Source organism: Taudactylus pleione, unplaced genomic scaffold (genome assembly GCF_031769625.1).
Source record: "Taudactylus pleione unplaced genomic scaffold, aTauple2 ptg001315l, whole genome shotgun sequence".
NCBI lineage: Eukaryota > Metazoa > Chordata > Amphibia > Anura > Myobatrachidae > Taudactylus > Taudactylus pleione.
In genome coordinates, this window is record NW_028285715.1 from 6,102 (window position 1) to 150,280 (window position 144,179).

The 144,179-nt window shown below is 46.8% G+C and overlaps 1 protein-coding gene across 1 annotated transcript; it reads left to right on the forward strand.

The window, feature by feature from the left end:
- The first annotated feature begins 34,191 nt into the window (after positions 1-34,191).
- LOC148443180 (vomeronasal type-2 receptor 26-like) lies at positions 34,192-103,165 on the forward strand. Its single transcript, XM_088463120.1, has 10 exons — positions 34,192-34,258; positions 35,284-35,349; positions 35,446-35,832; positions 48,146-48,296; positions 63,290-63,581; positions 70,378-71,160; positions 82,071-82,298; positions 100,746-100,856; positions 101,289-101,412; positions 102,258-103,165. The coding sequence occupies exons 1-10, from the start codon at positions 34,192-34,194 to the stop codon at positions 103,163-103,165; spliced, it is 3,117 nt and encodes a 1,038-aa protein (XP_088319246.1).
- Positions 103,166-144,179: the final 41,014 nt, after the last annotated feature.

The following is a 144,179-nucleotide window of genomic DNA, read 5'->3' on the forward strand; positions in this document are numbered from 1 at the left end:
GTAGTGTGTGTAGCAGTGATCAGCGTGTGGTGTGTGTAGCAGTGACCAGCGTGTGGTGTGTGTAGCAGTGATCAGCGTGTGGTGTGTGTGTAGCAGTGTATCAGCGTGTGGTGTGTGTAGCAGTGATCAGCGTGGGGTGTGTGTAGCAGTGATCAGCGTGTGGTGTGTGTAGCAGTGATCGGCGTGTGGTGTGTGTAGCAGTGATCAGCGTGTGGTGTGTGTAGCAGTGATCAGCGTGCGGTGTGTGTAGCAGTGATCAGCGTGCGGTGTGTGTAGCAGTGATCAGCGTGTGGTGGGTGTAGCAGTGATCAGCGTGTGGTGTGTGTAGCAGTGATCAGCGTGTAGTGTGTGTAGCAGTGTTCAGCGTGTAGTGTGTGTAGCAGTGACCAGCGTGTGGTGTGTGTAGCAGTGTTCAGCGTGTAGTGTGTGTAGCAGTGATCAGCGTGTGGTGGTGTGTGTAGCAGTGATCAGCGTGTGGTGTGTGTAGCAGTGATCAGCGTTGTGGTGTGTGTAGCAGTGATCAGAGTGTGGTGTGTGTAGCAGTGATCAGCGTGTGGTGGGTGTGTGGCAGTGATCAGCGTGCGGTCTGTGTAGCAGTGATCAGCGTGTGGTGTGTGTAGCAGTGTTCAGTGTGTAGTGTGTGTAGCAGTGTTCAGCGTGTAGTGTGTGTAGCAGTGATCAGCATGTGGTGTGTGTAGTAGTGTGGTGTGTGTAGCAGTGATCAGCGTGTAGTGTGTGTAGCAGTGATCACGCGTGTGGTGTGTGTAGCAGTGACCAGCGTGTGGTGTGTGTAGCAGTGTTCAGCGTGTAGTGTGTGTAGCAGTGATCAGCGTGTGGTGTGTGTAGCAGTGATCAGCGTGTGGTGTGTGTAGCAGTGATCAGCGTGTGGTGTGTGTAGCAGTGATCAGAGTGTGGTGTGTGTAGCAGTGATCAGCGTGTGGTGTGTGTGTAGCAGTGATCAGCGTGTAGTGTGTGTAGCAGTGATCAGTGGTGGTGTGTGTAGCAGTGATCAGCGTGTGGTGTGTGTAGCAGTGATCAGCGTGTGGTGTGTGTAGCAGTGATCAGCGTGTGGTGTGTGTAAGCAGTGTTCAGTGTGTAGTGTGTGTAGCAGTGTTCAGCGTGTAGTGTGTGTAGCAGTGATCAGCATGTGGTGTGTGTAGTAGTGTGGTGTGTGTAGCAGTGATCAGCGTGTAGTGTGTGTAGCAGTGATCAGCGTGTGGTGTGTGTAGCAGTGATCAGCGTGTGGTGGGTGTAGCAGTGATCAGCGTGTGGTGTGTGTGGCAGTGTTCAGCGTGTAGTGTGTGTAGCAGTGACTATCAGCGTGTGGTGTGTGTAGCAGTGATCAGCGTGGGGTGTGTGTAGCAGTGATCAGCGTGTGGTGTGTGTAGCAGTGATCAGCGTGTAGTGTGTGTAGCAGTGACCAGCGTGTGGTGTGTGTAGCAGTGTTCAGCGTGTAGTGTGGTGTAGCAGTGATCAGCGTGTGGTGTGTGTAGCAGTGATCAGCGTGTGGTGTGTTGTAGCAGTGATCAGCGTGTGGTGTGTGTAGCAGTGATCAGCGTGTGGTGTGTGTAGCAGTGATCAGCGTGTGGTGTGTGTGCAGAGATCAACGTGTGGTGTGTGTGGCAGTGATCAGCGTGTGGTGTGTGTGGCAGTGATCAGCGTGTGGTGTGTGTGGCAGTGATCAGCGTGCGGTCTGTGTAGCAGAGATCAGCGTGCGGTGTGTGTAGCAGTGATCAGCGTGTGGTGTGTGTAGCAGTGATCAGCGTGTGGTGTGTGTGTAGCAGTGTATCAGCGTGTGGTCTGTGTATTAGTGTGTTCAGCGTGTAGAGTGTGTAGCAGTGTTCAGCGTGTAGTGTGTGTAGCAGTGATCAGCGTTTGGTGTGTGTAGCAGTGATCAGTGTGTGGTGTGTGTGTAGCAGTGATCAGCGTGTGGTGTGTATGTAGCAGTGTATCAGCGTGTGGTCTGTGTAGCAGTGTTCAGCGTGTAGTGCGTGTAGCAGTGTTCAGCGTGTGGTGTGTGTAGCAGTGACCAGCGTGTGGTGTGTGTGTAGCAGTGTATCAGCGTGTGGTCTGTGTAGCAGTGTTCAGCGTGTGGTGTGTGTAGCAGTGATCAGCGTGTGGTGTGTGTAGCAGTGATCAGCGTGTAGTGTGTGTAGCAGTGATCAGCGTGTGGTGTGTGTGTAGCAGTGATCAGCGTGTGGTGTGTGTAGCAGTGTTCAGCGTGTGGTGTGTGTAGCAGAGATCAGCGTGTGGTGTGTGTAGCAGTGATCAGCGTGTGGTGTGTGTAGCAGTGATCAGCGTGTGATCTGTGTAGCAGAGATCAGCGTGTAGTGTGTGTAGCAGTGCTCAGCGTGTGGTGTGTGTGTAGCAGTGATCAGCGTGTGGTGTGTGTAGCAGTGATCAGCGTGTGGTGTGTGTACCAGTGATCAGCGTGTGGTGTGTGTAGCAGTGATCAGCGTGTGGTGTGTGTAGCAGTGATCAGCGTGTAGTGTGTGTAGCAGTGATCAGCGTGTAGTGTGTGTAGCTGTGATCAGCGTGTGGTGTGTGTAGCAGTGACCAGCGTGTGGTGTGTGTGTAGCAGTGTATCAGCGTGTGGTCTGTGTAGCAGTGTATCAGCGTGTGGTGTGTGTAGCAGTGATCAGCGTGTGGTGTGTGTAGCAGTGATCAGCGTGTGGTGTGTGTAGCAGTGTTCAGCGTGTGGTGTGTGTAGCAGAGATCAGCGTGTGGTGTGTGTAGCAGTGTTCAGCGTGTGGTGTGTGTAGCAGTGATCAGCGTGTGGTGTGTGTAGCAGTGATCAGCGTGTGGTGTGTGTAGCAGTGATCAGCGTGTGGTGTGTGTAGCAGTGATCAGCGTGTGGTGTGTGTGTAGCAGTGATCAGCGTGTGGTGTGTGTAGCAGTGATCAGCGTGTGGTGTGTGTAGCAGTGATCAGCGTGTGGTGTGTGTAGCAGTGACCAGCGTGTGGTGTGTGTACCAGTGATCAGCGTGTGGTGTGTGTGTAGCAGAGATCAACGTGTGGTGTGTGTGGCAGTGATCAGCGTGTGGTGTGTGTAGCAGAGATCAGCGTGCGGTGTGTGTAGCAGTGATCAGCGTGTGGTGTGTGTAGCAGTGATCAGCGTGTGGTGTGTGTGTAGCAGTGTATCAGCGTGTGGTCTGTGTAGCAGTGTTCAGCGTGTAGAGTGTGTAGCAGTGTTCAGCGTGTAGTGTGTGTAGCAGTGATCAGCGTTTGGTGTGTGTAGCAGTGATCAGTGTGTGGTGTGTGTGTAGCAGTGATCAGCGTGTGCTGTGTGTGTAGCAGTGTATCAGCGTGTGGTCTGTGTAGCAGTGTTCAGCGTGTAGTGTGTGTAGCAGTGTTCAGCGTGTGGTGTGTGTAGCAGTGATCAGCGTGTGGTGTGTGTGTAGCAGTGTATCAGCGTGTGGTCTGTGTAGCAGTGTTCAGCGTGTAGTGTGTGTAGCAGTGTTCAGCGTGTAGTGTGTGTAGCAGTGATCAGCGTGTGGTGTGTGTGTAGCAGTGTATCAGCGTGTGGTGTGTGTAGCAGTGATCAGCGTGTGATGTGTGTAGCAGTGTTCAGCGTGTAGTGTGTGTAGCAGTGATCAGCGTGTGGTGTGTGTAGCAGTGTTCAGCGTGTGGTGTGTGTAGCAGAGATCAGCGTGTGGTGTGTGTAGCAGTGATCAGCGTGTGGTGTGTGTAGCAGTGATCAGCGTGTGGTGTGTGTACCAGTGATCAGCGTGTGGTGTGTGTGTAGCAGTGATCAGCGTGTGGTGTGTGTAGCAGTGATCAGCGTGTGGTGTGTGTAGCAGTGATCAGCGTGTGGTGTGTGTAGCAGTGATCAGAGTGTGGTGTGTGTAGCAGTGATCAGCGTGTGGTGTGTGTAGCAGTGATCAGCGTGTGGTGTGTGTGGCAGTGATCAGCGTGTGGTGTGTGTGGCAGTGATCAGCGTGTAGTGTGTGTGGCAGTGATCAGTGTGTGGTGTGTGTAGCAGTGATCAGCGTGTGGTGTGTGTAGCAGTGATCAGAGTGTGGTGTGTGTAGCAGTGATCAGCGTGTGGTGTGTGTAGCAGTGATCAGCGTGTGGTGTGTGTTGCAGTGATCAGCGTGTGGTGTGTGTAGCAGTGATCAGCGTGTGGTGTGTGTGGCAGAGATCAACGTGTGGTGTGTGTGGCAGTGATCAGCGTGCGGTGTGTGTGGCAGTGATCAGCGTGCGGTCTGTGTGGCAGAGATCAGCGTGCGGTGTGTGTAGCAGTGATCAGCGTGTGGTGTGTGTAGCAGTGATCAGCGTGTGGTGTGTGTAGCAGTGATCAGTGTGTGGTGTGTGTGTAGCAGTGATCAGCGTGTGGTGTGTGTGTAGCAGTGTATCAGCGTGTGGTCTGTGTAGCAGTGTTCAGCGTGTGGTGTGTGTAGCAGTGATCAGCGTGTGGTGTGTGTAGCAGTGACCAGCGTGTGGTGTGTGTGTAGCAGTGTATCAGCGTGTGGTCTGTGTAGCAGTGTTCAGCGTGTAGTGTGTGTAGCAGTGATCAGCGTGTGATCTGTGTAGCAGTGTATCAGCGTGTGGTGTGTGTAGCAGTGATCAGCGTGTGATGTGTGTAGCAGTGTTCAGCGTGTAGTGTGTGTAGCAGTGATCAGCGTGTGGTGTGTGTAGCAGTGATCAGCGTGTGGTGTGTGTAGCAGAGATCAGCGTGTGGTGTGTGTAGCAGTGATCAGCGTGTGGTGTGTGTAGCAGTGATCAGCGTGTGGTGTGTGTAGCAGTGACCAGCGTGTGGTGTGTGTAGCAGTGACCAGCGTGTGGTGTGTGTACCAGTGATCAGCGTGTGGTGTGTGTGTAGCAGTGATCAGCGTGTGGTGTGTGTAGCAGTGATCAGCGTGTGGTGTGTGTGGCAGTGATCAGCGTGTGGTGTGTGTAGCAGTGATCAGCGTGTAGTGTGTGTAGCAGTGATCAGCGTGTAGTGTGTGTAGCAGTGATCAGCGTGTGGTGTGTGTAGCAGTGATCAGCGTGTGGTGTGTGTAGCAGTGATCAGCGTGTGGTGTGTGTAGCAGTGACCAGCGTGTGGTGTGTGTAGCAGTGATCAGCGTGTGGTGTGTGTGTAGCAGTGATCAGCGTGTGGTGTGTGTGTAGCAGTGATCAGCGTGTGGTGTGTGTGTAGCAGTGATCAGCGTGTGGTGTGTGTAGCAGTGATCAGCGTGTGGTGTGTGTAGCAGTGATCAGCGTGTGGTGTGTGTAGCAGTGATCAGCGTGTGGTGTGTACAGCAGTGATCAGCGTGTGGTGTGTGTAGCAGTGATCAGCGTGTGGTGTGTGTAGCAGTGATCAGCGTGTGGTGTGTGTAGCAGTGATCAGAGTGTGGTGTGTGTAGCAGTGATCAGCGTGTGGTGTGTGTAGCAGTGATCAGCGTGTGGTGTGTGTAGCAGTGATCAGCGTGTAGTGTGTGTAGCAGTGATCAGCGTGTGGTGTGTGTAGCAGTGATCAGCGTGTAGTGTGTGTAGCAGTGATCAGCGTGTGGTGTGTGTAGCAGTGATCAGCGTGTGGTGTGTGTAGCAGTGATCAGCGTGTGGTGTGTGTAGCAGTGACCAGCGTGTGGTGTGTGTACCAGTGATCAGCGTGTGGTGTGTGTGTAGCAGTGATCAGCGTGTGGTGTGTGTGTAGCAGTGATCAGCGTGTGGTGTGTGTAGCAGTGATCAGCGTGCGGTGTGTGTAGCAGTGATCTGCGTGCGGTGTGTGTAGCAGTGATCAGCGTGCGGTGTGTGTAGCAGTGATCAGCGTGTGATGTGTGTAGCAGTGATCAGTGTGGTGTGTGTAGCAGTGATCAGCGTGCGGTGTGTGTAGCAGTGATCAGCGTGCGGTGTGTGTAGCAGTGATCAGCGTGCGGTGTGTGTAGCAGTGATCAGCGTGCGGTGTGTGTAGCAGTGATCAGCGTGCGGTGTGTGTAGCAGTGATCAGCGTGCGGTGTGTTTAGCAGTGATCAGCGTGCGGTGTGTGTAGCAGTGATCAGCGTGCGGTGTGTGTAGCAGTGATCAGCGTGCGGTGTGTGTAGCAGTGATCAGCTTGTGGTGTGTGTAGCAGTGATCAGCGTGTGGTGTGTGTAGCAGTGATCAGCGTGTGGTGTGTGTAGCAGTGATCATCGTGTGGTGTGTGTAATAGTGATCAGCGTGTGGTGTGTGTATCAGTGATCAGCGTGTGGTGTGTGTGTAGCAGTGATCAGCGTGTGCTGTGTGTGTAGCAGTGATCGGCGTGTGGTGTGTAGCAGTGATCGGCGTGTGGTGTGTGTAGCAGTGATCAGCGTGTGGTGTGTGTAGCAGTGATCAGCGTGTGGTGTGTGTGGCAGAGATCAGCGTGTGGTGTGTGTAGCAGTGATCAGCGTGTGGTGTGTGTAGCAGTGATCAGCGTGTGGTGTGTGTAGCAGTGATCAGCGTGTGGTCTGTGTAGCAGTGATCAGCGTGTGGTCTGTGTAGCAGAGATCAGCGTGTGGTGTGTGTAGCAGTGATAAGCGTGTGGTGTGTGTAGCAGTGATCAGAGTGTGGTCTGTGTAGCAGTGATCAGCGTGTGGTGTGTGTAGCAGTGATCAGCGTGTGGTCTGTGTAGCAGTGATCAGCGTGTGGTGTGTGTAGCAGTGATCAGCGTGTGGTGTGTGTAGCAGTGATCAGCGTGTGGTGTGTGTAGCAGTGATCAGCGTGTGGTGTGTGTAGCAGTGATCAGCGTGTGGTGTGTGTAGCAGTGATCACCGTGTGGTGTGTGTAGCAGTGATCAGCGTGTGGTGTGTGTGTAGCAGTGATCAGCGTGTGATGTGTGTAGCAGTGATCAGCGTGTGGTGTGTGTAGCAGTGTGGTGAGTGTAGCAGTGATCAGCGTGTGGTGTGTGTAGCAGTGTGGTGAGTGTAGCAGTGATCAGCGTGTGGTGTGTGTAGCAGTGTGGTGTGTGTAGCAGTGATCAGCGTGTGGCGTGTGTAGCAGTGACCAGCGTGTGGTGTGTGTAGCAGAGATCAGCGTGTGGTGTGTGTAGCAGTGATCAGCATGTGGTGTGTGTAGCAGTGATCAGCGTGTGGTGTGTGTAGCAGTGATCAGCGTGTGGTGTGTGTAGCAGTGATCAGCGTGTGGTGTGTGTGTAGCAGTGATCAGCGTGTGGTGTGTGTGTAGCAGTGATCAGCGTGTGGTGTGTGTAGCAGTGATCAGCGTGTGGTGTGTGTAGCAGTGATCAGTGTGGTGTGTGTAGCAGTGATCAGCGTGTGGTGTGTGTAGCAGTGATCAGCGTGTGGTGTGTGTGTAGCAGTGATCAGCATGTGGTGTGTGTGTAGCAGTGATCAGCGTGTGGTGTGTGTAGCAGTGATCAGCGTGTGGTGTGTGTAGCAGTGATCAGCGTGTGGTGTGTGTAGCAGTGATCAGCGTGTGGTGTGTGTAGCAGTGATCAGCGTGTGGTGTGTGTAGCAGTGATCAGCGTGTGGTGTGTGTAGCAGTGTGGTGAGTGTAGCAGTGATCAGCATGTTGTGTGTGTAGCAGTGATCAGCATGTGGTGTGTGTAGCAGTGATCAGCGTGTGGTGTGTGTGTAGCAGTGATCAGCGTGTGGTGTGTGTAGCAGTGATCAGTGTGCGGTGTGTGTAGCAGTGATCAGCGTGTGGTGAGTGTAGCAGTGATCAGCGTGTGGTGTGTATAGCAGTGATCAGTGTGTGGTGTGTGTAGCAGAGATCGGCGTGTGGTCTGTGTAGCAGTGATCAGCTTGTGGTGTGTGTAGCAGTGATCAGTGTGTGGTGTGTGTAGCAGTGATCAGCGTGTGGTGTGTGTAGCAGCGTGTGATGTGTGTAGCAGTGATCAGCGTGTGGTGTCTGTGTAGCAGTGATCAGCGTGTGGTGTGTGTAGCAGTGATCAGCGTGTGGTGTGTGTAGCAGTGATCAGCGTGTGGTGTGTGTAGCAGTGATCAGCGTGTGGTGTGTGTAGCAGTGATCAGCGTGTGGTGTGTGTAGCAGTGATCAGCGTGTGGTGTGTGTAATAGTGATCAGCGTGTGGTGTGTGTAGCAGTGATCAGCGTGTGGTGTGTGTAGCAGTGATCAGTGTGTGGTGTGTGTAGCAGTGATCAGCGTGTGGTGTGTGTAGCAGCGTGTGGTGTGTGTAGCAGTGATCAGTGTGTGGTGTGTGTAGCAGTGATCAGCGTGTGGTGTGTGTAGCAGCGTGTGGTGTGTGTAGCAGTGATCAGCGTGTGGTGTCAGCGTGTGGTGTGTGTAGCAGTGATCAGCGTGTGGTGTGTGTAATAGTGATCAGCGTGTGGTGTGTGTAGCAGTGATCAGCGTGTGGTGTGTGTAGCAGTGATCAGCGTGTGGTGTGTGTAATAGTGATAAGCGTGTGGTGTGTGTAGCAGTGATCAGTGTGTGGTCTGTGTAGCAGTGATCAGCGTGTGGTGTGTGTAGCAGTGATCAGCGTGTGGTGTGTGTAGCAGTGTGGTGTGTGTAGCAGTGATCAGCGTGTGGTGTGTGTAGCAGTGATCAGCGTGTGGTGTGTGTAGCAGTGATCAGCGTGTGGTGTGTGTAGCAGTGATCAGCGTGTGGTGTGTGTGTAGCAGTGATCAGCGTGTGATCTGTGTAGCAGTGATCAGCGTGTGGTGTGTGTAGCAGTGTGGTGAGTGTAGCAGTGATCAGCGTGTGGTGTGTGTAGCAGTGTGGTGAGTGTAGCAGTGATCAGCGTGTGGTGTGTGTAGCAGTGTGGTGTGTGTAGCAGTGATCAGCGTGTGGCGTGTGTAGCAGTGACCAGCGTGTGGTGTGTGTAGCAGAGATCAGCGTGTGGTGTGTGTAGCAGTGATCAGCGTGTGGTGTGTGTAGCAGTGATCAGCGTGTGGTGTGTGTAGCAGTGATCAGCGTGTGGTCTGTGTAGCAGTGATCAGCGTGTGGTGTGTGTAGCAGTGATCAGCGTGTGGTGTGTGTAGCAGTGATCAGTGTGGTGTGTGTAGCAGTGATCAGCGTGTGGTGTGTGTAGCAGTGATCAGCGTGTGGTGTGTGTAGCAGTGATCAGCGTGTGGTGTGTGTAGCAGTGATCAGCGTGTGGTGTGTGTAGCAGTGATCAGCGTGTGGTGTGTGTAGCAGTGATCAGCGTGTGGTGTGTGTAGCAGTGATCAGCGTGTGGTGTGTGTAGCAGTGATCAGCGTGTGGTGTGTGTAGCAGTGATCAGCGTGTGGTGTGTGTAGCAGTGTGGTGAGTGTAGCAGTGATCAGCATGTGGTGTGTGTAGCAGTGATCAGCATGTGGTGTGTGTAGCAGTGATCAGCGTGTGGTGTGTGTAGCAGTGATCAGCGTGTGGTGTGTGTAGCAGTGATCAGCGTGTGGTGTGTGTAGCAGTGATCAGCGTGTGGTGAGTGTAGCAGTGATCAGCGTGTGGTGTGTGTTGCAGTGATCAGTGTGTGGTGTGTGTAGCAGAGATCGGCGTGTGGTCTGTGTAGCAGTGATCAGCGTGTGGTGTGTGTAGCAGTGATCAGTGTGTGGTGTGTGTAGCAGTGATCAGCGTGTGGTGTGTGTAGCAGCGTGTGATGTGTGTAGCAGTGATCAGCGTGTGGTGTCTGTGTAGCAGTGATCAGCGTGTGGTGTGTGTAGCAGTGATCAGTGTGTGGTGTGTGTGTAGCAGTGATCAGCGTGTGGTGTGTGTGTAGCAGTGATCAGCGTGTGGTGTGTGTAGCAGTGATCAGCGTGTGGTGTGTGTAGCAGTGATCAGCGTGTGGTGTGTGTAGCAGTGATCAGCGTGTGGTGTGTGTGTAGCAGTGATCAGCGTGTGGTGTGTGTGTAGCAGTGATCAGCGTGTGGTGTGTGTAGCAGTGATCAGCGTGTGGTGTGTGTAGCAGTGATCAGCGTGTGGTGTGTGTAGCAGTGATCAGCGTGTGGTGTGTGTAGCAGTGATCAGCGTGTGGTGTGTGTAATAGTGATCAGCGTGTGGTGTGTGTAGCAGTGATCAGTGTGCGGTGTGTGTAACAGTGATCAGCGTGTGGTGTGTGTAGCAGTGATCAGTGTGTGGTGTGTGTAGCAGTGATCAGCGTGTGGTGTGTGTAGCAGCGTGTGGTGTGTGTAGCAGTGATCAGCGTGTGGTGTCAGCGTGTGGTGTGTGTAGCAGCGTGTGGTCTGTGTAGCAGTGATCAGCGTGTGGTGTGTGTAGCAGTGATCAGCGTGTGGTGTCTGTGTAGCAGTGATCGGCGTGCGGTGTGTGTAGCAGTGATCGGCGTGCGGTGTGTTTAGCAGTGATCAGCATGTGGTGTGTGTAGCAGTGATTAGCGTGTGGTGTGTGTAGCAGTGATCAGCGTGTGGTGTGTGTAGCAGTGATCAGCGTGTGGTGTGTGTAGCAGTGATCAGCGTGTGGTGAGTGTAGCAGTGATCAGCGTGTGGTGTGTGTAGCAGTGATCAGCGTGTGGTGTGTGTAGCAGTGATCAGCGTGTGGTGAGTGTAGCAGTGATCAGCATGTGGTGTGTGTAGCAGTGATTAGCGTGTGGTGTGTGTAGCAGTGATCAGCGTGTGGTGTGTGTAGCAGTGATCAGCGTGTGGTGTGTGTAGCAGTGTATCAGTGTGTGGTGTGTGTGTAGCAGTGATCAGTGTGTGGTGTGTGTACCAGTGATCAGCGTGTGGTGTGTGTGTAGCAGTGATCAGCGTGTGGTGTGTGTAGCAGTGATCAGTGTGCGGTGTGTGTAGCAGTGATCAGCGTGTGGTGTGTGTTGCAGTGATCAGCGTGTGGTGTGTGTAGCAGTGATCAGCGTGTGGTGTGTGTAGCAGTGATCAGCGTGTGGTGTGTGTGTAGCAGTGATCAGCGTGTGGTGTGTGTGTAGCAGTGATCAGCGTGTGGTGTGTGTAGCAGTGATCAGCGTGTGGTGTGTGTAGCAGTGATCAGCGTGTGGTGTGTGTAGCAGTGATCAGCGTGGTGTGTGTGTAGCAGTGAGCAGCGTGTGGTGTGTGTAGCAGTGATCAGCGTGTGGTGTGTGTAATAGTGATCAGCGTGTGGTGTGTGTATCAGTGATCAGCGTGTGGTGTGTGTATAGCAGTGATCAGCGTGTGGTGTGTGTGTAGCAGTGATCAGCGTGTGGTGTGTGTAGCAGTGATCAGCGTGTGGTCTGTGTAACAGTGATCAGCGTGTGATGTGTGTAGCAGTGATCAGCGTGTGGTGTGTGTAGCAGTGATCAGCGTGTGGTGTGTGTAGCAGTGATCAGCGTGTGGTGTGTGTAGCAGTGATCAGCGTGTGGTGTGTGTAGCAGTGATCACCGTGTGGTGTGTGTAGCAGAGATCAGCGTGTGGTGTGTGTAGCAGTGATCAGCGTGTGGTGTGTGTAGTAGTGATCAGCGTGTGGTGTGTGTAGCAGAGATCAGCGTGTGGTGTGTGTAGCAGTGATCAGCGTGTGGTGTGTGTAGCAGTGATCAGCGTGTGGTGTGTGTAGCAGTGATCAGTGTGGTGTGTGTAGTAGTGTGGTGTGTGTAGCAGTGATCAGCGTGTGGTGTGTGTGTAGCAGTGATTAGCGTGTGGTGTGTGTGTAGCAGTGATCAGCGTGTGGTGTGTGTAGCAGTGATCAGCGTGTGGTGTGTGTAGCAGTGATCAGCGTGTGGTGTGTGTAGCAGTGATCAGCGTGTGGTGTGAGTGTAGCAGTGATCAGCGTGTGGTGTGTGTAGCAGTGATCAGCGTGTGGTGTGTTTAGCAGTGATCAGCGTGTGGTGTGTGTAGCAGTGTGGTGAGTGTAGCAGTGATCAGCATCTGGTGTGTGTAGCAGTGATCAGTGTGTGGTGTGTGTAGCAGTGATCAGCGCGTGGTGTGTGTAGCAGTGATCAGTGTGTGGTGTGTGTAGCAGTGATCAGCGCGTGGTGTGTGTAGCAGAGATCAGCGTGTGGTGTGTGTAGCAGTGATCAGTGTGTGGTGTGTGTAGCAGTGATCAGCGTGTGGTCTGTGTAGCAGTGATCAGCGTGTGGTGTGTGTAGCAGTGATCAGCGTGTGGTCTGTGTAGCAGTGATCAGCGTGTGATGTGTGTAGCAGTGATCAGCGTGTGGTGTGTGTAGCAGTGATCAGCGTGTGGTGTGTGTAGCAGTGATCAGCGTGTGGTGTGTGTAGCAGTGATCAGAGTGTGGTTTGTGTAGCAGTGATCAGCGTGTGGTGTGTGTAGCAGTGATCAGCGTGTGGTGTGTGTAGCAGTGATCAGCGTGTGGTGTGTGTAGCAGTGATCAGCGTGTGGTGTGTGTAGCAGTGATCAGCGTGTGGTGTGTGTGTGTAGCAGTGATCAGCGTGTAGTGGGTGTGTGTAGCAGTGATCAGCGTGTGGTGTGTGTAGCAGTGATCAGCGTGTAGTGGGTGTGTGTAGCAGTGATCAGCGTGTGGTGTGTGTAGCAGTGATCAGCGTGTGGTGTGTGTAGCAGTGATCAGTTTGTGGTCTGTGTAGCAGTGATCAGCGTGTGGTGTGTGTAGCAGTGATCAGCGTGTGGTGTGTGTAGCAGTGATCAGTGTGTGGTGTGTGTAGCAGTGATCAGCGTGTGGCGTGTTTAGCAGTGATCAGCGTGTGGTGTGTGTAGCAGTGATCAGCGTGTGGTGTGTGTAGCAGTGATCAGCGTGTGGTGTGTGTAGCAGTGATCAACGTGTGGTGTGTGTAGCAGTGATCAGCGTGTGGTGTGTGTAGCAGTGATCAGCGTGTGGTGTGTGTAGCAGTGATCAACGTGTGGTGTGTGTAGCAGTGATCAGCGTGTGGTGTGTGTAGCAGTGATCAGCGTGTGGTGTGTGTAGCAGTGATCAGCGTGTGGTGTGTGTAGCAGTGATCAGGGTGTGGTGTGTGTAGCAGTGATCAGCGTGTGGTGTGTGTAGCAGTGATCAGCGTGTGGTGTGTGTGTAGCAGTGATCAGCGTGTGGTGTGTGTAGCAGTGATCAGCGTGTGATGTGTGTAGCAGTGATCAGCGTGTGGTGTGTGTAGCAGTGATCAGCGTGTGGTGTGTGTAGCAGTGATCAGCGTGTGGTGTGTGTAGCAGTGATCAGCGTGTGGTGTGTGTAGCAGTGATCAGCGTGTGGTGTGTGCAGCAGTGATCAGCGTGTGGTGTGTGTAGCAGTGATCAGTTTGTGGTCTGTGTAGCAGTGATCAGCGTGCGGTGTGTGTGTAGCAGAGATCAGCGTGCGGTGTGTGTAGCAGTGATCAGTTTGTGGTCTGTGTAGCAGTGATCAGCGTGTGGTGTGTGTAGCAGTGATCAGTGTGTGGCGTGTGTAGTAGTGATCAGTGTGTGGCGTGTTTAGCAGTGATCAGCGTGTGGTGTGTGTAGCAGTGATCAGCGTGTGGTGTGTGCAGCAGTGATCAGCGTGTGGTGTGTGTAGCAGTGATCAGCGTGTGGTGTGTGTAGCAGTGATCAGCGTGTGGTGTGTGTAGCAGTGATCAGTGTGTGGTGTGTGTGTAGCAGTGATCAGCGTGTGGTGTGTGTGTAGCAGTGATCAGCGTGTGGTGTGTGTAGCAGTGATCAGCGTGTGGTGTGTGTAGCAGTGATCAGCGTGTGGTGTGTGTAGCAGTGATCAGCGTGTGGTGTGTGTAGCAGTGATCAGCGTGTGGTGTGTGTGTAGCAGTGATCAGCGTGTGGTGTGTGTGTAGCAGTGATCAGCGTGTGGTGTGTGTAGCAGTGATCAGCGTGTGGTGTGTGTAGCAGTGATCAGCGTGTGGTGTGTGTAGCAGTGATCAGCGTGTGGTGTGTGTAGCAGTGATCAGCGTGTGGTGTGTGTGTAGCAGTGATCAGCGTGTGGTGTGTGTGTAGCAGTGATCAGCGTGTGGTGTGTGTAGCAGTGATCAGCGTGTGGTGTGTGTAGCAGTGATCAGCGTGTGGTGTGTGTAGCAGTGATCAGCGTGTGGTGTGTGTAGCAGTGATCAGCGTGTGGTGTGTGTAATAGTGATCAGCGTGTGGTGTGTGTAGCAGTGATCAGTCTGTGGTGTGTGTGTAGCAGTGATCAGCGTGTGGTGTGTGTAGCAGTGATCAGTGTGTGGTGTGTGTAGCAGTGATCAGCGTGTGGTGTGTGTAGCAGCGTGTGGTGTGTGTAGCAGTGATCAGCGTGTGGTGTCAGCGTGTGGTGTGTGTAGCAGCGTGTGGTCTGTGTAGCAGTGATCAGCGTGTGGTGTGTGTATCAGTGATCAGCGTGTGGTGTCTGTGTAGCAGTGATCGGCGTGCGGTGTGTGTAGCAGTGATCGGCGTGCGGTGTGTTTAGCAGTGATCAGCATGTGGTGTGTGTAGCAGTGATTAGCGTGTGGTGTGTGTAGCAGTGATCAGCGTGTGGTGTGTGTAGCAGTGATCAGCGTGTGGTGTGTGTAGCAGTGATCAGCGTGTGGTGAGTGTAGCAGTGATCAGCGTGTGGTGTGTGTAGCAGTGATCAGCGTGTGGTGTGTGTAGCAGTGATCAGCGTGTGGTGTGTGTAGCAGTGTATCAGTGTGTGGTGTGTGTGTAGCAGTGATCAGTGTGTGGTGTGTGTACCAGTGATCAGCGTGTGGTGTGTGTGTAGCAGTGATCAGCGTGTGGTGTGTGTAGCAGTGATCAGTGTGCGGTGTGTGTAGCAGTGATCAGCGTGTGGTGTGTGTGTAGCAGTGATCAGCTTGTGGTGTGTGTAGCAGTGATCAGTGTGCGGTGTGTGTAGCAGTGATCAGTGTGCGGTGTGTGTAGCAGTGATCAGCGTGTGGTGTGTGTAGCAGTGATCAGCGTGTGGTGAGTGTAGCAGTGATCAGCGTGTGGTGTGTGTAGCAGTGATCAGCGTGTGGTGTGTGTGTAGCAGTGATCAGCGTGTGGTGTGTGTAGCAGTGATCAGCGTGTGGTGTGTGTAGCAGTGATCAGCGTGTGGTGTGTGTAGCAGTGATCAGCGTGGTGTGTGTGTAGCAGTGAGCAGCGTGTGGTGTGTGTAGCAGTGATCAGCGTGTGGTGTGTGTAGCAGTGATCAGCGTGTGGTGTGTGTAGCAGTGATCAGCATGTGGTGTGTGTAATAGTGATCAGCGTGTGGTGTGTGTATCAGTGATCAGCGTGTGGTGTGTGTATAGCAGTGATCAGCGTGTGGAGTGTGTGTAGCAGTGATCAGCGTGTGGTGTGTGTAGCAGTGATCAGCGTGTGGTCTGTGTAACAGTGATCAGCGTGTGATGTGTGTAGCAGTGATCAGCGTGTGGTGTGTGTAGCAGTGATCAGCGTGTGGTGTGTGTAGCAGTGATCAGCGTGTGGTGTGTGTAGCAGTGATCAGCGTGTGGTGTGTGTAGCAGTGATCACCGTGTGGTGTGTGTAGCAGAGATCAGCGTGTGGTGTGTGTAGCAGTGATCAGCGTGTGGTGTGTGTAGTAGTGATCAGCGTGTGGTGTGTGTAGCAGAGATCAGCGTGTGGTGTGTGTAGCAGTGATCAGCGTGTGGTGTGTGTAGCAGTGATCAGCGTGTGGTGTGTGTAGCAGTGATCAGTGTGGTGTGTGTAGTAGTGTGGTGTGTGTAGCAGTGATCAGCGTGTGGTGTGTGTGTAGCAGTGATCAGCGTGTGGTGTGTGTGTAGCAGTGATCAGCGTGTGGTGTGTGTAGCAGTGATCAGCGTGTGGTGTGTGTAGCAGTGATCAGCGTGTGGTGTGTGTAGCAGTGATCAGCGTGTGGTGTGTGTAGCAGTGATCAGCGTGTGGTGTGTTTAGCAGTGATCAGCGTGTGGTGAGTGTAGCAGTGATCAGCATCTGGTGTGTGTAGCAGTGATCAGTGTGTGGTGTGTGTAGCAGTGATCAGTGTGTGGTGTCTGTAGCAGTGATCAGCGTGTGGTGTGTGTAGCAGTGATCAGTGTGTGGTGTGTGTAGCAGTGATCAGCGCGTGGTGTGTGTAGCAGAGATCAGCGTGTGGTGTGTGTAGCAGTGATCAGTGTGTGGTGTGTGTAGCAGTGATCAGCGTGTGGTCTGTGTAGCAGTGATCAGCGTGTGGTGTGTGTAGCAGTGATCAGCGTGTGGTCTGTGTAGCAGTGATCAGCGTGTGATGTGTGTAGCAGTGATCAGCGTGTGGTGTGTGTAGCAGTGATCAGCGTGTGGTGTGTGTAGCAGTGATCAGCGTGTGGTGTGTGTAGCAGTGATCAGAGTGTGGTTTGTGTAGCAGTGATCAGCGTGTGGTGTGTGTAGCAGTGATCAGCGTGTGGTGTGTGTAGCAGTGATCAGCGTGTGGTGTGTGTAGCAGTGATTAGCGTGTGGTGTGTTTAGCAGTGATCAGCGTGTGGTGTGTGTAGCAGTGTGGTGAGTGTAGCAGTGATCAGCGTGTGGTGTGTGTAGCAGTGATCAGCGTGTGGTGTGTGTAGCAGTGATCAGCGTGTGGTGTGTGTAGCAGTGATCAGCGTGTGGTGTGTGTGTGTAGCAGTGATCAGCGTGTGGTGGGTGTGTGTAGCAGTGATCAGCGTGTGGTGTGTGTAGCAGTGATCAGCGTGTGGTGTGTGTAGCAGTGATCAGCGTGTGGTGTGTGTAGCAGTGATCAGCGTGTGGTGTGTGTGTGCAGCAGTGATCAGCGTGTGGTGGGTGTGTGCAGCAGTGATCAGCGTGTGGTGTGTGTGTAGCAGTGATCAGCGTGTGGTGTGTGTAGCAGTGATCAGCGTGTGGTGTGTGTAGCAGTGATCAGCGTGTGGTGTGTGTAGCAGTGATCAGTGTGCGGTGTGTGTAGCAGTGATCAGCGTGCGGTGTGTGTAGCAGTGATCAGCGTGCGGTGTGTGTAGCAGTGATCAGCGTGCGGTGTGTGTAGCAGTGATCAGCGTGCGGTGTGTGTAGCAGTGATCAGCGTGTGGTGTGTGTAGCAGTGATCAGCGTGCGGTGTGTGTAGCAGTGATCAGCGTGCGGTGTGTGTAGCAGTGATCAGCGTGCGGTGTGTGTAGCAGTGATCAGCGTGTGGTGTGTGTAGCAGTGATCAGCGTGTGGCGTGTTTAGCAGTGATCAGTTTGTGGTCTGTGTAGCAGTGATCAGCGTGTGGTGTGTGTAGCAGTGATCAGCGTGTGGTGTGTGTAGCAGTGATCAGCGTGTGGTGTGTGTAGCAGTGATCAACGTGTGGTGTGTGTAGCAGTGATCAGCGTGTGGTGTGTGTAGCAGTGATCAGCGTGTGGTGTGTGTAGCAGTGATCAGCGTGTGGCGTGTGTAGCAGTGATCAACGTGTGGCGTGTTTAGCAGTGATCAGCGTGTGGTGTGTGTAGCAGTGATCAGGGTGTGGTGTGTGTAGCAGTGATCAGCGTGTGGTGTGTGTAGCAGTGATCAGCGTGTGGTGTGTGTAGCAGTGATCAGCGTGTGGTGTGTGTAGCAGTGATCAGCGTGTGGTGTGTGTAGCAGTGATCAGCGTGTGGTGTGTGCAGCAGTGATCAGCGTGTGGTGTGTGTAGCAGTGATCAGCGTGTGGTGTGTGTAGCAGTGATCAGTTTGTGGTCTGTGTAGCAGTGATCAGCGTGTGGTGTGTGTAGCAGTGATCAGCGTGTGGCGTGTGTAGCAGTGATCAGTGTGTGGCGTGTGTAGTAGTGATCAGTGTGTGGCGTGTTTAGCAGTGATCAGCGTGTGGTGTGTGTAGCAGTGATCAGCGTGTGGTGTGTGCAGCAGTGATCAGCGTGTGGTGTGTGCAGCAGTGATCAGTGTGTGGTGTGTGTAGCAGTGATCAGCGTGTGGTGTGTGTGTAGCAGTGATCAGCGTGTGGTGTGTGTAGCAGTGATCAGCGTGTGGTGTGTGTAGCAGTGATCAGCGTGTGGTGTGTGCAGCAGTGATCAGCGTGTGGTGTGTGTAGCAGTGATCAGTGTGTGGTGTGTGTAGCAGTGATCAGCGTGTGGTGTGTGTGTAGCAGTGATCAGCGTGAGGTCTGTGTAGCAGTGATCAGCGTGTGGTGTGTGTAGCAGTGATCAGCGTGTGGTGTGTGTAGCAGTGATCAGCGTGTGGTGTGTGTGTAGCAGTGATCAGCGTGTGGTGTGTTTAGCAGTGATCAGCGTGTGGTGTGTGTAGCAGTGATCAGCGTGTGGTGTGTGTAGCAGTGATCAGCGTGTGGTGTGTGTAGCAGTGATCAGCGTGTGGTGTGTGTGTAGCAGTGATCAGCGTGTGGTGTGTGTAGCAGTGATCAGCGTGTGGTGTGTGTAGCAGTGATCAGCGTGTGGTGTGTGTGTAGCAGTGATCAGCGTGTGGTGTGTGTAGCAGTGATCAGCGTGTGGTGTGTGTAGCAGTGATCAGCGTGTGGTGTGTGCAGCAGTGATCAGCGTGTGGTGTGTGCAGCAGTGATCAGCGTGTGGTGTGTGTGTAGCAGTGATCAGCGTGTGGTGTGTGTAGCAGTGATCAGCGTGTGCTGTGTGTGTAGCAGTGATCAGCGTGTGGTGTGTGTAGCAGTGATCAGCGTGTGGTGTGTGTGTAGCAGTGATCAGCGTGTGGTGTGTGTAGCAGTGATCAGCGTGTGGTGTGTGTAGCAGTGATCAGTGTGTGGTGTGTGTAGCAGTGATCAGCGTGTGGTGTGTGTGTAGCAGTGATCAGCGTGTGGTGTGTGTAGCAGTGATCAGCGTGTGGTGTGTGTAGCAGTGATCAGCGTGTGGTGTGTGTGTAGCAGTGATCAGCGTGTGGTGTGTGTAGCAGTGATCAGCGTGTGGTGTGTGTGTAGCAGTGATCAGCGTGTGGTGTGTGTAGCAGTGATCAGCGTGTGGTTTGTGTAGCAGTGATCAGCGTGTGGTGTGTGTAGCAGTGATCAGCGTGTGGTGTGTGTGTAGCAGTGATCAGCGTGTGGTGTGTGTAGCAGTGATCAGTGTGCGGTGTGTGTAGCAGTGATCAGCGTGTGGTGTGTGTGTAGCAGTGATCAGCGTGTGGTGTGTGTAGCAGTGATCAGCGTGTGGTGTGTGTAGCAGTGATCAGCGTGTGGTGTGTGTAGCAGTGATCAGTGTGTGGTGTGTGTAGCAGTGATCAGCGTGTGGTGTGTGTAGCAGTGATCAGCGTGTGGTGTGTGTAGCAGTGATCAGCGTGTGGTGTGTGTAGCAGTGATCAGCGTGTGGTGTGTGTAGCAGTGATCAGCGTGTGGTGTGTGTGTAGCAGTGATCAGCGTGTGGTGTGTGCAGCAGTGATCAGCGTGTGGTGTGTGTGTAGCAGTGATCAGCGTGTAGTGTGTGTAGCAGAGATCAGCGTGTGGTGTGTGTAGCAGAGATCAGCGTGTGGTGTGTGTAGCAGTGATCAGCGTGTGGTGTGTGTAGCAGTGTATCAGCGTGTGGTCTGTGTAGCAGAGATCAGCGTGTGGTGTGTGTAGCAGTGATCAGCGTGTGGTGTGTGTCGCAGAGATCAGCGTGTGGTGTGTGTAGCAGTGATCAGCGTGTGGTGTGTGTAGCAGTGATCAGCGTGTGGTGTGTGTAGCAGTGATCAGTGTGGTGTGTGTAGCAGTGATCAGCGTGCGGTGTGTGTAGCAGTGATCAGCGTGCGGTGTGTGTAGCAGTGATCAGCGTGTGGTGTGTGGCAGTGATCAGCGTGTGGTGTGTGTAGCAGTGATCAGCGTGCGGTGTGTGTAGCAGTGATCAGCGTGTGGAGTGTGTAGCAGAGATCAGCGTGTGGTGTGTGTAGCAGTGATCAGCGTGTGGTGTGTGTAGCAGAGATCAGCGTGTGGTGTGTGTAGCAGAGATCAGCGTGTGGTGTGTGTAGCAGAGATCAGCGTGTGGTGTGTGTAGCAGAGATCAGCGTGTGGTGTGTGTAGCAGAGATCAGCGTGTGGTGTGTGTAGCAGTGATCAGCGTGCGGTGTGTGTAGCAGTGATCAGCGTGCGGTGTGTGGCAGTGATCAGCGTGTGGTGTGTGTAGCAGTGATCAGCGTGCGGTGTGTGTAGCAGTGATCAGCGTGTGGAGTGTGTAGCAGAGATCAGCGTGTGGTGTGTGTAGCAGTGATCAGCGTGTGGTGTGTGTAGCAGAGATCAGCGTGTGGTGTGTGTAGCAGAGATCAGCGTGTGGTGTGTGTAGCAGAGATCAGCGTGTGGTGTGTGTAGCAGAGATCAGCGTGTGGTGTGTGTAGCAGTGATCAGCGTGTGGTGTGTGTAGCAGTGATCAGCGTGTGGTGTGTGTAGCAGTGATCAGCGTGTGGTGTGTCTGTGTGTGTGTAGCAGTGATCAGTGTGGTGTGTGTGTGTAGCAGTGATCAGCGTGTGGTGTGTGTAGCAGTGATCAGCGTGTGGTGTGTCTGTGTGTGTGTAGCAGTGATCAGTGTGTGGTGTGTGTGTAGCAGTGATCGGCGTGTGGTGTGTGTAGCAGTGATCAGCGTGTGGTGTGTGTAGCAGTGATCAGCGTGTGGTGTGTGTAGCAGTGATCAGCGTGTGGTGTGTCTGTGTGTGTGTAGTAGTGATCAGCGTGTGGTGTGTGTAGCAGTGATCAGCGTGTGGTGTGTGTAGCAGTGATCAGCGTGTGGTGTGTGTAGCAGTGATCAGTGTGTGGTGTGTGTAGCAGTGATCAGCGTGTGGTGTGTGTAGCAGTGATCAGCGTGTGGTGTGTGTGTAGCAGTGATCAGCGTGTGGTGTGTGTAGCAGTGATCAGCGTGTGGTGTGTGTAGCAGTGATCAGCGTGTGGTGTGTGTAGTAGAGATCAGCGTGTGGTCTGTGTAGCAGTGATCAGCGTGTGGTGTGTGTATAGCAGTGATCAGCGTGTGGTGTGTGTAGCAGTGATCAGCGTGTGGTGTGTGTAGCAGTGATCAGCGTGTGGTCTGTGTAGCAGTGATCAGCGTGTGGTGTGTGTAGCAGTGATCAGCGTGTGGTGTGTGTAGCAGTGATCAGTGTGTGGTGTGTGTAGCAGTGATCAGTGTGTGGTGTGTGTAGCAGAGATCAGCGTGTTGTGTGTGTAGCAGTGATCAGTGTGGTGTGTGTGTGTAGCAGTGATCAGCGTGTGGCGTGTGTAGCAGTGATCAGTGTGTGGTCTGTGTAGCAGTGATCAGCGTGTGGTGTGTGTAGCAGTGATCAGCGTGTGGTGTGTGTAGCAGTGATCAGTGTGGTGTGTGTGTGTGTAGCAGTGATCAGCGTGTGGTGAGTGTAACAGTGATCAGCGTGCGGTGTGTGTAGCAGTGATCAGCGTCTGGTGTGTGTAGCAGTGATCAGCGTGCGGTGTGTGTAGCAGTGATCAGCGTGCGGTGTGTGTAGCAGTGATCAGCGTCTGGTGTGTGTAGCAGTGATCAGCGTCGGGTGTGTGTAGCAGTGATCAGTGTGTGGTGTGTGTAGCAGTGATCAGTGTGTGGTGTGTGTAGCAGTGATCAGGGTGTGGTGTGTGTAGCAGTGATCAGCGTGTGGTGTGTGTGTAGCAGTGATCAGCGTGTGGTGTGTGTAGCAGTGATCAGTGTGTGGTGTGTGTAGCAGTGATCAGTGTGTGGTGTGTGTAGCAGTGATCAGCGTGTGGTGTGTGTAGCAGTGATCAGCGTGTGGTGTGTGTAGCAGTGATCAGCGTGTGGTGTGTGTAGCAGTGATCAGCGTGTGGTGTGTGTGTAGCAGTGATCAGCGTGTGGTGTGTGTAGCAGTGATCAGCGTGTGGTGTGTGTAGCAGTGATCAGCGTGGTGTGTTTGTGTAGCAGTGATCAGTGTGGTGTGTGTGTGTAGCAGTGATCAGCGTGTGGAGTGTGTAGCAGAGATCAGCGTGTGGTGTGTGTAGCAGTGATCAGCGTGTGGTGTGTGTAGCAGAGATCAGCGTGTGGTGTGTGTAGCAGAGATCAGCGTGTGGTGTGTGTAGCAGTGATCAGCGTGTGGTGTGTGTAGCAGAGATCAGCGTGGTGTGTGTGTAGCAGTGATCAGCGTGTGGTGTGTGTAGCAGTGATCAGCATGTGGTGTGTGTAGCAGAGATCAGCGTGTGGTGTGTGTAGCAGTGATCAGCGTGTGGTGTGTGTGTAGCAGTGATCAGCGTGTGGTGTGTGTAGCAGTGATCAGCGTGTGGTGTGTGTAGCAGTGATCAGCGTGGTGTGTTTGTGTAGCAGTGATCAGTGTGGTGTGTGTGTGTAGCAGTGATCAGCGTGTGGAGTGTGTAGCAGAGATCAGCGTGTGGTGTGTGTAGCAGTGATCAGCGTGTGGTGTGTGTAGCAGAGATCAGCGTGTGGTGTGTGTAGCAGAGATCAGCGTGTGGTGTGTGTAGCAGTGATCAGCGTGTGGTGTGTGTAGCAGAGATCAGCGTGGTGTGTGTGTAGCAGTGATCAGCGTGTGGTGTGTGTAGCAGTGATCAGCATGTGGTGTGTGTAGCAGAGATCAGCGTGTGGTGTGTGTAGCAGTGATCAGTGTGTGGTGTGTGTAGCAGTGATCAGCGTGTGGTGTGTGTAGCAGTGATCAGCGTGTGGTGTGTGTGTAGCAGTGATCAGCGTGTGGTGTGTGTAGCAGTGATCAGCGTGTGGTGTGTGTAGCAGTGATCAGCGTGTGGTGTGTGTAGTAGAGATCAGCGTGTGGTCTGTGTAGCAGTGATCAGCGTGTGGTGTGTGTATAGCAGTGATCAGCGTGTGGTGTGTGTAGCAGTGATCAGCGTGTGGTGTGTGTAGTAGAGATCAGCGTGTGGTCTGTGTAGCAGTGATCAGCGTGTGGTGTGTGTATAGCAGTGATCAGCGTGTGGTGTGTGTAGCAGTGATCAGCGTGTGGTGTGTGTAGCAGTGATCAGTGTGTGGTGTGTGTAGCAGTGATCAGTGTGTGGTGTGTGTAGCAGAGATCAGCGTGTGGTGTGTGTAGCAGTGATCAGTGTGGTGTGTGTGTGTAGCAGTGATCAGCGTGTGGCGTGTGTAGCAGTGATCAGTGTGTGGTCTGTGTAGCAGTGATCAGCGTGTGGTGTGTGTAGCAGTGATCAGCGTGTGGTGTGTGTAGCAGTGATCAGTGTGGTGTGTGTGTGTGTAGCAGTGATCAGCGTGTGGTGAGTGTAACAGTGATCAGCGTGCGGTGTGTGTAGCAGTGATCAGCGTCTGGTGTGTGTAGCAGTGATCAGCGTGCGGTGTGTGTAGCAGTGATCAGCGTGCGGTGTGTGTAGCAGTGATCAGCGTCTGGTGTGTGTAGCAGTGATCAGCGTCGGGTGTGTGTAGCAGTGATCAGTGTGTGGTGTGTGTAGCAGTGATCAGTGTGTGGTGTGTGTAGCAGTGATCAGGGTGTGGTGTGTGTAGCAGTGATCAGCGTGTGGTGTGTGTGTAGCAGTGATCAGCGTGTGGTGTGTGTAGCAGTGATCAGTGTGTGGTGTGTGTAGCAGTGATCAGTGTGTGGTGTGTGTAGCAGTGATCAGCGTGTGGTGTGTGTAGCAGTGATCAGCGTGTGGTGTGTGTAGCAGTGATCAGCGTGTGGTGTGTGTGTAGCAGTGATCAGCGTGTGGTGTGTGTAGCAGTGATCAGCGTGTGGTGTGTGTAGCAGTGATCAGCGTGGTGTGTTTGTGTAGCAGTGATCAGTGTGGTGTGTGTGTGTAGCAGTGATCAGCGTGTGGAGTGTGTAGCAGAGATCAGCGTGTGGTGTGTGTAGCAGTGATCAGCGTGTGGTGTGTGTAGCAGAGATCAGCGTGTGGTGTGTGTAGCAGAGATCAGCGTGTGGTGTGTGTAGCAGTGATCAGCGTGTGGTGTGTGTAGCAGAGATCAGCGTGGTGTGTGTGTAGCAGTGATCAGCGTGTGGTGTGTGTAGCAGTGATCAGCATGTGGTGTGTGTAGCAGAGATCAGTGTGTGGTGTGTGTAGCAGTGATCAGCGTGTGGTGTGTGTAGCAGAGATCAGTGTGTGGTGTGTGTAGCAGTGATCAGCGTGTGGTGTGTGTAGCAGTGATCAGCGTGTGGTGTGTCTGTGTGTGTGTAGCAGTGATCAGTGTGGGGTCTGTTTAGACCACACAGCTGATCACTGGGGCCGGCTCCGGGCTCTGCTCTCCCCATCAAAGTGGAGCAGGAGCCCGGTGACCGGGGGAGACCCTGGATAACGCCACCTCCAGGTAACGTTATTATCACAGGGTTTTCCCTGGTATTTTTTCACAATTTATTTTTAGTATCTTTGGCCCAATCACATTTCCCATTACAATTATGGGAAATGCGATCTGCTTACTAAAAATAAGTGATAATTAGGGCTGGAGTAGAATTTTATGATTGCCCTGTAATAACTATAGGTGATACTAAAGTAATGTGAAAAGGGTGTGACATCACAAAACAGCCTTTATCACTTTATTTTAGTAAAAATAATGTTAATAAATAGAGCCCTTAGAGACATTGCACTACATTGTCACTGCGAATGTGCAAATGTTTCAATGTGTGTATATTCATCATAGATAACCAGATAACTGATTCCCGCAGCATTTAAGCACAGATACAGCTGGCAGTCCTGGATCTGCTTCTCCTTAGGCTTCCTTTTGGTGGATGAGGTTTGGCTTCCTAGTGAGTCCATTGACTCCTTGGCCTGTAGACTAATACCCCTTTTCCACCTAGATTCCGGGTCTGACCCGGAGTTGGAACAAAGGCCCTCATTCAGAGCCACTCGCTAGCGGCAGTACGCTCGTTCCGAGCGATGTTCGCACATCTGCGCATGCATACGGATCGTTATACGCATGCGCGAACCAGTCAGTGCGGCCGAAATTCATGTGCTCGCAATATAGCGAATGCCTGCTATTTTGAGTGACAGAATGAGGCGTATGTGGGTGCTAACAGGGGAAGGTGCTTGAAAACGGGGAGTGGAGATCAGAACGCAGGCGTGCTTAAAGGTCAATATGGGCGTTTCATGGGTGTGCATAATTAATACAGCAGCGTCATTGACCACGTCACTGGGTTATTTTATAGCCAGAACTGCTCGCAAGATTGTGGTAGCAAAAACCAACCACAAGAATAGCGAGCAGTTCATACGCTGTTCGATGTACTCGATTAATCTAATAAATAGCGGACATGATGTATGGTGCGAGCGGCCAGGGGGCATTTTTAACAAATAAACGAGCGTATGTTTTGCTCGCTCGTTCAGACTTAGAGGTGTGAACAGACTGCAATTTGCGAACGGATCATTTGAATAGCCACCCCTTGTTTTTGAACGAACGACCGCAAATAGCGAACGGCTCTGAATCAGGCCCAAAGTTCCTATCATCTGGATCAGACCCGGAATTTTGCCGGCGCTGACTCGGGATATTCCCGAGTCAGCGCCGCTCATACCGCAGTCGGGTCTGCATAGACCCGGCTTTTGAGGAGTGAAAGTGGACGCTTGGAGATGACGTCATCTCCAAGCGCCACTGAAGCCGGACCAATCGGCCGGCTAGCAGCGCACTCCAGGTCATCGTGACCTGGAGTGCGCTGTTCCCATAGCAGGGTTTCACAGGCTACGCCCGTGTTAAACCCTGCTAGTTACCTGGGTTGGATTGCCGGGTCACTCGACCTGGCAATCCAACCCTCTGCCCTTTTACACCAGGGAGCTGCCCGGGTTAACCCTTCAAAAACCCGGGTTTTAGCTCCGGTATAAGAGGGGTATTCAATATGAAACGTAAACTTTGCTGTCAAAGTTTACGCTGCATATCGGAGATTTTCTTGGGATAAAGTATCGGGCGCGCGGACACTTTATCCCCGTATTCAATATGAAAACTACGAAAACGGGACCCGGCGAAGTAGGATCGGTGAAAAAAAAACTCTGTAAAATCATGGAGGATCACTATGGGTACCCCCATTTTAGCCTGCGCATGAAAGTCGGGTATTTAAATAGCTGCGGCAGGTGTTTTTTTTTCCCGACATTGAAGAAGTGATGCAGAAGAGCACTTAGGTTTTTTTTTCCGTTTTTTTTAAGTGGTCCCATCAAAGTTGGGGTACATGAAAATGGGTACTAGGATATTTTTATGTCCCTAAAGTAATTTTTTAAAAATTCTGCAACGATGCACCTGCCGCTAATAATCTATTCGAGAATACACCTGCCGCTAATAATCTATTCGAGAATACACCTGCCGCTAATAATCTATTCGAGAATACACCTGCCGCTAATAATCTATTCGAGAATACACCTGCCGCTAATAGTCTATTCGAGAATACACCTGCCGCTAATAATCTATTCTAGAATACACCTGCTGCTAATAATCTATTCTAGAATACACCTGCTGCTAATAATCTATTCTAGAATACACCTGCTGCTAATAATCTATTCTAGAATACACCTGCTGCTAATAATCTATTCTAGAATACACCTGCCGCATACTTGCAGAATAGCCCTGAACCTATTTCCCTAGTTAAACAATATTTTCCTTTTTTTTTTTTTTTTTACCCCAATTTTTTAAAAACTTTTTGAAAGTTATTTTTAAAATGTCATTCACAGGGGTGCAGGCTATTTTTTTTTTTTTTTTTAAGCCTGCATCCCTAAACCCCAATTCTGCACTTTTTTTCGCCACCTAATCAGTGGTGAAAAGTTATCCCCATTTTTTTTCAAAGACTTTTCAAACCTGCGAAAAGTCTTTGAAATTGAATATGGTGTAAAACTAAAACCTGCGATAATGACGTCATCGGTGCGAAAACATCGCAAAATAGGAGTTTTCGCTCTTAATATTGAATAGCAGCAGGTTGGTGACATGAGGCGGCACCTTCACCGTCCTATGGTTTTTTTTTTTCTTCAGTTCAGTATTGTTGCCATTGTTTGCATCCCATTACAAGGTGTTGGCTTCTCCATGTTCTTTCATTATTTATTGTGGTTGTTGTCTTTCTATGAGATGGTGGTTTTCAGATTTTCTCTCAAGATTTTTCTATCTTCTTTTCTTGCTATCCCCCCCCCATGTCCGCTGAGTTGATGTGCTCTGACAATAAATTTTGTAAAAAAAAAAAATGATTGGCACCTTGTGTGTGGGCTGCTGGTTGGATGGTTATTGAGTCTGCCTGGTGCTGAGGGGGTGCTGGTTTGGCTCTGATGCGGCTATTGGTTTATGCCTCAATCAGATGTGTGTGTGGTTTTGTGCCTTGAGGACTAATGTGGAGTCCACATGGTCTTGAGCATCGCGACCATCTTTTTTGCCTCTCGCATAAGCTGTGGGTGGTCACCCACAGCAATGCGAGTGGCCAGGAGGCCGCTCCAATTTTAGGTAGGACGGCCCTGATTCAGAGCGAGTGCTCTGTTGGAACATCTGGCTCTTAATCAGGCCCTCTGTCTGCAGTGAGTGTGGTGCTCCCCTCTCGGTGCAGCTGGCGGATGACACTTTTGTTACCACCTTTCACTCTTCAGCCCTTTTCCAATTTATTATTTAGCAGTGATGTCAGTGGGGAGCTTCCTTCTCGATCAGAGCGGGAAGCTCCCTGGGGCTTGCGGTTGCCGAGACCCAATCTTTGGATCTCGTCGCAATCCCCAATGGTCACGATGGTCTTGACCATCGCGACCATCAACCTGGTCAGTTGCTAAAGCTGTGGGTGGTAACCAACAGCTTAGCTAGCGACCAGAAGGCCGCACTTCAAAAGCCAAGTGGCCGCCCTCATTCAGAGCGAGTGCTCACATTTTGCGAGTGCCTCTGAATAACGGCCAGTATCCTCATATATAAGTGGCTGCATTGTATGTACTGTACACATAATATCATCATATATGTGGCTGCATCGTATGTACTGTACACATAATATCATCATATATAAGTGGCTGCCTCGTATGTACTGTACACATATCATCATATATACTGTAATTGGCTGGCATGCATGCGCAATGGTAAAAATTTACGGAATCTGTGTAAAAAATGGCATTGTGTCCATCTGTGAATCAGGCCCTATGTGCATAATCTGCACTGTTGCAGAGTGTAGCAGGAGTAGTAATTTTTTATTATATACTACAATGCTCTGCTACACAGTGACCTGACCTCTTCCACATAATCACTCTCATTACTATACATAGCTCCACCAGACTTCTCTATAGGCATCGGGAAATACTACACAGTGACGTGACCTGACCTGACCTCTTCCACATAATCACTCTCATTACTATACATAGCTCCACCAGTCTTCTCTATAGGCATCGGGAAATGCTACACAGTGACCTGACCTCTTCCATTTAATCACTCTCATTACTATACATAGCTCCACCTGTCTTCTCTATAGGCATCGGGAAATGCTACACAGTGACCTGACCTGACCTCTTCCACGTAATCACTCTCATTACTATACATAGCTCCACCAGACTTCTCTATAGGCATCGGGAAATACTACACAGTGACCTGACCTCTTCCACATAATCACTCTCATTACTATACATAGCTCCACCAGTCTTCTCTATAGGCACGGGAAATACTACTCAGTGACCTGACCTCTTCCATGTAATCACTCTCATTACTATACATACAAAGCTCCACCAGACTTCTCTATAGGCATCGGGAAATGCTACACAGTGACCTGACCTCTTCCATGTAATCACTCTCATTACTATACATAGCTCCGCCAGTCTTCTCTATAGGCATCGGGAAATACTACAGTGACCTGACCTCTTCCATGTAATCACTCTCATTACTATACATAGCTCCACCAGTCTTCTCTATAGGCATCGGGAAATGCTACAGTCACCTGACCTCTTCCATGTAATCACTCTCATTACTATACATAGCTCCACCAGTCTTCTCTATAGGCATCGGGAAATACTACACAGTGACCTGACCTCTTCCATGTTATCACTCTCATTACTATACATAGCTCCACCAGTCTTCTCTATAGGCATCGGGAAATGCTACACAGTGACCTGACCTGACCTCTTCCACATAATCACACTCATTACTATACATAGCTCCACCAGTCTTCTCTATAGTCATCGGGAAATGCTACACAGTGACCTGACCTCTTCCATGTAATCACTCTCAATACTATGCATAGCTCCACCTGAACTCTCTATAGGCATCGGGAAATACTACACAGTGACCTGACCTGTCCTCTTCCATGTAATCACTCTCATTACAATACATAGCTCCAACAGACTTCTCTATAGGCATCGGGAAATACTACACAGTGACCTGACCTGACCTATTCCATGTAATAACTCTCATTACTATACATACATAGCTCCACCAGTCTTCTCTATAGGCATCAGGAAATACTACACAGTGACCTGACCTCTTCCTTGTAATCACTCTCATTACTATACATACATAGCTCCACCAGTCTTCTCTATAGGCATCGGGAAATACTACACAGTTACCTGACCTGACCTCTTCCATGTAATCACTCTCATTACTATACATAGCTCCGCCAGTCTTCTCTGTAGGCATCAAGAAATGCAACACAGTGACCTGACCTCTTCCACATAATCACTCTCATTACTATACATAGCTCCGCCAGTCTTCTCTGTAGGCATCGGGAAATACTACACAGTGACCTGACCTCTTCCATGTAATCACTCTTATTACTATACATAGCTCCACCAGTCTTCTCTATAGGCATCGGGAAATGCTACACAGTGACCTGACCTCTTCCACATAATCACTCTCATTACTATACATAGCTCCGCCAGTCTTTTCTATAGGCATCGGGAAATACTACACAGTGACCTGACCTCTTCCACATAATCACTCTCATTACTATACATAGCTCCGCCTGTCTTCTCTATAGGCATCGGGAAATGCTACACAGTCACCTGACCTGACCTCTTCCACGGAATCACTCTCATTACTATACATGGCTCCACCAGACGTCTCTATAGGCATCAGGAAATGCTACACAGTGACCTGACCTCTTCCATGTAATCACTCTCATTACTATACATAGCTCCACCAGACTTCTCTATAGGCATCGGGAAATGCTACACAGTGACCTGACCTGACCTCTTCCGTGTAATCACTCTCATTACTATACATAGCTCCACCTGACCTCTCTATAGGCATCAGGAAATACTACACAGTGACCTGACCTCTTCCATGTAATCACTCTCATTACTATACATAGCTCCACCTGACCTCTCTATAGGCATCGGGAAATACTACACAGTGACCTGACCTCTTCCACATAATCACTCTCATTACTATACATAGCTCCACCAGTCTTCTCTATAGGCATCGGGAAATGCTACACAGTGACCTGACCTCTTCCACATAATCACTCTCATTACTATACATACATAGCTCCAACAGTCTTCTCTATAGGCATCGGCAAATGCTGCACAGTGACCTGACCTGACCTCTTCCACGTAATCACTCTCATTACTATACATACATAGCTCCACCAGACTTCTCTATAGGCATCGGGAAATGCTACACAGTGACCTGACCTCTTCCATGTAATCACTCTCATTACTATACATACATAGCTCCACCTGTCTTCTCTATAGGCATCGGGAAATGCTACACAGTGACCTGACCTGACCTCTTCCACGTAATCTTTCTCATTACTATACATAGCTCCGCCAGACTTCTCTATAGGCATCGGGAAATACTACATAGTGACCTGACCTCTTCCATGTAATCACTCTCATTACTATACATAGCTCCACCAGACTTCTCTATAGGCATCGGGAAATACTACACAGTGACCTGACCTCTTCCATGTAATCACTCTCATTACTATACATAGCTCCGCCAGTCTTCTCTATAGGCATCGGGAAATACTACACAGTGACCTGACCTCTTCCATTTAATCACTCTCATTACTATACATAGCTCCACCTGTCTTCTCTATAGGCATCGGGAAATGCTACACAGTGACCTGACCTGACCTCTTCCACGTAATCACTCTCATTACTATACATAGCTCCACCAGACTTCTCTATAGGCATCGGGAAATACTACACAGTGACCTGACCTCTTCCACATAATCACTCTCATTACTATACATAGCTCCACCAGTCTTCTCTATAGGCATCGGGAAATGCTACACAGTGACCTGACCTCTTCCATGTAATCACTCTCATTACTATACATAGCTCCACCAGTCTTCTCTATAGGCATCGGGAAATGCTGCACAGTGACCTGACCTCTTCCACGTAATCTTTCTCATTACTATACATAGCTCCGCCAGTCTTCTCTATAGGCATCGGGAAATACTACACAGTGACCTGACCTCTTCCATTTAATCACTCTCATTACTATACATAGCTCCACCTGTCTTCTCTATAGGCATCGGGAAATGCTACACAGTGACCTGACCTGACCTCTTCCACGTAATCACTCTCATTACTATACATAGCTCCACCAGACTTCTCTATAGGCATCGGGAAATACTACACAGTGACCTGACCTCTTCCACATAATCACTCTCATTACTATACATAGCTCCACCAGTCTTCTCTATAGGCATCGGGAAATGCTACACAGTGACCTGACCTCTTCCATGTAATCACTCTCATTACTATACATAGCTCCACCAGTCTTCTCTATAGGCATCGGGAAATGCTGCACAGTGACCTGACCTCTTCCACGTAATCTTTCTCATTACTATACATAGCTCCGCCAGACTTCTCTATAGGCATCGGGAAATACTACACAGTGACCTGACCTCTTCCATGTAATCACTCTCATTACTATACATAGCTCCACCAGTCTTCTCTATAGGCATCGGGAAATACTACACAGTGACCTGACCTCTTCCAGGTAATCGATCTCATTACTATACATTGCTCTGCCTGACCTCTATTTGGCATCGGGAAACAGGAAAAGCTATTAATCCAGATAAAATGTATTAACAGTAATTAAATTAATAATGGATTATGCACCTAATACCGTTTTACATTAATCACAAAAATCTGAAAATTGTTGTGAATGCAATAAATGATCTCAATCATAGCAGAAGGATGTGATATACAGTAAATATGCATTAGATATATATCAGTTGCAATGCTATTTCTATCGCAGCTGCTACCATGATGGCACTATTCTGCTAATGCTGCAGATGTCACGTCCATGGACGCAGCAACGGTTCATCTGTGGGATCCTCGGCCGGCTGAGTGACCATGGGGTCACTCAAGTCAGTGAACGCAGTTGCTCAACAGAGGTCAGAAAATTTCAATCAGCCAATGGAGATCCTGGCCTCTTCCCTCCCTGGACAAGCCTTGGTGAAATGGCATCACCGGCAAAACTTTTCCGCAGAAAATGGCTTTTCGCACCTAATTGAATATGGCCCTAATTAATAATGAACTTAACCATCTTTAGAGGGGGTTCAATTTTGTCCCAGCATCAAAACCCAATTTATTTAATCAGTTCATAGATCTGAACATATTTGTGAGAACATTAGTAGGAAAATTTTATGCTATGAAATCCTTCAACTAAAACAGTGTTACTGGCATGCCCATTATTTTAGATAAAGATGATGACATGACGATTAATATTTTAGAATCCTTAAGGTGCGTATCCACTAGCAGATAGTGGAACAACAGTAAAATTACAACATCGTAATCATACAGTCATTCCTCTTCCCATGCAGTGCCTACACTGAACGATATATTGTTCAGTGCAGGCTCCCTCCCTCATCCCTGAACATGGTCAATCTGTCGTTATCGGCAGATTGACCAGCATGTTCAAGCGATCATTGATGTCGAAAACGACCAGCGGGAGCACACATCGCTGGTTGTTTTTGAAATTTTCATGCCCGATTAATGAGTGATTGAATGATAATGATATCGTTATTGTTCAATTGCTCATTTTAATCGGCAAGTGGATACGCGGCATTAAAGTTTTACATTTCTTGAAGTCCAAAACTAGAATATGTCTTAAATATAACAGAGTCAAAATTAGGGATGAACAGGTTCGGATTTCTGAAATCCGAGCCCCCCCGATCCGAGTCGGGAACCAAGTCCGACTCGAATTTTCCCGCGAGACTCTGTTACCAAAACGAGGCAAAACGTCATCATCCCGCTTTCAGATTCTCGCGGGTTCTGGATTCTATAAAGGTCCCATGATCACAGCCATTTTTAATTCTGGCTGTGGAGTGTGCAGAGTTAGGGAGCTGGGAGATGTTGGCTAGTGTTGTCACTCAGTGTTGTGTGTTACTTATTGTTGTTATTAATAATAAAGTACTGCTGGCTACGTTTTAAAAGCTGCCCTCATCAAACTAATGTTTACAGGGGCTGTCCTATGGGTTGTACGCTGCCCTTCATCAATATAACGTTTACAGGTGCTGTCCTGTGTGGTGTACGCTGCCCTTCATAATCAAACTAATTTTTACCGGGGTGATACATTCCATAAAAATAATGGATGACAAAAATTTGGAGGATAAAATAGGGAAAGATCAAGACCCACTTCCTCCTAATGCTGAAGCTGCTGCCACTAGTCATGACACAGATATGATAAAATGCCATCAACATCGTCTGCCAAGGCCAATGCCCAATGTCATAGTAGAGGGCATGTAGAATCCAAAAAGCCAAAGTTCAGTAAAATTACCCCAAAAAATAAATTTAAATCGTCTGGGGAGAAACGTAAACTTGCCATTATGCCACTTATGACATGGAGTGGCAAGGCACAGCTAAAGTCCTGGTCTATGTCCATGACTTGTGGTTCAGCTTCACATGACAATGGAAGCCCTCCTCCCGCTACAAAAATGAAAAGATTTAGGCTGTCAAAAGCACAGCAAAAAACTGTGCATTCTAAGACAGGCTGAGAAGAACAAAACAGACCACTTCAGGTTTCGGCGTACTCCACCACCTCCTCTTGCTGCTTCCCTGGAGACTGTTATGGATGAACCTATGCAGATTAATAGGGCCCAACTCTCCACAGAAGAATGACAAATATGTTGCTGTGAGAATCTCTGCATGTATTGTGGAGAGGCCAGTCACCTTGTTGCCTCATGTACCCATCATCCGGGAAACTACCGTTCCTAACCAGCAGTGGAGACACTAGGTTGGGAGTAATGTCACTATCTCCAGCTAAAACTGAATCTACTATCCCTTTTGTCCTAGAGTTGACTCAAGGATCTAAAATATCCTATCTCTTCTAGAATCTGGAGCTGCTGGGAATTTTATTTTGGCTGAATTAGTCCAGAAGTATCAAATTCCAGTACAGTCGTTAAATCATGCTATTTCTCTTTCTGCAGTGGATGGTAGTCGTATCATCAACAGAACTGTCCCTCACCAGAGTCAGCTGCTACAAATTTGTATTGGTGCTCTGTGTTGAACTATTACAACTTTTTGTTATTCCAAAAGCTTCCCATGGAATCATTTTGGGTTACCTTTGGCTAAGCAAACATAGTCCACAAATAAATTGGTTGTCTATGCAAATTTTGTCTTGGGGAAATTTTTGTCATTCTTTCTGTCTTCCACGTGTGAAACCTGTAAATAGAGTTCAAGTATCAGATACTTCACGAATTCCCTCTCAATATGCCTCATTTAAATATTATTTTTTTGCAAATTAGGAGTTGATATCTTACCTCCGCATTGGAATTGGGACTGTCCTATAGAGTTGTAGCCTGGGAAGATTCCTCTATGTGGATGTACCGGAAACAAAGGCCATGTCGGAGTATATCCAGGAAAATTTGGCCAAGAGGTTCATCCGACCTTCAATCTCTCCAGCAGGTGGTGGGTTCTCCTTCATTACAAAGAAGGATGGAGGACTTTGGCCCTGCATAGACTATCGAGGCTTAAATTACATTAAGATCAAAAATTGCTACCCTTATCATGGAGTTATTTGAGTAAAGGGAGCCACAGTGTTTACTAAATTGGAAATAAGAGGGGCCAATAATCTCTTCAGAATACACCTGGGCAATTAGTGGAAGACCTCCTTTATTACTCGAGATGGGCATTTTGAGTATTTAGTTATGGATTTCGGTCTCAGGGCCTGATTCAGAGCCACTCGCAAAAAGCAAACACTCGCTCTGAATCAGGGCGGCCACCATTTTTTTTTTTTTAAACCTGCCTCCTGGCCATTCACATAGCTGTGGGTGACCACCCACAGCTTTTGTGAGCGGCCAGGTGATGGTCACAATTCTCATGACCATCGCAACCCTCGGGCTTGCGACGAGACCCTTGTGGTAGGGTTTCGTTCCCGCAAGCCCCAGTGAGCTTCCTGCTCACTAGTGATCAGTAGGGCCGCCCTCAAATGGCAGGTGTCAAATAGGGCCTCCGTTTGGCCAGTCACCCCCCCTCCCCGCCTACAAAACTGGGCGAGCTGTCAATTAACATCGACAGCCGCCCCGTTTGTAGCAAGCCCCGGAGCAAGTGAATTTCTCACTCACTCCGGGGCTTGTGCACAGTGCCCCACCATCGTCCCCGCTTGCGAGCCGGTCTGAATCAGGCCCTCAGTAATGCTCTTGCGGTTTTCCAGAATTTTGTTAATGAAATCTTTCAGGACTTACTCTACATCTCTGTAGTTGTCTACCTCGATGATATCTTAATTTTCTCTTCCAACCTAGAGAACCACCGGCAACATGTGAGTGAAGTTTTGAGCTGGTGGCGGAAAAACAGTTTATATTGTAAACTGTAAAAATGTGTTTGAAGTTCCATCTATACCCTTCTTAGGATATATTGTCTCAGGCCCGGGGTTAGAAATGGATTCGGAGAAGGTAAAAGTAATCTTAAATTTGTATCCGCCTATGTCTTTGAAGGTGGTACAAAGATTTTCAGGTTTAGCAAACTACTGCTGCAAGTTCATTCAAAGAATTTTATCTCTGGTAGCACCCATTCCATCCTTGACCCGAAAAGGAGCCAACACCAGGCAGTAGTCCCCTGAACCTGAAACTGCCTTCAAGCCTTTATCACTGTTCCAGTATTACGCCAGCCTGATGTTAGTAGACCCTTCTTCTTAGAAGTCGATGCTTCCTCTGAAGCAGTAGGAGCAATTCCATCCATGTGGATCTTTCTCAAAAAGTTTTTGCCTGCAGAGAAGAATTACGCTATTGAGTTGCTCACAGTCAAACTTGCTTTGGAGGAGTGGCATTATCTCCTTGAAGGAGCAAATTTTCCAGTCACTATCTACACAGACAATTGGAATTTATTGTTTCTAAAGAATATCCAATGCCTAAATGCCCAGTTGGCTCGCTGGGCCATGTTCTTCACACAGTTTAATTTTACTCTGTTTCGTCCTGGATCCCAAAATCAGAAGGCTGATGTCTTATCTCGTTCAATTATTCTGAAAGTTCTACAAAAACCAAGAGGTAACTTCCTGTTCTTGAATCCAGAGTCTTTGACGCCACTAAAATTATGCCGCCTCTTGGCAAGATGATCATGGCCCCAGTACTACATAAACAATTGCTTGTATGGGCACATGCTTCCATTTTTGCCAGACATACTGGTATTCATAAGACCATAGAACTTCTACATCATTCTTACTGGTGGCCTGCTATGAAGTCTGATGTTGCGGAATTCATATTATCATGCACTAAATGCACACAACATAAAACCTCCAGACAAATTCCAGCAGGGAACCTTATGCCTTTGTCTATTTCAACCCATCCATGGCCCCATATAGCGATGGACTTTGTAACAGACCTTCCAGCTTCCAAAGGATATACCATGATTTGGGTGGTCATAGACTGATTTTCTAAAATGGTTCATTTCATTCCACTCAAGAAATTGCCCTCCCCTTCTGAATTGGCTCAACACTTTATTTCTGAAGTCTTTCGTCTACACGGGCTTCCCACTGAAATCATTTCAGATCAAGGAGTTCAATTTGTGTCAAAATTATGGAGAGCTCTATGCTCATCATTACAAGTTAAATTAAATTTTTGATTATCATGCTCAGATTGACGGAGCTACTGAATAGACCTTGAAACATACCTATGAATTCATCTATATTTCTAGCAAGATAACTGGTTAGCTTCGTTGCTTTGGGCAGAATTTGCACACTATAGTTCTTATCACTCCTCCACCGATCTAACTCAATTCTTTACTGTTTATGATAAGCATCCATGGGTACCAGAGTTTCAAAGTCTACCGGCCTTCAACTTGCCAGGAGTAACATCCTCCTTACAGTATTTCTCCAGGGTTTGGAAAAAAGTTCAATCCACTCTTCAGAAAACTTCCCATTGCTGCAAACGTTGGGCGGATAAAAAAAGAAGAGCAGTTCCAAGTTTGAAAATCAAAGATCATGTAAGGCCAAGTTTGAAAATCGGAGATCATGTATTGCTTTCTACTCGAAACATACGACTATGAGTACCATCAACGGAATTTGCTCCTTATTTCATTGGTCCATTTTCTGTGGAGGAGGTAATCAACCCAGTGGCTTATAAGCTTTTAAACTGCCTTCTTACCTCAAGATTCCCAATTCATTTCACATTTTGTTATTAAAGCCCCTTATTCTAAATTGTTTTTTCAAGACTCTGCCTCATTCTCCCAAAGGACTCACTGAAAGAGGAGTTGAATTTGAAATTAAGAAAATCCTGGACTCTCATTTTCGTTATGGTCACCTCCAGCATTTGAAGGATTGGAAGGGTTACAGTCCAGAAGAGCATTGCTGGGTAAATTCTGCCAATGTCCATGCACCTTTATTGATCCACAAATTTCACTCTGAAAACCCAAGGAATCCTAAAGTGTTTCCATATACCCCTCCAAGAGGAGGGGTTACTGTCAACGGCTGCTCTGGTGCTCTGTGGGGGGGTCCAAGACTTACCTTTCAGGGTGCTATGGTGGGGTCCACCGAGCAGAGGTTCAGGCTGCTGGAGTCTGGCGCGATGTGTGGGCAGGTCCCTGGGAAGTAGTGCTGGTCTGCTGGCATCTTGGAGCAGCTGGGGCTTGGAATCTGCATTAGCCCTGCTGGGTGCCACCAAATTGGGTCTGGTTACATGACATGGTAAGGACCAATCCAGACTGCAAGATCCACAGAGGGTTCTGTCAACCAATACTTCACAACCTTCAAGTACTCAATGGCTTCCTGGGAATCCTTAGGTTACCAGTGCAATGTCTTACAAAGCTTGGTGTGTGTGCTAGTTCTCTGTGCTCCCTAGTTCCATTTATTTCTAGCATTCCAGTGTGCAGTAGCCTGTTGGAGAAATCCTTGTGACCTGCTCCATTCTAGTGCCTCTGCCATTTGGTTGTCCATCCCAGTTCGGTAACTAACCATTACCTGCGCTACATTTCAGAGCATCCTCCGCCAGTGTTCCCTGCTAGCATCGGTACTGGTTCCTGTACCTCGGTGTCTCCAGCAGTTGTGCTTCGGGCACTTGCAGAAACCCAGGAAAGTGAACATGGCCCAGCATCACTCTGCAGTCAGACATTCATTAACAGATATTCCCTTCGACCAGCCTCATTCCAGTTTCAAGAAACTGCTCACAAGGACTCCCCTGCCCCCAGTTCGGGTCTACTTCCTACTCCAGTCATGACAATAGCTTTCTAAATATGTGTGATGCCCGGCAATGGGATTTCAGAACTAAAGGACATTACTCTCAGACTCCTGTTATTAGACCCCGCTGTGTATTGAAAGGGACAGTTTTCAGGAGCTTAGATTACATGCATAGGGACTCCCTTCAGAGCGCTCACGCTGGCCGGTTGGACTTGAGCCCAGCAGCTGAGGTGTTATAACTGTCAGGGATTGCCAGTTGGGGGTTGTCAGTGGCAGGGAGAAAAAGTGAGGGTTGAGCTGCGCTTAGACATGTGATTGAACGTGTAATAGTTCTGTATTCTGCGCTGATTTTATATAAAATCTTAGCAGCTCGGTAAACATAAGAATAGATAAATAGATTGATAACGAGCACTAATTATATAAGAGAAAGTATACACCCAGGTACATACAAATGTCAAATAATTTTTATAGCCCTTTTAGGTAAACGTGATGGGAGCAGGTTGAAAGGAGCGGTACTTCCCATTTGCATATGTTCACACTATTGTCCTGAAAGTGTGGGCTGGTATTCTCAGTACTACTATCCCTATCTTTCCCTACCTCTGAGTCTGCAGTCCTCTGCAGACCAGAGAGCACTGCAGTCATGTGACATGTTGCGGTGGCGCTGGATTATGATGTCAGGCGCTGTACCGCATGTAGCAAGCATGGCTTACTCCTTCCCGATCTCTTTCTTCTGTTCACTCCACACTGTTTCGACGTGTTTTGCACCACTGTCTGCGCTTTGTCAAGGATAAACAGTATCAATACCAGCCCGCACTTTCAGGACAATATTGTGAATATATGCAAATGGAAAGCACCACTCCTTTCAACCTGCTCCAATCACGTTTTCCTTTAAAGGTTTATAAACATTATTTTACATTTGTATGTACCCGTATGTATACTTTCTCTTATCTCATAAGCGCTCGTTATCTATTTATTTATGTGATTGAACATGCTTAAAAAGACAGTGAACCCTGATTCACCAGTCCCCCTCCTGTTAAATTGGCACGGAAAGTGTTAACATAGACCCCAATTGCCTGACAGTTTTTCCTGTAGGAGAAGAAATGTAGTGAGACTCACCTGTTCCCGTTGATCAGTTGTCCTCTGCCAAAGTTCTGCCCACCTCTTCAAAATCCAGGAAAGCCCCAAATACGTTGTCCGGAGAGTGGCCCCTCTGTGAAGAACAGTACCGGAAGCCTATTAAAGAGACACAGGGTTTCACCCCATCTCCCCTCCTTCAAGTGCTGTCATCTCTTGTGTCTGTTAGTGGCTCACCAGCATCACTGTAGCAGAGGCCAAAAAAGTGGAACTGCAACCTAAAGACTGCAAGTGTATGTATCCCCAAAATTTCAGGCTCCTTTTCCAATGTGCTCCTATAGACTCTAAATTAATAGAAAGACATAGAGAGGAACAGTTTAGTTAAATTTGCTCTTCAATCTGACTCCTAATATAAACTATTTCGTAGACCCTTGAATTTTCAAACTAGTAAAACAAGTGAAATGTAATTTGAGAACAAAGTTTAAAAAAAGTTAATAAAAATTTTTAAAAATATATATATTTGTTGTTGTGTTGTCCATCCAGTGTCTGTCTCCAACCATTCCCTGTCCTGTCACAGACTGGTTCTGCAGTGACTCCACAAGCCATAGCCTACTGCATAAGCACTGCTACTCCTAGTGGTGTCAGTTGTCAGGAACTCCACCCTTTATATGCTTCAGTGTATGGAGGAACAGCAAAAGGCCATTCAAATCTTCACAATGACCTTTGACATAGGAAGAGGAGGGGGAATGTACCTTACTCAAGCTCAGTGAATAATACTTTCCATGTTGTGCAAGGTGCTGAAACCTTTCAAAGTAGTCACCTATGAAGTGAGTTCAGACACTGTCAGCATGAGTCAGGCAATTCCTTAATTAGACTATTGGAAAAGCATTTGAGAAACTGAAGGAGGAGCTGAAATGAAGCAATTCCGCTAAGCATGTTGGACTTGTAAATCAAGTACTTTATTCACTTCACAAGGATCCAAGGGTTGTCAAGATCTTCCAATCAGATCATTACACTTTGGCGACCAAACAAGAACCTAGGTTTAAGAAATATATGTTGTGTCTTTCTTCCCAATAGACACAGATCTGAAGAGATGCTGGTAAGCAAATTGTCAGCTAAAGCGGCATGTGATGCATCATTGGCTCCTCCTTCAGTTTCTCCAGGAAGCGCGGCTGGAAGAAACAAATCTTTCCCAAAAGACCCACTGGTGATGCAAATGAGTCAACACAACCAAGTTTTGACATCTGTTGGGTTTAACAGAATTGCCTACAATTAATGAGACCTCTACTGTGACTCCATCTGATACAGTCAGCATTTAAAGAATGGTTGAGGACTATTTTAATGATCGCATCCAAATAGGCATATCAGACAGGCCATTTCATTACTGGCAGGAAAAAAAGGCAATTTGCAGGCCCTTGCACAAACTGGATTTGGTTTACTTGAGCTGCCTACCCTCCAGTGTGTACTTAGAAAGAGTTTATAGCACAGCCAGGAATCTTTTAACGATTGGCATATGAGGCTACTTCCTCAAAATGTGGAAAAGATGATGTTCATCAAAATGAACTAGAAAATTCCATGAAGAAGACCTTTACCGCTAATTACATCCGAAAATTACAGAGGCACCTAAGGCTGTAATGGTGGATTCCAGCTGGGATGAATTAATATTGTGTGAAGATGATGTACACACTGATGAGGGTGAGGAATCGGATGATGATGGCAACAACATCTTACCTCTGTAAAGCCAGTTTGTGCATGGAGAGATCATTGCCAGCAATGTCAGCTGCCCATTGGTAGCTTGTTTTGTGGGGGCCCAAACAAACCAACCCCTTCAGCCATAATTGGCAGCCCCTGTCGCTGAAGTGATTGGTTTGTTAAACTGTGCATGTCCTGTTTACTATATACAACATAAAGCTGAGTGGAAGGACCCAAGGACAATTCCATCTTGCACCTCTTTTCTTTGCAATATGCAATGTTTGAGGCATTACCGTCTTTTTGTGTAAACAACAAACATTTTTTAAAGTATATTAAACTGCCATCCTGTCTGCCACTGCACTGCCACTCTTGTTTCCTAGATGTGACATGATGGATGTCACACTGCCACAGTCGTTGAAATCTTCTACATGCGGTTGATGAATCCCAAAAATGTACAGAAATTGTTATGGCCATAGAGAGTAGCCCCTGGATGCCCCTTTCATTTTTTTTTTTACATTTCTGGTCTACCAACTTGATTGGGTGGGCAAAACATGGTAGATTTTCAAATTTACAGTTTTTTTCATTGCTCCCCGCCAACCCCAACCGTTTGCCCCAGGACCCTGGTGAATTGATAGGATATAACAATTCAGATCAATAAATACCTGTATGTAGGTGACTCTAAGTGGAATAACTGGATAATGTAGATGGTGGGTGTCATGAGAGAGACCAGAAATATGAGCAGCAGCGCAGAGCATCTTCCTGCCAGGATGTGTGCATTAACGTACAAATATGTTTAATACAAAAATTAGATGTGTATATTGGTCACATACATACATATATACTGTACATGGTACATACCATGAGTAAAGAAGCTGAGGTAAACTGAGGCACGCCACCCAGTAGGCCCAGCAAAAATCACAGATGCTGGAAGTTGTAGTTCAGCTGGAGAGCTACAGGCTGCTTTCTTCTGATGTAAACAGCAAGTCTTGGTCCCATTATACCCAACAACCATGCTAAGCACAAAGTAAAATTATTTTTCCAGTGTGTACTATTTATCATCACCGCCACCACATTTCGATTAGATGTAAAAAGGCTGAATCAATATTCAATGAGTATGTGGCACAAAATGGCTGCCTTCACAGTGTGTAGGTGACAGGTGCTCTGCAGATGTCACTCAGGTGATCAGGTTTTAGATGGTTAGTTCACATAGGTTTGGACACAAGTGGGCTTCAGTAAGCCTGCTCCCATATACGCCCCAAGAATCTCTGTATGATAGTGCAGACACTGCATAATATCTTCTGACAAACTATCCACCAACGAATACTGAACCTCCTCCAGATCAAAGATGTCTTTCAGGAATTTAAGAACTTTATCCTACAGTATATTGATCCTCCCTCATAAAGTTTCTTCAGAATCAAAACATTTTAATAAATAAATATACAAACTAATCAATCCTTCCACCCTTTCCCTGTCTTCAACTACTCCATAAATATATTCCAACTCCCTCGGGCCTCTGACCTAGTTTTTGTTTATTGAACACATTTTTTATTTTAACTTGCTATGGGGTCATATAATTTATTAAACTGATATCCTGTCTGCCACTGCAGTGCCACTCTGTTTCCTAGATGTGCTACGTTAAAAGCTGAATGGCCACATGTTTGTGATGCTCACTGCTGTCGCTTAGCTTAGTCAGCCAGCTTGCTCGATGCAACTTTTTGGCCTAGACTAGATTAAATCAATATTGTGAGCTGTGAGCTGTTCAAAAATACCTTGAAGTTACTGGAAATAAATGTTATTGAGGTTAATAATACTGTAGGAACAAAACAGGACCAAATTATGTGATTTCAGCTGTTTTTATGATTTTTTAGAAAAATACAGATCCAAAACCAAAAGATGCAAGGGCAGTATTGGCAAAACCAAATCCAGATACAAAATACAAAGGAGATACAGATCCAAAACCAAAATACGGGGGTTGGTGCACATCTCTAGGCAGAATCAGGAGATGTAGTGAAAAAGGGGATTTCACAGACCGGTGAAGTTGTGAGAGGATGGAGATGTAGTGAGAGGATGGAAGGCAAGGTAGGAGATGTAGTGAGAGGATGGAAGGCACAGGTAGGAGATGTAGTGAGTGGAGGGAAGGCACAGGTAGGAGATGTAGTGAGAGGATGGAAGGCACAGGTAGGAGATGTAGTGAGAGGATGGAAGGCACAGGTAGGAGATGTAGTGAGAGGATGGAAGGCACAGGTAGGAGATGTAGTGAGTGGGGGGAAGGCACAGGTAGGAGATGTAGTGAGTGGAGGGAAGGCACAGGCAGAAAATGTAATGGGGGAGGGGCAGGAGATGTAGTGAGAGTGGGGTGAGGAAGGAGATGTAGTGAGAGGGGGACAGGAGAAAATAGCTGTAGAGGTGGGATTAGAGCAGGCAGAAAATGTAGTGAGAGCCAGGGGGAGACACAGATAGGAGATGTAGTGATAGTGGGGAAGGAACAGACAGGAGAAGTAGTAAAGGGAGGGAAAGGATATGTAGTTAGTGAGGGTCCTAGGCAGAAGGTGTAGTGATAGAGGGGACAAGAGTAAAGAGCCAGATACAGTATATGGGGATAGAGCAGGGAGACAGGAGACTTACCAACAGGGGGCATGCTGAGAGATTATAATCATTATCACAGTTTTAGGGGTTAGAGAGTAGCATGTGCTAGGCTTATCCAATCAGGGGCTCCTATAGTTAGCATGTGCTGAGCCTCTCCAATCAGAGCTCAGCATATGTATAATTGAGCCCTGTCCAGCATTTCTTTGGATAGACTCCTCACCATGGACCTCCCCTGCCACTGTCTCTCCGGATAGCCCCTAGCCTCTTACTTATAATTGGGCCCATACATCATGCATCTATTGGGGGTATTCCTTGTTCTGCTGATGCCTGAGTTGAGGGATCTGCAAAATCTCACATATTGGATAATCTCCTTCATTCTAGAAATTCAAAAAACTTTTTTTTTTCGGAGTTTTACTGAGATAAACTAGTCTATCTTCAGATGCCCTATGTCCTTGGTATGGGTCCGGAACTAGATCCAGGTTGTGAAGAGGGCTCCAACTGTATCCTTCCACTCATGCTGGCCCTCTCCGTGCACATGTGTGAACTTAGATCATGCAAGTGTACTAACATTGCTGGGTCAGACCCCACTACTTATTGTATGGCATACATACTGTACCTGTCAGTGTTATAGCTGGTTTTTGGAGCATCTGTGCACACACTGGAACAATTTTGAATTGATCTGGTAATATGGTATACAATGATGCATGTCTGATACCAGGGGCTGGCTGGCAAGATTTAGCCTGGGGGGCAGGCAGAAAGAATTGGCCCATATGCAGCAAACAATAATTACCAGGTAGTTTTAGGTATAGTACTGTACACCAGCTGCAGTTGCAACAAAGTTCCTATAGAATAGATAAAAGATAACCGGGTGCTGTGGTCTCAAAGATGAAATCTTATAAGCAGCTCACCTAAGGGGTGGCTAGCCCCTAATAGGAAAGAAGATAAAGAAAGAAAAAGGGAGCGCAAATAGAAATCATGTACATTTAATAAAATAGGTGAGGGTTAAAATTGTCAAAAATCACATAAAGAAAGACATAAATCTCACAAATAAAATACACATTAATACGGAATTCCAGCTGTGCCCCAGACAGTTATGTCAATGAAGACAAATCGGCATTCCGGACACTGCCTGCTACACACGAGAGGACAGGACCAGGAGGGACACAGACAGATTTTACACAGACCGGTCCGGTCACCGCCATTACCAGCTAAGTACTGGTTCAAGCATTTATTCATTATTTCAAGTCAATATGCCTAAATTAGGATAACCCTTGGTAATGACTGTATCATTTAAGACACAAGTAACATCACAGTGCAAGGACATTAGTCAGGATAGCACTGGTTCATGGAACTTCCCACTATCAATCTCTTTTTTTTTTCTGCAAATTGAACTACTCCCCCCTTTTTTCATGTGACTGGATACTACAGGTTCTCTTACAGGTCACTTGCTACAACGTTTGATACTTCTGAATTACTGATACTTATCACATGGTAAATTAATGCTGTTGTCTTCATTCAAATAACTGTCTGGGGCACAGCTGGAATTCCGTATTAATGTGTATTTTATTTGTGAGATTTATGTCTTTCTTTATGTGATTTTTGACAATTTTAACCCTCACCTATTTTATTAAATGTACATGATTTCTATTTGCGCTCCCTTTTTTTTTCTTTATCTCCTATAGAATAGGACAAGGACACAAATACACAAATATGGACAGTCTAGCAATGTGGTAACCCTCTAGGCCTCCTTTCCTTCAGCCAGTCCTAAAGTCAGGGGCAGAACTACGGGAGACAATGGAGGTGCCTGCCGCCGTGCGCTAGCACTATAGGGGCACCTCCTCCATTGCTCACAATATATTCACCCCACTTATAAACTTATTCTATATTAGTGTTTTTATGCATATGTGATACATAGACAGATAGATATGCACCATATTTACTTTCCCTTTTTTAGGGGGAGGGCAAGAAATTATAACTTGCCTCCGGGGATCTGGGATGAACTTACGACACTGCCTAAAGTTAAATCTATAATGCCCCATGTAATAATTAGGAATCCCTACCTGAAACCAGCCCCAACATCAAATGGATAGCATTCACATGTAATAGAACTATTACCCCCAGCAAGCCTGCCAGATGAAAATGTGGCAACTGTGGGGTCCCGTGCAGGGGTGCTGCTTGTAAGGACAGGGGTTGTTCCATATAAAAAAAGAACAGAGTACAAAGTTTGGCTCTGTGTGTTTTACAGAATACATGGAGACTGTTGATCCTAGTTCCCCTGCAGCTAAAAGACTCGAATGCGCCGTGGAGCGAGGGCGGAAGTGCGGTTCCGTGCCCTGGCAGAGCTGTTATTTTATCTCAACTGTAGTATCTGGCCACCAATAGAAGAAATTTGTACCCTCACCACGCTTCGCTCTACATGCTTCCGGCATGGGGGCTTGCTTCACCTGCCACAGGTTACTATTCCGGAAGAGTATAAATCCCCTTCAGTAGCTGTACCTGGAAGTGACGCGAGTGAGTGACACCCGGCTGCAGCTATCAGCGGCGTGAAGAGCAGCGATGGTCATGTTTGCTGAATGAGAGTTCCGGCTGCGCTGGAGGTTGAGCGCGCCGGGCCTGTACCTGGGAGGGGTGGGCTGCAGAAGCTCCAGGGTTGAGCTGCTCCAGCAGGTGGGTCTGGGGGCCTCCAGAGTGACAGTCTCACTCCCGGCAGGAGGGCTGGTCTGGCGGCACCTCAGGCTCTGGGTTGCCGGCTCCGAAGTGAGGGAGAACCAGTTTAAACCTTTTCTTTAATGTGTTAATAAAACTACTTCCTGCAGGTAGCTGTACTGTATCTTCTTGGCTCATGCCTTTCAGAAATATACTAACGGCCGGCCCAAAGCACTGAAAATGCTTCCAGCCCGGGGGGCATCTCTCACCCTGCCCCTGGGCCCAGCCCGCCTCTGTCTGATACCCATGTAACAGAGGGAGCGGGGGCGTAGTGATGAATATGCCCCTCAGTGCCTTGTTATTTATTTCTCCTAATGCTCCATCCATACATTGAATTATTGTTTTAAGGAACCAGGGTTTCTGGATAATTTACATTTCACCTGTACTGTAGTGTTAAAACTTGTTTGTGTCCAAAATCCAGCACAAAACACAGAACTTTAACATGAATAAATCTGGCTGATTGTTTAAATGCCACAATCAAACAAATATAGATATTATTTTAGAAGTTGATGATGCAATTATTACAGTTATTTATGACCCTGCAGCTGTAGCTCTGAGTCTATATCAGTCCCAGATAATGTATATAAACTGCTGGTGACTGTATAATCCCCTGTACTGAGGACCTGCAGAGCTGTCAGTGATTATACAGAATGAGAAGATTTGGTTTATATAATGGATTTGTCTGTCATCTTCTCTGCCTATTATATGTGGCTGATCATACTACATGTTACATGTTATAGACGTGTAATACAGGACTCAGCCATTCAGTGTAACCTGGCTGCACAGAAATCTATGTTTGAGTATAAATATTACCAAGATGGAGACATCATTATCGGAGGATTAATATCTGCTCATTCCAGGACTATAGAGTACACTTCTTTCGGTGGCATTTCTATATCATATACTCTTTGTGCACTGTAAGTTCTTTGAAATTTTGCTTTGGTTTGTGAAGTTTAATCATATACAATTGATTATATATATTATTTCTATTTTCAGGGCACACACGGTATCAGGGGCGTAATTAGGAATTTGCAGGCCCCATAACATAAGTTTGGAAGGGCCTCTATGTACCACCCAATGGTGTATATACAGTACTGTAACTCATATAACTTTGACAATGAAGATGGAGCCCCTACAGCTCTGGGCCCCAGAGGAGCTGCCCCCTTACACCTATGGTAGTTACTCCCATGCACTGTATGTTCTGTTACCTAGGGATCTATTTATTAACATTATTATTACTAAAATAAAGTGATAAATGCTGTTTTGTGTTGTCACATCCTTTTCACATTATTTTAGTTTCTCCTAAATTTACTAAGGGGCAATTGGAGTATAAATCATAAAATACTACTCCAAGCCCTAATTATCACATATATTTTTAGTAAACAGATCACATTTCCCATAATTGTAATGGGAAATGTGATCTGTATGGTAGTTACTAAAAATACATTGTGAAAATATCCCGGTGGGGGGAGCGGGGTTAAGCTGCGGCCGGACAGCACATGTGCGGCACCTCGTCACTGTATGTGATGCGTGTGCGGAGGGGATTCTCAGGGACAGAGCTTTATCGTAATTGTATAATCAGTGCTGGGGCACATTACCTGTGGTAAACCCCTGTCGTGGCCTGAAGACAAGAGATCTATGAGGAGATAGTATTATAGCACATACTTGCCTACTTTTCAAAATGCATTTCAGGGAGATTGTGTAAGCACCACCTATGAGCGCGGCGGTAAAGTGGGCGTGTACTGCTACATCTGAGAGGCGTGTCCTAATACTGACTTACATCCAAATGTAAATGAGCCCCAAAGCAGTTAGTAAGATCTATTTGTTGATGAAAACACACAGATACTCCTCAGAAAATGTATGTAGCCATAGGGATCATTGTGCCCTACAACTAATGCAGGGAAATTATACTAATCATCCCATATGAACGTATATATCTCTGTTATTTTTTAAATATAACGGCTACGTAATGGGGGTAAGGTGCAATCAGGGAGATTGCGGGACTCTTCAGGGAGACAGGGAGATTGCTACTATTTCAGGGAGTCTCCCTGACAATGAGGGAGAGTTGGCAAGTATGTTATAGCATTGAGACATTTTATGTTTCTTACCAAAAGTTATTTTCTGTCTTTTAGAGGATTCCTCCATGGAACATATTTCCTGCAAATATTCTACTCCCAGCTTTTCATGTACAGACAGCCACAAATCCATAAGCAGGATAGGGACTATGCCAGTACAACAGAGCAGTAAGCGGGAGGATAGGGACTATGCCAGTACAACAGAGCCGTAAGCGGGAGGATAGGGGGACTATGCCAGTACAGCAGAGCCGTAAGCGGGTGGATAGGGGGACTATGCCAGTACAGCAGAGCCGTAAGCGGGTGGATAGGGGGACTATGCCAGTACAGCAGAGCCGTAAGCGGGTGGATAGGGGCTCTGCCAGTACAGCAGAGCCGTAAGCGGGAGGCTAGGGGCTCTGCCAGTACAGCAGAGCCGTAAGCGGGAGGATAGGGGCTCTGCCAGTACAGCAGAGCTGTACTTCATGGTGCAACGTTGACTGTTAAACCATAATTTTAGAGAGTTTAGAGATTTACACTAATGTATTTGCAACTGCGATCGCTTAAGGACTGTATTTGCTAATATATGCTAATGCCTTCCAAACCTCACCCGAGCACAGGGACGCCCACTGCTGCCTTCTCATATCCGTCCGACAACGTGCAACAGCGCAAACATCAGCGCACATTGGGCAGTCACGCTGCATGTAAGTCACTCCTGAGCAGACACACAGAGCGCTCTCATACTCTGAAGGTGATCACAATGGTAAATGTATGCATATCCATGAAACTGTCAGACATTCCTGCATTTTTCTAACCCCCCCTCCTGTTACCATCCCTAAATGCTGCCTACCTATAACTCACTATGCAAGTGATTCCTATGTACGAGAGTAATTGCAATGCAAAAGTCCATGAAAGATGACATTTTGCCTTTCTGAGACCTGAGATTTGGTGGGAAAAAGCCGAACTTGATCCAAGTCTGCACATTTCTAATATAAATCATCATACCTTGGACATACTATATTGCACAGTTTCTCAAACTCTGTCCTCAGGACCCCAAACAGTCCATGTTTTCCAGGTCTCCTCACAGAATCACAGGTGACATATTTAGCTCCACCTGTGGATCTTTTAAAATGTGTCAGTAAGTAATGACTACACCTGTGCACCTGCTGGGTGACTGGATGACCTGGAAAACGTGACCAGTGTGGGGTCCTGAGGACTGAGTGCCTGATTTATCCTGTCGCAAGCTCTGTGCGATCGCAACCAGGTCGATGGTGGGCCAGTGCGCATGCGCACGACGGAGCCGGCTCCGTCGTGTGCATGCGCGAGACCCGGATAGCGACGGGCACTCCATCGCTCCGGGTCTCATACCAAAGGGGGCATGCTGTCGATGTTGAGTGACAGCACGCCCCTTTGGTGGGCGGGCTGGGGGAGTGGCTGCCCAAACGGAGGCGTTCCCATGTGAACGCCTCCATTTAGGGGCGGCCCCACTTACATCACGAGTGATGTCATTGGGAGAGATTTCGGCTCTGTTAGAGCCGAAATCTCTCTGGGGCTTGTGGCATCGCGACCATCTTCCTGGCCACTTGCTATAGCGAGCAGCCAGGAAGGCTGTTCTAAGGAAGGCTATATGCGAGCAGCCAGGAGGCCGTTCTAAAAAAAAAAAAAAGACCGGCCCTGATTCAGAGCGAGCGCTCTGTCAGAGCGTCCGGCTCTGAATCAGGGCCTGAGTTTGAGAACCACTGCTATATTGCAATGAAATTGGTGCAAATGCAATCATTTTAAAACAATCATCAGATCTGCCTTGGTGCAGAGGCACATGTGATTTTGAATGACATTGATTTCTGTTTGTACAATGAGAGGTATTTTTGGCTGACCGGGTGGGGAGGGTTCTGGGACCTGGAAAACCCCCCTAAGAGCACCACTGAAGTTGTAGAAAAATTATCTAGTTCAGAGATTTTTAACCCTGTCCTAATGTTTCCCCTGCAGAATGTGTTTGATAATTTTATTCAAATTTTATTTTATTATTAGAGATGAGCGGGTGTGGTTTTCCGAGAACCGAACCCACCCGTACATAGGGGATCCGAGTTGGATCCAAGGCCGGCTCGGGTTTTCCCACCTAACTCGGAATCCAAAACGCGGCAAAACATCATCATCAAGATTCTTGGGGGTTTTGGATCTGAAAAGTCCCGGTGATCAGTGCCATTTTCACTCCGGCTGTGGATAGTGTACAGAGAACAGACGTGCTCTGTGCTGATCTGTCTGTTCAAGGGTGCAGTGTTGTAGGACTGGGGTTGCACTACATAAAGGGTGGGGTGCTGCTGTGTCACTGTTGTCCTGTCAATCAAGGGGCTGCATTACATAAAGGGCTGCTGCTGTGTTGTCCTTTGCTGCTGTGTTGGCCATAAAGGGGCTGGGGCTGCATTACATAAAGGGCTGCTGCTGTGTTGGCCATAAAGGGGCTGGGGCTGCATTACATAAAGGGCTGCTGCTGTGTTGGCCATAAAGGGGCTGGGGCTGCATTACATAAAGGGCTGCTGCTGTGTTGGCCATAAAGGGGCTGCATTACATAAAGGGATGCTACTGTGTTGTCCATTGCTGCTGTGTTGTCCATAAAGGGGCTGGGGCTGCATTACATAAAGGGCTGCTGCTGTGTTGTCCATTGCTGCTGTGTTGTCCATAAAGGGGCTGGGGCTGCATTACATAAAGGGCTGCTGCTGTGTTGTCCATTGTTGCTGTGTTGTACATAAAGGGGCAGGGGTTGCAGTAGATAAAGGGCTACTGCTGTTTTGTCCTGTCCATCAAGGGGCTAGGGCTGCTGTACATAAAGGGGTGCTGTGTCACCAGGGGTGCTCTTTCAATCCAGAGGTGCCCTTCCCCAGTTAAAAAGAAAAAAAAAAATTTAAATTATAATTCCACAAAAAATAATAAATAAAAGATCTGTTGTTCGGTGACACTGCTGGTCAGACTTCAGTTTATCATCCACGTATTTGTGACTCTGCAGGTGGTCCATCTGCACTCTGCAGGGGTGCTTTGTTGTCCATGAAGGGGTGCTATATTGTTCATCAAGGGCCTGCTGCCTTGTCCAAGGGTGCTCTTCCCCAGTGTAAAAAAAAATAAAAGTGAAATAAAATTTGCATTCCATAAAAAATAAATATTTTTTTCAGTTTTATTTTGTGCGTGCTAGCTACGCTATTATTGTTCAGTGACACTGCTGGTCAAACCGCAGTTTATCATCCTCATATTATGACACTATAAGTCAAAACACTGTGTGTTATTCTTATTCATATAAAATCTTGTGACTCTGTAAGTGGTAGCGCAGTGTTTTAATCAAAATAAAACTTGTGATACTGTAAGTGGTTGCACAGTGTGTTATTGTTTTCTTATTCATAAAAAATATTGTGACACTGTAGGTCATTGATACTGCAGTGTTATATTTAAAATTGGTACAAATTGACTTGTGTGCTGTACCCCACTTCATTCATGTTTGTTGATATGGAGAACGATCAGTTGAGAGGAGAGCAGGAACCACATTCTAGTGCTGGAGCTGCTGCCAGTGCCACCAGTCATGATGATACTAGTCTGGCTATGTCTTATACTAAATCTGATGCCCAAGAGAATACAGGGCTTAAGTCAGGGCATCTAAAATCAAAGAATCAATCTTTCACATTGGTAAAGAAAAAAACATCAAAGGGAAGGTCAGCTGCACAAAGACATAAAATTGGCAATATGCCTTTCATCACATGAAGTGGTGAGGAAAGGCTAAGGCCTAGACCATTTTTTATGACTGGTGGTTCTGCCCCTTTTCCCTGTTGACCTTTCATAAAAAAATAACATTGTTAAGGCACAGGAACCAACTCTGCACTCATAAATGCTGCAAATCTCTGAGGAGAGTCTAAGTGTGTCGGCGGGTGCCATGTGTGAGCCTGACCTTTCCAAAACTGGACTCGAAGAGGAGCCTAATTCTAAAACTTGTGCATCCTCTGCAAATGTGGGGATGAGCAGCACAAGTCAACATGCTGACATAGAAATTGAGGATGCTTCTGTGAAAATGCAACAGGATGAGGAGGATATTTGTGTAGCTGATGCTAATATAGATGTTGATGATGAGGATGTTTGTGTAAATCAGGCTCCAGTGGAAACAGTTGTTGCCCATGATAAGGAAAAGCCCACTGTCATGCCTGGGCATAAAACAAAAATATCCACTTCTTACAGTCAGGTGCATAAATATTGGGACATTGACAGAATTTTCATATTTTGGCCTCTATTCACCACCACAATGGCTTTGAAATGAAACAAACAAGATGTGCTTTAACTGCAGACTTTCAGATTTAATTTGAGGGTAATTACATCCTCCCACTTTTTAAGGGGCCAAAAGTAATGGGACTTTCAACTCAAAAGCTATTTCATGGACAGGTGTGGGCTATTCCCTCGGTATTTCATTACCAATTAAGCAGGTAAAAGGTCGAGTTGATTCTAGGTGACATTTATATTTGGAATCAGTTGCTGTCGACTCTCAATATGAGATCCAAAGAGCTGTCATGATCAGTGAAGCAAGCCATCATTAGGCTGAAGAAAAATCAAAACAAACCCATCAGAGAAATACAGTAGCAAAAACATTAGGTGTGGCCAAATCAACTGTTTGGAACATTCTTAAAAAGAAAAAATGCACTGTAGAGGTCAGCAACACCAAAAGACCCGGAAGACCACGGAAATCAACTGTGGTGGATGACAGAAGAATTATTTCCCTGGTGAAAAAAAACCCCTTCACAACAGTTGGCCAAATCAAGAACACTCTCCAGGAGGTAGGTGTATATGTGTCAAAGTCAACAATCAAGAGAAGACTTCACAAGAGTGAATATAGAGGGTTCACCACAAGATGTAAACCATTGGTGAGCCACAAAAACAGGAAGACCAGATTAGCGTTTGCCAAACAACATCTAAAAAAGCCATTACAGTTCTGGAACAACATCCTATGGACAGATGAGACAAAGATCAACTTGTACCAGAGTGATGGGAAGAGAAGAGTATGGAGAAGGAAAGGAACTGCTCATGATTCAAAACATACCACCTCATCAGTGAAGCATGGTGGTGGTAGTGTTATGGCATGGGCATGTATGGCTGCCAATGGAACTGGTTCCCGTTTATTTATTGATGATGTGACTGCTGACAAAAGCAGCAGAATGAATTCTGAAGTGTTTTGGGCAATATTATATGCTCATATTCAGTCAAATGCTTCAGAACTCATTGGACGGCGCTTCACAGTGCAGATGGACAATGACCCGAAGCATACTGCAAAAGCAACCAAAGAGTTTTTTAAGGCTAAAAAGTGGAATGTTTTATATAATGGCCAAGTCAATCCCCTGACCTGAATCCGACTGAGCATGCATTTCACTTGATGAAGACAAAACTGAAGGGAAAATGCCCCAAGAACAAGCAGGAACTGAAGACATTTGCAGTAGAGGCCTGGCAGAGCATCACCAGGGATGAAACCCAGCATCTGGTGATGTCTATGCATTCCAGACTTCAGGCTGTAATTGCCTGCAAAGGATTTGCAACAAAGTATTAAAAAGTGAAAGTTAGATTTAGGATTGTTTAGTTTGTCCCATTACTTTTGGCCCCTTAAAAAGTGGGAGGCACATATAGAAACCGTTGTAATTCCTACACCATTCACCTGATTTGGATGTAATTACCCTCAAATTAAATCTGAAAGTCTGCAGTTAGAGCACATCTTGTTTGTGCCATTTCAAAACTATTGTGGTGGTGAATAGAGGCCAAAATATGAAAATTCTGTCAATGTCCCAATATTTATGCGCCTGACTGTATGTGTGGAATCATTTCTATCCAAATCTGGACAACAATTGTCAAGCCATCTGTACCCATTGCCATGCCAGAGTAAGTAGAGGTAGGGACGCTAACCAGCTAGGAACCTCCTCCCTGTTACATCATATACAGCGCATCCATCAAAAGTGTTTGCAAAATTCAGAAACTTTAGCTAAAAAAGTAACAACAAGCAGTCCAGCATCAGCTTACTCCATTCTCTCTGCTAGATCCAAGCACCTGACATCTTCACCACCAACACCTTCATCAACAAAATCCTCAATCATGATCGGAAGTAGTCCTGCATCCAATTTGATAAGGCTAACTCAGTCCTCCCCTATCCTGGATTCCTCAGACAAATCCTTGATCGCTATGCCTGCTGCTGCTACTGTTGGGATCTTCATCCCAGAAGGGGACTAGGAAGACTACTAGTAGTGGTTCTAAAAAACAATTGACTATTAAACAATCCTTTTCAAATGGGGAGCAAGTATGACAGCAGTCACCAAGTTACACAGTGGATCACTGATGCCATAACATCTATGCTGGTATTAGATGTGCATCCAGTATCCACCATTAGTGCAGTGGGTTAAAGACAGTCAATTGAGGTCCTCTGTCCCAGCTACCAAATCCCATCTAGGTTCCACTTCACTAGAAAAGCAATTCCCAGCCTGTACAGGGACATTAGAAAAAATTAGTGTCCTCCAAAATGCCATTGTATCCACTGTCCACTTAACTACAGATATGTGGACAAGTGGAATAGGGCAAACGCAAGATTACATGATTGTAACAGCCCACTGGGTGGGTGTATTGCCTTTAGCACCAACAACAGCAGCATCCAAGAAAAAGCAGCTTATTCAGAGGCAGGCTACTCTGTGCATCACTGGTTTCTCTAATAGGCATACTTCTGACAACCTCTTAGAAAAACTCAGGGAAGTCAATGCAAAATGGCTTACCCCACTTGGACTCTCCTAGGGATTTGTGATTTCTGACAACACCATCAATATTGTGAGAGCATTACAGGTGGGTGAATTCCAACACCTCCCATGATTTGCTCACACTATTAACTTGGTGGTGCAACATTTAAAAAAAATGAAAGGGCCATACAGGAGATGCTCTTCATGGCCAACAAAATTTCTAGGCATTTTTGCCATTCAGCAGGTGCATGTAAAAGATTGCAGCACCTGCAAGACATGTTGAATTTGTCCTGTCATCAGCTTAAGCAAGAGGTAGTTGTGAAGTGGAACTCCGCCCTTTTATATGCTTGAGTGGATAGAGGAACAGCAAAAAGCCATCCAAAGCTACACAACAAAGTATGACATAGGAATTGGAGGGGGACTGTACCTTACTCAAACTCAGTGGAAAATACTTTCCATGTTGTGCTGAGTGCTGAAACCCTTCGAAGTAGTCACCTGTGAAGTGAATTCAGACACTGTCAGCTTGAGTCAGGTAATTCCTCTAATTAGACTGTTGGAAAAGCAGCTTGAGAAACTAAAGGCGGAGCTGAAACGAAGCAAGTTCTCTAAGCATGTTGGACTTGTAGATCAAGTCCTTTATTCACTTCGCCAGGATTAAAGGTTTGTTGGGATCTTCCAATCAGAGCAAAACATTTTGGTGACCGTGCTCGATCCTAGGTTTATATCGTACATTGTCTTCTTCCCAATAGACACAGATCACTATACAGATTGCTGTAAGCAAATTGTCAGCTTAAGCGGCATGTGATGCAGCGATGGCTCCTCCTTCAGTTTCTCCAGCAAACGCAGCTGGCATGAACAAACAAAACTTTCCCAAAAACTCCCACTGGTGATGCAAATGAGTCAACACAACCAAATTTTGACATCTGGTCAGGTCTTAAAGATTTGCCTACAATTACTAAGACCTCTACAGAGACTCCATCTGATATGGTCACCATTCAAAGAATGTTTGAGGACTATTTTAATGATAGAATCCAAATAGGCATGTCAGACAAGCCATTTCACTACTGGCAGGAAAAAAGGCAACTTGGAGTCCCTTGCATAAACTGGATTTGGTTTACTTGAGCTGCCCACCCTCCAGTGTGTACTCAGAAAGAGTTTTCAGCACAGCTGGGAATCTTGTCAGGGATCAGTGTAGGAGACTACTATCTCAAAATGTTGAAAAGATGATGTTCATCAAAATGAACTACAAATTTCATGAGGAAGACCTTTACCAGCAATTAAGTAAAAAAAAAAAAACTACAGAAGCATCTGTAATTATGGATTCCAATGGGGACAAATTATTATTGTGTGAAGATGATGTACACACTGATGAGTGTGAGGAATCGGATGATGATGGCGACAACACCTTGCCTCTGTAAAGCCAGTTTGTGCATGGAGAGATCATTGCCAGCAATGTCAGCTACCCATTGGTAGCTAGATTTGTGGGGGCCCAAACAAACCAATTGCTTCAGCCACAATTGGCAATCCCTGTCACTGAAGTTATTGGTATGTTAAACTGTGCTTGTCCCATATACAACATAAGGGTGGGTGGAAGGGCCCAAGGACAATTCCATCTTGCACCTCTTTTCTTTGTATTATGTGCTGTATGGGGCATTGCTGCCTGACATTTTTAATTTTATAGTTTATGAAACTGCCATCCTGACTGCCACTGCTGTGTTGCAAAAGTTTAATAGTCCTATTTTTTTTTAAACTACCATGCCTATTTTTTGTAAACTATCATGCTTTTATGCCGCTGCTCTGATGCTTACTTTTTTAAACAGTTTCATATTGTATTTATTTCAACTAAAATTACAAATAGGTATAGTTGCAAAATACTCTTGTGCCATTTTTCAACCTTGATTTGTAGACACCAACCTGGTGGGCTTGGCTTTCCTGATCATAATGGCAATGTTTGGTCAGATGCAATTCAAACACCAAATGGAGAGGCTATTTTGTGATGGTATCTGGAGATGTTCTCTTTCCTCTCCTCCCAGCCTTCCCTTACATGATCCCAGAAGCACCATGGTAACAGATGTTTAGTACCAGGCTTTAAAAATTCCTCTCCCCCTTCCTAAGCTTCCATTTTATGTGCTGCCACAGACAGCATCTTCTGCTTGCCCCTTTCATTTTTTTTTTTAAATAATGGACCACCAGAAGAGTTTAACTGGGACAAGGACTGATGCGAGTGAGTGAAACATTCATTGAAAATGACTCCCCACCTTCCTCCCTCATAAATTTGCTTTGGAATCAAACACTTAAATTGAATTTACAATGAATCAATCCTTCTTTTCCCTGCCTTCAACTACATACATACTACATCTCCCTCAGGCCTCTTGATTAATGAAAGCATATGTTACCTTATGTGCCATGTTTGAAATTGAACTGCCATGTGTTTGTGCCGCCCACTGCTGACATTTAGCTTAGTTAGATTGGTGAAAATTATGGGCCTAAACTGGATGAAAACAATATTGTAAGCTGTGAGGTTGTCTTAATTGACTATAAACAAGTGAAAATTAATGTTATTGATAATACTGTATGAACAAAAACTGTCCCAAATTATGTGATTTTAGCTGCTTTTATGTTTTTTTTTAGAAAAAAATGCAGATCCAAAATGAAAAAACGCAAGGGCGGTTTATCCAAAACAAAATTCAGATCCAAAACACGAAGGAGATACAGATCCAAGACCAAAACCACGGGGGTCAGCGCACATCCTAGTAATTATGATTTAGGTATAGCAGTCTAGTCATCATACTGAATGAGTATTATGGGAGTGGCAGAGGCAGGTCACTGAATGAGTATTATGGGAATGGCAGAGACAGGTCACTGAATGAGTATTATGGGAGTGGTAGAGGCAGGTCACTATATGAGTATTATGAGAGATGGCAGTGGCAGGTCACTGAATGAGTTTCTTAGGAGTGGCAGAGGCAGGTCACTATATGAGTATTATGGGAGTGGTAGGCAGGTCACTGAATGAGTTTCTTAGGAGTGGCAGAGGCAGGTCACTATATGAGTATTATGAAAGTGGCAGAGACAGGTCACTGAAAGAGTATTATAGGAGTGGCAGAGGCAGATCACTATATGAGTATTATGAGAGATGGCAGTGGCAGGTCAGTGGATGAGTTTTATAGGAGTGGCAGAGGCAGGTGACTGAATGAGCATTATGGGAGTGGAAGAGGCAGGTCACTGAATGATTATTATGGGAGTGGCAGAGGCAGGTCACTGAATGAGTATTAAGGGAGTGTCGGAGGCAGGTCACCGAATTAGTATTTGGGACTTGCAGAGGCAGGTCACTGAATGAGTATTATGGGAGATAGCAGAGAAAGTCACTGAATGAGTATTATAGGAGTGGCAGAAAGAGGTCACAGAATGAGTATTAATGTGAGTGGCAGAGTCAGATCACTGAATATTACAGGAGTGGCAGTAGCAGGTCACTAAATGAGTATAATGGAAGTGGCAGAGGCAGATCACTGAATGAGTAATATGAGAGTGGCTGAGACAGGTCACTGAATGAGTATTATGGGAGATGGCAGAGGCAGGTCACTGAATGAATACTATGGGAGTGTTAGAGGCAGGTCACTGAATGAGTATGATGGGAGTGGCAGAGGCAGGTCACTGAATGAGTATTATAGGAGTGGCAGAAGCAGGCTACTGAATAAGTATTATGACAGATGGCAGAGGCGGGTCATTGAATGAGTATTATGGGAGATGGCAGACGCAGGTCACTGAGTATTATTGAAGTGGTAGAGGCAGGTCACTGAATGAGTATTATAGGAGTAGTAGAAGCAGGTCACTGATTATTATGGGAGTGGTAGAGGCAGGTCATTGAATGAGTATTAAGACTGATGGCAGAGGCAGGTTACTGCATGAGTATTATGGGAGTGACAAAAACAGGTCACTGAATGAATATTATGGGAGATGGCAGAGGAAGGTCACTCAATGAGCATTATGAGAGTGGCACTGAATGAGTATTTTAGGAGTGGTAGAGGCAGGTCACTGAATGAGTATTATGACTGATGGCAGAGGCAGGTCACTGAATGAGTATTTTAGGAGTGGTAGAGGCAGGTCACTGAATGAGTATTATGACTGATGGCAGAGGCAGGTCACTGAATGAGTATTATGGGAGTGGCAGAGGCAGGTCACTGTGTGAGTATTATGGGAGATGGCAGAGACAGGTCACTGAATAAGTATTATGGGAGTGTCAGAGGCAGTTTAATGAATGAGTATTATGGGAGTGGCAGAGACAGGTCACTGAATCAGTATTATGACAGATGGCAGAGACAGGTCACTGAATAAGTATTATGGGAGATGGTAGAGACTGGTTACAGAATGAGTATTATGGGAGTGGCAGAGGCAGGTCACTGAATGAGTATTATCAGAGTGACAGTAGCAGGTCACTGATTAAATATTATGGGAGTGGCAGAGGCAGGTCGCTGAATAAGTATTAAAGTAGTGGTAGAAACAGGTCACCGAATGAGTATAAAGACAGATGGCAGAGGCAGGTTACTGAATGAGTATTATGGGAGATAGCAGAAGCAGGTCACTGAATGAGTATTATGGGAGTGGCAGAGACAGGTCACTGAGTATTATGGGAGTGGCAGAGACAGGTCACTGAATCAGTTTTATGACAGATGGCAGAGACAGGTCACTGAATAAGTATTATGGGAGTGTCAGAGGCAGTTTAATGAATGAGTATTATGGGAGATAGCAGAAGCAGGTCACTGAATGAGTATTATGGGAGTGGCAGAGACAGGTCACTGAGTATTATGGGAGTGGCAGAGACAGGTCACTGAATCAGTATTATGACAGATGGCAGAGACAGGTCACTGAATAAGTATTATGGGAGTGTCAGAGGCAGTTTAATGAATGAGTATTATGGGAGTGGCAGAGGCAGGTCACTGAGTATTATGGGAGTGGCAGAGGCAGGTCACTGAGAATTATTGGAGTGGCAGAGTCAGGTCACTGAGGATTATGGGAGTGGTAGAAGCTGAGTATTATGGGAGTGGTAGAGGAAGGTCACTGAGTATTATAGGAGCGGCAGAGACAGGTGAATGAATGAGTATTATGAGAGTGGCAGAGGCAGGTCACTGAATGAGTATTATGGGAGTGGCAGAGGCTGAGCATTATGGGAGTGGCAGAGACAGGTCACTGAATGAGTATTATGGGAGATGGCAGAGGCAGGTCACTGAATGAGTATTATGGGAGATGGCAGAGGCAGGTCGCTTATTGAGTATTATAGGAGTGGCAGAGGCAGGTCACTGAATGAGTATTTTAGGAGTGGTAGAGGCAGGTCACTGAATGAGTATTATGACTGATGGCAGAGGCAGGTCACTGAATGAGTATTATGGGAGTGGCAGAGGCAGGTCACTGTGTGAGTATTATGGGAGATGGCAGAGACAGGTCACTGAATAAGTATTATGGGAGTGTCAGAGGCAGTTTAATGAATGAGTATTATGGGAGTGGCAGAGACAGGTCACTGAATCAGTATTATGACAGATGGCAGAGACAGGTCACTGAATAAGTATTATGGGAGATGGTAGAGACTGGTTACAGAATGAGTATTATGGGAGTGGCAGAGGCAGGTCACTGAATGAGTATTATCAGAGTGACAGTAGCAGGTCACTGATTAAATATTATGGGAGTGGCAGAGGCAGGTCGCTGAATAAGTATTAAAGTAGTGGTAGAAACAGGTCACCGAATGAGTATAAAGACAGATGGCAGAGGCAGGTTACTGAATGAGTATTATGGGAGATAGCAGAAGCAGGTCACTGAATGAGTATTATGGGAGTGGCAGAGACAGGTCACTGAGTATTATGGGAGTGGCAGAGACAGGTCACTGAATCAGTTTTATGACAGATGGCAGAGACAGGTCACTGAATAAGTATTATGGGAGTGTCAGAGGCAGTTTAATGAATGAGTATTATGGGAGATAGCAGAAGCAGGTCACTGAATGAGTATTATGGGAGTGGCAGAGACAGGTCACTGAGTATTATGGGAGTGGCAGAGACAGGTCACTGAATCAGTATTATGACAGATGGCAGAGACAGGTCACTGAATAAGTATTATGGGAGTGTCAGAGGCAGTTTAATGAATGAGTATTATGGGAGTGGCAGAGGCAGGTCACTGAGTATTATGGGAGTGGCAGAGGCAGGTCACTGAGAATTATTGGAGTGGCAGAGTCAGGTCACTGAGGATTATGGGAGTGGTAGAAGCTGAGTATTATGGGAGTGGTAGAGGAAGGTCACTGAGTATTATAGGAGCGGCAGAGACAGGTGAATGAATGAGTATTATGAGAGTGGCAGAGGCAGGTCACTGAATGAGTATTATGGGAGTGGCAGAGGCTGAGCATTATGGGAGTGGCAGAGACAGGTCACTGAATGAGTATTATGGGAGATGGCAGAGGCAGGTCACTGAATGAGTATTATGGGAGATGGCAGAGGCAGGTCGCTTATTGAGTATTATAGGAGTGGCAGAGGCAGGTCCCTGAATGAGTATTATTAGAGTGAAATAATCATGTCACTGAATGAGTATTATGAGAGTGGCAGAGGCCAGTTACTGAATGAGTATTATGGGAGATGGCAGAAGCAGGTCACTGAATGAGTATTATGAGCTGTATGGGAGATGGCAGAAGCAGGTCACTGAATGAGTATTATGAGCTGTATGGGAGATGGCAGAGGCAGGTGAATGAATGAGTATTATGAGAGTGGCAGAGGCAGGTCACTGAATGAGTATTATGGGAGATGGCAGAGGCAGGTGAATGAATGAGTATTATGAGAGTGGCAGAGGCTGAGTATTATGAGAGTGGCAGAGGCAGGTCACTGAATGAGTATTATGGGAGTGGCTGAACCAGGTCAATGAATGAGTATTATAGGAGCGGCAGAGGAAGGTCACTGAATGAGTATTATGAGAGTAACATAATCAGGTCACTGAATGAGTATTATGGGAGTGGCAAAGTCAGGTCACTGAATGATTATTATGGGAGTGGCAGAGGCAGGTGCATATTTCCATGATGCAACCAACGCTACATCTAAAGATGCATCAATCAGACTGTTAACATGTACAGACAGTGTCAGTGTGCATTTCAGTAATTTCTATTTCAGACACATGGGTATACACCGGGGAGTACTTAGCATAAAGATGCAGCCTCCCTACATGTGCTACTATGCTACTTCATTGACATGTATCTATTTGCTGTTTATGTTTCTTATATAATATCTGTTGTATTCTCCATTTGGAATGCAGTTATATTGCCGGCAAATGGGTTTCCTGTGCCGATATACCAACGCCACCACCCCGCCGCCCAGCATAATGCCGATGCTGATATACCGAAGGATGTCAGTATACTGACATCCCTTACTGCCGGAATCCTGAACATCCAGACTTGGGTAAGTATGCTAGTTTTCCCAGGGATGGGGGTGTTAGGTTTAGGCTTCCCTGGGGGGCCATTAGGGCTAGGCATCCCCCTGGGAGGGGTTGGGGTTTGGCTCCACTGGGGGTGCTTAGGGTTAGGCACAACTAGGGGGAGGTTAGGGTTATGCTCCACAAGGGAAGGTTAGGGTTATGCTCCACAAGGAGAGGTTAGAGTCAGGTACCACCAGGGAGGAGGTTAGGGTTAGGCACCGCTGGGGGGAGGTAAGGGTTAGGCTCCACAAGGGGAGGTCAGGGTTAGGCTCCACAAGGGGAGGTTAGGGTTAGGCTCCACGTGGGCAGGTTAGGGTTAGGCACCTCAAGGGGGAGGTTAGGGTTAGGCACCAGTGGGTTAGGGTTAGTGGGGGGACTGGAGAGGGTTAGCATACTTACCAGCCCCTGTTGGTATGTTTTGTCTTCGGGCTTCTGGCATTGGTATTTGAACCGGCGGCTGTTCAGCCACTGGTATTTCATACCCATTTCCTCCATTTGTTACCTGCTGTAAAGTAGATCTTTTTCCTTTTTAGGCAAAGTATATTTTTGGATATAAATTCATGGTATAAGTCATTCCATCCCATTAATAAATGGGCCAGGCTGTAGTAAACTTTGATCTATTTCTGTCATCAGTGGGCTCAAATAGTGGTAGGGCCACGGGTTCCCAAATCCCTCTCTGGTGTTCATGATCCCAGCCATTTCCCATAGGACCAAGGTAAAGCAATGTTACACTACTGTGTGAAGCGGATGTGTAGACCTCTGTGCACATCCCCACCTGAGACAGGGAGATCTATCGGAAAGCTGGAAGTGGCTGGTGTCCGGCATCCTTTGCATCCAATGCAATGTTCATTACTGCACTCATAGTGGAATGCCTGAGTATATATGAAGTATATAAAAGATATATTACACCTTAGTTGCTAATGACAGCTACATGGGTTTATTGCACCCTGTATGGGATCTGGCTACTCTACAGGTCCTGTCTTCTGTAAAGACAAATGCAATATGATAAAATTATATAATTGTTTAGTAAATGTAGTGCATTCTGAACACTTTGCAGTATTAACATTGAAGAATACAGAAGCATCCTGGCATTTACCTTTGCTGTTGATGAAATTAACAAGGACCCCGACCTTCTCCCCAATGTTACTCTGGGTTATCACGTGTATGATACTTGTGGGGATACAAAGAAGACCTTACAGTATGTCCTGCAGATATTGTCTGGAAAAACGAAAGTCACTCCTAATTATTCCTGTATGGAACATGGGGAAGTAGCTGGATTTGTCGGTGAATCTGGGTTTCATACAAGTCATGCGATGGCCCAGTTACTGAGTCTGTACCAGTACCCACAGGTAAGTGGCTGCCAGTATTATCACTATACACAGAGACACACATTGCCAGCATGGGTCAGAAAAAATAACTACAAGAGCTGGTTGTATTTCAAAATACAACAATGAGCATAGTGCTCTTCCTGGAGAGAGTTCTATTTCACTAGCATATTCCTCTCTTTTGTCATCTAGTAGCGCAGAGAGCTTGTGCAACCTTATATCTCATTGGGACCTAAATTTGGGTGTTTTATCTGATGATGAGTGGAAATCTCTTCTAGGTTCTCCTCAAGATGCCACGCCATATGCCAGGTTTCAGCAGATCCAATTATATATTCTGCACAAGGTCTATTGGACTCCAAGTAAGCATTATGTGTTTGGAGGGTCTTCTATGGACTCTTGCCCTAAATGTTGTACCCCCTCTGCTGATTTGTAGCATTTTCTTTGGTCATGTTCTCATGTGGCTAACTGTCATGGCTGCCGACGCTTGAGACTCCTGGAAGGAGTCAGGCCTACTGGGCACTATAAACTGATGTGGTTTTTTGGAATTACCTTTTCATGGAATCTCAGTAACACGGAATAAAAGTAAATAGAAGTTATTCACAGGCAAAATATATAGCAACATTCACATAAAGTCTCAACAACACAGAAGATCAGAAATGCAGTAATCAATATATCACAAGACACTGTTCTCCCATCTGAATAGAATAGAATAGGGGCCACATACAATGCATCTTTAAGAGTCTGGAAGGCATCCAACGCCTCTGGGGACCACACTTTGGGATTAGCCCCTTTTTTTGTCATAGCAATGATTGGAGCCACAATTGTTGAAAACGCTTTGATAAACTTTCTGTAATAATTGGCAAAGCCTAAAAATTTCTGTTTAGACCTTAATTAAGTAGGCAAAACCCAATCTTGAATAGCCTTTAACTTCTCGGGGTCCATCTGAAGTTCGGAACCAGAGATAATATACCCCAAAAAGGGTATACCCGGAACTTCAAAAACGCACTTGGAGATCTTACGATAAAGCTTATTAGCTCAAAGGCAGCTTAATACCTCTTTCACATGGGTACGATGATTAGAAAGATTCCTGGAAAAATCAATATATCATCAAGATAAACAATAACAAACTGATAAAGTATATCTCAGAAAATTTCATTCACAAACTCCAGGAACACCACGGGAGCATTACATAAACCAAAAGGCATGACTAGGTTCTCATAATGGCCATTTCACATATTAAATGCAGTTTTCCCCCTTTCGTAGGTTATTTTGCACATATTCCGTCATGGCTTGAGTCTCAGGAACAGAGAGAGGGTATACTCGACCTTTGGGTGGCATTTTACCAGGAATAAGTTCAATAGGACAATCCCAGGGATGATGCGGTGGAAGTTCATCTGCCACCTGCTCAGAAAAGACATTAGCAAATTCATGATTAGGCTATGGGAGAGAAGGTGGAACATCTACTTTCACTTCAGCCATTCGTACCACATGAATCAAACAATTTAATTTGCATTTAGGACTCCAAGAAAGAATTTGAGAACAAGTCCAGTCAATATGAGGGTTAAGAAGAGTTAACCATGGTAAACCAAAAACTATATCATACATAGAAATAGGTAATACCAAAAACTCTAAACTTTCTTCATGCAAAGCTCCTACCCTCAACTTCATAGACTTTGTTTGACGTGTAACATATCCATTAGAAATTCTAGTCCCATGTACTGCAGAAAGGGATAGAGAACGGGTTAATTTGACAACAGGAACTTGGAATTTTTGAACCAAAGACAGCTAAATAAAATTGCCAGCTGCTCCAGAATCTAGCAATGCAGAAAACTCTTGACACAGAGACCCAAAATCAGGAATGCCCACAGAGATTAAACAATCCTTTTTGGGGAGAACATTTGAAAGCACCCCTAGATTGACCTCCCCTCCATCACCTAGGGACGACCGTTTTCCTGGCCTTTTTGGACATTTAACCAAAAAATTTTCTGAGGATGCACAATACAAGCACAAACTAGAATGCCTCCTACATTGCTTCTCCACTTCAGACAACTTAGCTTTATTAATTTGCATAGTCTCATCAGATGTACCATGAAGGGAGCGAGACTGGGGAAGAGAACTTTTAGAACACTCAATGCGATTCCTCTGAACCCCTCGTTCTCGCATACGCAGATCAATTTTAATAGTCAATGAAATTAACTCATCCAAATTCTCAGGAAGATCCCAAGTCACTAACTCATCTTTAAGTTTCTCAGAGAGACCATTCCAATATGCTGCTCTTAATGCCTCATTGTTCCGCTTAAGTTCTGCCGCTATAGTTTGAAAGCGAACCACATACTGACCAACTGGAGCTGTTCCTTGTTTTACGCGTAAAATGTCCACAGACGGGCCACTAATCTTCCAGGTTCATCAAATATCCTTTTAAAAGTGGAAACAAAAGCTTGGTAATTAGACATTAAAGCATAATTTCTCTCCCACAAAGGAGAGGCCCACTCAAGAGCAGCACCAGACAATAATGACATAATATAAGCCACTTTAACATGAGAGGTGGTAAAACTTTGGGATAATAATTCAAAATGAATCTCACATTGGTTGAGAAATCCTCTACAGGTTCTTGGATTACCATCATAAGAGGTAGGAGTCGGTAAACGTAGATAGGAAGCAGAAGCCCCTCATGTACTTGTCACAGGAATCTTAAATTTATCAAGATGTGTGGAAAGATCCTGTCAACATTGCAAAACTTGGCCTTGAGTATTTTCCTGTACTTCCAGATGGGCGGTCAAACCTTGAAGCACCTGAACCCCAGTAGCCTGTTCCAGATCCGGATTCATTTTTAGGTCTGTGCAAACTGTCACGACTGCCGACACTTGAGACTCCTGAAAGGAGTCAGGCCTACTAGGCACTATAAACTGAGGTGGCTATTTGGAATGACCTTTTCATGGATCTCAGTAACACGGAATAAAACTAAATAGAATTTATTCACAGGCAAAATATATAGTAACATTTCACATAAAGTCTCAACAACACAGAAGTTCAGATATGCAGTAGTCAATATAGGAGTAATCCCCCATATGTAAATAAAGTCTCTGACACTAATGTGGTAGGGAACCCCAAGTCCAATATGAGGCTAAGACCTCAGGATGGTATAAAGGACGTTACTAGGGTTGAGCCATGTAATGTGATGAAAATCCAGAACACGATTGAGCACTGCAAAGTAGTGAAGATCCGGAACAGGGTTGAGCCCTGAGACATGGTAAAAATCTGAGACAGGGTTGAGCCCTATGATGCAGTGAAGATCCGTGACAGGGAGCCCTGTGATGTGAAGAAGGGTTGAGCCCTGTGATGCAGTGAAGATTTGTGATAGGGTTGAGCCCTGCAATGCAATGAAGAATCAGAGCAGGGTTGAGCCCTGTGATGTAGTAAAGATCTGGAGCAGGGTTGAGCCCTGTGATGTAGTGAAGATCCGGGACAGGGTTGAGCCCTGAGATGTGGTGAAGGTCCGGAGCAGGTTTGAGCCCTGCAGCGTGATGAGGAACCGAAGCGGGGTTGAGCCTCATGATGTAGTGAGGGTCCGGAGCAGGGTTGAGCCCTGCGGTGTGATGGGGATCCAGAGCAGGGTTGAGCCCCATGATGCACAATGGGTCTGGTGACAATAACTGTAATGGTGCAGTTGACAATTGTAGTAGAGGTGAGTTCAATGTCCATGGAAGTAGAAAATAACAGACAGAGTAAATAATCCAGCAGGGGATGCAACCACAGTGATGGAGCAGGATAACAATACTTAAGCAATGGCAATGCTGAGCTCTGTAGTGCGGCTGGTAACCAGTATCAGAAGTTTAACCGGAACACGGGCAGAGATATAGCAAAGTCCACAGCAAACCACAGGCACAGCAGGGATCTGGCAGGAGTCCAAGAAATACCTGAAAGTAATGTTGCACAGACACTGAGACACAGTTAGTAACAGGCTTTATACTAGAGGTCTGTGATCCATAGGAAGTTCAAAACATGTGACCCAGATGGAATCAGGTTTGAAATAATGAGCAATCAGAAATCCCACAACCTGACAACACCTTTGAGACATATGATCATTTTAACACTATCCCATGTATATGGGGAACGCCAGCAACCAGGATAGCTCCTCCAACGAGCACAATGGAACTTTGGCAAATGTAGTTTATCTTACTTACTGAGATAGTCACAGTCCTGACACTAACTTCTGGTCTAGGGTAGTTACTTATGTACAGACTATGGGTATCCAAATTTCTTCACTAACCCCACGTATTTGCCACTTTGGTCTTTACCTGGAGGAAACTCTTTCTGCTCCCTTATGATTATATGTGAATAATCTTTTAACTTTGGCCTGGGTATGTATTTCCCAAACATTGTTGGCCCCTGATCCCCCTTCTTTTCCTTCTTGGGTGGCTTTAGTCAATACCACTGTTTTACGTGAATGTTTAATGAACCAGAAGTGACAATGGGCCTGATTCAGACCTGCTCGCAAGTGGGTCGATGGCCGGGCAGTGTGCACATGCGGCGTGCGCATTGCAAAATGCAGCAAAACGGGGTGGCTGTCGATGTTGATCGACAGCTCACCCCGTTTTGTAGGTGGGGTGGGGGGTGGCTGGACAAACAGAGGCATTCCTGAAGGTTTGCCTGCCATTTGTGGGTGGCCCTACTGACAACACCAGTGATGTCAGTAGTGAGCTTCCAGCACTATTATACCCGGAAGCTCACTAGGGCTTGCGGAAGACGAGACCCTACCACAAGCCCGATGGTTGCGATGGGCACGACTATCATGACCATCACCTGGCCGCTCGCAAAAGCTGTGGGTGGTCACGCACAGCTTAGCGAGCGGCCAGGAGGCCGGTTTTAAAAAAAAAGTGGCCGTCCTGATTCAGAGCGAGCGCTCGCTTTTTCAAGCGGCTCTGAATTAGGTCCAATATCCGTTAAAGTTTGATAAAGTCTGGTCCCTATGGCAGGATGCCTGTTATGCTCTCATCGCCCCTTCTCATTAATTTGTTTAATTTTCTTCGTCTCTGTGTCTCCAACTGCCCACATCTTATTCTGTATTATTATTGATGTTGTCTGATTGTATGTTATATGCCTTTGTCTAATTCTAGGTTATACTGTACACACTGGGGGTCTGAGGGGTGTTAATTTATATTTCCTTGGTGGCTGCTCCTCTCTGCAGCTGCTGATGGGGGTCCTGCTTTGCTGTCTGATCAGCAGCCTGGCAGACACTGTGGGGGAGGTACAGGTACGGAGGGGGGCTCGGAGGGCCCTCTGCACTTGGAGGCTGATGGAAGATTATCTTCCGGCAGCTGCCCACTGTGCATTTCTGACAAGTCAGTTAAAGCACTGCCAGGTGTGGTTGCAAATGGTATGTCCATGTGAGGCAAGTGGTTAATGGGTTTATGTTGTTGGTAGACCAAAAGTTCACATATGTTCATTTAAAAGTTCATTTAATGAGCCTAATAAGTCTTTGGTTACTTTTATATCCATTTCTGACTGGGGAGTAAATACACCTGACATGAAAGTGGTGAATATACAGATGTCTCCACTTACACCTATCCTCAAATTGTGCCAAGTAGCCTCTATTGGCGTTCCACCGGCTTTACACCTTCATCCGCACCAATCATCCCTCCAGAGTCCTTTGCAGAAAATATGCATCTTGTTTGCGCTACTAACACAACAAAGTAAAATGCAGGGTACCGTGAGCTCTGATGCTGCCATGTCATTTACTTCTTTTTGTGGCTCAGTCACTAATTTGGGTAAAAAAGCAAAATACAGAGGTCTGATATGAGTGGCCCATGACATGTATCAGTATGAATGAGGTCACATATGTACAGTACAGCCAATTCCATTTTCTAAGGTTCGGTTCCCAGACAGGGGGTGTGGCAAAAACAGTGGTATAGTTACAACCACTTTATTTTTGTCAGGGCCCCCTCTTGCACCGTATATGCCATCAGAGCCCCATATGCCCCTTTAAATGTAATTTTCTTCACATGCCTCTTTATATGCCATCAATGCCCCCTCATGCCCCTTTAGAGATGAGTGGTTTGGTTTTGGCTCCGATTTTCTCACCAAGTTCAGATCTAAGAATGAGGTAAAAAGATGATGTTTTGCTTTGTTCGGGGATCTGAACTTGCAAGATCCGAGCCAAAAACTGCTCAGCTCCACTTTATATCCAATCACCTCTCCTCCAAATGCCACCATCACCTGATCACCCATTAGAGTGCCCAAACATGCAACCAGACTGCTGCTATTGCCACCAGACAGTCCACGGCTCACTCTAGGCATCACCAGTGAGGATCTGATGATTAAGATCAGTGGTGGAGGCTGAGAGTACCGCGCTGTGACTTCACTACATGCAGACAGCTAAGTGTGATTATTCATGTATTATACAGACTGTTAATCCATCTGGGAATATTAAAGCTCCAGACAGAGGATCTGATTTTTGAACTGGCACCCCTACATTTTCCTTCCGTGGGCTGTACTCTGCATGTGTGTATACATAAAGGGAGATGCGGAAAGTGCACATACTTGCTCACACACTTGGGCACGTCAGTCTTTAAAAAGATGTTAAACTCTTTATACTTGTTGTTTTATGCCAGAGTTGCATTAATTTGTTCTAAATGCAAGCTGCTCCCACTTTGCATTGAACTTCAGCCCCGATAAAAGCAACCAGGACCAATCAGTCCTTTATTTTCCCTATAATGTGCTGTATACCTCTATTTAATGCTGTCCCCTCATCGCTCCTTACATTTATTTTATATTAAATATGAAATATATTTATTGCATTTTTCAATGCACATTTCTCCAGATCAATTATGGAACCACTGACCCTGTCCTGAATGACAAACATTTATACCCAACCTTTTACCGGATTGTCCCGGATGATCGGAGCCGTTATGCAGCGATTGTGAAGTGTCTGCTACATTTTGGATGGAACTGGGTTGGAGTCATTACACCAAGTGATGGTAGTGGGGACACGGAATTACGAGAACTGAGTACAATGATGACCCAGCATGGGATCTGCATTGAATACATCATTAAGTTTAATAATGATAAAAACATTAACAGAAGGAAAATAATTAATAAATTATCTGCTAGAGTTATAGTAATATGTGGTCTATTCTCCGTAAATTATATCCATTTGTTTCATGCATCAGAAGCTATTAATAACAATATCACATTAGTCCTCCATGAATCATGGACTAATATCAAATATTTGGGAGATATCTACTTTCCATCAGTAAATTGTAGCTTCATTTTTATGGTGCCCCCTAAAACGATTCCCCACATTGATTATTTTATTAGCAATATAAACCCATCTAATCACCCACATGATCCAATACTGGAAGATATGTTTCTTCATAAATTTCATTGTCTTTCCAAAAACAAAGTAAAAAATGGTTTTTATCAAGTAGTATATAATTTTTCTGCCTTTAACTGCACTGGCAAAAATCATAATTTATATACATTTTATGGCATAAAGGATATAAAGCCTTACTACACGTTTACGGCAGTATACGCTCTGGTTCACGCTTTGCACAAAACGAAAACACTTGAAAAAAACGCTGAGACAATTGGATGGAGACAAATAGTAAGTTGTGGGTATGTATGAGAATGAATAGGTCATTTATGGTAGTGACTATAATTACGTCTCACAGGACCAGCTCAGACGCTCTAGTCATCATTATTTATGTTGTGGAAATAAATCTGACTCTGATTCGGTTCTTTTTTTACCCTGTGGAAAGTAGCAAATAAAAATAATGAGCAAATAAAACTTTATTGACAAAACAAACTGTACATTCTCCTGTCCCGTCCTAACCGGGCAATACACATATGAAAAATACTTTGCTGCCTCCTCCAGCTTGTCTAAGTCTCCAGTAACATGTAACGGATACATTCCGCAGCTGTCTCACCTGCTTCATTTATGCGTAATCTGTGAGGTCATTTACATGGGGGAGACAAATATCCACTTAACCATCCCTGGTCATAAGGGAAATCATGACAGCTCAGCGAGACCATGAACTTTGGGCCTGATTCAGAGCCGTTCGCTATTTGCGGACGTTCATTCAGGAAAAGGGGGTGGCTATTCAAATGAACTATTCGCTCTTTGCAGTCTGTTGATGCCTCCATGTCTGAACGAGCGAACAAAACCAGCGGCCGCTATTTCGATTAAAACGCCCCCTGGCCCGCTCGCATCATACGTCATGTCCGCTATTTAATAGATTAATCGAGAACATCGAACAGTGCGAGCAGTTCAGGCTATAAAATAACCAAGTGACGTGGTCGCTGACGCTGCTGTTTTAATTATGCACACCCTAAAAATGCCCGTTTTGACCTTTAAGCACGCCTGCGTTCTGATTTCCACTCCCCCGTTTTCAAGCACCTTCCCCTGTTACCACCCACATACGCCTCCTCCTGTCACTCAAATTAGCAGGCACTCGCTATATAGCGAACAAACGATTTCTGGCCGCACTGACTGGTTCACGCATGCGTACTATAAACCGTACGCATGCGCAGATGTGAAAACATCGCTCCGAACGAGCGAACGGCCGCTTACAAGCGGCTCTGAATTAGGCCCTTTGTTAGGATCTGTCTTGTTATCAAAGTGTAATCACAACAAAAGATGGTCTAGATCAGTGGTTCTCAAACTCGGTCCTCAGGAACCCCACACAGTTCACGTTTTCCAGGTCACCCAGCAGGTGCACAGGCATATTCATTACTCAATTATACATTTTAAAATATTCGCAGGTGGAGCTAATTATTTCAACTGTGATTCTGTGAGGAAACCTAGAAAACATGCACTGCCTGAAGGCCAAGTTTGAGAACCTGTGATCTAGAAGAAAGAAATAAGTTCCTTGATTTTCTTTTGCAGTTGTGTCCAGCTAGGTTAGAGTTAACATTAAGTGACTCTGGTCCAACCTGCAGCCCTTTGCATGGAGTCATCCTTTAAATAGAGCTCTGGACCAGTGGCGGGCTGGGCTGGGGGTCAGGGTGCCATGTTCCCCCCGGGCCGCAGCGTCATGCGGGCCGCGGGCCGCAGGCAGTCTGTGTCACTGTGACAGACTGCACCGCGTGTGTAGCGCTGACCCGACTCTGGCAGCTGTGTGTTTGATCAGCAGCCAATGAGAGTCTGTCAGAGTCCCATTAGCTGCTGCTGCGCCCACTGCAGGAACCGCTCCATCTTCCGGCTCCCGCAGTGGGCAATGGGAGAGGCGTCATAACGTCATATGACATCTCTCCCATAATGCTGAGTGGCCCGGGAAGGACAGACGGAGGAGCGGATGGCGACGGTGGGAGCGGGGTTTCAGGTAAGTGTTTTTTGGTTTTTTTTACTATGTGTGTCTACTGGGGGGGAGGCTGGCACTACAAGGGGGAGACCACTACTGGGGGCACCACAAGGGGGGAAACACTACTGGAGGCACTGCAAGGGGGGGACTACTACTACTGGGGGCACTACAAGGGGGGGACTACTGGGGGCACTACAAAGGGGGAACCACTACTGGGGGCACTACAAGAGGGAGGGACTACTACTGGGGGCACTACAAAGGGGAACCACTACTGGGGGCACCACAAGGGGGAAACACTACTGGAGGCACTGCAAGGGGGGACTACTACTAATGGGGGCAATACAAGGGGAGGGCTACTACTACTGGGGGCACTACAAAGGGGGAACCACTACTGGGGGCACTACAAGAGGGAGGGACTACTACTGGGGGCACTACAAAGGGAGAACCACTACTGGGGGCACTACAAGAGGGAGGGACTACTACTGGGGGCACTACAAGAGGGAGACCACTACTGGGGGTACTAGAAGGGGGAGATCACTACTGGGGATTATTACTGGGGGCACTTCAAGGGGGGGAATACAACTGGGGGGACTACTACTGGGGCACTACAAGGGGGGGGACTACTACTACTATGGGCACTACAAGGGGAGGGGACAACTACTAGTGGCACTGCATAGGGGGGAGGGGACTACTACTAGGGGCACTACATAGGGGGGAGGGGACTACCACTGGGGGCTCTGCATCGAGGGACCACTGCTGGGGCTCTATAAAAAGGGCAATACTGCATAGGGGGGAGACTACAACTGGGGCCACTATTTAAGGGGCACTGCATAAATGTTACCACTATTGGGGGCACTGCATGGGGTGTGGACTGCTACTGGGGGCACTATATAAGGAGCACTGCATAGGGGGTACCACTACTGGGGACATTATATAAGGGGCTTACTACTGGGGGCACAAGGGGCACTGCACAGGGGGGACCACTACTGGGAGCACTGTACAAGGGGCACTGCATAGGGGGATCACTACTGGGGGCACTACTGGAGGCCTGCATAAGGGGGTCCTCTTCTGGGGCACAGGGGGGCACTGTATATGGGCACCATGACGGGGCTGTCCCTAATCTTTATTTTTACTTTACATTAATCCCATATGAACCTGCCTCCTCCCTGGAACACTTGAGGGGGGGCGTAGCATGCACGTTCTTCGGGCACCCTGGCTACACGCTACTCCTCTGCCAGGGCCGCCTGTATGCATTTGCCCCCCAGGCTAAAAGGTGCCAGCCAGCCCCTGCTCTGGACACTGTTAAGTGCTGGTTATCAAGGGCCAAAACTAAGATTTTCATCACTACAACCCACAAGGCAGTAATTTTGCACCCCCTCCCAAAAAAAAACACAACATAGAGGATGAAAAGGATGTGTGGTTTTGTGACACAGATATGCCCCTTACAACACGCTATGTCACACAGTAATGCCCCTTACAAAACACTATGCCATACAGTAATTCCCCTTACAACACATTATGCCTCACAGCAATCCCCCTTACAACATACTATGCCACACAGTTCCCCTTACAAAACACTATGCCACACAGTAATTCCCCTTACAACACACTATGCCACAAAGTGATGCGCCTTACAACACACTATTCCACACAGTAATTCCCCTTACAACACACTATGCCACACACTAATGGCTCTTACAACACACTATGCCACACAGTAACTCCCCTTACAACACACTATGCCACACAGTAATGCCATTGCACACAGTAATGCCCCTTACAACACATTATGCCACACAGTAATGCCCCTTACAACACACTATGCCACACAGTAATGCCCCTTTCACATTATGCCACACACAGTAATGCCCTTTACTACAATCCACATTTAATATGTGGATGTAGTGTGATATTTTCACCTAAATTTGCATTGCAAGTTTAGGAAATATCTCAGGAATTTATCAGAAATCACATGCAGGGACAGAGCTTGCGATAAAGCTCTGTCCCTGCTAATCCCCTCCGCACACTTCTCCCTGTATTTTTCTAAACAAAATACATGGTGAATGTGCCTGCACATGCACCGCCACTGGCTACCGCACCCCCCTCTCACTGCTTCCCCACCATGATCCCCCTGCAGCCCCCTCCTCCTTGCGACATCCACCATTTAGCTTTCACTTACCTCTGGTTATCGGTGCTCTGGTGATGTCCTCTGGGGTTCCAGTTAACTGGTCTAGCAGCTCCTGGACTGTGAACCCAGTCAGCTGCTCTAGCCCAGAGCTGGCTTACCGGAGCACCAGAGAACATCATCGGAGCACCGATCACCAGTCCCTGGGTGCAGGTTAGGGTTTGTTTGTTTTTTTGCATTGATCAGCTTGTGGTCTGTTTAGAACACACAGTTGATCACGAGGGCCTGCTCCCAGCTTTGCTATATCTGTTAGAGCAGAGCAGGAGTCGGGTAACTGAGAGAGACAATAGATGACGCTATCTCCAGGTGGTGTTATTATCACAGGGCTTCCCCCGGTATTTTTTCACATTTTATTATTATTACATCTGGGCAGATCACATTTCCCATTACATTTATATGTGATAATTAGGGGTTGGAGTAGAATTTTACAAATTCTACTACAATTGCCCTTTATTAAATTTATGTGAAACTAAAATAATGTGAAAAGGGTGTGAAAACATCCTTTTTCACTTTATTTTAGTAAAAATAATGTTAATAAATAGAGCCTTATGCCATCCAGTAATGCCCCTAACAACACAGTATGCCACAGTGATGCCCCTTAGAACACATTATGCTTACATCACATTATGTCAAACATTAATGCCCTTTACAACACATTATGCCACACAGTAATGTCCTTTACAACACATTATGCCACACAGTAATGCCACTTATAACACATTATGCCACACAGTAATGCTCTTTACAACACATTATGCCACACAGTAATGCCCCTTACAACACATTTTGCCACACAGTAATGTCCCTTACAACACATTATGCCACAAAGTAATTCATTTAACAACACATTATGCCACAAAATAATGCCTTTAACACATTATGCCACACATTAATGCCCCTTATAACATATTATGCCACACAGTAATGCCTTTAACAACACATTATGCCACACAGTAATGCCACTTATAACACATTATGCCACATAGTAATGCCCCTTACAACACATTATGCCACACAGTAATGTCCTTTACAACACATTATACCACACAGTAATGCTTTTAACAACACATTTTGCTACAGAGTAATTCCCCTTACAACACATTCTGCCACATAGTAATGCTCCCCAGTGACAGCAGCCCCCACATATCTGACAGATTTTACACTATAAAAAATAAAATTTCCCATTATAATGGCATCTCCCAATAAGTCAGCTCTCCTCTCATACCTCCCAGGGCCGCATGGTTGGTGAGCACGGGGTGGCATGGGACAGGACAGGGCTACCACACACTGAGGAATGGTCAGTGCCACTGTAATGTAATGCCAGAACCAATTGGAGCTCACAGACTGGCAGCCACTGCTGATTGGCTGCTGATCCATGAGCTCTGATTGGCTCATGACTGGTACCACATTAGACTGATGGCAATGCTGTCTCTCAAGACCAGGACCTGGCATGAGGCTTCAAACCCACATGTACAGCTAACTGGGGCCCCCCTCAGCACCTCTACTCATCACCCCCTCAAGTCCGGTGCCCAAGGCAGGTGCCCCCTTGGCCCCCTACTCTAGTTGCAGCCCTGTGTTATTAGATGTATTTTGTCTGCCATGAGCTAGGTTTCCTAGCTATTCCTTCCCTTGTTGGATTGAGCTCCTTGGATGTCGCTGAGAACTAGTACAGCTCTAGCTGAATAGTAGTATCCTGGCTGCCTTGCAACCTGGTAAACCTGCTCAACATTGTACACAGTATTCAGCTCCTGTATTGTCTGGTAATCCTGTTCAGTATTGCTCACATCATTAAATTCATGGTCATACTCATGAAATTGGATGCAGGACTACTTCTGATCACGAATGAGGATGTTGATGATGATGCAGGAGTTGGTGGTGGAGATTGCAGGTGCTTGGATCCAGATAGAAGGGAACAGCTAGGTAACACTGGACTGATTGTTCAGTTTTTTTGTCCCCAAAGTTTTAGAATTTGAAATACCCTTTCCAATTTGATGAATGTGCTGCATGTGACATAACAGGGAGGAGATTCTAAGATGGTTAAGGTCCTTACCTCTACTCACTGTTACTTGGCAATGGTTACAAATGGCTTGGCAAAGGTTGTCCAGATTTGGGTGGAAATAATTCCACAAAATGGAAGTGGATTTTTTGGTCCTTTGCCCAGACATGGCAACAATGGGATTTTTCCCACCATGGGCAACAACTGTTGCCTGATTTACAGTTTTACACAAACATCTTTGCCACAAACATCCTCATCATCATCATCAACATTCTCATCATCCTTGTTATTGCCAACTAGATAAATATCCTCCTCATCCTCCTCATGCAATTCCACAGAAGCATCCTCGATTTCTACAGCAGAAGGCACACAAATGGTGGAAGGAGGATCCTCTTCAAGTACAGTATTACTAGAAAGGTCAATCTCACACATGGCAACAGCGGACACACTTGGACTCTCCTTGGGGATTTGTGATTTTTCCGAGCACATAGTTGTTTCCGGTATCTTACTTATCTTAACAATTTAAAAAATTTGTGTACCTCTAATACAAGCAGAGGGGCTTAAATTATCATTAGAACCATCAGTCATAAATACAGGCCAATGCCTTATCCTTTCCTTGCCACTTTGTGTAGTGAATGGCATATTGCCAATTTTTTGTTTCTCTAAAGCTGACTTAGCTTTAAATTTGTTTTGCTTTAACAGGGTAAAAGTTGATTTTTTTAGCCTGACTTTTTGGCCTGACTTAAGCCCTGGTACATCGGCCTTCATAGATGACATTGACGGCCTTGCATCATCATGACTGCTGCCGGCAGCTACAAGACTGGTATGTGGATCCAGGTCTCCTGTCATGTGACTGTCCTCCATACTCGCTACGCACACAACCACACACAAAAAAATTTTTGGGGGGGTTCTTTTGGAACACTGGGGGTGAACCCCTGAAAGAGGCAGCAGCCCCTTGACAGACAGCAGCACAGCACCCCTATGCAGCTATGTCAATGACAGGTGTGGCTAACACACACACAAAAAAATGTGTTTATATATTTTTGGTCCAGCAGCCCTTTGACAGACAGGAGCAGCACAGCACAGCACCCCTGACAGTGACAGCCAGGTGTGACTGACATGCACACAAAAAAAATTGTTGGTTTTATTTTTTGGGCAGCAGCCCTTGACAGACAGGAGCACAGCACCCTTGCGCAGCTACACCGATGACAGTGACAGCCAGGTGTCAACGCACATAAAAATATTGTTGCTTTTATTTTTTGGGCAGCAGTCCTTGACAGACAGCAGCACAGCACCCCTGCGCAGCTACGTCGATGACAGCTGTGGCTAACAAACCACACAAAAAAAATTGTTTATATTTTTTTTAACACAGGGGTGAACTCCTGAAAGAGGCAGCAGCCCCTTAACAGACAGCAGCCCAGCACCCCTGCACTGATGACAAGTGTGGCTAACACTATTTTTTTTTTTCACACTGGGGGTGGGTGAAGAGCACCCCTGAAGGACAGATCACCCCCTGGACAACACAGCACTACAGCAAGCCAGCTCCTATGGACAAGACAACAGCCAACCCCTATGGACAGGACAACGACAGCCAGCCAGCCCATATGGACAGGACAACAGCCAGTCCCTCTATAGACAACAGCCAGCCCATTTATAGACAACAGCCACCCAGTCCTTATAGACAACAGTTGCCAGCCCCTATGCACAGCGTCAGCATTAAATTATTATAATTATAACAAGTTAACAACTGCACAGCACAGGTCCCAGCTCCCTCCCTCTTCACTCTCCACAGCTGAAATGATTGCGGGACCTTTACAGAATCCAAAATACATGAGAATCCGACAGTGGGATGATGATGTTTTGCCTAGTTTTCAGATCCGAGTCAGGCGGGAAAACTTGAGCCGACTCATATCTGCCTCAGATCCCCGAAGTTCGGGTGGGTTTGGTTCTCAGGGAATTGAACCCGCTCATCTCTAGTCTAATCATGGCACTATATTTTAGTCGAAAATGGCCGTACTTTGAGAGGTGCTGGATGTGTGTTTTGAAGAAGAGGGAGGAGTCCAGGATAACTCAAAGACAGCAAATTTGCAGGCTAGTGGAGATTGTATACAGGAGGGTGGTAAGATTATCATCTCAGTCTTGGAAATGCTGAGAAGCACTGGGACATCCAAGAGGAAATAGCAGAGAGACAGTTGGAGATACGAGTAAGGAGAGAGGGGGAGAGGTCAGGGGAGGAGAAGTAGATCTGAGTGTCATCAGCATAAAGATTATAATAGAGGCCAAAAGAGCTGATTAACTCACTTAAAGAAGTTGCATAGATGGAGAATAGGAGAGGTCCAAGAACAGAATATTGGTGGACACCTACTGTCAGAGGAAGTATGGTGGGGTGGAGTCATGAGAAGAGACTGAGAAGAATGGTCAGAGAAGTAGGAGGAAAGCCATAAGAGGGCAGCATCATGCCTACTAAGAGAGTAGAGGATTTGCAGGGGGAGTAGAAGGTCCACTGTGTCAACAGCAGCTGAGAGCTCAGGGATAATGAGCAGAGGGTAGTGGCTTTTGTATTTTGCAGAAAGGAGGACATTGCTGACATTACTGAGGGCAGTTTCAATAGAGTGGAGAGGATGAAAGCCAGACTGAAATAGATCAAGCAGGGAGAGAGAGGAAATAAATGTGGTGAGGCGGTTGTAGACAATATGCTTAAAGAGTTTGGAGGCAAAGGGGAGGAGAGAGATGCAGCAGTAGCTAGATAGAGTGTCAAGATCAAGGGTGGGTTTTTTTAAGAATGGAGGAGATAAGGCAGTGAGTGAGATGGAGCACTATGCTTAGTCAGAATACACAGGACTAATATACACAATGGAATGAACACTATCAGTAGATGCTGGGGTCAGAGAGCAGAGCTGCTGATGCTGTAACCAGGAACTAGTGTAGACAAGTTGAACTGGCAATGAGCAAGAGCAATTGAGGGGTTTATATGGGGCACCCTAAATAGTCATTGGTTGAACAGGTCATTTGGAAACAAACTCCTCACCGGTTGAAAAAATCTGCAGTCAGCTGACCAAGGCAATGTGGCAGCGCTGACCTCAGGAGAAACGCCATTAGCCATAGTTAATGTTTGTCACAGGGACATGCCAGCTGATGAATGGCAGCGCCAGACACAGTAAGAGGGTCACTGTGTCACAGTCCTTGACATTTGAACTCCACTTGCAATAAATAAAATAATGTTACATGACAAATCCGAGCCAACACAGGGTCTTATTTAGGTGCAGGAAGGAAATCATTAGTTACATGGGGATGCTGTCCTCCTACTGCTTAGGAGTTAGTAACTGGTTTCTATTGAGATTATGGCTCTTTTTCATGGCATTATTCACGTCAGTCACCTCATAACCCTGTTAATGGAAGTGATAGCCCATTCTCATTAATGCCTCAGAGAGTGTCACTGGATCTGATATAATGTGAGTCTCCCTCACCCATTGGGAAGAAGGAAGTCCTCCCCTATGTAAGTAAATCAGATGGAAGCTGTCTTGTCAGATGGAAGTATTTTCCTGTCTGCGGCTTTCTTGAACACTGAAATAATAAAGAGCCATTCAAAATAAAGATTGCGTGGGGACAAGATACAAAATAAAACCTTATCATACCAGCCAACATACTAAGAATCAGTGCGTCTATATTTACCACCAGTACACACCATAAATACCATACCTCCCAACACAGCCCCTTCCAGTAGGGGCACAATGCTCTGTTCCTGGACTTCCCTCTTACTTTATTGCCGTCACCTGTGTTGAACTAGTTAGTTCAGGGGTCTTCAACCTTTGCCCTCCAACTGCTGTGGAACTACACATCCCAGCATGCACTGCCACCTTTTTGATATAATAGCATGCTACAACTATGGCAGTGCATGCTGGGATGTGTAGTTCCACAGCAGCTGGAGGGCCAAGGTTGAAGACCCCTGAGTTAGTTGATAAGAAAGTTGTTTTACCACAGGTGACGGCAATCATACATTTAGAGGGAATTCCAGGAACAGAGCATTCAGGGGGTCATTCAGACCCGGTCATCAGCGCCGATGCGCTCGGACCGGATCGATGGCTCCCCCACAGAGCATGCGCACGATGGCACCTGTGCCGTCGCGCGCATGCGTGAGACCCGCTACGAACGACAGCGCTGGTCGTAGCGGGTCTTGATCCAAAGGGGGCGAGCTGTCGATGTTGATTGACAGCTCTCCCCGTTTGGAAGGCGGGCCGGGGGGGTGGCAGCCCAAATGGAGGCGTTTGGGGGAGGCCCCACTGACATCACTAGTGATGTCAGTGGAGAGCTTCCGGCTCTGACAGAGCCAGAAGCTCTCCGGGGCTTTTGACAAGTGAGACCCTACCCTAGGGTCTCGTCGTAAGCCCCGATGGTCGCGATGGTCTCTGACCATCGCGACCATCACCGGAGCGGTCATTAGAGCTGTGGGTGTAAACCCACAGCCTAACAACCGCAACAGAGGCGGGCGGTCAGGATGCAAGTGGCCGCCCAGTTTCTGAGCGACCGCTTGCATCCTCCGACCGCCTCTGAATGAGGCCCTCTGTCCCACCTGGAATAGGTCATGTTAGGAGGTCTGGTATACTGTATATATATATATATATATATATATATATATATATATATATGGTTTATATGTGCCAAACTATGTAACTGCTTTGTGGCTCATGTACGGTTGTCAATTTTGTAACATATTTTAGATGGAGCTGAAAATGGCATCTTAATATGAATATTTCCACTACCCACAAAAACCTATAGCTTAGAACAGAGGACGCCAAACTCGGTCCTCAAGGCACCCTAACAGTCCAGGATTTAAGGATATCCATGGTTGAGCACACATGGTTAAATCAAAAGACTGATGTACTAAAGTCACCTGTGCCCAAGCATGGTTATCCTTAATACCTGGACCGTTAGAGTGGTGTCTTGAGGACTGAGTTTGGGAAGAGAGAGAGAGAGCACCTACTATTTATTTATTAACATTTTACCATACTTTTTTATTTCTGTCTTTTTGAAAGCAACGGTATATGAAAAACCTTCATTACACAGATCCCGCTGGGGAAGAGATGTCCTTTAATGAGAGAGGAGATCTGCCCTCTAAGTGGTCTATGGCAAACATGGTCATATACAAAACTGGCATTACACATGAGTTTGTGATAAAGTCTGTGACCACCTTTGAAGAATCACTAGAAGATGACCTGGATAACCGTATTGCACCAGGACAAATCACATGGAAAAAAGGCACGGTGAGAGACTATATATCATATATTTATTTAAATTATTTATCATTAGCAATTTATATAGCGCAGCATATTCCGTTGCGCTTTACAATTGGAAGCATAAATAGAACAAAACTGGGTATAACAGATGTATATATAGGTAGGAAGGCCCTGCTCGTAAGCTTACAATCTATAGGGAAATAGGCAATGATACACAAGGATAGGTGCTATATATTGCATTTTGGTCCAGCCAGAATGCACAGTTTCTTGGTGGCTGCATGATCCAGTCACACAGGAATGTCGGCCAAATGTCAGGAGGATGTGAGAGAAAGACGATGTGTGAGGTTATGTGTGGACTGTGAAAGGGGATGTAATTATACATGGAAGCTATGAGGGTTATGTGGGCGGTTCTGGGATTTGATAAGCTTGCCTGAAGAGTTGAGTTTCAGGGAATGCTTCAAGGATTGGAGACTAGACTTATTGTGTGTGGTAAGGAATTCCATAGAGTGGTTGCAGCCCAAAATAAGTCCTGTAACCATGAATGGGAGCAAGTAATGCTTGAGGATGAGAGACGCAGATCTTGTGCTGAGCGGAGAGGTCGGGTTAGGAGATCACAGATAGACAGAGAGGTTGAAAGTCCCTGTTCACAAGCTTAGAATCTATAAGGAAATAGGAATCTATTCTATATAAATAATCAAATGTCCTGACTGACTGACTCATCAATGCCCATCCCAAACCCATGGACCTAGAAACATGAAAATCGGGGAGTATATTCCTTCCATGACCTAGGTGCTCACTAAGAAGGGATTGTTTTGAAATTTTACTCCTAAGGGGGTGAAAAGGGCTAAAATGTTTCCTCCCGCTGTGCAATGTCCTGACTGACTGAATCATCATGGCTGCAGCACAGTTCAATATTCAAACACCAACTGTCACCCCAAATACTGCCAAATATCAGTGGCAGTTGGTGTGGCTCTCATATTTGAATAATCAGGGAGTTTGACATATAAGGAAATGTTACATATTGCAAATGACCAATTGCAGGCTACATGGTCCAGTCACACAGCAATATTTGTCTGGGGTCAGCTTGATGTGTAAGTGTAGTAAGAGATTATACAGATGTGTCCTCAAACACCTATCCATGGACTTTACAACCTATATGTATATAGATATCTTATATATAAAATTAATTGGTCTGTTTGTCTGTCCGGTTATGCATTCAGATACCCCTGCACCAATTGGGATGAAACCAACACAAGATGGTCCAGTTGGATCCTGGCCAGGTTTTAGGAGGGTTACAGTCCCAGTCAGACCTCCCTTTGTTGTATGCTGGGCAACCTGTTCTGAGCCTTCCACTGGATGGATTTGAATGAAAACTTCACCGAGTGGTAACATTGGATCCCAGAAGACATACTAGGGGGGTGAAGATCCCGGTTGGACTTCCTATTGGTGTGCACTGGGCAGAATTTGGACCCAGTGAGCATGTCCTGGGCCTTCCACTGGATGTATTTGGATGAAAATTTCACATGGAGGTGACAATTGGTATGGGGAGCCTAATAGAGTGGTTAGGGTCCCAGTCAGACCTCGCTGGGAAGACCTTTCCTCATGGGTGTGTTGGAAGAGCTGCTAAGCTGCTAATTATTTTTAAAATGTTGACAGTTACATCAAACTTGTTGATGACTTAATAACTTCAAGATTTAAACCCGGGCAACGCCGGGTACTTCAGTTAGTCTTATATATAAAACTAGCTGAAGTACCCAGATTTGCCAAAATTTAAAACTTCTAGTTATTAAGTTAAGCATCCCACACCAATTGCCACCTCTCTGTGAAGTTTTCACCCAAATTCATCCAGTGGAAGGCCCAGAACAGGCTCCCTGGGTCAAAGTTCTTCCCAGCATACACCAATGGGAGCTACAAACATGACCCTAACCCCCCTATAACCTGGCCAGGATCCAATTGGACAACCTTGCGTTGGTTTCCTTTCAATCGGTGCAATGCTGTCTGATTGCATAACTGGAAAGACAAACAGACCAATGATTCTTATATATAAGACTAGCGGGAGTATCCGGCATTGCCCAGGTTTATATCTTCAAGCTATTAAGCTTTATTATGTAATGTCATCCAAATCCATCCAGTGGAAGGCTTAGAACAGGCTGCCTGGGTCAAAGATCTGCTCAGCACATTCCACTGTGAGGTCTGACCAGGATCCCAACCACTCTATTAGACATCCCAGACCAATTGCCACCCCTGTGTGAAGTTTTCATCCAAATCCATCTAGTGGAAGGCCCAAAAACAGGCTTCCTGGGTCAAAGTTCTACCCAGCATACACCAAGGGGGTACGACCAGGACCTTAACCCCCTAGTATGTCTTCTGGGATCCAATGTTACCACTCTGTGAAGTTTTTGTCCAAATCCATAAAGTGGAGGCTCAGAACAGGCTCCCCGGGTCATACTTCTGCCCAGCGTACACTAACAGGAGGTCCGACCGGACCTAATCTTCAATTTATTAAGTTAGACATCCCAGATGAATTGCCAGACATTCCTAACCAATTCCCACCCCTCTGTGAAGTTTTCATCCATATCCACACTGGGTAAAATTTCTGCCCAGCATACACCAACAGGAGGCCTAACTGGGACCTCAACCCCTTAGTATGTCTTCTGGAATCCAATGTAACCACTCTGTGAATTTTTCATCCAAATCCATCCACAAAAGGCTCAGAACAGGCTCCCCAGGTCCAAACAGGCGAACCTGGGTCAAAGATCTGCCCAGCACACTCCACCAGTAGGTACAACCAGACTCAAGCTACTTAATTAGGCATCCCAGGGCAATTTCCATCCCTCTGTGAAGTTTTGATCCAAATCCATCCAGTGGAAGGCTCAGAACAGGCCCCCCGGTTCAAAGTTCTGCCCATCATACACCAACGGGAGGTCCGGCAGGGACCTTAACCCCAGTGACAGTGGCAGTGCTCATGGGGGTCAGTGCTGGAGTTGGCGGCGGGAGGTGTGGGCATGAGTGTGTGGCTTTTGGTGTCACCCGCACAACCCGCACCCTCCAAGTGGTGCCACTGTCTAACCCCCCTAAAACCTGGCCAGGATCCAACTGGACCACCTCACATTGGTTTCATCCCAATTGGTGCAGGGGTGTCCGAATGCATAACCAGACTGTTAAACAAACAAACAGACCATTGAATTTTATATATAAGATATATATATATATATATATACTGTATATTTATTTATTTTTCAGAGAGAGACAGACTGAGAGACAAAGAGTGAGCAAAGGATGGATGGTCCTAGTTAATGCTCCATATAAAACTTTCAAATGTATAAAATACATAAATTAACAATATAAGGCCTCACTGGACAAAACATTTGATTAGTATAGATCAGGGGTAGCCAACCTCGGTCCTCGTGAGCTACCAACAGTTCACGTTTTCCAGACCACCCAGCAGGTGCACAGGTGTATTCACTACTAACTAACACATTTGAAAAGATCCACAGGTGGAGCTAATTATATCACTTGTGATTCTGTGAGGATACCTGCAAAACATGCACCGTTGGTAGCTCTTGAGGACCAGGGTTGGCTACCACTGGTATAGATGGATCTGAGAAATTAGAAAAGATAACGGGCACCATACACAGAGTATTAAATGTGAGAATAAATGTTATTTTAACAAAGAAGCTATTTCTTATGTGCGTACAAAAAAAAAATAAAGAAGCTGGATAAGGTATTCATCAATAGTGTTCGATAGGAAAAAAAAGGGGGGGGTATTGATACACCGCACTGAGGAATGTGTATAGATCTCACATTAGAAGAATATAGTTTGCTGTACAGTGATATCCTAATGAGAGTGCACCCTAGGAGCAAAAACCTACGGTAATTCAAATGCAGAAGAGAGAGAGAGAAGTACTCCTATGTGCAAGGCATCTCAACGTATCCTAATACTGTATACAAAATAATAAAATATCACTTTTATTAGTTCATTTCATAAAATAGAGATAGCTTTGAAAAAGCCCTCAGTGAAACGCTCATCGGCACCGTTCATGGGGCACCTCTGTGTGCACAGAGAAACACCGCACCACCAGACCATTGCCAACTGGTCTGATGCCAGTATGACTGGGGAAAGCAGATCCCAGAGCATGTAAATACACAGATTCTGCAGTTTCCATCTATTCTTGTAAAAACTTGTTTCCAATTACTATATTTTACCTGAAAATCCCTGGTCCTGTATCTACCATTATATTCCCTGGTATCTGATGGACGCCTCACCTAACAATTAACCATATTTATATATATGGGCATATGGTCTGGTCATAGGTGCAATTTTAAACTGTATGTTTATCACTGTATTTGTTTATGTTCACTTAAATGTTTGCCGACATTTACCAAGGTGGTAAATATAATCACTAGTTAGCACCTAGTGTATATAAATGAATTCTATCAATTTCAATGTCACTTCTTCTATTTTATCTTGTTTTAATCATTTGTCGCTATATTTTACTCTAATTTATGAGGACATATGCAGATGAATTGTTCAGCTCAAACATGTTGGTTTATGCTGTTTTCTCAATTTTTTTAAATTAACTAATTAAAAGTAGAGATGTGCGGGTTTGGTTTTACTCTGATTTACTCGGTTCTATTCGCCAAAACTATCGCATTAGTTTGGATTTATTTTATTGGCTATCCAAAACACTTGATAGCCGATAAAATGTCATTTTGAGATCCGAACATATCCGAGTAAATCCAAGTAAAACTGAACCCGCACATCTCTAATTAAAAGTTACATTTGATATATTAAGATACCTTGAGGTGCCACTGCACATAGGAGTACGTCTCTCTCTCCCTCTCTCTCTCTCTCTCTCTCTCTCTCCCATTGACATCTGGGCATTTCCACACACACATCCTCATTGGTGGACCTTTAAAATTAATCTTTAGCCTTTTCATGTACTTCAAAATAGTGTAAAAATCACCATAATGTATGATAAACATATTTATTACCTAAAACCATACTTGCCTACTTTTTAAAAAGCATTTCAGGGAGATTGTGAAAGCAGCACCTATGAGCGCGGCGGTAAAGTGGGCGTGTCCTGCTACATCTGAGAGGCGTGTCATACATCTGAGAGGCGTGTCATACATCTGAGAGGCGTGTCATACATCTGAGAGGCATGTCATACATCTGAGAGGCGTGTCATACATCTGAGGGGTGTGTCATACATCTGAGAGGCGTGTCATACATCTGAGAGGCGTGTCATACATCTGAGAGGCGTGTCATACATCTGAGGGGTGTGTCATACATCTGAGAGGCGTGTCATACATCTGAGAGGCGTGTCATACATCTGAGAGGCGTGTCATACATCTGAGGGGTGTGTCATACATCTGAGAGGCGTGTCATACATCTGAGAGGCGTGTCATACATCTGAGAGGCGTGTCATACATCTGAGGGGTGTGTCATACATCTGAGAGGCGTGTCATAAAATTGATTTACATCCACATGTAAATGAGCCTAAAAGCAGTTAGTAAGATCTATGTGTTGAAGAAAACACACTGATACATTATAGAAAATACATGTAGCCATAGGGATCATTGTGCCTTATAACCAATGCAGGGAAATTATACTAATTATCGCATTTGAATGTATATATCCCTGTTTTTTTTTATATAACAGCTTCATAATGGGGGAATGAGGGAGATTGGTAGACTCTTCAGGGAGACAGGGAGATCACTACTATTTCAGGGAGTCTCCCTGACAATGAGGGAGAGTTGGCCAGTATGCCTAAAAGACAAAAATTTCCTCTGCATAGTCATATCATAAAAACAGAGCTTTTCTGATATTCTCTGGAATATTATCAAATGAGTATCCCATGACCGTGGAGGGTTCGTAAGAAGGTTTTTCTGTAACTGGGTTCCAGGAGTAGGCCCCAATGCAGACAGATTTATGTAGGGATTAATGGACCATGGTGCCCATATTTATACCAGACTGAGGAGATGGATAATGTTGCAGCAGTCCAAGAAAAGGAAGTGATGTCACGACTCCCACCATTACTTCCGCCCTCACAATGTCCTAGTTCTGCCCAAAGTTGCTAAGAGGTAACTTCTAACGCAAATCCTGATACTCATTGAGCTTCCTTCACAAATGATCACAGTTCAAGTGAGGTGAATACATTCAATTACACAATATAAACATTTCAAAGTTTCTCTTAGAATGGACCCAAGTAGAAGTCAAAGATATGTCACTTCTGGCCATTTCCAATCAATCATACATTTTAAAACTAATATTTAAATAGTCAGTTTATAAGTATACAAAGGAAGGACACTCATTAATAAACAACATAATCCAATTATGACCTAAAGGGAAAACAATCATAAAATATGTGCCACTTTTAGGTACAATAGTCCAACACAAGTTATAGAGCCAGATTTGCAATTCATGAAGATCTGATTTTAAAAATATTTGTATCATGTTTCCCAGTAAAAGTCTTATAATTCTAACTACAGTGTTTATATATACTGTATATATATATATTGCAATGACCATGTCTAAAAAAAAAACCTGGATATTTAGATTTTAAAAGTTTTCTCATTTCCAAAGCATTTTAGAATGTTGGATAAGACGAGGGGATAAAAAAAGGGTGAGATTGTATTCTCGTGCGAGTTTAGCCTGTTTTCCCGAATCTCAAATCTACTAATTAAAAACACATGCGAACTTGCAGGAAACGAACATCAAAACTCGCATGAACTTAAAAAACACGACCAAATACACCATCGGCCAAACTCACAAGCGCGTTCCATAGGAAACCATACAATGTGCAAATTTACCAAGAATCGAGTTTTGAAAGTCACACAGGAAATTACCAAACTCGCACCAAGATAGACTTTTCAAATACTGTAGACTACTTCCTGAGGTGAGTGTGTGCGTGAGCTTGGATGTGTTTACATGTGTTTCTAGTTGCAATTAGTTGGAACACAATAATGATGCCTATAATAGGGGCTAAGGGGCATATTTAATTAGCCGCGAAAAGTCCCGTGCTTTTAACATGCTGGACTTTTGTCAACATCGCTAGCTTTGCATGCAAAAAAGTATCGCCTGCGTCCCCGCTTATCCCCGTATTCAATTTCAATGGACGCAAAAACGCATCCCGGTGAAACTCAAACAGGCGAAAAGTGCTGATGGATTTGAGGAAATCAGCCTGACACCCCCCAAAAGATGCACTAAGATTTAGGATGACTATAGATACCACCAAATAGCCCTGCTGAAGGTATTTGGGGTACTTAAATGGTCTCATTAGCTGCTAATTAGCGTCTTTGCACAAGTGGTGAAGAATAGCATTTAGCCGTTGTTTTGGTGAAAATAACTAGTCCCAGCAAATTTAGGGTACATAAAAATGGGTGTGAGCATGGTTAAAAATTGCAAAAGAGAGGTCTTAAAAAGCATTAAAAATGCACCTCCCCCATACTTGCCGACCCCCAAAGTCTATTTTACTAGTTTTTAAGTTTGTACCCCAACTTTGAACTTTTTCGCCTCCTTTTTCAAAGTAATTTTTTGGGGTGTTCTTTATTTTTTTTAGGATTTTTTTTACGCAATTTACCTTTGGGGACCTGTTCCAAGGGTTCAGGGTGGTTTCCCCACCTTTGCACCCCAAAACCGCAATTCTGCACTTTTTTCCGACAGCTGTTCATAGGCGAAACTTTTCCGCCGATATATATTGCATTGCGTTTTCGCACCGACGAAAAGTCCCCACAATTGATTACGGGGATAAGTTTCCGCTGGCGAAATGACGGTTTTTCGACGCTAATTGAATATGACCCTTAATCTGCTGCATTGATTTGTTTGTTGCAAAAATGGCAGAATTTACTTCCACTGCTATTCACTGTATGAGGCTGGAATTTCAGAGGCTCTACCACCAGGCTGGAGACACCCAGGAGCAAGAAACTGAGCAGGCGCAGGAGGTAATGCAGGTACCACAAAAGCTGCACAGGCCACGGTTGTTTACGAGGCATTTGAACCTGAACACATTTGCAGATGTTGAGGTCATACAGATGTTCCGGCTGAACTGTAACAACATATCCCACCTGTATGACCAGGATCTAGACCCTGACACAGCACGTTCACACTCTGTCTCAGGCCTGCATGAGCTTCTGGCTGTGTTGCACTTTCTGGCTACTGGGAATGTTTAGTCTGTCACTGGCAGAGTTCTCGGTATATCCCAGTCCACATTCTCCCACTACCTTACACAGGTACTGGTGGCATTTCAGCCACTAATGGATTCCTGCATCTGCTTCCCTAGCCAGGAGACACAGTGGCATGCAATCAGGGTAGCATTTTATAACATGGCAGGTATGCCAAATGTCTTGGGTGCTATTGACTGCACAGACATTGAGATGAGTCCACCTAGGGCCAGGGCGCACATCTACTTAATAGGCATCATACATATTCCACAAATGTGCAGGTGGTTTATGATGCAAAAATAAAAATCATGAGTGTTGTAGTCGGCTACCTTGGCTCATGTCATGATGCCTTCATCCTTAGCCAGTCAGCCCTCCAGGATCATTGTAGGCCAGACAAATGCCCAAGGGATGGTTGCTAGGTAAGTACCTTTACACTGACACATTACTGTGTACCTACCTGCTTAGATGTTTGTTAAATGTCTGACGTACAGGTGATGCCAGTTATGGGTGTGTTTCTTCGCTTCTGACTCCGTTGTCACTTCTGGACTCTCCTGCTCAGCAAATTATAATAGTGCACATAAGTACACTTGATCTGTGATAGAGCGTACATTTGGCCTGCTAAAATCTAATTTCCGATGTCTTGATAAATTGGGTGGCCTTTTGTTGTATTATTGTTTAAAAGTGTCTGACATTGTGCTCAGCTGCTGTCTTTTGCATAATTTGTGTTTGCAGCAGCCGATCCGGCTGATTATGCATTAGACAGTGAGCAGGAAGGCAGGAGCGGTTTGGGATGGAAAACCAGCTCCTATAACATGCCCGTGTCAACCTAGTAACACATCTGTGTCACTCCTGTAACATGCCCGTGTCACTCCTGTAACACACCCGTGTCACTCCTATAACATGTCCGTGTCACTCCTGTAACATGTCCATGTCACTCCTCTAACATGCCCATGTCACTCCTATAACACGCCCGTGTCACTCCTATAACACGTCCTTGTCACTCCTATAGCACGTCCGTGTCACTCCTACAACAAGTCTGTGTCACTCCTCTAACACGCCTGTGTCACTCCTATAACACGACTGTGTTACTCCTATTACATGCCTGTGTCACTCCTATAACACACCCATGTCACTCCTATAACATGCCCATGTCACTCCTATAACACATCCATGTCAACCTAGTAACACGTCTGTGTCACTCCTGTAACACGCCCGTGTCACTCCTATAACACATCTGTGTCACTCCTATAACATGCCCTTGTCACTCCTATAAGACGCCCGTGTCACTCCTATGACACGTCTGTGTCACTCCTATAACATGCCCGTGTCACTCCTATAACACATCCATGTCAACCTAGTAACACTTCTGTGTCACTCCTGTAACACGCCCGTGTCACTCCTATAACACGTCTGTGTCACTACTGTAACACGCCCGTGTCACTCATATAACACGTCCTTGTCACTCCTATAACAAGCCAGTGTCACTCCTATAACATGTCTGTGTCACTCCTATGACACACCCGTGTCACTCCTATAACACCCCCATCTCACTCCTATAACACGTCCTTGTCACTCCTTTAACATGTCCATATCACTCCTCTAACACGCCCGTGTCATTCCTAAAACAAGCCCATGTCACTCCTATAACACATCCGTGTCACTCCTATAACACACCTGTGTCACTCCTATAACACGCCCGTGTCACTCCTATAACACATCCTTGTCAGTCCTATAACATGTCCGTGTCACTCCTCTAATATGCCCGTGTCACTCCTATAACATGCCCGTGTCACTCCTATAACATGCCCGTGTCACTCCCATAACATGTCCGTGTCACTCCCATAACACGCCCATGTCACTCCTATAACACACCCGTGTCACTCCTATAACACGCCCGTGTAACTCCCATAACATGCCCGTGTAACTCCCATAACATGCCCGTGTAACTCCCATAACATGCCCGTGTCACTCCTATAACACGTCCGTGTCACTCCTATAACAAGTCTGTGTCACTCCTATAAAATGCCCGTGTCACTCCTATAACATGCCCCTGTCACTCCTATAACATGTCTGTGTCACTCCTATAACATGCTCGTGTCACTCCTATAACATGCCCATGTCACTCCTATAACACGTCTGTGTCACTCCTACAACATGCCCGTGTCATTCCTATAACAAGCCCGTGTTACTCCTATATCACGCCTGTATCACTTCTATAACACGCCCCTGATAACGCAATGTGTCCTAGATTATTTATAAACCCTACTTGTTATAAAAAGAAAATGAAATAATCCACACAAATAAAGATTCTAAAATAAATGACAATGCTTTTACTTAAAGACAGCTTAATTATACATGTATTTTGCCAGTGCAAACTCACAACAAAAACATAACAGCAGCAGTAGGGAATACTTGTAAAATAAATTTGTAACACCCAGTGCATAATACTAGTCAGCCAATTACATACATACGTACGGCAATGGCACCAGCACCCGCAGACCCTCGTTGTGTGCTCTCTCCCCTCTGTTCTCTGACTGCTCCCCCCTCCCTCTCTCTCTGGTCAATGCTTTGTACTATAATTTGTCCATACCTCCAATTAACCCAATGGGGAATATTAATTTATTTAATATTCGTACGTGCTAAGCTTTAATTGGTTATGGGTGTCTTAACCTTAATATTGACACTATTTGGTGTTATCTTTCTGTTCCCATGTAGAATTCTAATATAATTGCCCCTTTAGCCTTCAGCTGCTTATTGCAGACAAATGTTATCTTGATTTAACTCTTTTTGTTTATAAAAACTGAGACTTGCTGTCTACCATTCTGCGCACACTGACACACTTTAAACCTATAATTCTTATTGCTAAAATAATGGATAAACCAGTTTAACCTATGCATATCTCTGCAGTTAATCACACCTGCAAAGAAATAAAATACTATACTAATCTCTACATACTTATTAATACATGATTTAACATACCTTTAGCTAAAATATTAAACAATATGGCTGCTGCATCAGAGACACACTTGTTTACTTTAGAAAGGAAAGGGAAGGCCTTATCTTCTCTAGGCCTGAGGCCATTCGACAAATGCGGCCCTCAGCAACTCACACAACAATACTGATACTTAAAATAATCTCAAACATTTCTATACACTCTTAATTGCAATAAAAGTAATAGTGAAATACATAATCCTGTATATATTCGTGAATTGCTGAAGGAACGTGTACAGTCCACATATTCCTGTGTAATCACCCGTGTCACTCCTATAACACACCCGTGTCACTCCTATAACACGCCCGTGTCACTCCTATAACACGCCCGTGTCACTCCTATAACACACCCGTGTCACTCCTATAACACACCCGTGTCACTCCTATAACACACCCGTGTCACTCCTATAACACGCCCGTGTCACTCCTATAACACACCCGTGTCACTCCTATAACACACCCGTGTCACTCCTATAACACACCGGTGTCACTCCTATAACACGCCCGTGTCACTCCTATAACACACCCGTGTCACTCCTATAACATGCCCTTACTACATTACATTTCATCTGATTATTCAACTCCCTGTAACCGCCCAGGAACTCCCAACACATTTCTAATACACTACAATATTTGGTGACTGCACCTGAATCTGTACTGTGACTCTGCACAAACACCATTGAGATGCATGTGCAGTGCAATAGCAAGGAGCTGTAGCACCCCAAGCAGGCACTTCTATGGTGCCCATCCTCCAGTACAATAATGTGTCTGAGGCATAGCCAGCATGTGGGCTGAGATTCAGCATGTTTACAGGAAGGGCAGCACTATAGTATGTTTGGGGCCCAGGGGGCAGGGTGGGTGATTTATGTCATCCCACTGTGTATACAAGCACTGTGACTCCTTGGTGCATAGCCCACTGTGTATACAATTACTGTGGCTCTGTCTACCATACACCACTGTCTATACAAGCACCATGACTCCTTAGGCAGTAGCTCTCTGTGTACACAAGCACCATGACTCCTTGGTCCATAGCCCACTGTGTATACAAGCACTGTGACTCCTAGGGCCATAGCCCTCTGTGTATACAAGCACTGTGACTCTTTGGGCTGTAGCCCATTGTGTATACAAGTACTGTGACTCCTTGGGCCATAGCCCACTGCGTGTTCATAGCACACATGTTCTATAACAGGTTACCACAAGAAAAGTTTTAAAAAGTTTAAAAAAGTTTAAAAAAGTAATAAAAGTTAATAAAACATTTTTTTTGCTGTACCCCACTGTGTACTGTATACAAGTACTGTGACTCTGCAGGCTGTACCCCAGTGTGTATACAAGCACTGTGACTCCATGGGTAATAGCACACTGTGTATACAAGCACTGCGATTCCTTGGGCCATAGCACACTGTGTATACAAGTACTGTGACTCTGCTGGCCATACCCCACTGTGTGTTCATAACACACAAGTACTGTGACTCCGCAGTAAGTGGTGATTAGTAAATAAATAATGCTAGTAAGTAGTTTTTGTACAACTTAAGTGTTTTCATCAATATGGATCATGACAGCCCACCGAGAAGAGAGCAGAAGCAGGAAGCAAATGCTAGCACTGCAGCTGCTGCAACCAGTCATGATGACATTAATAGTACTTAATTATTATCTAAAGTGATGCCCGATGGCGTAAAGGCTTTAAAAAATCAGGGTATCTGAAATTTAAAAAAAAAGATTTCACAGGGATAAAGACAAAAACACCTCTAAAGGTTGGTGTAGAAAAATAGAAAATTGGCAACATACCATTCACCACACACAGTGGCAAGGAAAGGCTCAGGCACTGGCCTTTATTTCTGAGTGGTGGTTGTGCATCTGTCAGTGAGGCATCTTCTGCCTGTCATGACAATGAAAAACATTTTCATTCAGACTATAGAATAAGTGTAAAATAAATGAAAACCACTAAGGCAGTAGATAAAACTGTGCATCTAGAAACACAAATGTCACAAATGCCTGAGGAGAGTCTAAGTGTGTCCATGAGTGCTATCTGTGAGCCTGACCTTTCAGAGAAGCCACCTTCCACAGTTTCTGCTCCCTATGTATTTGTGGAGATTAGCAGCATAAGTATTGCTGATGACATAGAATTGAGGATGCCACCGTCAAATTGTAAGAGGATGAGGGGGATATTTGTGTAGCTGATGCTGGCACTAATGAGGACATTGAGGATGTGGATGTTGTTTGTGTAAGTCAGGCACCAGTGGAAGCAGCTCTTGGCCATGATAAGAAGAAGACCATTGTCATGCCTGGGCATAGGCCCAACAAATCCACCTCCAATGTGTGGACTTATTTTTACTCAGATCCTGAGAACATTTGTCAAGCCATCTGTAGCCATTGTGGAAACACAGTAAGTAGAGGTAGGGACGTTAAACATCTAGGAACCTCCACGCTATTACGTCATCTGCAGTGAGCTCATGACACGTATTTTATAACATCAGAAGCTGGTGCCAAAAAAAGTAACAAGCAGTCCAGCATCAGCTAGCTCCCTTCTCTCTACTAGACCCCAGCACCTGCAATCTCCACCGCCAACAGCTTCATCCTCAATATCCTCAGTAATGATCAGAGGTTGTCCGGCATCCAATTTGTTATTGCTAGGTGACTCCTCCCCTTTCCAGGACTCCTTAGAAGAATCCTGGAGCCATGGGCCTGCTGCTGCTGCTGGGGGTGGATCTTCATCCCAGAAGTGGCTTAAGAACAAAACAATGGACTGTTAAACAATCCTTTGCAAGGGGAAGCAAGTATGACAGCTCTCATGCAGTCGCACAGCAGATCACTGATGTCATGATGGCTATGCTAGTATTAGATCTGCATCCAATATCCGCAATTAATGCAGTGGGCTTTACACAGTTAATTGAGGTCCTGTGTTCATGGTACCAAATTCCATCTCAGTTTAATTTTACCAGAAAAGCCATTCCTCAGCTGTACCAGGACATTTAAAAAAACTAATTATTGACCTACAAAATTCTGTTGTACCCACTGTCCACTTAACCACAGATATGTGGACAAGCGGTAGTGGGCAAACTAAAGATTACATAACTGTGACAGCCCACTGCCATCAGCAGCAGCAGAAGCAGTATGTAACAAACAATGCCAGCTCATTTAGAGGCAGGCAACTGTGTTCACCGGATTCAATAAGAGGCATACCGCTGACAACCTCTTAGAAAAACTAAGAGATGTCATAGAAACATGGCTTAAACCACTTGGACTCTACTCAAGATTTGGGATTTCTGCTAACACCACAAATATTGTGAAAGAATTACAGCTGGGTAAATTTCAACACATCCCCTGTTTTGCTCACACAATCAACTTAGTGGTGCAGGGTTTAAAAAAATTATTGTTAGGATCTGCAGTTAGCAGATCATCTTCGTGGGAGTTCCCAATATTAGTTACTACTAGGATACTACATTGTGTCTTGTCCTTGTTCTGGCTGTTGCAGGCAGCATGAAATCCTGTCTAGTGAGTTTTCAGCTAAGCTGTATCTTGCCTGTCTGTCTGTGTGCTGAACCCAACTGCACACTAGTCTGTCATTAGGGAGGCTTGCAGTGGTTTGCTCTGGTTGGATCCTGCATCTGTTAAATACTGCCTGACTTCCAGAGTATGTGGTCATGCACTCAGTAACCTGAATTCTTGCCGATTTACCAAGTTCTGCTGTTCCAGTTCCCAGTGCCTGTTTGTTTGATCTGGATCTGCCTGTGTGTCATCCAGCCTGTATTCCTGCCATGTCTGAGTGCACTTGTCTGCCATCTGGTTCCTGCATCTCAGCCTGCTAGGCTGCATCACAGCCTGCATATCCTTTGACTATAAAGCCATGTCTGTTTATGTTCACCAGAGTCAAGTTTACAGTGTTCTCATCCACGCTGCTTCTAGTCTGTTCCTGCTGTGTCTAAAGTTAATCTGTTTACTGTCCTGTCTCATTCGCATAATCTAGTTCCAGTCACGGCACATCCCTTAAGGGCGCTCTGTCCTGTCTCTGCCACATCACCTTGTTCCAGTCATGCCACAGCCCTCAAGGCTGTCCCATCCTGTCTTAGTCACAGCACCTAGTTCCAGTCATCATGGCCCTCAAGGCCACTCCATCCTGTTTCAATTCGCACTTAAGCCATCAAGGCCGCATCACCAAGTTCCAGTCATCACGGCCTTCAAGGTTGCTCTGTCCTGTTTCAAGTTGCACATTGGCCCTCAATGTGCTCAAGTCAAGTCTCAAGTCACACTTCAGCCCTCAAGGCTGCATCATCTAGTTCTTGTCTCACCATGGCCCTCCTGGCCATTCCATCTTGTCTCAAGTCGCACCTCAGCACTCTAGTCCTGTTTTGTCTCTCTTGTCCTTGTCAGTCAAGTCACGCCTGTTTTGTCCTTGTCAGTCTAGTCTTGCCCATCTTGTCCATCTTGTCTTTCCAGTCCAGTCTTGTCTGAAATCCTGAATATCATAGTCTTGGTCGCTCCTGCCTTGCACCTCATACCCTGTGTCTAGTCAATCTCTGTCTAGAATCCTTGCTGCATTATAGTCCTTAGACATTTCTCATACTATAGTGACCTGCCACTGCTTGTGTTGTGTCATCTTTCTGCAGCCTCACTCCAGCTAGCTCCAGTTGTGGAAGGACTGCCACACCTCTACCCAGTCTTGTACATTGTCAGTAGTCCTGCGATCTCATCATTGAGTGAGAATCATAACAATGAAAGGGGCATGCAGGAGATGCTGTCTGTGGGCCGAAAAATTTCAGGACATTTTCAGCATTCAGCAACAGCATGCAGGAGATTGCAGCACCTGCAAGAACAGTTAAATTTGCCCTGCCATCAACTGTAGCAAGAGGTGGTAACAAGGTAGAACTCCACTCTTTATATGATTTAGCAGATGGAGGAACAGCAAAAAGCCATTCATAGCTATACACCAAGCCATGACATTGGAAGAGGAGGGGGAATTTACCTTAGCCCAGCACAGTGGAGAGTATTTTCTGTCTTGTGCAAGGTGCTCAAACCATTTGAAGTAGCCACATGTGAAGTGAGTGCTGACACTGCTAGCTTGAGTAAGGTATTTCCTCTAATTTGGCTTTTGGAAAATCAGCTGTAGAAATTAAGGAGGAGATTAAACAAAGTGAATCCGCAAAGTATGCTGGACTTGTAGATCAAGTACTTTATTTGCTTCACCAGGATCCACGGGTGGCCAATATCTTGAAATCTGATCACTATATTTTAGCAACCATGCTTGATCCTAGGTTTAAGTCATATGCTGTGTCTTTCTTTCCAACTGACCCAGATCTTAAAAGATACAAAGAGCTCCTGGTGAGCAACTTGGCAGCTCAAGTGACACATGTCACTATGATGTCTCCTCATTCTGTTTCTTTAGCAGCAGCCAGAAAAAAAATAAACTTTTCCAAAATACCCAGTGGTGATGCAGCTAAGTCAACCCAACATTTTGACATCTGGTGAGAAATTGCCCGACATTAGTGACACCCCTATCATAACTTCATCTGATTAGATCACCATCCAAAAAATGGTAGAGGATTCTTTCATGACACCATATAACTAGACATGTCACAGAGTCCCAATGAGTACTGAAAGGAAAAAAAGGCAATTTGGAGGCCCTTGTACAAACTTGCTTTGCATTACTTAAGCTGCCCACCCTTCAGTGTGTACTCAGAGAGAGTTTTCAGCACAGCCGAGAACCTTGTGAGTGAATGGTGTAGGAGGCTACTTTTTCAAAATGTGGAAAAGATGATGTCCATCAAAATGAACTGAAAATTTCACAAGGAAGACACTTCCCTGCAATTACATCACAGTACAGAGACTTCTGTAATGGTGGATTCCAGCGAGGATGAATTAATATTGTGTGAGGATGATGTTCACACTGATGAGGGTGAGGATGATAATGATGGTGACATTTTGCCACTGTAGAGCTGTTTCCTTAAGCCGATTGGTAGCTTGTTTTGTGGGGGCTCAAACAAACCAAGCACTTCAGCCACAAAAGTGGCAGTCCCTGTCGCTGAAGTGCTTGGTTTGTTAAAGTGTGCATGTTCTTTTTAGAATCCAGCATAAGGGTGGGTGGGAGGATCCAAGGACAATTGCATCTTGCATGACCTTTTATTTCTGCCACTGTTGTGTGTTTCATATATGTGCTTTAAACTGTGGTGTCTGTTCCGCTGTTCTGTCACTTAATAACCTGCCAGCTCACTACAGCCCTTGACCAATAATAGTGAAAACAATATTGTGATCTGTGGAGTGGTCTAAATTGACTGTAAATGATTGGAAATGAATGTTATTGAGGTTAATAACACTCTAGGAACAAATAAAGCCCAAATTATGTGATTTTATTTTTTTTGTACATTTTTGTAAAAAATTCAAATCCAAAGCTGGACGACGAATCAGAGCCAAATCCAAATCTAGAAAAAATGGTCCGGCAGACATCTCTACTGTAGTCTAAATACATGACTAAAATGTATTTCATATGTACACATACTGTAAGTGAAAGTTGTAGTTATAAATATATTATGTAAACTACCACTAAAAAGCCATTACATGTTGCCTTTATGTACTTGATACACATAAATTTAGCCAAAAAAATATGCTCACACAATAATGCAATTAGTTGATTGATAATTTGTTATATGGAAAATATGTTGAAGTCTCAATGTACAAAACCTACATATAAATTGTAAGCACATAAGATTTTTTTATTTTTTTAAAAAATAATTTAGACAGACTTTTTTTTTAAGTTATATCACAAAAAGGTCACCATTTACATCAGCAGGCAAGCAGAAACACTTATACCCAACAAGTACAACTTATACACAATATACATATATATTTTTTTGCATCATACCTAACATTTTTTTAAAACCTACCCCTAGGTGGAACTTTCCCGGCCCGCCCTAATTGCATACCACCTCTAATGCGGGCTGTACAGGGGTATTTGGCTGTGAAGTGCTGGCTCCAGAAGTGCTTTCATTAGGGTCTGGTAATCTGTGGGCCTAGATGAATAATAGTGGCATTTAGGTCACATACTGTATAGCATTATTCTGGTTTTCCAGCAGATGCAAAAAAGTAGCATGAAATCTCTTGTTAGCTTCATGGTACCTTTCATGGTTTTCTTGCATCATTAGAAGTATAGCTTGAAACCTGCTATTGCCCTCTCTGATATGCCCCAGGCAGTCGGCCATTCGTGTGTGTTGCACTGTTTGGCCGGAGAAGGACTGAAGGATTGCGCCTGTGTAAATGCTTATTTAGCATATTTATATGGCTAATTTGGGTGGTCAGCAGATTGAGCTGCTGCTTCTGAAACTGCTATAGCTGGCCAATATGAGTGCTCTGGCTGAGGAGGAGGATGAGGAGAAGGCATTGCCTGGAGTATGGGTGTCGTCTGATCTTGTGTATGGTGATTTGGTATGGATGGAGTCACAGGTACCATTGTGAGAGTGACCATCTCATCATCTGCAACATTGGTGTTGTCTTCTTCCACATCCACAGCTGTGTCATGCACAGCTACATTATTATATTATATCCCCCCCAAGTCTTTTTCCTTCTCATAAAAAAATTGGTCCATTTGGGGGTTTGTGTACTCAGAGACCCCCCCTGTGTGTGCCACTGAAGAGTCTCTATTTGTTAACATCACATAAGCCAAGAATGGTCGGATTTTTCATACTGTACTGAGGAACATTTCATATACTGCAAATGTGTGGGAGTAATGTCCACTTAGATACCATGAGCCAGTGATTACCAGTCATAATAAAATGCATACACCTGATTACATTAACCATCTTCAGTCCCATAAGCATACCATCACAATACATCTATGGTGCATATACATATCTAAATCAAGGTATATGAATTAAGATCCACAGATCTCGGTGCAATGACAGATGTTCTCCTGGATACAGAAAAGCTTCTAATGGAGGATTCCATGTCTGCTGCTATGATTGTGTCCCGTGTGCTGAGGGGGAAATGTCCAATGTTACAGGTAGGGATGTGTCACACACAGGAAGAATCATCATATGAGAGTAACTGAGGATAGAATTTAGATATGTAAAACAAACCATTTAGGAGACAAATTATAGAACAAAAATAACACAGATATTATGTCTCTGATTTATTGAGCCAGAATCCATCGCTGACAGGTGTAACTGTTCTCACTGCAAAGACGCACACAACACTTCTAATGAATTAGTGATACACACATGAACATGCCATAGTCTAGTAATGCTGAACTGTGGTCAGTTTTGGGCCCGTTTATTGACTCCAAAATCACAAAAATTCTACCCATCTGAGAGACACATGTATGAGGTTTATACTAATTTTACCCTAATGCTCATTAATTGGGCACCTATCAGTGGCAAACGCAGGATTTCTAGAGGGGGGTTTCCAAATGCCTGATTTTAGAGTGAGTGTGGCCAGTCAATGAAGAGGGCATAATTAGCACTTAACCAGCTTTAAAATGTGTCATTCAAAGTGTATTGTGTGTCATAATTCCAGCATATACAGGACCAGTGATCACAGTAAGCCATTAGATGCAGCAGTAGGTCCATCCTGCCTAAGCTGAATGTTTTTATTTTATATGTGGGCTCCATTCAAAGAACATGCAGCACTAGTAAAATTCTATTATATTACTATTTCTATTGTGGTAATGGTGTGGGCTGGGGAGGGGGGTTTCCAGGCAGACGGAACCCCCCCTGCGTTTGCCTATGCCTATTATAGAACATTTTAGTAGAAACAAAGCACATACTCACATTGATGGGAAAATGAATGAGATTTTTTTGTATATTTTAATTTAATGCTGATGTGGAATTGCTCTATATTTAATTACAGACAGTGATGTCTGCCATAGGTGTCCTGATGAAGAGTGGCCAGATGAGAGAAAAGTGAGCTGTATTCCCAAATCGTACGACTTTCTGTCATATGAGAAGGACATTGTGGTGCTAATTTCTGCAGTAACAGCTTCATCTTTCTCTGCCATAACATTATTTATATTAGGGAACTTTATTTATTACTGGGACACTCCCATTGTGAAAGCCAATAATCGGGCTGTAAGCTTCATTCTCCTGGTCTCCATCTTGCTGAGCTTCCTCTCTGTGTTCTTGTTCCTCGGTCGACCGGAGGATATAACCTGCAGACTGAGACAGACATCATTTGGGATCTTCTTCTCCACAGCTGTCTCTTCTGTACTGGCCAAGACGGTCACTGTCTGCATTGCTTTCAAAGCCACCAAACCCGGCAGTCCCTGGAGGAAGTGGGTCACTCTCAAAGTGTCTAATTATGTGGTGATTGTGTGCTCCTCTGTCCAAGCTTTGATCTGTGGTATCTGGCTGTCTGTTTCTCCTCCCTACCAGGAGTATGACCATCACTCCTATCAGGGAATGATCATCATTCAATGTAATGAAGGGTCAGTGATTGGGTTCTTCTCTGTGTTGGGTTACATGGGGATCCTGGTGGCTGTGAGCTTTGTTCTGGCTTTCATGGTGAGGACATTACCAGACAGTTTTAATGAGGCCAAGTACATCACCTTCAGCATGTTGGTGTTCTCCAGTGTCTGGATTGCAATGATCCCGGCCTATCTGAGCACCAAAGGGAAAGATGCGGTGGCTGGGGAGATATTCGCTATATTGTCCTCATGTGCTGGAGTTCTGGGGTGTATATTTTTCCCAAAAATGTATATTCTGCTAAGAAAACCTGAACTAAATTCCAGAAAAAGTATTCTGGAGAAAAACAATGTATAAAGCATCACATACTGTACTATTATACAATATAATGGTTGTTATGTTACCTGAACTATGTGGAATTAAACTTAGTTTCATTGTCAGATGTTTATATAACTACAGTAATAACTGTATATTTGCTTTCAGGGCTATTTATAACTATCCCAGCTGCCCCCTATAAAGGATTATATGTTTTATGGCCACCACAAAGTGCAATGGCAGCTCCACAGTGATACGTCTAGTTAATTATACAATTAGTCTCCATGTAGATGTTATGAAAAATATTTATTCTTCAAGAAACAACTCAAATAATATTTAAAAAAATTTAATAATAACAATAATAATAATAATAATAATAATAATAATAATACAATTTAGAGTATATTGATTCAATTTAATAAGACTTTTCCTTCCATTAATAAACTGTCACATCTGAAGTGTGAAGCAAATAAATATCTATAATGTTAATCATTGTGTGAATTTGTAATCTAAATAAATTACCTTAAATAAAATACTATATGAGTAAATTTTATTCCAGGGGGTAAATTTACTAAGATTCGAGATAGGTTGAGATGACCATCATGGGTGATTTATTGATTTTTTCCCTGCTTGCAAATTTACTAAAGGCAAAGTCGGGTGAGTTACAGAGAGATTTTTCTCATCTCACTTGTAAAACTCGGGTGAGTTAGCAATCTCGAATCTTATCACCATGGGGTCAAATCGGAAGTACTTTTCACCTAAACCATACATCTCTCAAATTTACCAAGAATCGGGATGACAAGCTCGGGTGAGATAGGAGCAAACTCTCTGTCAAAATCACTTTTCAAACTCTCAACCCCCTGAGCTGCGAGGTGGTCAGAAACATACACAAATCATTGTGATTTGTGTATTTTTCTTTCTGTAACTTGTAAAAATAGGGATAATTTGTATAAAAAAAAGACATGAGGTCCCCCCCAAAATCACTAACCAGCCTCGGGCTTGCCAGCCTGTCCAGGTTCTTAACATTACAGGGAAAAAATGTGTAGGGATCCCCTGTAATGTAAGAACCAGCAAAAGGCAGTAGCGACAGAGCTGGTTTTAAATATATGGTGAAAGAAAAATTACGTGAGTTCCAACGTATATTTAAAACCAGACCTGGACCCTTTCAAATGGGGGGCTGATGCCACAGCCAGGGGTGCCCTATCACCGGGTCCCACCAGCTGCAGTATCAGCCCTGACCATTAGTCAGCTGCGGCTGGGGGGCCCCGTATTACAGGGGATCCCTACACATTTTTTTTCCCTGTAATGTTAAGAACCTGGACAGGCTGGCAAGCCCAGGGCTGGTTAGTGTTTTGTGGGGGACCTCACGTCATTTTTAAAAAAAACATTTTTCAAATTTTTACAAGGGTTAAAACACAAGCAGCAAGCACATATCTCACTGATATGTGCTGACTGATAGCTCGGGAGAGATTTGCTGAGAGAAAACACTGCAATCTTGGGTGACTAATCTCCTGCAAAATGAGTTACTCGGGAGATATGCCTCAATACGCCTGTTGGTAAATTTGGTAAAAGAAAAGTGATTAAATCACCCGAATTTGGGTGAATTCCAGCGAGACAAATCACTTTAAAAATCGGGACCATCTCGAATCTTAGTAAATTTACCCCCAAGTGTCTTAGATAAATGCTCATTACCAGAAAGGCCCATCTCTTACAGGTCACAGCTACAGGGTGATGCTTCTGATCTCAGTGAAAACATCTCTCAGGACTCAAGCATAGAAGAATCACATCCACAGAGTGACAGACAGAGGTTCATTGTCATGTATCACATCAGTTACAGGGGCAGAACTATGGGAGACAATGGAGGCGCCTGCCACTGGGCTCCAGCTCTGAAGGGGCACCTCCTCAATTATCCACAACATATTCACCCCACTTAGTGCTGTAACTATGTACATGGAGTGTACCATCATGGCCGCCCAATACATGGCACCCCTTCCCGGCACCTGAGAAGCCGCCATACACAAGTGGGAAGCTCCATGTCAGATCATCAGCTGCTGCCTTCATCTATCTATAGCCTGTCTGCATGCGAATTGCTACATTACAGTGTCAGCGGCTGTGACGGGGGGGCACCAAATTAGGAATCGGTATGATATCCCAGCTGCCGCATGGCCGGGATTCCGAATCCCGGCAGCGGCAGCCTGACAAAACAGCAGAGCCCGGCAGCGGAAGCCCGACAGTGCTGGAAATCCTCATCGTGGTAAGGTAAGTATCTACTAATCTAACCTCCCCCCTTGTACCTAACCGTAATCCCACTTCTAAGTGCCTAACCCTACCCCCTCCTTCCCCGCTGTCTAAACCTAAGTCCCCGGGGGGGTGTCTAACCGTAAGTCCCCCCCGGGGGTGCCTAACCCTTACCCTCCCTCCCCCTAGCCTAACCCTAACCCTCTCCGGTCTCCCGGCATAGGGGAAATGAGCGGCGTCTAGATATGGACGCCTCTCATTTATCCCATGGTGGGATAAAGCAGTCGGGAAGCCGGCAGCCGGATGAACTTTTGCCACTGATCAGTTATACAATTGGGCCGTGTACAGAAAGTTCAGTGTGTCTCAATGCTGGTTCAATGTAGTGTAATGTATTCGTAAATGAGGTAATAAATGAATAAAGATGTCAGGGCCCTACTACAGGTGATAAAAGTGCTATTGCCCTGTGATTATGGGTCAGTTTTCTAACAATTAAACTACAGTATTAAAGGTGAACTGACTTATAAATGAACATTTCCCAAACTTCTTCCCATACAAGTTAAAGTAATAAATGACGTAATAAACAGGTTACACCACAATAATAATATAATTCATAGACCAAGCCTAATGTATTGCAGTCAGACAATTACACATTCTGAATAGGAAACCATGTATGTAATACAGAGACGTACAGCCACTCGTGTGGGGAGTTATAGTCACATAGAGAAACAACCTACAATGGGGCTGGTGCAAGTTTCAATCGTGCAAAAGATGGTGCATGTAGGATCGCGCCAAGAAGTATCTGAGCATCTAAGAGTGCGGAAAGTGGGTCTCTCGGTCCTTGCATGTTTGGACGCACAGCTGTACATGAGGGGAATTCCTTGTACCAACATTAGCGTAACGCTGCAGATGTGACTACAGCTAATCGTGTAAGGATGGATGTGGCTGCATTCAAATGAGATCAGGCCCTGATGGGGAATAGCGTCTGCAGGAAGTGATAAAGTCCCTGACTGATGAGCACGAAAACATGTACTGTACATCCTATTAACCCGTTACACACTGCTGTCTATGGCTTTACGGTGTTATTATGTGTTTTCACTTAGGACTTGGTACTATCGATTCCTCCTTCAAGCGTTAACTGAACTGATACGTAAATTCAGAATCTTACCAGGAAACTAATTCCGTAAAGGCAGCTTTATCATACAAGATAGTCTTTAAAAAAAAAACTGTAAAAAGAGATAGTTTAAATGTCCAGTCAAGAATTAGATAATAATAAAAATGTAATTATACTTAACAATTCGTGAACAGAAAATAAGTCAAATACAAATAAAAGAAATACAAAGATAACATTTATAGTAACGTGCACCAACATGTTATCCTAGAGCTTCAATCCCCCATCCCCTCTAACAGCCTTTAGTCACTATATTTATACTTTTCTCTATCTTTATTCATTTATATAAACATGACTTTACTTTTACATATTAATCATTATAGTGGAACGTCCAGAACTTGATTGGATGCATCCTCCATCTTGGTGGCCTTGGCTTCACCTAGCAATCATCATTGGTCAGTAATTACATGGGGTGCACCTTATCGAAGGTAATTTGGGTATTTAGATGCTATCCATAAGGGGCTGGGTATGGATTGCCGGTGGTCGGGAAGCTGCTGGTCAGAATACTGACAGTCAGAATCCCGACACCCATAAGGAAGCCTAACCCCTACCCAAGCCCTCCCTCCCCAGTGCCTAAACCTAACATCCCCCTCACCATACCCTAATCCTAACCTACCCTCACCGGTGCCTAACCCTAACCCTCCACCTAGTGCCTAACCCCACACCCTAACCCTCCCCTGACTGGTGATACTTACCTTCGGGATGGTGGTGGTTCTGGATACTGGTGCCGGGATCCCAACCATGTCGGGATTTCAGTGCCGGTATTTAAACCGTCGGCATCCCGCATGCCGGGATGCTGACTACATCCCTCCATAACTCAATGTCATCATCACACGTGTATTCCTTATCTGACACATATGTCAGAACAAATTAACGAGTGCACGGAGGCCATTGTAGGTTTCACTATTTTATACATCGATATTAGTTATTACAGATAGAACTTTCTGCATCGAACTCTTGATTCTTTTATTTCTATATTTTTCCAATACCTTTTTATTAGGTATGTAGTCAGGAAGCCGGAGGTCGAAATGCCGACTGCCAGCAATCCCGACTGTCAATCCCAGCATGGGACTAATGATAGGCATCAAAATCCCAATGCCTATCATTATCCACCTGCCAAAATCCCAACACCCGGCATACCGAACAAAGGTAAGCCGGGCATCGGGACCTCTTAGCCGTGGGAGGGGGATTAGGTTTAGGGACTCTCGGGGGGACTTAGGTGTAGGTAACCATCTGGGAGGGTTAGGCTTGGGGAAGGAGAGCTTAGGGTTAGGCAACCCCAGGGGAAGGTTAGGGTTAGGCACACCCACGAGAGGGTTAGGTTTAGGGTGCGGGGAGCCGGTATTAGGTTTAGGCACCCCTGGGGGGAAGTTAGGGTTAGGCACTAGGGGGGAAGGTCAGGGTTAGGCACCGCTGAGGGAGGGTTAGGGGGGAAAGGGGTAGGGATAGCCTACTTACCTCCGCTGTTGGGATCTTCACCCATCGGGCTGCTGGCATCGGGATTTCAACCGCTGGCCTCAGGTCCGGTGGTCATACATACTGATTCCCTTTTATTATATTAACACATTCTTAGCCATAATGACTTTACTATTAATTGTATTTAATATCATGAATCACATAAACATATTTTAGTTTTAACTAGAGAGGTGCGGGTCCAGATTTCTGAAATCCGAATATACCCAAAGTTAGAGGTTCCGAGTAGAACTGGGTCAAAGTTCGGATTAACTTCTGTGACCCAGTCTAATTTGAGGGCCTGATTCAGACCCATTCGCTAAGCTTCATTCGCACGCAGCTGTCAGCAGCCAAAGTAAGCAAATCCCACGATATCTAGCAAGGCATTAGCACACCCACTGTCTTGCCATGCGATCGCGGTATGTATTTAGACACCCACTTTCCCTTAGTAACATACGTCATCTCCAGGAAGTGTCTTAAACAATCGGTTACATCAAGTAACATCAGCCTCATATGCAGCACTTGTGGCTGACCATACCCTACCGCAAGCACTGCGAGTGCTGCTGTGTGTAATTCAGCCATGTGACGTGTATGCTGATGCTGCATCTTAATTATGCACGCCACTGAAAGGGCAGTCAGATGCACAGCCACGCCTGCGTTCGCAGTACCACACCCCCGTTACCATCTACCACCCCCTGTCACCACCCACAAATGGTACATCCTGTCACTCATGCTTGCGGAGCATCTGTGTACAAGGGGCGATCACTTTGCAATCGCAGTGACTGGTTCACACATGCGCACTGCATCTTGTACGTATGCGCAGATTGCAAACATCAGCAGGCTACATTCAAACACATCCTAACGAGCAGGTCTGAATCGGGCCCTGAGTCCCTGTTCGGATCTGTTGTCAGTTCATAACTCAGTTTTCAAAAATGTACTCAGGTTCTGGATTCAGACATTTTATCAGTTTTTAGCGATCTTTATTGAATTTTTATCCAAAACCAAAACCATAACATAGGGTCTGCGCACACTTCTAATTTAACATCAATCTTTTAAAGCACAGTATTATAGATTATTTGTTATTAATTAAACTAATAAAAGGACTAAAAAATTCTTGTCAGGACCCTGGGTAGTTTTTCACCTTTCTGCCCTGAGACTTACCCCTGCCAATTGTCCCATGGATCTGTGTGTGTAATTTGCCTGGGAGATCTGCTCTGATCATGCTGGCTTTAACACTTCTGTGTATGTATTTGGACTGTGCTCTCCTTTCCACAGTGATTACTCACCTGGGTCCTTTCCTGTCTGTGAACACTGCTAAATCTTGATTGGAATCGCAGGTGTAGTTCTGACTCTCAGTACTGCTGATATGATTGCTTCCTCTGCATGTTGTGCCCTCCACCACTCAGAGTGCTACTACCAGGCCACCTGACTGTATCCACCAATTCCTGCCAGACCCTGGGTCCTTCTCTGATAGCATTCTGGGCCTGAGTATCCCATTACTTCCTGTGGTGTACAGATTGTGCTACTTCTGTCTCCCTGTGTACAAGTGTATTCCAGGCTCCTGCTGGTTCCCAGACCAGTTCAGCCAGTAATCCTTCTGGCAGCTATACCTGACACACCCAGAAATCCTGCTAGTTCCCAGAACAGTTCATCCAGTAATCCTGCTGGCAGCTATACCTGGCACACCCAGAAATCCTGCTTGTTCCCAGACCAGTTCATTTAGTAATCCTGCAAGCAGCTATATCTGGCACACCAGGAAATCCTGCTGCTTCCCAGACCAGGTCATCCAGTAGTCCTGCTGGCAGCTATACCTGGCATACCCAGAAATCCTGCTGGTTCCCAGACCAGTTAATCCAGTAATCCTGCTGATAGCTATACCTGGCGCATCCAGAAATCCTGCTGGTTCCCAGACCAGTTCATTCAGTAATCCTGCTGATAGCTATACCTAGCGCATCCAGAAATCCTACTGGTTCTCAGTCAAATTCTGCAAGCCTACCTACTGGTACCCCATCCAGTTTAGTAGCCCTCCTGCCGGTCAGGTTCCTCCAAATTATCTACTGGTTCCACTCCAACGTTACAAGTTTCCTGTTCCTGTCATTTATCATCAAAGGCAGTTCTCACTGCCATACAATTCATATGCAAATAGAGCTATTTACATCATCGATGGTTCCAGTCAAGCCGGGCTGTGCTGAATCCAGTTCAACACCTGAGTCAGGTACCTGTCAAACCCCAACCGTGACAATTATATTATCTTACACTAACATTGTGTTATTAGAAAAAAATGTTACTAAGTAAGTTTATATATTTTAATTATACAAGGTCAATAATCCTTAAAGTAAATGTACCATTTGTTTTACTTGAATAACTAAGCATGGTACTGTATATTTCTGCTTTATTATTGCACACAATATATAATATATTCTCCATGTGTAACCACAGCAAGATTTAAACTCCAATATTTAAAAAAAAAACTGCGTGCAAGTTGCAGTTTTGTGTAGCGATGTTGCCAATCGCCTCCAACAATATAACACTGAGTAACCATCATGCCCTAGGGTTGTTACATTTTATTTAGGACCTCAATTTTATAAATTACTGATATTAATGGTGATTGGCCAATATAAAATATATGTGTAAGTGTAAACATTGTTGTTATAGTTGGTGTAATTATATTTTTGTTGTTAATTTTATATGTATTTTGACCTATAAGAGTTGGTATCTTGTTTATCTTGCAAACATTACTTATTACTAAATTCACTATCTGTGTTGAATCTAAGGGATAAAACTCTCTATTTTTATACAGGTTCTGCCTCTGGGTATCTGTAATGCTCTGTGCGGGAGATGTAAGAACCCCTTATGCGGTATCAGCGCATGTTATGTGCGCTGATATGGCTTCTCCCCAATGTATGATCGGGGGTTGAGCAGTAAATGACAGGGGCGCTGTACCCCTGTCATTATAGGCGCTGCTATCTACAAGATAGCAGCACCGATAGCCTGGGCCATGTATAAACGGTCAGGTCACATGATCATTCGGCCCGCTGTAGCTGTCGCTATTGACAGCTACAGCCTGGCGCTGGCCTATCCCCACAGCAGGGACAGTGCTGTCCCTGCTGTGGCGGCTGCCGGCTCCAGGCTGCGCGTGGGGATCCCGCGATGCTTGTGAGATCCCGCTCATGCTCAGTGGAGCCAGCCGGGACTGAGACACAGCGCATCAGCACTAGGCTAGCACTAGGCTGATGAGCTGTGGTCTATAGCGGGTAGCGCCGGAGGGGGGAGTTAACGCTCCCCCTTTACGGCCGATGAGATGTTCATACATCTCATTGTTAGTGCTTCATGCTTGGCCATGGTAAAGAGGTAAAGCAGGAAGCGTTATAGCAGCACATTAAGTGCCGCTTTAATTCATCTACCCCTGTATAGCTTTAAATAAAGATTATTCCCCTAAACAGGTATGTAGGATACGTTACATGAGAACCAGGTCTTGCTTGGCTCCTATAACTGTCTTTTACCTCAGACACACAAGGTGAACAGTTGCTAGGTCTGAAGCATTATAGCAGTGCTCCTTAGGATGGCCCTCACAGAAAGGTCACTTAGCCTTTAGCCTGACTTGCCTCAGCTGCTTATCCAGTTATAGTGTAGGCAACTGTAAATGATGCAATGTACATGTTCAGCTACAGACCTGATCTTAGCAGTAGGAATGGAACCTGTTCTATATCTGTTTCACCCTCCATTCAGTCCATCTCCAGAGCTTCCCAGTCATCCATTGCTTAAACAGTGATCTGAAGCTGGTGAGAGAATCCATCTTTTCTCCTGTCCCCTCACAGGACTGAACAGCAGCTCTGCCTGGCTCAGGAGGCACCTCACACACTGCTCAGCTCTCTCCTGACCAAAGGCCACTAGCCTCAAACTGTCATTGCCCTTACTTACCTGACACTGGTCATGTGACACAGCTCCTGACCTCTTGAGCAGATGCAGAGGCCACTGGAAATTGTTGTATGTACAGTGTCAGACATAATACCTCGCCTAGTGGGGTATTGCAGACTTCCCCGCTGGAAATATGCATGTCCTCGCACTGTAACATACATTTCAACGTATAAATTCTGTGAAAAGGTATTTCACTTTTTTTATTTACAAGAAATACAATTTGCAACTTATATTCATAGGAACATTAACTACTATAGAAAATTATTCACAGGCTAGTGCCTATACTGAATAGGTAGAGAATCTCTGTTTCTCCTTCACAAGTTTCTCAAAATATTGGGTATAATTGATTCTATCTTACTATAACTTATCTTGGTATACTCATTGTCTTGAAATTTATACTCTGCTAGACCAGATGATCGGATATTATTGGTTAGACTACATGATTCCCCTGACCTAAACCTCTCTGCTATGGGTGTGTCAGTAACTCTACCAATATTTCTCCTGCATTCAGTTTCACACGCATCTGGCTGGTTGTAGGAGTCCATTCTACAATTGTTGTCTCTTCCTCTGGGTTGCCTCTGATATAATGGCTCTTTAGGGGACTGTGATTAATCTGCCTTCTGTAGGAGCTGGCACATCACTTCACAGTATTGCTCCATTCCTGGGTTGACTAGCACTTCCTTGGCAGTAATTGGTTACTACTCTGGTCTAACCACCACACCACCCACTCTTGCCTGGCCAACATCTGGTCCAACTGCCTTGTCTAGCATCCTAACTTGCTTTCTTTCAACAGGAGTGGATCTTCTGGGATACTTTAGTTGATGTCCATGTGATTTTTCCCATCGACTTGAGGCATTGTAGCATCTCCAGTATGGCCATTGTTGGTAATATCCTCTATGGGTTGTGTAACACCAATGTTGATCATGACTAGCTGCATATCTACTGCCTTGCACTGGAACACCTCCAGGACCAGACACATTAGCGGCCCTGACACCCTTCTCTCCACTTACCACTTCAAATTCAACAGTTTCTCCTCCTTTCAGGCTTTGGAAATACTTTTTAGAATTGTTCCTTTGGATGGCCGTGTAATTTACAAATATGTCTCTCTTGGTGTCATCACGATTGATGAAGCCATAACTGCATTGTACACTGAACCACACAACTTGACCCAACATTTTTCTGATGCTGCATGGCAGAACATTGCCTGCATGTGATACGCTGACCACACTAACCTGGAACTGCAATATTGTGTTTGGACCCGCTTCTTTGGTTTGTTCTTCTTCCAATGGTGAACCTACTCTCTCAGTTGTTCCTGAGGGCTGGTCCTTGGTCTCAGGACTCTTGAGTTTAAAGGCTCTGATTGCTGACAGGAATACTCAATATTGCCATTCTTTTAACAATGCCTATATATTGGCCTTCCCTGTTAATGAAACTGGTTAGTAGAAAGCCTCCCTTGCAGATGTCCATCTAGTTCTCCACTGAGACTTTCTTTTCCAACACCATTTTTCACTCTCCTGCTGTAGTGATCGATCTCTCTTTAGACTCTGTATCTCTCTGTACATTTCTGTGATATCTTAAGTCAACTCAAAAAGTTGATCTTTCAAAGTCTTTATGGGATCATTCTTTTAGGACAATTGAAAATGCTGTACAATGGCTTCCTTGGGTAGGATCACATCTGATGCTTTTCTAGGGTCAGCTTGAGGTAAGTTCTGTGCCTTGGAATATTCCAACAGCTGTGAGGAAGGAACTTCCTGACCCAGATTACAGCATAGTATTCTGATAGCAGTCTCTTTAATTCTAAGAATTAGATGGTTGGATCTTGGAGTTTGATCATGTGGATTTTGGACTTCAGTGCTTCTCCATAAGCCCCTTCCATGAATTGATAGCCTAAGACCTTGTCCTCTTGTTGTGCTTCTGTTGAATCATAGGCCTTGATTGCCATGAAGGCCTCTTGTAGACTGAGGGCAACTTCCCGTAATGACTCAGTCGGCTACTGTTTTCTTGAGTAGAATCGCATCTTCAACTCTGAGGTAGTATTTGTATCGAATATTTTGCCAGATATGCTGCATTTGGGTTGTCACATTTGAAGCACAGTGGTGCATATGTTTATAAATTCCAGCAATATCAGTCTGCTGTCTTATTACTAAATTCACTATCTGTGTTAAATCGAAGGGCTAAAACTCTCTACTTTTATACAGGGGCTGTCTCTGGGTATCTGTAATGCTCTGTATATCTTTAAATAAAGATATTCTTCTTCTAAACAGGTATGTAGGGTACGTTACTGTCACGACCAGAGTTTCTCGGCATGGAGGTTGACGGGTATTACCTGTGAGGTCACTATGGCGGGGGCCATGTGGTGGTGGCACTGGTGTTTGGTGATGGGCATTGGCTGTGCATGGTTCTGTGCGGGCATGTTGTCACTTTTGGCTGGTGAGGCCTGGTGGTGCTTCCGTTCCACTCTGGCATGGGCGCTGCCATCTTGCCTCCAGTCACGTGACCTAATTGCCCAATCCTGGTTTGTCACATGCTCTCTCTGGCCAGTCACGGCACAGCACTTGGTATTTAGGGAAGTTCAGAGCCTCACTTCATTGCCAATGCAATGTGTTTCTCAGCATAGCTGAGAGAGAGTATTCCCTGTGCTCACCATCTGTTCCTGTGTAATGCTACCTGCCTGCCTGCTTGTCTTCTCCAACCCGCTGGACTACCCTGCATCCTCCATTACCTTCCCCTTGCATGAGAACCTGAGTCTGCTGTTCACCCTGCACCTTGCCTCCACTGACACTCTGCTGATGATTTTCCCTCAGCCTGCATTCTTCATTTCAACCACAACACCTGATTTCCCTGCCTGTCATTAACTGGACATTTCCCTATTAACCAGAACCTCACACTGCTGGACAAGTCTTCTTTTCACCAACCTCACAAGACCCGGATACTGGACTGCTCCTATCTGCCTCTACCTGGACTTTTACTCATTGCATTCAACTCAGTTCCCATTTGCACTTTAGTGCCATCCCTGGACTTATTTTCTCCCATTGTTCATGTCTGCCAAACCACTTATTAAAAGTTCCACATTTTGTTTTAAATCTGCTTCTGTGTCTGTTCCTATCACCACCGCGGGCCCACAACAAAACCAGGACATCACAGTTTGCACTGGCCTCATGGACCCGGCCATGGAACAGGAGTCTGGAGTAGATTTATTTCGGTGCATTGCTGGCCGTTTGGAAAACCTGGAAACCATGCAGCATCAAATGGCTCACGTTTTGCAGGATAAAAGACATGATAATCTGCAAACCTCCTTGTCCTCCCCTGGGGTAACAGTTCCTACGCTCTCTCCTGAATCTGGAAATACTGGTAACAGGACATCGCCTCGCTTACACCTTCCTATGCCCAGCAAATTTGACAACAACCCTAAACTCTGCCGGGGGTTTCTGAATCAGGCCCTGATTCAGAGCTGGACGCTCTGACAGAGTGCTCGCTCTGAATCAGGGCCGGCCCTCTGGCTTTTTAGAGCGGCCTCCAGTTACCACCCACAGCTATAGCAAGCGGATAGGAAGATGGTCACGATGGTCAAGACCATTGCGACCATCGGGCTTGCGACGAGACCTTTGTGGTAGGGTCTTGTTGCCGCAAGCCCCAGAGTGCTTTCGGCTCTAGCAGAGCCAAAAGCACTCCCACTGACATCACTTGTGATGTCAGTGGGTCGGGCCCAGACGGTAGGCGTTCCCATGGGAACGCCTCCGTCTGGGCAGCCACGCCCCTGGCCTGCCCACCAAAGGGGGCATGCTGTCACTCAACATCAACAGCACGCCCCCTTTGGTACGAGACCCGGAGTGACGGATTGCCCGTCGATATCCGGGTCTCGCGCATGCGCACAACGGAGCCGGCTCCATCATGCGCATGCACACTGGGCCACCATCGACCCGCTTGCGAGTGCATAGCGCTTGTGAGTGGGTCTGAATCAGGCCCTCAGTGCGATATACATTTCACCTTACAGCCTGATAACTTTCCCACTGCAAAAACTAAAGTGTCTTACATAGTGTCTCTGTTGTCCGGCTCAGCCTTGGATTGGGCTTCCCCACTCTGGGAGCATTCAGATTCTCTGCTGGATACCTATACGGCCTTGTGTCATCATTCAGCAGGATCTTTGATAAGCCCGGATGTACTGTATTAGCTTCATCTGGTATTATGACTCTGAAATAAGGAACCCGTCCTGTCAGCCAATATGCTGTACAGTTTCAGATTTTAGCATCAGAACTCAAGTGGAATGAGGAAGCCCTCACCACAGCTTTCTGGCATGGGCTTTCTGATCGACTAAAGGATGATCTGGTCACCCGTGACCTTCCTGCTAACCTAAATGATATGATTGGCCTCTGTAATAAGATTGACTTACGCATCAGAGCAGTGCTCGAAGTGTGCCGGTATACAGTGGTATGATATACCGGCACTTCCTTCGAGCACTGAGCCCTGCTGTGCCTCCCATTGCCTGCCATGAAGATGTTTGTTCTTGCAAAAATAAAAGATTGCAAGAACAAACCGGTTTCCATGGAAAGAACGCAGCACACAGCGCAGCCATCATTATTAATCTGGGACTGTCCGTGAGCTAATTGGAGCTCCCGGACAGACAGCCAATCAGGAGCAGCCGCAGCGGCGTCTCTTGATTGGCTGCCGGTCCATGAGCTAATTAGCTAACAGACAGCCCCAGATTAGAAGTGATGGCGGCGCTGTGTGCTGCGTTCTTTCCATGGAAACCACGTTCCTCCTCATTCCGGACCCGGCCGTCAATAAATGGCTGTGCCCCCGTGACCGCCGCTGGCCCACCCACCGCTGCATAGGCAAAACTGTTCAAAGAGCCGCCACTGGCCCACCCACCGCCGCACTGCCCTCATGCTGCCTGCCCACCACCGTCTTTTTTTAGACCCGGCGAGAGAACAAACCTGCCCGGCCGGCGAGAGGACACCTATCCCCTGTGCTGGGGGGACCTTTCCGACATCAGGTTCTGGACGGAGCTGAGAGCGGAGTAAGGTGTTCTGAACCAGTGCTAAGGGGACAGCAGTCTGAGCAGGGGTGGGGTAAGTGATGTCAGGAAAGGTATTTGTGCTGTGTTGGGGTCTGTGCTGTGTGGGGGGGTCAGTGCTGTGAGAGGGGAAGTCTGTGGTGAGGGGGTCTGTGCTTTGAAGGGGGGAGTCTGTGGTGAGGGAGTCTGTGCTGTGAGAGGGGGTCTGTGCTGTGAAGGGGGAGTCTGGTGAGAGGGGTCTGTGCTGTGAGGGGGGTCTGTGTTGTGAGGTGGAGGGGTCAGTGATGTGAGAGGGGGTCTGTGAGGAGAGGGAGGTCTTTGCTGTGAGGGAGAGGAGTCTGTGCTGTGAGGTGGGTCTGTGCTGTGAGGGGGAGGGGTCAGTGATGAGAGGGGGAGTCTGTGGTGCGGGGGGGTCTGTGCTGAGAGGTCAGAGGGGTCAATAAATGTGAGAAAAAGGGTGTCTGTGCTGTGAGGGGGGGATCTGTGGGGCGAGGGGGGGTCTTCGCTGTGAGGGGGGAGTCTGTGCTGTGAGGGGGGAGTCTGTGCTGTGAGGGGGAGTCTGTGCTGAGAGGTGATCGGGGTCAGTGATGTGAGAATGAGGGGGTCTGTGCTGTGAGAAAGAGGGATTCTGTGCTGTGAGGGGGGTCTGTGCTGAGAGGTGATCGGGGTCAGTGATGTGAGAATGAGGGGGTCTGTGCTGTGAGGAGGGTCTGTGCTGAGAGGTGATCGGGGTCAGTGATGTGAGAATGAGGGGGTCTGTGCTGTGAGGAGGGTCTGTGCTGAGAGGTGATCGGGGTCAGTGATGTGAGAATGAGGGGGTCTGTGCTGTGAGGAGGGTCTGTGCTGTGAGGGGAGTCTGTGCTGTGAGGGGAGTCTGTGCTGTGAGGAGGGTCTGTGCTGAGAGGTGAGAGGGGTCTGTGCTGTGAGGGAAGGGGGCCGTCTGTGCTGTGAGGGGTTAGGCTGCTAGGGGGATGGTTAGGATTAGGCTGCAGGAAGGGAGGGTTAGCTTTAGGGGAAGCTTTAGGATACTTATCAGCAGGTATCAGTGTCCTAACCTTGTCGGGATACTGAGCGCCGGCATCCCATACCCAGTCCATACATACATACATAGCTGATGTTTCAAGGCCGCAGTGGTGCTGTACACCTGCTGCTGCTGACTGGGAGGTAAGAGGCTACTGCTGGTTGCTCATCAGAGGTAGGTTATAGGATGTTTTAGGGACACGGGGCAGTAAAAGGCTGCGCAAGAGCTTAACTGTGGCATGATGTGTAAGGGGCACTAATACTACATGGCATAATTTGCAAAGGGTATTACTGTGAGACATAATGTGTAAGAGGCATTACTATGTGTGGAATAATGTGTAAGGGGCAATACTGTGTGGCATAATGTATAAGAGGCACTATTACTGCATGGCATAATGTGTTATAAGGGCACTATATATTGTGTGGCATAATGTGTATAAGGGGTACATCAGTGTGGTACACTACATTGATGACATGGGGGCGTGCCTTAAGAGCTCACCTCTTTTGAGTGGCCAAATCCCTTTTTACGACGTGCAAGCACCTTCGGCACGTACATAGGTACAGCCTTAAATTTTCCATACCCCCACTTAAAAATTCCCACTTCGACCACTGCTTCAGAGAACGTCAGGCTGAAAACACAGAACTGACTGGCAAAGGTCATCTACTCCTCCCTCTACTACCCGTCCAACCCCTCCTTCTACAGATGAAGAGCCAATGCAGGTGAATCATACCCATCTCTCCAAAGAGGAACATCTGAGAACAATACTTAAAAACCTCTGCTTATACTGTGGAGAATCGGGTCACCTGGTGGCCTGATCTTAGCCTTAGATCTCAAGTCAAAACCTGTCTTCATTACTGCTCTACTAGATTCTGGAGCAGCCGGAAATTTTATGACCTCCAGCTTAGTTAACAAGCTACAGATTCCTTGTTCATCCCTTGATCATGCAATTTCCCTGACCGCGGTAGATGGACGTCCTCTAGCTAACGGAGTTGTCACCAAGGAAACTCAACCAGTACTGGTCCGTATTGGTACACTCCATTCTGAGGGGGTCATTCAGACCCACTCGCAAGCGGCAGTACGCTCGCAAGAGGGTCGATGTTCCCCACTGCGCATGCGCACAACGGAGGGGGCTCCGTCGTGCGCATGCATGATACCCGGACTGCGACAGCCAAGCTGTCGCTCTGGGTCTCGCACCAAAAGGGGCGTGCTGTCGATGGTGACTGACAGCACACCCCTTTTGGTGGGCATGCCGGGGGCGTGCCTGCCAGACGGAGGCGTTCCCATGGGAACGCCTACTGTCTGAAGCCGGCCCCACTGACATCACTAGTGATGTCAGTGGGAGTCCTTTCGGCTCTGATAGAGCCAAAAGCACTCCAGGGCTTGTGGCTGGGAAACCCTACCGCAGGGTTTCCCTCGCAAGTCCGATGGTCGCGATGGTCAAGACCAGCGTGACCATCTTTTTGGACGCTCATATATGCTGTGGGTGGTCACCAACAGCTATACGAGTGTCCAGGAGGACGCTCCATTTTAATGGAGGAGGGCCCTGATTCAGAGCGAGCACTCTGGTCAGAGCGTTCGGCTCTGAATCAGGCCCTGAGTCTCTAAAATTCTTAGTGATACCTGAGGCCCCCCAAGATATCGTTTTAGGGCTACCCTGGTTATGCCAGCACAATCCCAGGATCGACTGGTGCTCGATGCAAATTCTTTCATGGGGAATTGACTGTCAGAAATCCTGTCTTCCCAAGATACGACCTGTCCGCTCGCAAGTGGGTCGATGGTCTGCACTGCGCATGCGCACGACAGAGGGAGCTCCGTCGTGCGCATGCGCGAGACACGACGAGCGAAGGACTTTCCTTCTCTCGTAGTGTCTGATCAAAGGGGGTGTGCTGTCGATGTTGGATTGACAGCATGCCCCCTTTGGTGGGCGTGTCGGGGGCGTGCCTGCCAGATGGAGGCGTTCCTAAGGGAACGCCTACCGTCAGAAGCCGACCCCACTGACATCACTAGTGATGTCAGTGAGATTTTGGCTCTGATAGAGCCAAAATCACTCCTGGCCTTGCGGTTGAGAAACTCAACCGCAGGCTTCTGCTCGCACTGGCGATGGTCGCGATGGTCAAGACCATCGCGACCATCATCCTGCACGCTTGTATAGGCTGTGGGTGGTGACCCACAGCTATACGAGCGTCCAGGAGGACGCTCCATATTTATGGAGGTGGGCCCTGATTCAGAGCGAGCGCTCTGGTCAGAGCGTCCGGCTCTGAATCAGGGCCAGTATCTCCTGCAATTCCCAAGGAGTATCAAATGTTTACTGACGTCTTTTCTGAACAAGTGAATATCTTACCTCCTCACAGGGAATGGAATTGCCCAATCGATTTATTGCCTGACCAGATGCCTCCTCGTTGCAGCACCTATCCTCTATCCTTGCCAGAGACAAAAGCGATGTCTGAATACATCAAAGAGAATTTGGAGAAAGGATTAATTCGTCCTTCTACCTCTCCTGCAGGAGCTGGGTTCTTTTTCGTTGGCAAGAAGGATGGTGGATTAAGACCTTGTATAGACTACTGAGGCCTGAACGATATAACGGTAAAAAATCGATATCCGCCTCCACTAATCACGGAGTTATTTGACAGGGTCAAGAGGTCCATCATATTCTCCAAGTTAGATCTGAGGGTCTCATTCAGAGCCGCTCATAAGTGGTTGTTCACTCATTCCAAGCGATGTTTGCACATCTGTGCTTGCGTACGGTTTGTAATACGCATGCGCGAACCAGTCAGTGCAGCCGAAAATCGTTTGTTCGCTAAATAGCGAATGCCTGCTATTTTGAGTGACAGAATGAGGCGTATGTGGGTGGTAACAGGGGAAGGTGCTTGAAAACGGGGAGTGGAGATCATAAAGCAGGCGTGCTTAAAGGTCAAAACGGGTGTTTTAAGGGTGTGCATAATTAAAACAGCAGCGTCATTGACCACGTCACTTGGTTACTTTATAGTCAGAACTGCTCGCAAAATAGCGGTAGGAAAAACCAGCCACAAGAATAGCGAGCAGTTCATACGCTGTTCGATGTACTCGATTAATCTAATAAATAGCGGACATGACGTATGGTGCGAGCGGCCAGGGGGCGTCTTTTTCAAAATTACGACCGCAAGTTTTGCTCGCTCGTTCAGACTTAGAGGCGTGAACAAACCGCAAACAGCGAATGGTTCATTTGAATAGCCACCCCTTTTTTCAGAACGAACGACCGCAAATAGCGTCCGGCTCTGAATCAGACCCTGAGAGGGGTCTATAATCTCATTTGTATTCGCTCAGGTGATGAGTGGAAAACCGCTTTTAATACTAGGAATGGACATTTTGAATACCTTGTGATTAGGGGTGAGCGGGTTCGGATTTCTGAAATCCGAACCCTCCCGAGCCCCCCCGATCCGAGGCCGATCTGAGTCAGGCTCGACTTTTCCCGCCTGACTCATATCTGAAATCGAGGCAAAACGTCATCATCCCGCTTTCCGGGTCTCGCGGGTTTTGGATCCTATATAAGGTACCCGCGTCGGCGCCATTTTCTCACTCGGCTGTGGACAGTGAAGAGGGAGGGTGGGAGTTAGGGCTGTGTAGTGTAGTGTAGTGTAGTACAGAGTAGTGTTGTGCTGTGTTGTGCTGTGCTGTGCTGCTGTTGTCCATAGGGGCTGTGTCCACTACTTCAAAGTCCATAGGGGCTGGCTGGACTGTGTTGTGCAGTCAGTTCTCCATAGGAGCTGTGTCCACTCCAAAGTCCTGTGCAGTGTCCCAGTCCTAAAGGGGTGCTGTAGTGTTGTCCAGGGGGTGCTCTGTCCGTCAGGGGTGCTTCCCCCAAGTGCTAAAAAATAAAAAAAATAAAAAATTTCTGTGTTTGTGAATTGTGTGCACTGTGGCTGCAGGTGCATCAACAAAGGAGCAGCGCCAAGCGTGCACCTGTGTCCCATTAGTAAAGGGCCGGCTGGCTTGTCCGTTAAAGGGTGCTGTAACCCCGAAAGAACACTCCAAACAAAAATAATATATATATTTTCTGTGTTTGTGAATTGTGTGCGCAGTAGCCGCACGTGCATCAACAAAGTAGTGCCAAGCGTGCGCCTGTGTCATAAGTAAAGGGCCGGCTGGCTTGACCGTTAAAGGGTGCTGTAACCCCCAAAGTACACTCCAAAACAAATAAAAAAATATTTTCTGTGTTTGTGAATTGTGTGCGCAGTAGCCGCACGTGCATCAACAAAGTAGTGCCAAGCATGTGCCTGTGTCATAAGTAAAGGGCCGGCTGGCTTGACCGTTAAAGGGTGCTGTAACCCCCAAAGTACACTCCAAAACAAATAAAAAAATATTTTCTGTGTTTGTGAATTGTGTGCGCAGTAGCCGCACGTGCATCAACAAAGTAGTGCCAAGCATGTGCCTGTGTCATAAGTAAAGGGCCGGCTGGCTTGACCGTTAAAGGGTGCTGTAACCCCCAAAGTACACTCCAAAACAAATAAAAAAATATTTTCTGTGTTTGTGAATTGTGTGCGCAGTAGCCGCACGTGCATCAACAAAGTAGTGCCAAGCGTGCGACTGTGTCATAAGTAAAGGGCCGGCTGGCTTGACCGTTAAAGGGTGCTGTAACCCCCAAAGTACACTCCAAACCAAATAAAAAAATATATTTTTTTGTGTTTGTGAATTGTGTGCGCAGTAGCCGCATGTGCATCAACAAAGGAGCAGCGCCAAGCGTGCGCCTGTGTCCCATAAGTAAAGGGCCGGCTGGCTAATTTCTTAAAGGGTGGTGTAACCCACAAAGTGCACTACTCTCCAGCAAAAATAAAAAAATATTTTTTGCGTTTGTGTGCACCTTAGCCGCACGTATATATCAATATAACATAAATGGAGGACCAAACTTTCTCCGATAAAAATAAAATAGGGAAAGATCAAGAACCACTTCCTCCTAGTGCTGTTGCTGCTGCTGGGAGTTGTTCATCATCCCAGAGAGGAAGTAGGAACACCACTACTTATACTAAACAATTGACCCTCCAACAGTCCCTAGCGAGGAGGATGAAGTACGACAGCAGTCATTCTGAAGCAAAATGTATAACTGAGGCCTTGACTGCTATGTTGGTGTTAGACGTGCGTCCGGTATCCGCCATTCTTTTTTTTCTGTCTTTGTGAATTGTGTGGGCTGTAGCCGCACCTGCATCCTCAAAGCAGCAGTGACAAGCATGCATCTGTCTGTTAAAGGATTACATCGGTGACAGCATCCAAGTAGGCATGTCAGACAGTCCGTACCTGTACTGGCAGGAAAAAGAGGCAATTTGGAGGTCCCTGTACAAACTGGCTCTATTTTACCTGAGTTGCCCCCCCTCCAGTGTGTACTCCGAAAGAGTGTTTAGTACAGCTGGGAACCTTGTCAGCGAAAGGCGTAGGAGGTTGCTTCCACAATATGTGGAGAAAATTATGTTCATAAAATGAATTATCAACTCTTCCAGGGAGACCAGCCTCCAGAACGTACAGAGGGACCTGTGGTTGTGGATTCCAGCGGGGAAGAATTAATACTCTGTGAGGATGACACAACACTGAAGAGGGTGAGGAATCGGTGGATGAGGAGGATGAGGATGACATCTTGCCTCCGTAGAGCCAGTTTGTGCAGGGACAGATTAATTGCCAGCTTGTTTTGTGGGGGCCCAAACGAACCAATCATTTCAGCCACAGTCATGTGGCAGACCCTGGCGCTGAAATGTTTGGTTTGTTAAAGTGTGCATGTCCTGTTTATACAACATAAGGTTGGGTGGGAGGGCCCAAGGACAATTCCATCTTGCACCTCTTTTTTTTCTTTGAATTATGTACAGTTTGGGGCCTAGTTTTTCAAACTGCCATCCTGTCTGCCACTGCAGTGTCACTCCTAGATGGACCACGTGTTTGTGCTGCCCACTCGTATCTCTTAGCATAGTCATCCAGCTACCTCGGTGCAACCTTTTGGACATAAAAACACTATTGTGAGGTGTGAAGTGTTCAGAATAGACTGGAAATGAGTGGAAATTAAGGTTATTGAGGTTAATAATAGCATAGGAGCAGAAAAACACACAAATTCTGTGATTTTAGCTGTTTTTATGCTTTTTTTTAAAAAAAATACAGATCCAAAACACAAAACCCAGAACCCAAAACACGGAAGGGTGGTTTTGGCAAAACCAATCCAGATCTAAAACACGAAGAAAGATCCAGATCCAAAACCAAAACACAAAACACGAAAAGTGGCCGGTGCACACCCCTACTTGTGATGCCTTTCAGCTTGTGCAATGCCCCCGCTGTCTTTCAGGGCTTCATTAACAAAATTTTCCAGTATCTATTACATGTGTCAGTCATCGTCTATCTGGATGACATATTGATTTTCTCGTCTTCTCTAGAGTAACATCACCATGTGAAGGAAGTGCTGTCTCGTCTGAGGAAGAACCACCTCTACTGTAAATTGGAAAAGTGTGTCTTTAGTGTACCCAGTGTACCATTGCTTGGGGTTACATCATCTCTGGCTCCAGTCTAGAAATGGATCCCAAAAAAGTGCAGGCAATCCTGGATTGGTCCCGACCTCAAACCTTGAAAGCCATCCAGAGACTACTCGGATTTGCCAACTATTATAGATGCTTTATCAAGGGATTTTCATCACTGATGGCTCCCATTACAGCCCTGACCCATAAAGGCGCTAATCCTGCCCTATGATCACCCGATGCAGAGACAGCCTTCCAGGTTTTCAAAAAGGCCTTTATCTCAGCTCCAGTCTTAAGACAACCAGACCTGAATAGACCTTTTTTGTTAGAGGTTGATGCCTCTTCTGAAGCACTAGGAGCGGTCCTATCCCAGCGATATGAAGACAACTGAGTTCATCCATGTGGGTTTTTCTCGAAGAAGTTCTCTCCTGCCGAAAGGAACTTTGCTATAGGTGAACAAGAACTCTTGGCAGTGAAGTTGGCGCTGAAGGAGTGGAGATACCTACTGGAAGGGGCTAAATTTCCCTTCACTGTCTTTGTTGATCATCGGGACCTCCTCTTCCTCAAAAACATCCAGTGTGTGAGCCCTCATCTGGCCCGATGGGCAATTTTCTTTGCACGCTTTCAGTTCACCCTGACCTTCCGATCTGGAGCTCTAAATCAGAAAGCAGATGCTCTCTCTAGATCTCTCCTCTGCAATGACAATTTCGGAGACCCTACGTAGTGCCCCTGTCCTGGAGTGTTTGCCACCGTACAGATACAGCCCCCTATTGGGAAAACTTTTGTGGCCCCGGAGTTAAGGAAGCAGTTCCTCACCTGGGCTCACTCCTCTCATTTTGCAGGTCACATAGGTACTGTGAAGACTCTGGAAATTTTAAAGAGAAGTTATTGGTGGCCGTCCATGAAGACTGATGTATTGGAGTTTATTTTCTCTCGTACTTCATGTGCTCAGAATAAGTCTTCGCGTCAAGCCCCAGCTGGTGAATTGTTACCCCTGCCTATTCCATCACGTCCATGGACACATCTTTCCATGGACTTCGTAACAGATTTACCTAGCTCTCAGGGTTACACCACCATCTGGGTTGTGGTAGACCAATTTTCGAAGATGGTTCATTATATACCTCTAAAGAAACTGCCTACTGCTCCTGACTTGGCTCATTTGTTCATTCAGCACATATTTCGCCTCCATGGACTTCCTACCGAAATAGTTTCTGATCGTGGCACTCAATTTGTGGCAAAGTTCTGGAGAGCCTTATGCTCTGTTCTACAAGTAAAGTTAAACTTCTCCACGGCCTATCATCCTCAAAGCAATGGATCCACAGAGAGGGTCAATCAAGATCTTGAGACCTTCCTAAGGATCCTCATGACATCATCCCAAGACAATTGGTCTGAATTGCTACCACTGGCAGAATTTGCACATACTGTAATGTCTCGTATCATTCCTTGACAAATCAAACCCCATTTGAAATCGTCTATGGTCTTCACACTCGTTTTCCTGAGTTTCGAAGCCTGCCTGCCTTTGATGTGCCTGCCATGGAGGATTCTGTACAGAGATTTGCATCTAATTGGGCTCAAGTACGTTCTGATTTGGAGAAGGCATCCTCCCGTTACAAACTTCAGGCAGATAGATGTAGGAAGGTACCTTGCATGCAAGTTGGAGACTAAGTCTGGTTGTACACTGGGAACATTTGACTCAGAGTACCTTCAATGAAGTTTGCTCGCCGGTTCATAATAATCAACCCTGTGGCTTATCGCCTTCAGCTGCCTGCTTATCTAAAACTCATTCCATATCTCCCTCCTAAAACCCCTAATATTGAACAAATTCCGCAAAGTCCTTCCTGTTCCCCCTTGCATCCAGACTGAAAGAGGCATGGAGTTCAAGGTCTCTCAGGTCCTGGATTCTCGCATCTGCAGAGGACGATTGCAGTATCTCCTGGATTGGAGGTGTTACAGTCCAGAGGAGCGCTGTTGGACTGATGCTCGAGATATCCATGCTCCTGCCCTGGTCAGGAGATTCCATACTGCTCATCCGGAAAAACCTGGTGAGTGTCCTGGGGCCACCCATAAGAGGGGGGTACTGTCCCAACCATGGCATGGTGGTCGACGGGTATTACCTGTGGGGTCACTATGGCGGAGGGGGTCTGGCAGTGGCACTGGTGTTTGGTGAGGGGCATTGGCTGTGCATGGTTCTGTGCGGGAATGTTATCACTTTGGGCTGGTGAGGCCTGGTGGTGCTTCTGTTCCGCTCTGGCATGGGCCCGCCATCTTGCCTCCGGTCACGTGACCTAATCGCCCAATCCTAATTTGTCACATGCTCTCTCTGGCCAGTCATGGCACAGCACTTGGTATTTAGGGAGGTTCAGAGCCTCACTTCATTGCCAGTGCAATGTGTTTCTCAGCATAGCTGAGAGAGAGAGTTCCCTGTGCTCACCATCTGTTCCTGTGTAACACTACCTGCCTGCCTGCTTGTCTTCTCCAACCCCGCTGGACTACCCTGCATCCTCCATTACCTTCCCCATGCCTGAGAACCTGGGTCTGCTGTTCACCCTGAACCTTGCCTCCACTGACACTCTGCTGGATGATTTTCCCTCAGCCTGCATTCTTCATTTCAACCACAACACCTGATTTCCCTGCCTGTCATTAACTGGACATTTCCCTATTAACCAGAACCTCACACTGCTGGACAAGTCTTTTTTTCACCAACCTCACAAGACCCGGATACTGGACTTCTCCTATCTACCTCTACCTGGACTTTTACTCATTGCATTGAATGAAGCATTATATTAGTGCTCCTTAGGATGGCCCTCACAGAAGGGTCAATTAGCCTTTAGCCTGACTTGCTTCAGATGTTTATCCAGTTAAAGTGTTAGCAACTGTAAATGGTACAATGTACATGCACAGGAAGGCTGTGTGTAGGGTGCAGGGAACACAGGAAGGCTGTGTGTAGGGTGCAGGGAATGCAGGAAGGCTGTTTGTAGGATGCTGGGAGCAAAGGAGCTGGGGACTGAGTGTGATGGATGTGGGAAATAGTGTGATGGATGTGGGGAATGAGTGTGATGGATGTGTGGAATGAGTGTGATGGATGTGGGGAATGAGTGTGATGGATGTGGGGAATGAGCGTGATGGATGTGGGGAATGAGTGTGATAGATGTGAGGAATGAGTGTGATGGATGTGGGGAATCAGTGTGATGGATGTGGGGAATGAGTGTGATGGATGTGGGGAATGAGTGTGATGGATGTGGGAAATGAGTGTGATGGATGTGGGGAATGAGTGTGATGGATGTGGGGAATGAGTGTGATGGATGTGGGGACAGAGTGTGATGGATATGGGGAATCAGTATGATGGATGTGGGGAATGAGTGTGATGGATGTGGGGAATGAGTATGATGGATGTGGGGAATGAGTGTGATGGATGTGGGGAATCAGTATGATGGATGTGGGGAATGAGTGTGATGGATGTGGGGAATGAGTATGATGGATGTGGGGACAGAGTGTGATGGATGTGGGGACAGAGTGTGATGGATATGGGGAATGAGTGTGATGGATATGGGGAATGAGTGTGATGGATATGGGGAATGAGTGTGATGGATGTGGGGAATGAGTATGATGGATGTGGGGAATGAGTATGATGGATATGGGGAAATAGTGTGATGGATGTGGGGAATGAGTGCGATGGATGTGGGGAATGAGTGCGATGGATGTGGGGAATGAGTATGATGGATGTGGGGAATGAGTGCGATGGATGTGGGGAATGAGTGCGATGGATGTGGGGAATGAGCGCGATGGATGTGGGGAACGAGCGCGATGGATGTGTGGAACGAGCGCGATGGATGTGGGGAATGAGCGTGATGGATGTGGGGAATGAGCGTGATGGATGTGAGGAATGAGTATGTGGCAATAGAGTGAGATGGATCTGACTACTGAGTGCTTGTGGTGACTGGGTACAATGACTGTGGCAGTAGAAAGAGATGGTTCTGATTACTGAGTGCTTGTGGTGACTGGGTACAATGACTGTGACAGTAGACTGAGATGGTTCTGATTACTGAGTGCTTGTGGTGACTGGGTACAATGACTGTGGCAATAGTCTGAGATGGATCTGTGCTTCTATATTCCAATGAACACACAAATCTGTGAAATACAAACACCACCATTTTGTGAGTTACAGGAATCTCTGACAGTAATGAATCAGCACCTAAGCAGTGGGTGTAATGGGGTATCATGTTTTTAGGGTCCAAATTTCAGGTAGATTCTCTTGAACAATTGTAACAAAAAGCTACTATGGACATCATTGGACTTGCCACTTTGGGGGCTGCATCATGATTCCTGATAGGATACAGACAGTTATCTGATAATAGTGAATTAGAGCACTCTGACTGGTAAGAGCCAGGGCACAGCCATGCTATGAGCAATAAGACTGTACCCACTCATACCTAAGGCACTGACTGCCAAATGCCTGTTATTCACAAAGGAGCACCAATGGGGAAAGTGAAGTGATGTCCATGTGTTTTGGATTTTTCCTTGATGCTTGTATAGAACTAAGGCCTGATTCAGCAAGGAATGCAGTGACTTATACATCGCAGGGCGCGTGCCCGAGCCAGATGCTGCTATAGGGATCGCAGAGGATACGCAGACCCATGACAGAGTGATTGACAGGAAGTGCCATTTGTGGGTGGTGATGAGGGGGCGGTTGCCAAACGCAGGTGTGCCATTGCGTTTCAATGCTGTTACATGGGCATGCATAAATCATCTACTGCGTGCGCAGAAGTTATCTATTCCTGAGTGAGGTCTGGGCTTCATTATCTGTGCGTCTGGGTCCGATGTTACTGATTGGTTTTCTCTGTAGTATACGGATGTGAGTATGGGGAAATGGTCGTCCTTATGTCAGGCTGCGATCACAATGTGAATGCAATCATTTATATATCACCGCTGATATTAGCACCTGCGTAGCGTGCGTACAAACAGAATAGCGATCCTTAGTGAATCAGGCCCTCAGCTAAGAGGTGTTTGGAATAACCATAGTGCTAGCTACATGGCACTTGGAATGTCCCTATGGAATGTAATCCCATGCTGACCAGCCTGAGACTGATTGGCAGTATGGCAGGCACCATACACTGTTGGTCATACCTGCTATAATGCCATTAGTCCTGGCTGGTAAAGTCTGGCGCTGGTTAGTGGAAATTCAGCATCGTCGACCTGATTTTTCCATAACCAGCTCAGGCTTGAAGACCTAGGAGCTCATTCAGACCCGCTCGCAAGTTGCAGTCGCTTGCTTGCAATAAGGGGCCGGATATGTAAATGAAGTGCTCGCACTGCGTCGCGTAAGGACGCCCACTATGTTTTAGTGAGCTACGGCAAAGTGCGCTCGCAAGTGTCTAAAGATGCCCCCTTGCCACTTACAACACACGTCATCTCCGGGAAATGTAGGATTAATCGGGGCCATCGGAGCTGCCCGCAGCCCTTGGGGTTGCCTTCACCTGCCGCAAGAACAGCGATCAGTGTTGGCTGAAATACATGCAGGTGACGTGTACAGTGACGCTACTTTGCTAATTATGCACGCCCTTTAAATGGTGTTTTGGCAGCCTGACACGCCTGCGTTCGCACATCCGCTCTCCCATTCACAAGCATCTTCCCCTGTTACCACCCACAAACGGCGCAATCTGTCACTCAAAGCAGCGACCTGATAGTGGCTTATGAGCAACCAAAATCAGATCACAACGAATGGCTTGCGCACACGCACTGCTAGTTATAAGCATGCGCAGGTGGGCAAAAATTGCTCAGAGCGAGCAATCGCGCCTTAGCGAGCGGGTCTGAATCAGGTCCCTGGCTTATACTGTATTTAGCGGGGGGAGGGGGAGGCTTACACCATCTTTTTAACTTTTATTTTACATAAAAACATATTCAAGTCTGCATTAATGTAGCTCTGTACACAGACACCTCTCAGAGGAAACTCAGTATGAAGGTATCGCAGCATTCTGGTATTGGTGTAAACCTGCATTTAGCTAATCTGGTGGTTTGTGCACTTGTGAAGGGGAGACATCTGGAAGCAGTTTTGCAGCAAGATTCTGTAAAGCTTAGTAAATTGGCGGGATACTAGAATAGCATGCAATCTGCACCCTGTGGTCTCACACCTGCCGCTTAGTAAATGTTTCCCACATTGTCAGTCTATTAAGAGAACTAATTTCATGGAGATACCATTCTGGATCAATGTATCAGAGAGTTTCTTGTTTGGTCTCCTGTGTATTGAACCAGTCAGACTGTTACACACAAGCTTAGATCTGAAAATAAGATAATGTTAGATGTAGTATATGGGGCGTTCCCTTCTCATTCTCCTGTGGTTACACTTCTGAAGCTATGTATATCAATGTCCCACCTGTCTGCTCTCAGCAAGGGTCATAATTACAGTGCAGAGAACAATGATGTCATCATAATAATGGGTGTGTGACCGTCAGATGTGTACTGCGAAAGAAACACATTGCTTACCGCGCCCTCGGGAAATGGAGACTGAACCTTACTATTAACCATCTGCTCGTCATGTTACATTAAACTGAATACTCATATTACACAGCCACTATGTGATCCATCTATCACCATATGTAAAACACAGCCTTCTACGTTCATTACTATGTCTATTGTTCCTGGTGTATTTAGCAAATCTCTGTGACAAGTGATAAAAGACACTAAGGGTGACATGTCATAGGGTGTGAGACAAACTCCGACCTTATCGCATATTTAAAGGTCTGAGTTTGTCTCACAACTCGCCAAATGTAATAGTCTGCGAAATTGTGAGTTCGAGGCTATTACATTATTGCGATTCTCAGTGAGTTTTCTCCTATGAAAACTCAGACCTATTAATGTGACTAGCATTAAAAGGTCCGAGTTATACAGAAGCCTTCACAGATCAGTGAGATCCGTGAAGGCTTCTATGTTGTAAAAAAAAGTAAACAATACAAAAAAAATGACATACCCCCCCCCCCCCCACAAGCATAACCAGTCCCGGCTCTGCTGAGCATGTCCTGGTTCTTAAAATACAGGGGGAAAATGCATAGGGGTCCCCGGTAATTTAAGAACCAGCACTGGGCTCTGCTGGGCCGACACTGGTTGTGGAAATACAGGGGGCAAAATGAGTAGGGGTCCCTGTATATTTCATAATTAGTCAGCCCAGACCGGAGATCCTCCATAGGAGCTGCTGTGCCATTGAAGTCTATGGTGGCATCCCAAGCCTGGGCTATCCCTGGCACCACTGGCTGGTGGGTTCCAGGTTGATTGTGTAAAGTGTGGTGCAAAAAATAGATTGAATAATGTTGTCTTTTGCTGGACAACTACAGGTCCCAGCTAGCCTCCCCTGCATGCTGGTACTTGAAGAACCACAAGTACCAGCACACAGGGCAGTGGCGTATCTGTAATGGGCGCAGTGTGTGTGGGCACCCGGGTCCAGGGGGGCACCGCACCACACACACTGCACCCATATTATTTAATACTTACCTGTCCGTGGTCCCACGCCGGGTGTCTGGGCTGCTCAGAATACCAGAAAATGGCCTCCGCTGCCATTTCCCGGTGTTCTGCGCATGTGCAGTAGAGTCCGGGCATACTCTAGTGCCTGGAGTCTACTAAGGCTCCGGTGGCTGGCTAGCCCTGTCAGTCGGGTGCCGGCCACCAGGCAGAGAGAAGGGGGCCCCGCACGGGGAGTGCACACAGGCCCTCTCCTCTATTGAGACGCCCCTGACGTAGGGCATTAAGAGCATGCTGATACCTGTGGTTCACCTGCAAAATAAATGTTAAAGTGACAAACACCATGAATGTAAAGTTTATTAACGCATGCATGCACACTCAAATTACCGCATACTCACCTAGAATACCTGTAGCCAATCATATCCCCTTCTCCAGTAGAATCCATGGCACCTATAAAAAAAATTCATACTCGCCTATTACTAGCGTAGATCACATCCTCTTGAATCCATGTAGGTATCCACAGGGTTAAAAAAATAGCACACGACACCAGCTTGTATGTAAACACATACCCTTCCTCTGCGAAAAATGACCAGGACACATATGAGTCCTGTCATTACAGGAGCCGACAGCCAATCAGCGGGCACCTCCGTAAGAGCTGCTGCACCATTGAAGTCTATGGTGGGAACTGCTACATTGTAGCCTATGATAGGAACCGCATGGTTGACCTCCTATTAACCTTGTGGTTCTTCTACATGCTGTAGCTGAATCGTGAAAATGTGCCGAAATCTTTCAGGCCACAGGCAGCATCGCCTGCATGCCCTTGTCATTTAAAAAAAAAAAATCTGCACCACCAATGAATGAGCCGGTGTTACAGAGAGTAGCCTATCTAAGAATGGACCGGAGTTACAGAGAGTAGCCTGCCTAGGAATTAACTTGTGTTACAGAGAGTAGCCTACCCGGGAATGGGCTGGTGTTACAGAGAGTAGCCTACCCGGGAATGAGCTGGTGTTACAGAGGGTAGCCTGCCAGGGAATGAGCCAGTGGTACAGAGGGTAACCTACCTGGGAATGAGCTGGTGTTACAGAGAGTAGCCTGCCTGGGAATGAGCTGGTGTTACAGAGAGTAGCCTGCCTGGGAATGGGCTGGTGTTACAGAGAGTAGCCTACCCGGGAATGAGCTGGTGTCACAGAGGGTAGCCTGCCTGGGAATGAGCTGGTGTTACAGAGAGTAGCCTGCCTGGGAATGAGTTGGTGTTACAGAGAGTAGCCTGCTTGGGAATGAGTTGGTGTTACAGAGAGTAGCCTGCCTGGGAATGAGTTGGTGTTACAGAGAGTAGCCTGCCTGGGAATGAGTTGGTGTTACAAAGAGCAGCCTGCCTTGGAATGAGCTTGCGGTACAGAGGGTAGCCTGCTCAGGAATGAGCTGGTGTTACAGAAAGTAGCCTGCCTGGGAATGAGCTGGTGGTACAGCGGGTAGCCTGCCTGGGAATGGGTTGGTGTTACAGAGGGTAGCCTGCCTGGGAATGGGTTGGTGTTACAGAGGGTAGCCGGCCTGGGAATGAGCCGGTGTTACAGAGGGTAGCCTGCCTGGGAATGAGCTGGTATTACAAAGAGTAGCCTGCCTGGGAATGATCTAGTGGTACAGAGAGTAGTCTGCCTTGGAATGAGCTGGTGTTAGAGAGAGTAGCCTGCCTTGGAATGAGCTGGTGGTACAGAGAGTAGCCTGCCTGGGAATGGGCTGGTGTTACAGAGAGTAGCCTGCCTGGGAATGAGCTGGTGTTACAGAGAGTAGCCTGCCTTGGAATGAGCTTGCGGTACAGAGGGTTACCTGCCCGGGAATGAGCTGGTGTTACAGAAAGTAGCCTGCCTGGGAATGAGCTGGTGGTACAGTGGGTAGCCTGCCTGGGAATGGGTTGATGTTACAGAGGGTAGACTGCCTGGGAATGGGTTGGTGTTACAGATTGTAGCCTTCCTGGGAATTAGCCGGTGTTAAAGAGGGTAGCCGGCCTGGGAATGAGCTGGTGTTACAGAGAGTAGCCTGCATGGGAATGACCTGGTGGTACAGAGAGTAGCCTGCCTTAGAATGAGCTGGTGTTACAGAGAGTAGCCTGCCTTGGAATGAGCTGGTGGTACAGAGGGTAGCCTACCCGGGAATGAGCTGGTGGTACAGAGAGTAGCCTGCCGGGGAATGGGTTGGTGTTACAGAGGGTAGCCTGCCTGGGAATGAGCCGGTGTTACAGAGGGTAGCCTGCCTGGGAATGAGCTGGTGTTACAGAGAGTAGTCTGCCTGGGAATGAGCTGGTGTTACAGAGAGTAGACTGCCTGGGAATGATTTGGTGTTACAGAGAGTAGCCTGTCTGGGAATGAGCTGGTGTTACACAGAGGAGCCTGCCTGGGAATGAGCTGCTGTTACAGAGAGTAGCCTGCCTGGGAATGGGATGGTGTTACAGAGAGTAGCCTGCCTGGGAATGAGCTGGTGTTACAGAGAGTAGCCTGCCTTGGAAAAAGCTTGCGGTACAGAGGGTAGCCTGCTTGGGAATGAGCAGGTGTAACAGTGAGCAGCCTGCCTGGGAATGAGCTGGTGGTACAGAGGGCAGCCTACCCGGGAATGAGCTGGTGTTACAGAGAGTAGACTGCCTGGGAATGGGCTGATGTTACAGAGAGTAGCCTGCCTGGGAATGAGTTGGTGTTACAGAGAGTAGCCTGCCTTGGAATGAGCTTGCGGTACAGAGGGTAGCCTGCACGGGAATGAGCTGGTGTTACAGTGGGTAGCCTGCCTGGGAATGGGTTGGTGTTACAGAGGGTAGCCTGCCTGGGAATGAGCCAGTGTTACAGAGGGTAGCCTGCCTTGGAATGATCTGGTGATACATAGAGTAGCCTGCCTGGCAATGAGCTGGTGTTACAGAGAGTAGACTGCCTGGGAATGAGCTGGTGTTACAGAGAGTATCCTGCCTAGGAATGAGCTGGTGTTACAGAGGGCAGCCTGCCTTGGAATGAGCTGGTGTTACAGAGGGTAGCCTGCCTGGCAATGAGCCGGTGTTTCAGAGAGTAGCCTGCCTGGGAATGATCTGGTGGTACAGAGGGTAGCCTACCCGGGAATGAGCTGGTGTTACAGAGAGTAGCCTGCCTTGGAATGGGCTGGTGTTACAGAGAGTAGCCTACCCAGGAATGAGCTGGTGTTACAGAGAGTAGCCTGCCTGGGAATTGGCTGGTGTTACAGAGAGTAGCCTGCCTGGGAATGAGCTGGTGTTACAGAGAGTAGCCTGCCTTGGAATGAGCTTGTGGTACCGAGGGTAGCCTGCCCGGGAATGAGATGGTGTTACAGAATGTAGCCTGCCTGGAAATGAGCTGGTGGTGCAGCGGGTAGCCTGCCTGGGAATGGGTTGGTGTTACAGAAGTTAGCCAGCCAGGGAATGGGTTGGTGTTACAGAGGGTAGCCTGCCTGGGAATGAGCCGGTGTTACACAGGGTTGCCTGCCTGGGAATGAGCTGGTGTTACAGAGAGTAGCCTGCCTGGGAATGATCTGGTGGTACATTGAGTAGCCTGCCTTGGAATGAGCTGGTGCTACAGAGAGTAGCCTGCCATTGAATGAGCTGGTGTTACAGAGAGTAGTCTGCCTGGGAATGAGCTGATGTTACAGAGAGTAGCCTGCCTGGGAATGAGCTGGTGTTAAAGAAAGTAGCCTGCTTGGGAATGAGCAGGTGTAACAGCGAGTAGCCTGCATGGGAATGAGCTGGTGGTACAGAGGGTAGCCTACCCGGGAATGAGCTGGTGTTACAGAGAGAGGCCTGCCTGGGAATGAGCTGGTGTTACAGAGAGTAGCCTGCCTTGGAATGAGCTGGTGGTACAGAGGGTAGCCTACCCGGGAATGAGCTGGTGGTACAGAGAGTAGCCTGCCGGGGAATGGGTTGGTGTTACAGAGGGTAGCCTGCCTGGGAATGAGCCGGTGTTACAGAGGGTAGCCTGCCTGGGAATGAGCTGGTGTTACAGAGAGTAGTCTGCCTGGGAATGAGCTGGTGTTACAGAGAGTAGACTGCCTGGGAATGATTTGGTGTTACAGAGAGTAGCCTGTCTGGGAATGAGCTGGTGTTACACAGAGGAGCCTGCCTGGGAATGAGCTGCTGTTACAGAGAGTAGCCTGCCTGGGAATGGGATGGTGTTACAGAGAGTAGCCTGCCTGGGAATGAGCTGGTGTTACAGAGAGTAGCCTGCCTTGGAAAAAGCTTGCGGTACAGAGGGTAGCCTGCTTGGGAATGAGCAGGTGTAACAGTGAGCAGCCTGCCTGGGAATGAGCTGGTGGTACAGAGGGCAGCCTACCCGGGAATGAGCTGGTGTTACAGAGAGTAGCCTGCCTGGGAATGGGCTGATGTTACAGAGAGTAGCCTGCCTGGGAATGAGTTGGTGTTACAGAGAGTAGCCTGCCTTGGAATGAGCTTGCGGTACAGAGGGTAGCCTGCACGGGAATGAGCTGGTGTTACAGTGGGTAGCCTGCCTGGGAATGGGTTGGTGTTACAGAGGGTAGCCTGCCTGGGAATGAGCCAGTGTTACAGAGGGTAGCCTGCCTTGGAATGATCTGGTGATACATAGAGTAGCCTGCCTGGCAATGAGCTGGTGTTACAGAGAGTAGACTGCCTGGGAATGAGCTGGTGTTACAGAGAGTATCCTGCCTAGGAATGAGCTGGTGTTACAGAGGGCAGCCTGCCTTGGAATGAGCTGGTGTTACAGAGGGTAGCCTGCCTGGCAATGAGCCGGTGTTTCAGAGAGTAGCCTGCCTGGGAATGATCTGGTGGTACAGAGGGTAGCCTACCCGGGAATGAGCTGGTGTTACAGAGAGTAGCCTGCCTTGGAATGGGCTGGTGTTACAGAGAGTAGCCTACCCAGGAATGAGCTGGTGTTACAGAGAGTAGCCTGCCTGGGAATTGGCTGGTGTTACAGAGAGTAGCCTGCCTGGGAATGAGCTGGTGTTACAGAGAGTAGCCTGCCTTGGAATGAGCTTGTGGTACCGAGGGTAGCCTGCCCGGGAATGAGATGGTGTTACAGAATGTAGCCTGCCTGGAAATGAGCTGGTGGTGCAGCGGGTAGCCTGCCTGGGAATGGGTTGGTGTTACAGAAGTTAGCCAGCCAGGGAATGGGTTGGTGTTACAGAGGGTAGCCTGCCTGGGAATGAGCCGGTGTTACACAGGGTTGCCTGCCTGGGAATGAGCTGGTGTTACAGAGAGTAGCCTGCCTGGGAATGATCTGGTGGTACATTGAGTAGCCTGCCTTGGAATGAGCTGGTGCTACAGAGAGTAGCCTGCCATTGAATGAGCTGGTGTTACAGAGAGTAGTCTGCCTGGGAATGAGCTGATGTTACAGAGAGTAGCCTGCCTGGGAATGAGCTGGTGTTAAAGAAAGTAGCCTGCTTGGGAATGAGCAGGTGTAACAGCGAGTAGCCTGCATGGGAATGAGCTGGTGGTACAGAGGGTAGCCTACCCGGGAATGAGCTGGTGTTACAGAGAGAGGCCTGCCTGGGAATGAGCTGGTGTTACAGAGAGTAGCCTGCCTGGGAATGATTTGGTGGTACAGAGAGTAGCCTGCCTGGGAATGATTTGGTGGTACAGAGAGTAGCCTCCCTGGGATTGAGCTGGTGTTAAGCAGAGTAGCCTGCTTGGAGTGGGCTGGTGGTACAGAGAGTGGCCTGCCTGGGAATGAGCTGGTGTTATAGAGAGTAGCCTGCATGGGAATGATTTGGTGGTAGAAAGTAGCCTGCCTGGGATTGAGCTGGTGTTACACAGTCTAGCCTACCTGGGAATAAGATGGGGTTATGCAGAGTAGCCTGCCTGGAAATGGGCTGGTTGTAGGGAGAGTAGCCTGCCTGGGAATGATCTGGTGTTACAGAGAGTAGCCTGCCTGGGAATGATCTGGTGTTACAGAGAGTAGCCTGCCTGGGAATGAGCTGGTGGTACAGAGAGTAGCCTGCCTTGGAATGAGCTGGTGTTACAGAGAGTAGCCTGCTTTGGAATGAGCTGGTGGTACAGATGGTAGCCTGCCTCTGAATGAGCTAGTGGTACAGAGTGTAGCCTGCCCGGGAATGAGCTGGTGGTACAGAGAGTAGCCTGTCTGGGAATGGGTTGGTATTACAGAGATTAGCCTGCCTGGGAATGGGTTGGTGTTACAGAGGGTAGACTGCCTGGGAATGAGCCGGTGTTACAGAGGGTAGCCTGCCTGGGAATGAGCTGGTGCTACAGAGAGTAGTCTGCCTGGGAATGAGTTGGTGTTACAGAGAGTAGCCTGCCTTGGAATGATTTATTCGTACAGAGAGTAGCCTGCCTGGGAATGAGCTGGTGTTACACAGAGTAGCCTGCCTGGCAATGAGCTGATGTTACAGAAAGTAGCCTGCTTGGGAATGAGCAGGTGTAACACCGAGCAGCCTGCCTGGGAAAGATATGGTGGTACATAGAGTAGCCTGCCTGGCAATGAGCTGGTGTTACAGAGAGTAGACTGCCTGGGAATGAGCTGTTGTTACAGAGAGTATCCTGCCTAGGAATGAGCTGGTGTTACAGAGGGCAGCCTGCCTTGGAATGAGCCGGTGTTACAGAGGGTAGCCTGCCTGGCAATGAGCCGGTGTTTCAGAGAGTAGCCTGCCTGGGAATGATCTGGTGGTACAGAGGGTAGCCTACCCGGGAATGAGCTGGTGTTACAGAGAGTAGCCTGCCTGGGAATGGGCTGGTGTTACAGAGAGTAGCCTACCCAGGAATGAGCTGGTGTTACAGAGAGTAGCCTGCCTGGGAATTGGCTGGTGTTACAGAGAGTAGCCTGCCTGGGAATGAGCTGGTGTTACAGAGAATAGCCTGCCTTGGAATGAGCTTGTGGTACAGAGGGTAGCCTGCCCGGGAATGAGATGGTGATACAGAATGTAGCCTGCCTGGAAATGAGCTGGTGGTGCAGCGGGTAGCCTGCCTGGGAATGGGTTGGTGTTACAGAGGTTAGCCTGCCAGGGAATGGGTTGGTGTTACAGAGGGTAGCCTGCCTGGGAATGAGCCGGTGTTACACAGGGTTGCCTGCCTGGGAATGAGCTGGTGTTACAGAGAGTAGCCTGCCTGGGAATGATCTGGTGGTACATTGAGTAGCCTGCCTTGGAATGAGCTGGTGCTACAGAGAGTAGCCTGCCATTGAATGAGCTGGTGTTACAGAGAGTAGTCTGCCTGGGAATGAGCAGATGTTACAGAGAGTAGCCTGCCTGGGAATGAGCTGGTGTTAAAGAAAGTAGCCTGCTTGGGAATGAGCAGGTGTAACAGCGAGTAGCCTGCATGGGAATGAGCTGGTGGTACAGAGGGTAGCCTACCCGGGAATGAGCTGGTGTTACAGAGAGAGGCCTGCCTGGGAATGAGCTGGTGTTACAGAGAGTAGCCTGCCTGGGAATGATTTGGTGGTACAGAGAGTAGCCTGCCTGGGAATGATTTGGTGGTACAGAGAGTAGCCTCCCTGGGATTGAGCTGGTGTTAAGCAGAGTAGCCTGCTTGGAGTGGGCTGGTGGTACAGAGAGTGGCCTGCCTGGGAATGAGCTGGTGTTATAGAGAGTAGCCTGCATGGGAATGATTTGGTGGTAGAAAGTAGCCTGCCTGGGATTGAGCTGGTGTTACACAGTCTAGCCTACCTGGGAATAAGATGGGGTTATGCAGAGTAGCCTGCCTGGAAATGGGCTGGTTGTAGAGAGAGTAGCCTGCCTGGGAATGATCTGGTGTTACAGAGAGTAGCCTGCCTGGGAATGATCTGGTGTTACAGAGAGTAGCCTGCCTGGGAATGAGCTGGTGGTACAGAGAGTAGCCTGCCTTGGAATGAGCTGGTGTTACAGAGAGTAGCCTGCTTTGGAATGAGCTGGTGGTACAGATGGTAGCCTGCCTCTGAATGAGCTAGTGGTACAGAGTGTAGCCTGCCCGGGAATGAGCTGGTGGTACAGAGAGAAGCCTGTCTGGGAATGGGTTGGTGTTACAGAGAGTAGCCTGCCTGGGAATGGGTTGGTGTTACAGAGGGTAGCCTGCCTGGGAATGAGCCGGTGTTACAGAGGGTAGCCTGCCTGGGAATGAGCTGGTGCTACAGAGAGTAGTCTGCCTGGGAATGAGTTGGTGTTACAGAGAGTAGCCTGCCTTGGAATGATTTATTCGTACAGAGAGTAGCCTGCCTGGGAATGAGCTGGTGTTACACAGAGTAGCCTGCCTGGCAATGAGCTGATGTTACAGAAAGTAGCCTGCTTGGGAATGAGCAGGTGTAACACTGAGCAGCCTGCCTGGGAATGAGCTGGTGATACAGAGGGTAGCCTGCCTGGGAATGGGCTGTTGTTACAGAGAGTTGCCTGCCTGGGAATGAGCAGGTGTTACAGAGAGTAGCCTGCCTGGGAATGAGCTGGTGTAACAGAGAGTAGCCTGCCTTGGAATGAGCTTGCGGTACAGAGGGTAGCCTGCCCGGGATCGAGCTGGAGTTACAGCGGGTAGCCTGCCTGGGAATGGGTAGGTGTTACAGAGGGTAGCCTGTCTGGGAATGGGTTGGTGTTACAGAGGGTAGCCTGCCTGGGAATGAGCCGGTGTTAAAGAGGGTAGCCTGCCTGGGAATGATCTGGTGGTACAGAGAGTAGCCTGCCTGGCAATGAGCTGGTGTTACAGAGAGTAGCCTGCATGGGAATGAGCTGGTTTTACACAGAGTAGCCTGCCTGGGAATGAGCTGATGTTACAGAGAGCAGCTTGCCTGGGAATCAGTTGGTGTTACAGAGAGTAGCCTGCCTTGGAATTAGCTGGTGTTACAGAGAGTAGCCTGCCTTGGAATGAGCTTGTGGTACAGAGGGTAGCCTGCCTCGGAATGAGCTGGTGGTACAGAGAGTAGCCTCCCTGGGAATGAGCTGGTTTTACAGAAAGTAGCCTGCTTGGGAATGAGCAGGTGTAACAGCGAGCAGCCTGCCTGGGAATAATCTGGTGGTACAGAGGGTAGCCTACCTGGGAAAGAGCTGGTGTTACAGAGAGTAGCCTGCCTGGGAATAAGCTGGTGGTACAGAGAGTAGCTTGCCTGGGAATGAGCCAGTGTCACAGAGGGTAGCCTCCCTGAGAATGAGCTGGTGTTACAGAGAGTAGCCTGCCTGGGAATGATTTATTGGTACAGAGAGTAGCCTCCCTGGGAATGAGCTGGTGTCACACAGAGTAGCATGCCTGGCAATGAGCTGATGTTACAGAGAGTAGCCTGCCTTGGAATGAGCTGGTTTTACAGAAAGTAGCCTGCTTGGGAATGAGCAGGTGTAACAGCGAGCAGCCTTCCTGGGAATGAGCTGGTGGTACAGAGGGTAGCATGCCTGGGAATGAGTTGGTGTTACAGAGAGTAGCCTGCCTTGGAATGAGCTTGCGGTACAGAGGGTAGCCTGCCCGGGAATGAGCTGGTGTTACAGCGGGTAGCCTGCCTGGGAATGGGTAGGTGTTACAGAGGGTAGCCTGCCTGGGAATTGGTTGGTGTTACAGAGGGTAGCCTGCCTGGGAATGAGCCGGTGTTACAGAGGGTAGCCTGCCTGGGAATGATCTGACGGTACAGAGAGTAGCCTGCCTGGCAATGAGCTGGTGTTACAGCGAGTAGCCTGCCTGGGAAAGAGCTGGTTTTACACAGAGTAGCCTGCCTGGGAATGAGCTGATGTTACAGAGAGTAGCCTGCCTTTGAATGAGCTGGTGTTACAGAGAGTAGCCTGCCTTGGAATGAGCTGCTGATACAGAGGGTAGCCTGCATCGGAATGAGCTAGTGGTACAGAGTGTAGCCTGCCTAGGAATGAGCTGGAGGTACAGAGAGTAGCCTGCCTGGGAATGAGCTGGTGTTACAGAAAGTAGCCTGCTTGGGAATGAGCAGGTGTAACAGCGAGCAGCCTGCCTGGGAATAAGTTGGTGGTACAGAGGGTAGCCTACCTGGGAATGAGCTGGTGTTACAGAGTGTAGCCTGCCTGGGAATGAGGTGGTGTTACAGAGAGTAGCCTGCCTTGGAATGAGCTTCCGGTACAGAGGGTAGCCTGCCCGGGAATGAGCTGGTGTTACAGAGTGTAGCCTGCCTGGGAATGAGGTGGTGTTACAGAGAGTAGCCTGCCTTGGAATAAGCTTGCGGTACAGAGGGTAGCCTGCCCGGGAATGAGCTGGTATTACAGCGGGTAGCGTGCCTGGGAATGGGTTGGTGTTACAGACGGTAGCCTGTCTGGGAATGGGTTGGTGTTACAGAGGGTAGCCTGCCTGGGAATGGACCGGTGTTACAGAGAGTAGCCTGCCTGGGAATGAGCTGGTGTTACACAGAGTAGCCTGCCTGGCAATGAGCTGATGTTACAGAAAGTAGCCTGCTTGGGAATGAGCAGGTGTAACACTGAGCAGCCTGCCTGGGAATGAGCTGGTGATACAGAGGGTAGCCTGCCTGGGAATGGGCTGTTGTTACAGAGAGTTGCCTGCCTGGGAATGAGCAGGTGTTACAGAGAGTAGCCTGCCTGGGAATGAGCTGGTGTAACAGAGAGTAGCCTGCCTTGGAATGAGCTTGCGGTACAGAGGGTAGCCTGCCCGGGATCGAGCTGGAGTTACAGCGGGTAGCCTGCCTGGGAATGGGTAGGTGTTACAGAGGGTAGCCTGTCTGGGAATGGGTTGGTGTTACAGAGGGTAGCCTGCCTGGGAATGAGCCGGTGTTAAAGAGGGTAGCCTGCCTGGGAATGATCTGGTGGTACAGAGAGTAGCCTGCCTGGCAATGAGCTGGTGTTACAGAGAGTAGCCTGCATGGGAATGAGCTGGTTTTACACAGAGTAGCCTGCCTGGGAATGAGCTGATGTTACAGAGAGCAGCTTGCCTGGGAATCAGTTGGTGTTACAGAGAGTAGCCTGCCTTGGAATTAGCTGGTGTTACAGAGAGTAGCCTGCCTTGGAATGAGCTTGTGGTACAGAGGGTAGCCTGCCTCGGAATGAGCTGGTGGTACAGAGAGTAGCCTCCCTGCGAATGAGCTGGTTTTACAGAAAGTAGCCTGCTTGGGAATGAGCAGGTGTAACAGCGAGCAGCCTGCCTGGGAATAATCTGGTGGTACAGAGGGTAGCCTACCTGGGAAAGAGCTGGTGTTACAGAGAGTAGCCTGCCTGGGAATAAGCTGGTGGTACAGAGAGTAGCTTGCCTGGGAATGAGCCAGTGTCACAGAGGGTAGCCTCCCTGAGAATGAGCTGGTGTTACAGAGAGTAGCCTGCCTGGGAATGATTTATTGGTACAGAGAGTAGCCTCCCTGGGAATGAGCTGGTGTCACACAGAGTAGCATGCCTGGCAATGAGCTGATGTTACAGAGAGTAGCCTGCCTTGGAATGAGCTGGTTTTACAGAAAGTAGCCTGCTTGGGAATGAGCAGGTGTAACAGCGAGCAGCCTTCCTGGGAATGAGCTGGTGGTACAGAGGGTAGCATGCCTGGGAATGAGTTGGTGTTACAGAGAGTAGCCTGCCTTGGAATGAGCTTGCGGTACAGAGGGTAGCCTGCCCGGGAATGAGCTGGTGTTACAGCGGGTAGCCTGCCTGGGAATGGGTAGGTGTTACAGAGGGTAGCCTGCCTGGGAATTGGTTGGTGTTACAGAGGGTAGCCTGCCTGGGAATGAGCCGGTGTTACAGAGGGTAGCCTGCCTGGGAATGATCTGACGGTACAGAGAGTAGCCTGCCTGGCAATGAGCTGGTGTTACAGCGAGTAGCCTGCCTGGGAAAGAGCTGGTTTTACACAGAGTAGCCTGCCTGGGAATGAGCTGATGTTACAGAGAGTAGCCTGCCTTTGAATGAGCTGGTGTTACAGAGAGTAGCCTGCCTTGGAATGAGCTGCTGATACAGAGGGTAGCCTGCCTCGGAATGAGCTAGTGGTACAGAGTGTAGCCTGCCTAGGAATGAGCTGGAGGTACAGAGAGTAGCCTGCCTGGGAATGAGCTGGTGTTACAGAAAGTAGCCTGCTTGGGAATGAGCAGGTGTAACAGCGAGCAGCCTGCCTGGGAATAAGCTGGTGGTACAGAGGGTAGCCTACCTGGGAATGAGCTGGTGTTACAGAGTGTAGCCTGCCTGGGAATGAGGTGGTGTTACAGAGAGTAGCCTGCCTTGGAATGAGCTTCCGGTACAGAGGGTAGCCTGCCCGGGAATGAGCTGGTGTTACAGAGTGTAGCCTGCCTGGGAATGAGGTGGTGTTACAGAGAGTAGCCTGCCTTGGAATAAGCTTGCGGTACAGAGGGTAGCCTGCCCGGGAATGAGCTGGTATTACAGCGGGTAGCGTGCCTGGGAATGGGTTGGTGTTACAGACGGTAGCCTGTCTGGGAATGGGTTGGTGTTACAGAGGGTAGCCTGCCTGGGAATGG

Bases quoted from the DNA above. Each gene is read 5' to 3' on its own strand.
- LOC148443180 (XM_088463120.1), top strand. From the start codon at position 34,192: ATGTCGGAGTATATCCAGGAAAATTTGGCCAAGAGGTTCATCCGACCT. The intron at 35,833-48,145 runs GTAACTTCCTGT...TCTGTCTTTTAG, and splicing joins AGTTCTACAAAAACCAAGAG to AGGATTCCTCCATGGAACAT. The intron at 101,413-102,257 runs GTAGGGATGTGT...ATTTAATTACAG, and splicing joins GGAAATGTCCAATGTTACAG to ACAGTGATGTCTGCCATAGG.